Source organism: Oncorhynchus gorbuscha, linkage group LG09, assembly GCF_021184085.1.
Source record: "Oncorhynchus gorbuscha isolate QuinsamMale2020 ecotype Even-year linkage group LG09, OgorEven_v1.0, whole genome shotgun sequence".
Taxonomy (NCBI): domain Eukaryota; kingdom Metazoa; phylum Chordata; class Actinopteri; order Salmoniformes; family Salmonidae; genus Oncorhynchus; species Oncorhynchus gorbuscha.
The window spans coordinates 18372264-18515939 of record NC_060181.1 but is presented as its reverse complement, the minus strand read 5'-3'; the positions used below and the strand labels follow the sequence as shown (position 1 = coordinate 18515939).

The window sequence follows — 143676 nt, the reverse complement described above, 5'->3', positions numbered from 1 at the left end:
GTGTGTGTGTGTGTGTGTGTGTGTGTGTGTGTGTGTGTGTGTGTGTGTGTGTGTGTGTGTGTGTGTGTGTGTGTGGAGTGAAACCTGAGAGCATGCAGTGGCTGTATGTCAGCTGTTCCTCCTGCCATTAGGTGTCAGGGTTGTGTGTGTGTGTGTGTGTGTGTGTGTGTGTGTGTGTGTGTGTGTGTGGAGAGGACAGGTGGTCCTCAGGGTGGAGGTTTTCTTCAAAAAAGAAAGACCCAACAAAAGCCCTGTGTCTCAGGCCCTACACACCTGCTTCAACACACCCCACGGCGTAACTTAAACTACTGGGCTTTTCTCCTAACTCTAATCTGCCGGCTGCTGATCAGAAGGGCAGGCACACATGCACACACTCTCACACACATATACACACACAGCTCTGACTTAATTTCATTGCACTCAGCTCTAATTCTTGGGCATATGTACAGCTGTTGTGGCTTGTTTGAGCATTGAAGGTGGACCATGTGTAACTATCCGCGGCAGCTGTGCAGTCTGCAGTCAGACCCCGACAGACCGACACAGAAAGAGACAGAGAGACTGTCTGCTTGTCTTTACTGGAGTTGGCAGGCAGGTGGCTTTAAATGAATCTGTTCATTAGCTTGGTAAGTAAGGCTTTCAGTGAGAAAAAAGGCATCTATAGTAGAGCAGCAGGACTTAGGCCAGGATTCAATCCAACCCGCCTTAGAACCGTGTTATAGCACACCTGACATTTAAAGGAAATCTCTGATTGACCCAGCATATACAGCGTTTACCGTGAATGCAATATCTGCGAACATTGTATTTAAAATCTGCATTGTCGGATTGAATCCCAGCCTCAGTCAGAGAATTTAGATCTGCACTTGATCATCATTTGCATATTAAGAACAGCCCCCTGACACAGCTCCACTTTAGATACGATTCCTATTGACCAGGGTTGGACAACTATGGTCCTGGAGAGCCACAGGGACAAGGTGTGAAGGCTTTTGTTTTAACCCAGCTCTTGGCTTTGGCACCTCTGCTATAAGAAACCAGTTGAATATAAATATTTGTCCTATACTCCACCTGCTGGCCAGGGGCAGAAGTACAACTGTATTTCCAGAACCCTTCTCACCATCATCTTGTCTTGATTCACAGTAACATGCCTCTCTCTCTCTCTCTCTCTCTCTCTCCAACAGGGTCCCATTGCGCCTCCCTCTCTGTTCACCCCTGCCCCTGGTTGTCCCTGCCCCCCTCCACCACCTCCACCCCCTGGACCCCCACCAGTCTTCACAGGCGAACCGCCCCAGGCCGACAGCACCACGGCCCAGCATTCAGCTCTCTTCGCCCAGCTGAATCAAGGAGAAGCCATCACTAAAGGTAGCCAGGCCACCGTCACCCAGGGGTTGAAGAGCTCTGATCCAACTGCAGAAGGGGGAGAGAGGGAGGGAGGGAAAAGAAGGAGGAGGAGAAACAGAAGAAGAAAGGGAGGGAGAGTTGAAGAGGGAGGATGTGGGTTGAATCAACAGTTACAGAGTCCTGAGAGCACCACTGCCCAGCACTCAGCCCTGTTCGCCCAGCTGAACCAGGGAGCTGACATCACTAAAGGTAGCCAAGACAGGAGAGAAGACGAGGAAGAGGAGGAGAAACAGAAGGATAAAGAGAGGGAGAATTGAAGAGAGTTGCTGTGTTTTGAGGACATAGAAATAGTCATTATGTTTCTATGGTGTTTAATAATCAGTTAGGGTAAAATTTGTTTGATTTTGAGATCATACATTTTATTATAGATTTTTGTACTAAAACAATAACTTCTAAACAAGTGAATACAAGTAAGTACCCTCTCTCTGTCCACTAGCATTAAAGCACGTCTCAAAGGACCAGATGACCCATAAGAACCCCTCCCTTCGCACCGAGGGAGGAGAGCATCATGCCTCCCCACCAAAGAGCCGAAAGCCAGGAGGCTCCTCCAACAGAGCGCCTCCCCAGAAACGACCCCCCCTGCTGGAGCTGGAGGGGAAGAAATGGAGGGTGGTACGTTACCTATTATTTTGCTTTGCATGCCAGGCTTCTAATTTGTCCTATTATCTACACTCAGGGTTGGGTAGGTTACTTTGTAAATGTAATCCGTTAGTTACCTGTCCAAAATTGTAATCCGTAATGTAACTTTTGTATTACCTAAACTCTGATTACATTCAGTTACGTTTAGATGACTTTTCCCTTAAGAGACGTTAGAAGAAGACAAAAAGGTGTGTTACCAACAGAATGACATCTATTGCAGGATAAATCAGTGTTAAAGTTTACATAGCTGGCCATAAATGAATGTTACATTTTGCTTTATGGGTTGGTTATGTAGGCTTCTTCTAACCCATATACTTTCTACTACATTTAATAATATGGTTAAATTATATCTTTACATTAAAATCCGAAGTCTATTAGAATTCCAGTCATTCCAATAAATGTTATACCCCTTAATCTTCAAGAACAGGATTTGGAATTATGGAAGTATAGATTATCCAAATTGTTTTACTTGAGCATGACCCCAAAACAAAGGACTTATTAGCCAGCTCTACTCTGTTGTTTATGATTTTGTTGTCATGGAGGACTGATTGGGCTCATTTGATTCGAGTTGAAAAATAAATGCTGGGCTCATGTAATGGCCTGCTTTGAGAACTACTGAAAAGTGCTATTTACATGTGAAAAATGAATGCCATATGCTGCGTTTGCGATAGGCCTATTGTTTACCTTTTTGTTGGTAACTAGTTGATATTTTGATAATATACAGCTGTTTAAAGGTCAAATCCACAGATTAAACAATAACAAAATGGCAACCTGCCTCTGTTTTGGTAAAAAGATGCGGGATGGGCCTGGAGAAATGTAACCACTCTCAGATAAATAGACACAACTATTGATGCAAAGACTGACCATCCATGATATATACATAATTGTTTTAACCATGTTATGAGGTTATACAGGTTGTTACATTTACAATGTTTATAAACATTGGAGGGTAACATAACGGATCACAGTTACCGTTTTTTTTGTAATCCTTTACATGTAATGGATTATATTACTCCCCAACCCTGTCTACCCTGAACAAAAATTTAAACATGCAACAATTTCAAAGATTTGACTGAGTTACAGTTCATATAAGGAAATCTGTCAATTAAAATAAATAAATAGTCCCTAATCTATGGATTTCACATGACTGGGAATACAGATATGCATCTGTAGGTCACATGTATACCTTTAAAACAATGTAGGGATGCGACTCCTTCGCATAGAGTTGATCAGGCTGTTGTTTGTGGTCTGTGGAACATTGTCCCACTCCTTCAATGGCTGTATGAAGTTGCTGGATTTTGGCGGGAACTGGAACACACTGTCGTATAGGCCGATCCTGAGCATCCCAAATATGCTCAGTGGGTGACATGTCTGGTGAGTATGCAGGCATGATGAATGGCAAGACAATGGGCCTCAGGATCTCATTACGATATCTCTATGCATTCAAATTGCCATCGATAAAATGCAATTGTGTTCGTTGTCTGTAGCTTATGCCTGCCCGCATCATAACCCCACCACTACCATGGGGCACTCTGTTCACAACATTGACATCAGCAAACCGCTCAACGCCATACACGGTGGCTGCCATCTGCCTGGGATTCAACCTTGAAGAGCACACTTTCCAGCGAGCCAGTGGACATCAAAGGCGAGCATTTGCCCACTGAAGTCGGTTATGACTGTTTGTGCAAACCCACTATTTCCTCGGATGTCTGGGTGGCTGGTCTCACACGATCCCGTATGTGAAAAAGCCGGATGTGGAGGTCCTGGACTGGCGTGGTTACACGTGGTTTGCGGTTGTGAGGGCGGCTGGACGTACTGCCTAATTCTCTAAAATTACATTGGAGGCGACTTATAGTAGAGAAATGAACATTAAATTATCTGGCAACAGCTCTGGTGGACATTCCTGCAGTCAGCATGCCAAATGTATACTCCCTCAAAACTTGACCTCTGTGGCATTGTGTTGTGTGCCAAATTTGCACATTTTAGAGTGGCCTTTTATTGTCCCCAGCACAAGTTGCAACTGTGTAATGATCATGCTGTTTAATCAGCTTCTTGATATGCCACACCTCTCAGGTAGATGGATTATCTTGGCAAAGTAGAAACGCTCACTAACAAGGATGTAAATTTGTGCCCATAATTCTTGAGAAATAAGCTTTATGTGAACATGAAACATTTCTGGGAACTTTTATTTCAGCTCATGAAACATGGTAGCAACACTTTACATGTTTTGTTTATATTTTTGTTCAGTATAAATGGAGGACATGGAATCCCTTAATAATTTTTTTCCTAGTGATTCAGGAAAGTTTAGGTGCCTCACAGATTCAAAGACCAAGATTGCTGTTTGTGTGACTGTATTCTTTCAGAGGCGATTGTGATGTCTGGTGCTAAAACCCAATGAGGTCATCCAAAAGTGAAGGGTCAAACATGAGATGGGTCAGATGGTCACAGGTCTTGTTTGTTGTTTCACCCCACAGGAGTACTTTGACCAGGCTCATGACCTGGTTATCGAGGAGCCAGAGCTGAGACAGGTGGCCTATGTCTTCGGCTGCAGCAACTCTACTTTACAGATAAAGGGAAAGATCAACTCCATCATTGTGGGTGAGTTCAAACATCCATTGTTTTATTTGTTATAGTTCTGTTATTAAGATTTGATTATGTATACGGCAACGTCATTTGCAAAGGCATGGCCATATACTGTACAGTGGACAATTTCTTTGTTGTCTTAGACAGCATCAATCCGGTATCTCTCTCTCTCTCTCTCTCTCTCTCTCTCTCTCTCTCTCTCTCTCTCTCTCTCTCTCTCTCTCTCTCTCTCTCTCTCTCTCTCTCTCTAAACCCTCACCGATTTCATGTTTTTCTGTGATGTTCACCTCTGACAGATAACTGTAAGAAGCTTGGTCTGGTGTTTGACAACGTTGTTGGCATTGTCGAAGTCATCAACTCTAAAGACATTAAGTTGCAGGTCAGCTCAAATTTCATACATGTTCTAGAAAATAACATATGGCATCTCTTTCCTCTCTGCGTCTGAAGTTCAACTCCAATGTACCCGCTGTGAAGCTATAGTAGATGTAAGGTACTGACACCTTTATTTTAATACGTTATGTTGGGCCATCATTTCTTCTGGTGAGGTTACGTGGTCAGGATAAATTCCAGTCTCGAGACTAGTTATAAGATAGATGAATCTGTGCTGATGCTCTGCCCTACATTTGTCCAGGTGATGGGTAGAGTTCCCACCATGTCTATCAACAAGACAGAGGGCTGCCAAGTCTACCTGAGTAAGGACGCTCTGGACTGTGAGATTATCAGCGCCAAGAGCTCTGAGATGAACATCCTGGTACCGCAGGACGATGACTATGTGAGTGTGTATGAAAGTGTGAGTGTTTGCACTTCAGAGTGTGTGTGTGTGTGTGTGTGTGTGTGTGAGAGAGAGAGATGAGTATAAGTATGAGACTGAGTGAGAGTGTGGCTAAGTGTGGTTTTGTTTTAAACATTGTGTGTTTAACAGAGGGAGTTCCCAGTTCCTGAGCAGTTCAAGACGGTTTGGGACGGATCCAAACTGGTGACAGAACCCACAGAGATCGCTGGCTGATCGCTGATACTTCATCGTCCTCATCTCTCTCACACCCCCACTTATTCCTCTTCCTCTCCTCCCTTTTCCCTCTACGTCAAAGATTTCACAAACCCATATAGGCTGGCTATTACAAGTAATAAAAGGACAAACCAGACACTGTAACTGACTAGCTAGTAGTACTGTAGGTTAATTGTAAGCCTGGTTGTATCCATTAAGATGACTTGTTATTGTTTTTTCCTCTGCACTTTGAAATGGTAGATTGTTATGGAACTGTTTGTTTAGCTTATTGGTTGCACAGCACTCTCCTCCACAAAACTACTGTACTATCCACAGAATTATGGTAGGTCTACTATTTAAACACGCAGGCAGTATTTGTCAGGTTTCGTCATGTGTAGAACTAGTTAAACTTGCAAACTAGTTAAAAAGTTGCATTCAAATTTGGAATAAAGAGGAAGTGTAGCCATTATGTTTATCTGTTATATCTGCTGGTGCAAAATAAGGTCATTCTTAAACTAAGTATCATACTTACATGTGTGTGCCATAGCAATAAAATGATGAGTACATATGGGTTCAATATAATTACATATCTTCAAATTAAAAGCAGAAAATTCAACCCTGATAAGACAAACTGTATTAAGATGCATTTTGGAGGTGCATTTTGATTGGAGAGAACCCTGAAATTTCAGTCCTCCTTGGCATTGTCATGTTGTTTTGTGCACTGTTGTGATTTTATTTGATTGAGGTAGAAAGTATTGAAAAATGAGGTCAAGCGTTGACTGTTGATTTGTATGAGAAGTAGGATGAAGAGAATGTCCCACAGATGTAATTGAACAGCCAGTTGGAGTATGTTCCACAGGATGTCCTAGCATACACTGTTTTGGTTTGCTGTAATACTCTACTATACTCAACTATTCACATCTAGCTGTTGAGTCAATGGTTGTATCATGTTTATATTGCATGATAGATTTGTAAATGTATTTTTTATACTACACTGAACAAAAACATAAATGCAACATGCAACTATTTCAGTTCATATAAGGAAATCAGTCAATTGAAATAAATTCATTAGGCCCTAACTAACTGACTGGGAATACAGATATGCATCTGTTGGTCACAGATACCTTATTGTTTTAAAGGTAGGGGTGTGGATCAGAACACCAGTCAGTATCTGGTGGGACCACCTCATGCAGCGCGACACATGTCCTTCGCGTAGAGTTGAACAGGCTGTTGATTATGACTTGTGAAATTGCTGGATATTGGTGGGAACTGGAACACGCTGCCGTAGATGTCGATCCAGAGCATCCCACACGTGTTCAATGGGTGTCATGTCTGGTGAGTATGCAGGCAATGGAAGAACTGGGATATGTTCAGCTTCCGGGAATTGTGTACGGATCCTGGCGATATGGGGCCGTGTATTATCATGCTGAAACATAAGGTGATGGCGGCGGATGAATGACATGACAATAGGCCTCAGGATCTCGTCACGGTATCTCTGTGCATTCAAATTGCCATCGATAAAATGCAAGTGTTCATTGTCCGTAGCTTATGCCTGCCTGTATCATAACCCCACCGCCACCACGGGGCACTCTGTTCACAACATTGACATCAGCAAATCACTCGCCCACACAACACCATTCACGTGGCCTGCGGTTGCGGGGCCGGTTGGATGTACTGCCAAATTCTCTAAAACAACGTTGGAGGCAATTTATGGTAGAGAAATGAACATGAAATTCTCTGGCAACAGCTCTGGTGGACATTCCTGAAGTCAGCATGCCAATGCACACTCCATCAAAGTGTTTTTATTTTACATCTGTGGCATTGTGTTGTGTGACAAAACTGCACATTTTAGTGGCCTTTCACTGTCCCCTGCACAAGGAGCACTTGTGTAATGATCATCCTGTTTAATCAGATTCTTGATATGCCACACCTGTGAGATGGATGGATTATTTTGGCAAAGGGGAAATGCTCACTAACAGGGATGTAAAACATTTGAGAGAAATAAGCTTTTTGTGCTTATGGGACGTTTCTGGGATCTTTTATTTCAGCTCATGAAACATGGGACCAACACTTTACATGTTGCATTTATATTTTTGTTCAGGTATATTACATTGATAGCAGACTAGATGTCAGTATTACTCAAGCAAATGCAATTGTCACAGTGAAATAGAAGGTAAAAAATGTAAAGGATAACAATAGCGAGAGTTTAATTGCATTTGATATCTAGTTTGTAAGATATAACTTGCTTATCTCTTGTTCATGTGCCTAACCCAAATATATATGGTTGTAGCATCACCACCAATAGATTGTTCTAATATTACCAGCTCTGTATTTGTAAGCCTTAATATACATAGATACAAATCAACATAGAGAGAAATGTTTGTTGTCATGTTCAATGCGCACTAAAGTCTTGTCTATATACCTGTTAGTCGGAATACCCTACTGTAAAACATTTTCTTTCCATTTCTTTAATGCATTTTGTATTGGGGCACAAATGCATTCAGTAGCACCATCCTTTTGAGAGGAAATACACCAGTAGTGCTTGTCACATGTTCTAATTCATACCCAGCAGTGAATTTAGTGTATGTAAATGTCTTAGCGTTTTTCAAAATTAAATCTAAACTTTAATGCTTGTGTGATGTGTTTTGATATTGGTTTGGACTTGATAATCACATTTTTTCGTGGTACATTTTATTCAGTGCCATAAATATGGAAAAGAGCAATAATGTTGAGAGAATTTAAACTGGAAACATAATAAATGTTCCAGTGGAGACCATGACAGCTCAAACAACAAGTGATTACATTCCAGCCATCAGGAACCTAAACCTACAACACACAAAACAACATCTAAACTGTTCATCATTTCATTCATCTGTTTGCACTAGCATACATTCAAATACATGCATATACATTGTTAGTGTTTACTAACTGTGTTTCCCTGGGAGCATCTCCCTCTTCCTGCAGGGTTTTATCAGCAGCACATCTACTGTCACTACCACTAGCTAATACCTTAGTCTGGTCCTTTAGTGGGCTCCTTGATAATAAAGCACAGTGAGCAATCACCCAGAGGCCCTCCGAGTCCTGAGTGGACAGCATGGCAAGAGTGTCTCCCTCAGTCTCCTTCAACGGTTGTTCTGGAATACGTTTCATGGGCTGTTCTAAAACATGCTTCCATGGTGATGGGCTACTTGGTCCTGTCAATCGATGAGTCTTGTTTGGGAAAGACATTGATGGTGACGAGACGTTCCCTGTTCTTTCTCCCTCCTGTGACATCAGAGATGGTAGATGCCTTCCCTGGGTGGAGGTTCTATCCTGTAGACCCTGCCGAGCCCTGAATCCCACCTCCCTCTGCATGCTCTCCGGGAAAGCAGTGCCTGAATCACTGGCCTGCCCCACTCCAAAAGGGAGTTCCTGGTTTTGTCAGAACACACTACAATTCAGAATCTGGATCATTTAGATCTTGACGATACTGTGGGCTGCTACAGTCACTTAAAGGGCCCTCCTGACTGCAGGTTCCCAGACAGCTTTCTCTTTTTGTCTGGTTCCATCATCTCCTCAGATTGATGGTCCATGTTTAGATGGGGCATATGCTCTTCTCCTGAAGCACTGCCTGTCCCACTGACAGCCTGCTCCCTCAGCACTCTTTTGTAGGGTGGTGGGTTGGGCTCCTTTACTCTGTGCCCGACTCTGAACCCCCTGCACATTTCCATTTGGTCCCACTCCCAATGTTAACATGTCTGGGGGAAGTTGAGGCACATCTGGTGGAAGTGGAAGGTGTGGGGAGCCATACTTGGTTCTGTAGGTGGTATCCCCCTTCCCAGAGTACAAAGAAACTTGCCGTGATCCTGTGCAACACCCTGTCGTTCTCTGCAAACATTAAAGCAGTGACTTGCTCCTGCAGGTTCATGCTCTACATCGGTAGTGTACGACCCTACCTCACACAGGAAGCGGCGCAGGTCCTAATCCAGGGACTTGTCATCTCCCGTCTGGACTACTGCAACTCGCTGTTGGCTGGGCTCCCCACTTTTGCAATCAAACCCCTGCAACTTATCCATAACGCTGCTACCTACCTGGCGTTCAACCTTCCCAAATTCTCCGATGTCACCCTGCATACTCCACTGGCTTCCGGTCGAAGCCCACATCCATTACAAGACCATGGTACTTGCCTACTTATCAGCCAGGGGAACTTCCCCTCCCTACCTTCAGGCTCTGCTCAAACCCTTGGCCCTCCCACCCCTATGGGAGGGCAGCTCCCACCCTGCCTAGTCCCAGCTCTTAATAATAATAATAATAATATTCTATGTCCTGGCACCCCGATGTTGAAACGAGCTTTCCCCTGAAGCCCATCTTTTGGAAAACATCTGAAACCCTACCTCTTCTCTTCAAAGAGTATGTTAAATCATTCCGCAGCACCTGGATAAGAGCTTCTGCTAAATGTCAAATATAAAAATGAGATGCAGGTGCCTTTTGGTCCACTGTTAGAGAAAGTGACATGGGAAGCATTTTAAAACATTATAGGCATTTTACACTAACAATACATGAATTACTATAATAACAATTGATGAAAATCAATTTGCTGAAGTATAGCCTATTAACGAAGCAACACTTCCTCTGCATCTGAGATTACCTTTGTGCTGTGGGGAAAAACATGAGGATATGGAGCTCTGTTTGGTGACAGGCATCTGCATTTTGGTCTGTGTAAAATTAGGCGCCACTGCTAAGCTTTATACTCCAGACCGGACCAGAGGATTCAGTGTTTTTGAGATGGGTCGCAATGACCTTCTCTGGAATGTGAAATGAAGGGTTTTTAAAATAACAATTGGGAAAATGGATTCAGTCATTGTCTCCACAAGCTCAGAGCAAGAAAAACAGATAGTCTTTTACAATCATTGCATCTGTCCCATTATGGTGTCAGAGAGCACAGCCAACGTCATTGAGGCCATCTCCATGTTGAAGTAGTCAATTGTCTTCTTAATTTATTTTGGAACTGCCCATATGTAGATCGTTTTTGGTCACAAGTCCAGGAATGGCTGAAGAATTGCAACATTTACCTAGAACTAACGCTGCAGATAGCAATACTGGGTGATTTGAAAAGTTATAGTCAATCAATCAATCAATCAAAAAATCATCTTTAATTTACAATATGTAGAAGCTATGAGAATAGAAAGGTTCAGTACCTTTGTGAAGCATCACAGCACAGTTGAACGGTATATGGCAAATAGAAATCCAAAATGGATGGTGTTAAGAGATAGATGGAAAGGGTTGAATGGAGCTGAAGGGTGGGCCTAATAACAACAAGATAACACATGTAAAACATACAGGGTCTGTAAAATGTATATAGGTTCAGAAATATTGTGAAATAGCACAGTTACAAATAGAAATCAAACTGGATGGACATCAGAAATAGAGGAAGGACTAAGAACAAACAAAATATAACTTAGCTTGTGTCTGTAAAATGTGTATACATTTAAACTGAAGGTAGAAGCCTAAGTGTTATTGTTTATTAGTTTACTCCAATTGGAGGAGGGGTGGTAGGGTTTGCGGGGAATAATAAAGGTATATTTAAAAAAAAAGTGTTTAATAATATATATAATAATATATGCCATTTAGCAGACGCTTTTATCCAAAGCGACTTACAGTCATGTGTGCCTACATTCTACGTATGGGTGGTCCCGGGAATCGAACACACTACCCTGGCGTTACAAGCGCCATGCTCTACCAACTGAGCTACAGAAGGACCACATATGTATGTATATATATGTGTATATGTATGAATATGTATGAATGTTTATGCATGTGTATATATATATATGTGTGTGTATATATATATGTGTGTGTGTATATATATATATTTACATGTATATATATATATGTGTGTATATATACATATATATATATACATATATATATACATACATATATACATATACATATATATACATATATATATATACATACATACATATATATATGTGTGTGTGTATATTTACCCCCAAAAATATATGGGGGATTGGAAATGATGCAGACAATTACATTGATGGAAGCAACAATCTATCTGCAATATAAAAAAAAAAGTATTCTTCTACTATCAGTTGGTAAACAAACTGAAAGGGTTAATACTGCCACCTGGAAGTGTGTTGTTTGAACAGGTATAAAGTCAAGGTTGGTGATTTACTGCCACCTGGAAGTGTGTTGTTTGAACAGGTATAAAGTCAAGGTTGGTGATTTACTGCCACCTGGAAGTGTGTTGTTTGAACAGGTATAAAGTCAAGGTTGGCGATTTTACTGCCACCTGCAGTTATGGAATGTTTGCTTACACTTATAATTCATTGGCTGATCCTTCCTGGTGATCTGGACGGAATTATGTGATCCTTCCTTAACCCATTGGAAGTCCCACCCAGTTGACTACTTCAAAATTATGAAAGTCCTCAATGGAGCTGCCCATGCTAAAACAGGCTTTTGGGCAATAGAGTCCTCTATCTTTTTAATTACGATAAAGAATAATAGTAATGGAGTATCTTGTTTTCATGACAACATTCACTTTGAGCACTTTGACTGGGTCATGGCTAGAAGGGATCCAGCTTTTGTCAAATTAAGGTCAGATTTGTAGCAGGTTTGGAGAAATAACATAGCAGGTTAGGAGAATTAGGTTAAGGTTAGGCAAATGATTAGGGTGACCTAAAGTGCCAAAAAAATATGGACGCTAATTTGACAAAAGCTGAACCCCTTCTTAGACATGACCCTTTGACTGGCTCAGAACCAATGGGATAGAAGTTTTCCAAGGTACAGTACCTTTTTTTGCCTTTCCTTTGATGTCTACAGTGTCCAGCCAAACCCCACACTCCTGTGTTGAAGTCTGAGATTATGCTTTGGAGGTTTACGTGGTAAGAAAGGACAGGCTTGCATACACGAATGAGAATAATACGTTTGGAAGCCAGCCTTCTTCGATTTGCATTGAAATCCCCGTTTGCTTTGGATGACAAAATAAAGACTAATGAAACAGGAACTTCACCCACAACATTTGTCAAAACATATACGAGCTTTAGTTAGTGTATCAGAGCGACTGTAAGAGGTACAAGGGGAGAGTTTTTTTCCCACCATTTTTTTCTAATTGGTTTTTTTAAAACCTAGCAAAGCAATACTTTTTTTTGTCTCGCGCGCCAGATAGTTCTTATAAAACTCCACTCACTCACTTTATGACAATATCAGTAGAAAATGTCATTTAAAAAAGCTACATTTCGTCAAGTGGTGACAAGTGTCTAAATTGTCTTGTTTGCTTTTTAATACTTATTTCAAATTATATGACTTTAATTAAGTGAGGCACAGAAGGGCACCTTATGTTTTGACGACTGTGGGTCCTTTGGTTCCGCGAGGGGTGTGTTTACACCATAGACCGTGAACGGTTTACACTGATGTCACTTCAGTTTGCCAAGAGGGTGAGTGGAATATTCCTAGCAAATGTTGATTTATTATTCAGACATTGGTCGGATAACATGTGTATACGATTTGAATCGCCGTACCAGCGATACCGTGAATTGTCCTCACTTATCCATCCAATATAATGTGTATTTAAGTGTTTGTTTAGGCTAAATAAATCACAAAGGAAACGCTAACTAGCTAACGTTAGCTATTTAGCTAGCTTATTTTTCATAAATGATCTCATCACTTTTGAATGTTGTTGTTGATATCTATTTATCTTGTCATGGCCCTTGCCAAGATCTGTAATGAGGTGAATTCACCACTAATTTAGCAACATGTAGTTAGCAAGCTAAGCTACATTACGTGTTTACAATCCAAGAGAGGTCTTCTTCCTGCTTTTCTTCTCTCTTGCTATAGTGACAGCAGCTAGCTAGCTAACATGACAGATCTGTAACGTTACAGCCACAGTTTAGTCAATTAATTTACTTTGATATGTATTTTAATTGGCGGTTGTTCACTTACTGATGTCATCCTCCAACTCTTAGTTATTGGTTTGTCTGACCTTCCTAGCTGTCAACAATGTTTATACTGTAACTGAAGAATTTTAAATATATTTGTGTTAACATGTATTACTTTTAATAGATCAAGTTGTGAGAGCAGCATTCACCATGTTTCACGGAATACCTGTCACTGGAGGTATGGGAGGAGGTAAGTTAGTCCTTTGTAGCTCAGTTGGTAGAGCATGGCGCTTGCAATGGCAGAGAATTGGGTTCGAGTCCTGGGACCACCCATACGTAAAATGTATGCACGCATGACTTAGTCACTTCTATCCAAAGCGACTGTCTGTGAAATGGCATGTGTTTTTATATATTGAAGGCCTAGTGCAGTCAGCAACACAATTTTCTGGTATTTTATATATCCACACTGAGGTTGGAGTAATACTGTGAAAATTATAATAATATCCTTTTAGAGTAAGAGCTGTTTGAAAATACCTGAAATTTCTGCCTATTTTGGTGGGATCGAGTTTTGGCCAGTAAATTAGTTAATAGACTAATAAGAAATAGTTCCCAAACTCTGCCAATTACAACAAATGTTCTGTTTTTGCCTATGCACTCAGACCACACCCAGACAGTCCAAGCACAATTATTGCTTGAGAAATTGCTCTTTGTTAAGAAGCACTTTTTTTTGTGCGTTTTAATTGAAAGCAATCACGATAAGGTACTTAATTGTTATCCATAAATTATTTGATATTGAGATAAAAACTGCTGCATTGGAACTTTCAAGTTTGCCTTGAAATAGTCACAGATGGGGTGGCAGATAGCCTAGTGGTTAGAGCGTTGGGCCAGTCACCGAAAGGTTGCTAGATTGAATCCCCGAGCTGACAAGGTTTAAATCTGTCGTTCTGCCCTTGAACAAGGCAGTCACTGTTCCTAGGCCGTCATTGTAAATAAGAATTTGTTCTGAAGTTAAATAAAGGTTCAAATAAAATATGCACTTTATAGACATGATCATCAGAAATGTGCTTGTCTTATAAAGCATCTGTAACTGTTATACTTTTATATTTCTCTTCATTATAGCTCCTGCCAATAAACCTGAATTGTATGAGGTAAGTGGTGTAGAGTTTTGTAGGGTTTGCATAATTGCTTCTTGTGGTATATTTGGTGGAGCTCTTTTAGATATTTAATTTGGCTGTGAGTTTCCTGCTGTTACCTGCTTTTTGTACCTGCATTTTATCAGAAAGGAAAAATAAGACGGTTTTCTGTTTTTTAGGAAGTAAAATTGTACAAGAATGCAAGAGAACGAGAGAAGTAAGTGAACATTGACTGTAAATTAATAATATAATCTATTCACAATCCATGTAGGTTAAATGTTAACATTGAGCATTGTGCTTGTATTAATCAAGATTTGACAACATGGCAGAGCTGTTTGCTGTGGTGAAGACACTTCAGGCCCTGGAGAAAGCTTACATCAAAGACTGTGTGACCCCTAATGAGTGAGTTTACACTTCACTGGTTGTGTATGCATGTGTCATGGACTGTAAATAAAGGTGTGTGTGTGTGTGTTCAAAAATATTGTCTGTATATGTATGAGGTTGTTTCAACATCAGAGTTTGAAAATATGTTATGAGATTGATTACTGTGTGTTTCTGTCAGGTACACGGCTGCTTGCTCCAGGCTGCTGGTGCAATACAAGGCTGCTTTCAAACAGGTCCAGGGATCTGACGTGGGGTCTATTGATGACTTCTGCAGGAAGTACAGAGTGAGTTTATATCAGTCACACTGCTTTGAGTAGAGTGCCGGTCTTGCAGATAGAAGATGTAATCCACTCAATATAACGCATTGTGGCTGATCACAGATGTATAAGTGCTTTAGGCAACTCTGCGGGCTGCTGAACAATAGAACAATATCTGAATATGAGTCAATTGGGTTATGCCATATGTTGTTCTCCTCTCCCTTCTCTTATATGTTAGCTTGACTGCCCGCTAGCTATGGAGAGAATCAAGGAGGATCGACCAATCACCATCAAGGATGACAAGGGCAACCTGAATCGCTGCATTGCAGATATCGTATCGGTAGGTCTCTTCACCATGCCCATGACATTAAACACTGACTGAGTGATTTCAAACCCTGTGTTCACTTTGGGCTTTTGGCCTTTGGCCAACATTGAAGCCTTTTACAGCCCCATATAGATTGAATAATAAAGTACATTCTGTTTCAGCATTAAGTAATTTTCTTAATTTGAATCATTCTCTGGCTTGTCCCAGAACACTGTGTTGGTGCGCCCTTAAGGGATATGTTCCGCATTGCGTCAAACAACATTGATGAATACGATGAGCGAGTTTAATAGCAAGTGCATCGGCGATGTCGTACCCAAACCAGAAACCGTGGATTGATGGCAGCAGTCGCGTGAAACTGAAAGCGCAAACCACTTCTTTTAACCAGGGAAAGGTGACCGCAAGGCGGTTCCTCCGCAAGGCAATCAAACAAGCTAAGCGTCAGTATAGAGACAAAGTGGAGTTGTAATTCAACGGCTCAGACACGAGGTATGTGGCAGGGTCTACAGTCAATCACGGATTACAAAAAGAAAACCAGCCTCGTCGCGAACCAGGATGTCTTACTCCCAGACAGACTAAACAACTTCTTTGCTCACTTTGAGGACAATCCAGTGCCACTCACATCGCCCGCTACCAAAACCTGCGGACTCTCCTTCACTGCAGCCAACGTGAGTAAAACAGTTAAACGTGTTAACCCTCGCAAGGCTGCAGGCCCAGACGGCATCCCCAGCCATCTGGGCTGGGGATGCGCAGACCAGGGCATGCGCAGACCAGCTGGCTGGTGTGTTTACGGACATATTCAATCAATCCTTATCCCAGTCTGCTGTTCCCACATGCTTCCAGAGGGCCACCATTGTTCCTGTTCCCAACAAAGTAACTGGTAACTGAGCTAAACGACTACCGCCCCGTAGCACTCACTTCCGTCATTATGAAGTGCTTTGAGAGACTAGTCAAGGACCATATCACCTCCACCCTACCTGACACCCTAGACCCACTCCAATTTGCTTACCACCCCAATAGGTCCACAGATGATGCAACCACACTGCCCTAACCCATCTGGACAAGAGGAATACCTACGTGAGAATGCTGTTCATCGACTACAGCTCAGCATTCAACACCATTTACCCTCCAAACTCGTCATCAAGCACGAGACCCTGGGACTCGACCCCGCCCTGTGCAGCTGGGTACTGGACTTCCTGACGGGCCGCCCCCCAGGTGGTGAGGGTAGGTAACAACATCTCCACCCCGCTGATCCTCAACACTGTGGGCCCCACAAGGGTGTGTTTTGAGCCCTCTCCTGTACTCCCTGTTCACCCACTACTGTGTGGCCATGCACGACTCCAACTCAATCATCAAGTTTGCAGACCACACTTCTGTGGTAGGCTTGATTACCAACAACAACGAGACGGCCTACAGGGAGGAGGTGAGGGCCCTCGGAGTGTGGTGTCAGGAAAATAACCTCACACTCAACATCAACTAAACAAAGATGAGAGTGGACTTCAGGAAACAGCAGAGGGAGCACCCCCCTATCCACATCGACGGGACAGTAGTGGAGAAGGTAGTAAGTTTTAAGTTCCTCGGGGTATACATCACGGACAAACTGAATTGGTCAACCCACACAGACAGCGTGGTGAAGAAGTGCAGCAGCGGCTCTTCAACCTCAGGAGGCTGAAGAAATTTGGCTTGTCACCAAAAGCACTCACAAACTTTTACAGATGCACAATCGAGAGCATCCTGTCGGGCTATATCTCCGCCTGGTACGTCAACTGCTCAGCCCACAACCGTAAGGCTCTCCAGGGGGTAGTGAGGTCTGCACAAAGCATCACCGGGGGCAAACTACCTGCCCTCCAGGACACCTACACCACCCGATGTCACAGGAAGGCCATAAAGATCATCAAGGACAACAACCACCCGAGCCACTGCCTGTTCACCCCGCTATCATCCAGAAGGCGAGGTCAGTACAGGTGCATCAAAGCATGGACCGAGAGACTGAAAAACAGCTTCTATCTCAAGGCCATCAGACTGTTAAACAGCCACCACTAACATTGAGTGGCTGCTGCCAACATACTGACTGAACTCTAGCCACTTTAATATTGGAAAAATTTATGCAAAATTTTTATAACTAGCCACTTTAAACAATGCCACTTTTATATGTTTACATACCCTACATTACTCATCTCATATGTATATACTGTACTCGATACCATCTACTGCATCTTGCCTATGCTGCTCTGTACCATCACTCATTCATATATCTTTATGTATATATTATTCATCCCTTTACACTTGTGTGTGTATAAAGTAGTAGTTGTGGAATTGTTAGGTTAGATTACTCGATGGTTATTACTGCATTGTCGGAACTAGAAGCACAAGCATTTCACTACACTCCCGCTAACATCTGCTAACCACATGTATGTGACAAATGACATTTTATTTGATTCAAGTGCCACAGCAAATTGAATCCCACATCAATCCTGCCAATATCCGAAAGGACCGCTGAACAGAGAGGAACTATTTGATATACTGGCATCATAGGACATATAACGCTCACTCGTTAATAGGCTTGGACTGATTGGACCACACATTGTAGAGAGTATGCTTGTGCTGCAGTAAATTTCAGGTTGCTGACAGATGGTGAAATAGTCAGTCAAACATTTTTGCTTTCTGTTTCTCCTCTCTTATCCCCAGCTCTTTATCACTGTGATGGACAAGCTACGTCTGGAGATCCGGGCCATGGATGAGGTAAATAGATCGGACTGAGATAAATGACAATGTACATTAACATATTACCTATAATTAGGTCTGGGAAAACCTCGGGGTCCCTATTTATAGGCTACATAGCCCAATTTGAATATTTTGCAGGTTTATTGGCAAAAGATCTGATCTGATTGGTCAAAAGTTCAGAATTGGGCTGCCTGTTAACCCACTATTCCCAGGCCGTCATTGAAAATAAGAATATGTTCTTAACTGACTTGCCTGGTTAAATAAAGGTAAAATAAAAAAATAAAATATAACTTGTCAGGTAAAGTGGTTAGGAACTACACCAGGCCCTATGTTTGATTGACTGACTGATTAATTGGTTTGAATTGTTCAGATCCAACCAGACCTGAGAGAGCTGATGGAGACCATGAACAGAATGAGCAACATGCCCCCAGACAATGAGGCCAAGGACAAAGTCAGCCTCTGGTAAATATGTACCTCATTTAAACACATTGAGGGGCTGGTTTCCCCGACACAGGTTAAGCCTAGTCTTAGACTAAGTAGCACATTCAATGGAGAGTCCTCATTGACCATGCTCTTTAAACTAGGCTTAATCTGTGTTCGGGAAACTGGCTCTTGTTGTCTAAGAATGACGAAGTAGGCTTAACACTAACACCGAGTGGCGCAGCGGTCTAAGGCACTGCATCTCAGTGCTACTGGTGTCACTACAGACTCTGGTTCGATTCCAGGCTGCATCACAACTGGCTGTGATTGGGAGTCCCATATGGCGGTGCACAATTGTGCACAATTGGCCCGTCCAGATTAGGGTTTGGCCGGGGTAGGCCGTCATTGTAAATAAGAATTTGTTCTTAACTGACTTGCCTCGTTAAATAGTATAGTAATTCAGAAGCTAAAGAGTTGCTTGTTCTCCTCTGTAGGTTGACCACTCTCAGCAGCATGTCAGCCTCTGATGAGCTGGACGACTCCCAGGTTCGCCAGATGCTGTTTGACCTGGAGTCAGCCTACAATGCCTTCAACCGCTTCTTACACTCCTCCTAATCTACCCACATCATCCAGGACTGTTGTCACCTTTCTTATATCATTGTACAACCCCTTCCTCCTCTCCTCTACACGTCTCCGAAGTCATCACCCCTGTTTGTGCTTTGTATTATTCCATTGAATAGTATATTTTTTTCCTCCCATCTTTGGTACAGTATCTATCTGTCTGTCTTCTCCTTTGAACTCTAACCTAGACTCTTGGCAGCATCCAGTGCGGTGGTCTTGCCTAGTGGGATGGTCTTCCTGTTCAGTTGGATGCCTTGTTGAGTTGTAGTTCTCCAGCCTGAGTGACGGTGTACTGTGTTAAGGCTGCTTGTATCAGCCTGCATTCTTGAATCTACGTAGAACCATGTTTACTACTGGTTTGAAATATCAACACCAGGCCCAGTGAGTCTGATCCCTTTATAAGTCACTAGCTGAAGACGAGACGTAAAACATGTAAAAAATAAAGTGACCGGACGTGGTTTAAGACGTTTGATTGGCTTGATAAGGGATGGGAAATCTCTTGACAAGTGGTGGAAATAACATTTAGAAAAGAACAAACTGCAATTTTTGGGTGAAATCCAGTATATTGCTGTTCCCCATCTGCACTCCGAGACAGTCCAATAACTTGTGTAGAGGTTATTACTTTAACTCCAGTTGTAACAGATGGTTAGGTTAACTTGGTTCACATAGTTATGAGTTGTATGTAATGCACCCTTATTGATGATTATGTTGAAACACTCTGGTTAAGGAAATGTGGCTGTTGTCAATGGCTTTGTTTTTCTCATTTGATTTGAGTAAAATATTATAGTAGTACTACTACTTCAGTTAATATGCATAATTAAGCTTTTCTTTAGATGTGAGGGTTTGGCCACATCAGGTGGGCAATGGAGACAGGTGGATTCATAGAATTCCCTCTTCATTTTGGGATGCTGATTAAATGTGTTTCACCCCTCAATTATAATTAGGGAGAGCATATTTATTAAGATTTATCATTGTAAATAATACAACTTTGAATTTAAAAAAGCATGTAACATCTTTTTTTAGAAATAAAAATAAAAAATCTACCTCCAACTTTGGTGTCCGCCTTTAATCATGTTTTAACATTTGTGTGAATTCTATGGTTATTCATTGCACCTTTTGCTTTGCATCTTGGACATATTGATAAGACATTCTGTTCAGAAAATAAAGGATACGGCTCCTTTAAAAAGCGGTCCGGAACGGGTTCAGCCTCAAAGATGCGTCTCCAGGACAACAAACAATTACAAAAAGAACCCGATATGCTTTTTTTCTATCCAGCAGCAAACCACCATCCGCTGTCGCTGATATCCTTGAACCGGACCTTTTCAGTGCTTTCAAAGGAGACCATGGGTAATTTTATTTTAGGGATATATTTGTGAATGAATGTATCTGTGGGCAACGACTGATTGACCGGTAACCATTCAACATTAGCTCAGAAGTTCAAAGGGGCTAGCTTGCATGCTGCTGGCTGCTAAACAACATAGCTAGCAAAAATCACGTGTTTTATATTTAACTCATTCAAACAAAAGGGTGTGAAGATTCCAGCTCCAAGAAGTTGATACCTTGAATCACATGTTTTCAGAACGTTCATGATCAAACTTTTCTTTGCAGAATTTCAATTTGGGGCTGAGACTGTTCCATTGTAATTAAGGCATGAGAAACATTGCATAGAGTTATCTAAACAAAGAATAAGGATGAACGTCACAGAAGTGGAGGATCATATTTCCATGAAATATGAAATACAAAGAAGACTTGGAAAGGGGGTAAGTAATCTAGGCTGTCTCCGGTTTTTATAGTTATGTGACAAGTTATTTGTTGGGAAGAAGGTCGAATTTCTGAATGACTGCTGTATTGCACGCTGCTGTCAAACAATAATAGTAGCTACAAAAAGCAATTAGTTGTTCACGTTTTCTGTCGGTTTTGAAAATGTATTTTAAATGAATAATCAACTTACTTTCAATTGCACACATTGCTACATTTCACTTTTTCCTCCCCAGTCTTTCCATGAAGAAACATTCTTACAATTCTCCAGAATTAAAGTTCCTTTGAATAATGATGTCATAAGCTAGAGGATTGTCTACTTTTTCAGAACAAGCTGTTTCTTTCAGCCAGATCAGTAGACTTTGATACCAGGGAAATAGAAAAATCAGTGACTTCAGAGTCCAAAGCTTTTGTTTTGTTTATCCCCAGACATAGAATAATGGAATCTCTGCCTTCATTCTCTTTGACAAACCAAGAAGAGAGTTTCTCGCCATGTGTTATAAGCATCCTGGAGGCCAGATCTATCTCTGAACTGTATAGTGCCATGTGGTAAACCTGGGACACTGTTGAGTCAGGTAGATACATCATACAGATGCTAACTAATATTCCCTTGAGGGGAGGCTAACGGTCATATTACACTTGTTAACAGTTAACTACAGTTTAATTTTACCCAAGAAAATAATGTGTTTGGGCACTATTCCCAGGTTACAATACCAAGAATACAATCATAAGTTCCAAGACAGTAATTTGTCAAAACCATGTAAGAAAGTCTTCCTTGACAACCCCTATTTCTCCAGTTTTCGTTCCGTCTAATAATATTAAAGTAAGCCTTGCTTTGCTTGTTAAGCAGGATGTCATTGACGCCAGGTGGGACTGGCCACAGAGGGACCAGTGTCTAGTGAACCTGATCATGTGTTCTCTCAGCTCAGCACTGGGCTGTCTGTCGGGGGACCCATTGTCATAACCAGTCACCTCTCCTCGATGTGCTGCGGACTCTAAAAGTGCTTAGTAATGTCTCTAGAACGTTTTGTCTTTCCTTACTCTCCACTCTACTTCACTGTCTGTTTTCATATTGTGATTTTAGTTTCTCTCGGGGCTCAACTGCAGTCTTGTAGCAGTTTGTTTAACCTTTAATCCTTATAATTATTCACTAACAGTTTTATATTTCTTTATCTGTGTCCAGGCATATGGGATTGTATGGAAGGCTGTGGACAGGCAGACAGGAGAAGTTGTGGCTGTTAAGAAAATATTTGATGCCTTCAGGAATAGGACTGATGCCCAGGTTTGTGATACATGATGATATTGGTCATTGACATTGTCTGCCATTAACAAGGTGTAGCTACAGAGGTATAACCTTAATACTGTATATGTTGTGCAGGTTTCTGGAGCATAGCAAAGAAGACTCTGTTCAACAACCTTGACTATATCTAATTATAATTTTATGAAATACTGTAACAGCCAGGGGTTCTCAAACAGCTTGTGTATTATTTTTGTTGTTGTTAATGATTAAATAGATTGTCAATTAAGATTGACTTGTCACAATGTTTTTTTCTCAACAGAGGACATTCAGAGAAATAATGTTTCTTCAGGTAAGAATGAATACCTATATCAGTTAGTGTAATAGTGTTGCTTACGTCCCTCTCCTTTCCCCATCCTGGGCTCGAACCAGGGACCATCTGAACACATCAACAACGGCCTCCCACAAAGCATCGTTATTAAGCCATGGCCTTTGCAGAGCAAGGGAATCAACTACGTCAAGGTCTCAGAGCAAGAGATGTCACAGATTGAAACGCTAATAGCGTGCACCGCTAATTAGCTAGCCATTTCACACCGGTTACATTAACAACAAATGGAAAGTTGAAGTGGGTTTTGTTTGAAGGGAGCACAAGCGCAGCCTGCAGCCAGCTCCACAGCCGGAGTAGAATGGTCCTGTTGCTGTGGAAACTGGGGCCGTGCTTGCATACTGTAATGTAAACACCAGATGGCTCCTGCTCTTCAGGAAGAGTAAAAAAGTTGTGAATAACATAGGCAAGAACCAAAAATCTCACGTAAACATGGTCTGTCCACGAGAGATTATGGATAACAAAATGGACACTAAAATGTTTATGGCATGGTTTTTAAATTAATGTGTAAACTGATCATTCCCTATGCTAATGTGACAGATACAGTTCTGTATTAGTTCTGAGTTATTCTGGGGGGTAGGGTGTGCCATATGTAAACTAACATATGGAATTATTTTAAGATGATGGATAATTTAGCTATTTGATTTAGAATTTTAGGACCCTTGTCGGTGTAAAATATACAAAAATTGGTTTGACAAAATATAGAATTTGGCCTTTACTACTAAAGCCCATAGAAGCACATTGAATAACACATTCATAAATGGCAAAACAAACAGTCAAAAAGGAGATATAAGAAAGCTCAGGAAACATTTTTGGTTTTTGTACACATATTTCTATTTGCACAAAACTACCTCCATACTTCCATTTAAAAGATAGAACCGGTACCAGGTTACCTTTTTCATTTATCTAGGCAAGTCAGTTAAGAAAATAATCTTATTTACAATGACGGCCTAACCCAGACGATGCTGGGCCAATTGTGCACCGCCCTATGGGACTCCCAAACACTCCTGTTGTGATGCAGCCTGGAATCGAACCAGGGTCTGTAATGATGCATCTAGCACTGAGATGCAGTGCCTTAGATCGCTGCGCCACTCAGTAGCCCAACATTCAGACAAGTCCCGTGACACTTGTGGGGGTCGTACAGCAAAACTGAGAACTCCATCGTGTTCATGGGAATCTCATCTTTCCATAGATTGGTTCATTATTAGTTAAGCCAAACCGTTCGGACACTACAGATGTTTTAGTGAGAAGATCCATTTTCAGAATGTCTCGTGGTCTGACAAACACCGCTGTAGCCTGGCCACCTTCCACCAGTGGTGGAAAAAGTACCCTAATTGTCATACTTGAGTAAAAGTGAAGATACCGTAATAGAAAATGACTCAAGTAAAAGTGAAAATCACCCAGTAAAATAGTACTTGAGTAAAAGTCAAAAGGTTTTGGGGTTTTAAATATACTTATGTATCAAAGTAAATGTAATTGTTAATATGTACTTAAAGTATCAAAAATAAAAGTATTCATATATTTTCTTACGGTTAGCCAGGGGCACACACCAACACTCAGACATAATTTACAAACAATGCATTTGTGTTTAGTGAGTCCCCCAAATAAGAAGAAGTAGACCTAGGGATGTTTTCTTGATAAGTGTGTGAATTTGACCATTTTCCTTCCTGCTAAGCATTCAAAATTGAACAAGTACTTTTGGGTGTCAGTGAAAATGTATGGAGTAACAAGTATATTATTTTCATTTGGAATGTAGTGAAGTGAAAGTTGTCAAAAATATAAATAGTAAAGTACCGACACCCCCCCAAAAACTACTTAAGTAGTACTTTAAAGTATTTCTACTTAAGTACTTTACACTACTGCCTTCCATCTCAGATGCAGAAGGCCAACATAGGTGGATGCAGTGGATTGAGACACAGCCCATGCAAAAAATATATAGTTCTAGCTTAAACAGATGGATGTTGATGGGAGATTTAAAAAAAATGTTATTTCAATTGATGCATGGGTGCGTCAATAGACTCTTAAGGATATTTAAAGAGACTACTAACAGTATTGGGGAAAGTTTGCTGTGTGATTTTGGTGCTTAGTTAATCATTCAGATGGTGACCATATATTCTGTCCTCATGAAAGTGGATAGAAAACTGGTCACACAGGACAAGCAAACAGTGTGGTCCGCTTTTATCGGTCTCCAGTCTCCACCATCCACTCCAGCCAGGGAAAACAGAGGCCAGGGCCTTAAGCTGTGAGTGAGTGTCCATAATAAGGCTGTTACTATCTCCCACAGAAACACTGGCACACCAGAATTTCAACATTGACCCATCCCAACACCATCTAGACTGTTATGCCACCATCCCTAAGAAGATTCTCCCTTTTGTAGTCAAACCAAATCACATTTTATTTGTCACATGCACCAAATACAACAGGTGTAGACTTTACCATCAAATGCTTACTACAATCCCTTAACCAACAATGAATGCAGTTTTAAGAAAATGGAGTTATGAAAATATTTACTAAATAAACTAAAGTTGATTTTTTATTTTTTCAAAAAAAGTAACAATAAAATAACAATAATGTGGCTATATACATGGGGTACCGGTACCGAGTCAATGTGCGGTAATACAGATTAATCAAGGTCATTTGTACATGTAGGTAGGAGTAAGGTGACTATGCATAGATAATAAACAGCAAGTTGCGGCAGTGTATAAAAAACAAAGGGGGGGGTGGGGGTCTATGTAAATAGTCAGGTGGCCATTTGATTAATTGTTCAGCAGTCTTATGGCTTGGGGGTAGAAGCTGTTAAGGAGCCTTTTGGACCAAGACATGGCACTCTGGTACCGCTTGCCGTGCGGTAGCAGAGAGAACAGCATATTACTTTGGTGACTGGAGTCTTAGAAAAAATGTTTAGGCCTTCCTCTGACACCACCTAGTATACACAATACCAGTCAAAAGTTTGGACACATACTCATTGAAGGGTTTTTCTTAATTTTTACTATTTTCTACATTGTAGAATAATAGTAAAGACATCAAAACTATGAAATAACACATATGGAATCATGTAGTAACCAAAGTATTATATTTTCAAATATATTTTAGATTTTAGATTCTTCAAAGTCGCCACCCTTTTGCCGGTTGGAACCAAAAATGTCAAATTTGGACTCATCACCAAAGGACAGATTTCCACCAGTCTAATGCCGATCTCTCATGTTTCTTGGCCCAAGCAAGTCTCTTTTTATTATTGGTGTCCTTTAGTAAAAGTTTCTTTGCAGCAATTCGACCATGAAGGCCTGATTCACACAGTCTTCTCTGAACAGTTGATGTTGAGATGCGTCTGTTACTTGAACTCTGTGAAGCATTTATTTGGGTTGCAATCTGAGGTGCAGTTAACTCTAATGAACTTGTCCTCTGCAGCAGAGGTAACTCTGGGTCTTCCTTTCCTGTTGCGGTCCTTATGAGATCCAGTTTCATCATAGGGATTGATGGTTTTTGCGACTGCACTTGAAGAAACGTTCAAAGTTCTTGAAATTTTGCAGATTGACTGACCTTCATGTCTTAAAGTAATGATGGACTGTCGTTTCTCTTTGCTTATTTGAGCTGTTCTTGCCATAATATGGACTTGATCTTTCACCAAATAGGGCTATCTTCTGTATGCCACCCCTACCTTGTCACAACACAACTGATTGTCTCAAACGCATTAAGAAGGAAAGAAATTCCACAAATTAATGTTCAACAAGGCGCACCTGTTAATTGAAATGCATTCCAGGTGACTGCCCTCATGAAGCCTTGGGCTCCCGAGTGGCGCAGCGGTCTAAGGCACTGCATCTCATTGCTAGAAGCATCACTACAGACCCTGGTTCAATTCCAGGCTGTATCACAACTGGCTGTGACTGGGAGTCCCATAGGGTGGCGCACGCTTGGCCCAGCGTTGTCCGGGTTAGGGTTTGGCCAGGGTAGGCTGTCATTGTAAATAAGAATTTGTTCTTTACTCACTTGCCTAGTTAAATAAAGGTTATATAAAAAATGAATAGAAAGCCAGTTGAGAGAATGCCAAGTGTATGCAAATCTGTCATCAAGGCAAAGGGTTTATTTAAAAAAAAAGTGTAACACTTTTTCGGTTACTACATGATTCTATTTGTGGTATTTCATAGTTTTGATGTCTTTGCTATTATTCTACAATGTAGAAAATAGTACAAATAAAGAAAATTCCTGCAAATGAGTAGGTGTGTCCAAACTTTTGACTAGTACTGTAGGTCCTGGAAGGCAGGAAGCTTGGCCCCAGTGATGTACTGGGCTGTACGCCGTACCCTCTGAAGCACCTTAAGGTCAGATGCCGAGCAGTTGCCATACCAGGCGGTGATGCAATCGGTCAGGATGCTCTCGATGTTGCAGCTGTAGAACTTTTTGAGGATCTGGGGACTCATGCCAAATCTTTTGTCTCCTGAGGAGGAAAAGGTGTTGTTGTGCCCTCTTCACAACTTTCTTGGTGTGTTTGGACCATGATAGTTAGTGATGTGGACACCAAGGAACTTGAAACTCTCTACCCGCTCCACTACAGCCCTTTCGAAGTGAATGGGGGCATGTTCGGGCATAATGTTGTTTTAATTCATTTACGGTGGTCTTTGAGGACTGTGTGTGCGTGCTTGTGTCTTTTTCAAACAGTTATGTATTTCTCCCTGCAGGAATTTGGAGATCATGCCAACATCATCAAACTGCTGAACGTCATCAGAGCTCAAAATGACAACGATATTTACCTGGTCTTTGAATACATGGGTGAGGACTCTTATATGGATTGTCTATTGACATCCATTTGGAATCTTCTGTCGGTTGACTTCAGGATCGTGGTGATTTGTGAAATGGTCGCACGCTATATAATATTACATGCCTATTAATAATAACAGATATTCATGCAAGATGCTTGCATCGATGACTCTTGATGGTCAAAATCACCCTGATACCCAATAAAATACATTTATTTTTATCAGGGCTTTCCCACTGTATTTATTATTTTCCACCTACCTTGTAATACATTTGATGAGGTCGGCCATTATGAAATAACAACACAGAAAGAATGTAGGCAGTCAGACAGGCAAGCTGCAAGGTTATGCAGCAGTTTAAACCTGGCACCAGAGGGAGGTGTGAGAGGGGAGGGCTCTTCTCCTCTTGGCTGCCTGCGATGCCTGCTGAGTCCACACATTGGACTGCTCTCTGATCTCTGCAGGCTAATCTCTGAGTGTGGCCAACATCACGGCACATGTTTTCCCTGGCACACCCCACCATGGAAAATGCCTCCTTTGTCCAACCCTGGCTAATTTTGGGGCACTGCAGGAGTGTGCAGATTGTTTATGGGAAACGTGACGTGTCTGGTTTGTTATTCATTGAGTGTTTTATTGAAAGGTGACATTATTCTGAGTGTGGTATGGATGAATGCTCAATGCTGGATGATTCCTGTTGGTTATTACTGTTTTTACCACCTGTGTGTTGCAGACACCGACCTGCACGCGGTGATAAAGAAAGGCAACCTGCTGAAAGACATCCATAAACGCTATGTCATGCATCAACTCCTTAAGGCCACCAAATACCTGCACTCAGGCAATGTCATCCACAGAGACCAGAAGGTACAGTAGAATGTTTAAATTGCCAGTGTACTAAGAAGTGTGCATATTGAGAATATGACATTATTTCATTTGCAGATGTGCTGGTGCCACCAGTATGGGTGACGCTATCCAATTCTTCTTTTTCTGGAGGAAAAACAATTTGGATGACATTATTGAATTTGCTTTCCTCTTCCCACAGCCGTCCAATATTCTGCTTGACACGGATTGCTTTGTGAAGCTGTGTGACTTCGGTTTAGCAAGATCTCTCTACCAGATCCAGGAGGATGCTGGGAACCCGGCGCTGACAGAGTATGTGGCGACGCGGTGGTACAGACCTCCTGAGATCCTGCTGGGCTCCTCAAGGTACACATGCACTGAGACCTGCTGTAGTTTCTCAATAAACTGAGCCACTTCTTCAGGCTTGAATACATCTCTGAAAGAGTGAACTGTTTTCTTGATTTAGTGTTAACTTGGGTTTCTTATCAAGTAATGCACCCAATTGGAAGGTAAGTATTCTTGCAGAAACCTATCAGTGCCTGTGAAATCACTGAAATACTTTGATTTCTCCTATAGGTACACAAAGGGTGTAGACATGTGGAGTATAGGTTGTATCCTAGGAGAGATGCTGCTTGGGAAGCCCCTTTTCCCTGGAACCTCCACCATCAACCAGATAGAAAAAATCATGAGTGCCATTCCATACCCTAGCCCAGAGGGTGAGTATTCATTCCTGGCTGCACAGTTCACAGAAAACTGCTAGTGTGCTATTTGCTTGTTGAGCACTAGTGGTGGAATCAAGCTTTTATGCCTCTAACTGACCAAATTAACTGACCAACTGATCATTACTTAAGTAATGATATGTGATTTTGTTTTCAGACGTACTTTCGATCAGATCTGAGTATGGTGCCTCTGTGATTCAGAGGATGCTACTGAGGTAAGTCATAGCGGAAGTCCTACAGAAGTAAATATGTCTATATAAATGGTGTCTAGACATTTTGAGAGCTTGAGACTATAAGTTTCTATCTGCAGTTTTGTCAAAATTTAGTTATTGATATTGCCTTGTTATATTCAAAGTTATCTACCCATATAGTACTCTAAATACCCCCAATTGATGCTGTTAAGTTCAAAAGAATGCAAAATCAAATTCGCTAACACCATTCAAACCAATGAGGGTTCGGAACGTTAAAGCCAATTATCTCATAATCATCTTTTTGCAGATAGAACCATATAGTTGCAAGCTCTTGATTTATTCACAGTGCTGTCGTCTGTATTTGTCTGCCTGCGTGGCCAGGCCCCAGGTGCCTCTAGAGGACCTTCTGCAGCCGTCGGTGCCCCCTGATGCCCTAGACCTGGTGTGTCGCCTGCTGGTTTTCAACCCAGATAAGAGGCTGACCGCTGAGCAGGCCCTGCAGCACCTCTACGTCTCCAGGTAACGTCCAATCTATTTATACAGCACATCTCATACATTAAAATGCAGTGCAATGTGCTTCATACCAGTTTTTATAGGCTGGTTATCAATCGTGTCCAGTCAAATGTATTGTATAACGCCCTTTTAAATCAGCAGTTAAGAGTAACCCAGGCTAGACCCCAAAGGGCAAGGAAGCTGACTTAAGTCACAAATTGCATTATATACCCAAAGGCCAATATGTCACAATGCTAGAATCCTTTAATGATGCTAATACCGTTCATTTCTGTTATTTGTTGCATCCCAAATGACACCCTGTTCCCTACATAGTGCACTTCCTTTGACCTGGGCCCTGGTTAAAACTATTGCACTATGTTGGTTAGTTTTTTGCTTTTACAATGTTACTGAGTAGTGCTCGTCTTGGATTTAACAATGTTGTTATTTTCTATTTGTGTTGTGTTATGTCATAATCTTTGTGTTTTCCCCTTAATTTCACTGGAGATTCCACAACCCAGACAAGGAGCCAGGTCTGGACCATGCCGTGATCCTGCCTGTGGATGATGATGTCCAGTTGTCGGTGGTTCAGTACCGCAACAAACTGTACAAGGTAATACTGAGGGGAGGCAGGATGATGAACACCTGTCTCGTGTTCTGTGTTTGGTTGGCTTAGGGTAGGTCATTACTGACAATTGTTGAACAGTTACTAATAGAGTTTGAAACAAGTTCCTTTCAAGGCATTATGACAATAGACGTTTTTATTAACGACTGAAAAAAGGCACAGTATCTATAATCAGTCTTCTCTATCCATCTTTTATCTCTGTCCCGTGGAAAAGATGATTCTAGAGAAGAGGACCACAAGGAGAATGCTACGTAATATCCAGCCCAGGCCGAAGAAGAAAGAGGAGCCGGTTTCTGGGTCTGGGTGTGACAGTGGAGACCATGGGAAGGAAAGGCCCAATGGGAAGAACAAAGGCGGGCCGGATCCAGTCCCACTGGCTGGTGATGGTGGAGGGGACCTTTGGGTTAAATCCCTTCACGATAAGACTGAACACCAGGCTGCTCGTCCAGTTATCACCATACCCACCCCAGTACCTGTGTCTACCCTGCCAGCCCTGGAGAATACCAGCCCTGCAGCTAGCCCTGTCATGGGAAAGACTACATATAATCCCATCACATATGTTGCCAGTGAGTACACGAACACACACATATGATCCCCAACATTCACATTCACACACACCTTCACACTTCATACACACAGGCGCATTCTTTCTCATGGTATTTGTCTTCTATTTCTCTCATGCAGATGGTTTTGTTAGAAGTCTGGCTGGACCACCTCATTATTTTCGGTCTGGTAATGCCAGCAGGAAATTGGAGCAACAAATGAGTGTTGAAAATGTAACTGTACTGCCAGCAGAGGGCGCTAACGGCAACACTGTTGTAAGTACCACTGTCATAAGAAAAACTGAGTTGTAATAGGAAAAAACTCAGGTCCCAGGAAAGAGTTTAGTTACAACAGATGTAACAGATCATGTTAAATACAATACAACCTGCAACAAGGGAACAATAATCAATAACAATTCAAAAAGATTGTTGGATTTGCAGAATAAATCACCTATTTTATATCCTCTTGAGATACATGATGTAATACAATACGACAAGGTAACTGCCAAAATAATGGAAACACTTGAGTAAATGAGGGCTACAAAGTATATTGAAAGCAGGTGCTTCCTGAGTTAATTAAGCAATTATTTATTTTATTTAACTAGGTAATTCAGTTAAGAACAAGTTCTTGCTTACATTGACGGCCTACCAGGGAACAGTGGGTTAACTGCCTTGTTCAGGGGCAGAAGGACAGATTTTTACCTTGTCCGCTCGGGGATTCGATCCAGCAACCTTTCAGTTACTGGCCCAACTCACTAGGCTACCTACGACTAGGCTACCTGCCACCCCAAAATTAACATTGGAATTAACATCCCATCATGCTTAGGGTCATTTAAAAAAAAATGTCCACAGGGCACGGGGGTGGCAGGTATAGCCTCAAGGTTAGAGCGTTGGGCCAGTAACCGAAAAATCTGCTGTTTTAAATCCCGGAGCCGACAAGGTGAAAACCTGCTGCTGTGCCCTTGAGCAAGGCATTTACCCCCAATTGCTCAAGAGCCGCTTGACAATGTGACCCTGGTCGTGATCCCACTCCCTGCGGGTTTCTCAGGGGGAGTTGGGATATGCAAAAAACACATTTGCATTACAGACTTGTTACAGGAAAAATACAAGCATCCCCCCAAAAAAATTATTATGAGTGGTCACTGAATGGTTTGATGAGCATGAAAACGATGTAAACCATATGCCATGGCTGTCTCAGTCACCAGATCTAAACCACCTAAAAATTCTGTGGCGCCTGAGATAGTGTTTTCCACCACCAACAACAAAACACAAAATGATGACATTTCTTGTGGAAGAATGGTGTCACATCCCTCCAATAGAGTTCCAGACACTTGTAGAATCTATGCCATGGTGCATTGAAGCTGTTCTTGTCCGTGGTGGCCCAACACCCTATGAAGACACTATGTTGGTGTTTCCTTTATTTTGGAAGTTACCTGTATGTGTGTACGTGACGTGTTTGTGCAAATCATCAGTTTCTCCTAGGTCCTCGTACTAGGACCTTCAGTGATTAGTTGCAGCGTCACTTGTTCATAGCAAAATACAAGAGAAAAAATTACACACAATTCCGTACATTCAGACTGACGCAACCTTCAGCGAGCACCTTGAATGTCTCAAATATAGACTACTGGATAGACAAGCATGTTAGTTGTGTGTATTACAGACAGAGACTGTAGATTTATGAGCCATTGTGTTGATCACTACGCAGCACAACAAGTTATTTTGAGTGTCCACTGCAAAATATACATGCATGGAGATATTTTTCTGTAATAATTTCTCTCTCTTTTTTTGCTCCATCTCTTTTCCTATCTGTTAGTCTATGGAGCAGATTCTGCAGCGCGGTCGCTCAGCACCTGTCAGCCACAACCGTTCCATCTCCCTGACCCTCTCCCAGCCCCAGAACAACCCGTTGGTCCGCAGAGACGAGCCCTCTGTGTCCTCAGGGATATGTGTCACCTCTGCACGCCTGGTGAGTGGACATTGCCCTGCTATTTTAACAAACTCATACTCTATGATCTCATATACTGTTGCTGCTGCCACTATTGAGAAGACTTTATGTCAATGCCATGAATCATCTTCTGTAATGTGTCCTTTTCCAATGTTTCATTATCACCCTGTTGAGAGCAGGGAACTCAGCTGCTGGCTGTGATATGTTTTTACATTGTAGCCTAAATTTTGATGTAAAGGACTTGTCCCATATTCCCCCTCATAAAATGTTGATCTCCCCCTCTAACCCATATTTTCTCTCCATTTGGTTATTTTTGGGGGTTAAATAAAGAACCTGCGGTCCCAGTCTCAGACACGAGAGGCACGGCCCCCTCCCAGGTTCAGTAAGAAGGTTTTCCAGAGTAAAGCCAATGTGGTGGCTGCCGGGGATCCCCATGCCAAACTGGGCAGCTATTCTCAGGCCTATGGCACCATCAACAAGACAGAGCTGGATAACCTTATGAAGTATCAACAGTAACCACCACACTATGCTGGGTGTATGGGACACTGTCTGACATCAGACGGGCAATAGACCAGGGGACAGGGAACAGGGAGATATAGGCTAGTGGAATGTTTGGGGAGGAAAGTATTATTGCGAGACGAAAGTTAGGAGTTCAGCAGTACAGATTGGAAGTAACCACGGAGACATGGAAATCCATAGAGTAAAGGTGACAATGATTAAATGCCATCAACTTAGCCCCACTTCCTTTGTGAAATAATGACTCGCTGGGAAATGGTAACTATAGATCCTTAGCTTAATGTAACTACATTTGCAAGGGTTTTTACAGTGAAATGCTTTATACTAGAGGACAGCAGATATACCAGTGTAAATATATACAGTACCAGTCAAAGGTTTGGACACACCTACTCATTCAAGGGTTTTTCTTTATTTTTACTATTTTCTACATTGTAGAATAATAGTGAAGACATTCCAACTATGGCATAACACATATGGAATCATGTATTAAGCAAAAAAGTGTAAAACAAATCAAAATATATTTTATATTTGAGATTCTTCAAAGTAGCCACCTTGATGACAGCTTTGCACACACTTGGCATTCTCTCAACCAAGTTCACCTAGAATGCTTTGCTTTTTCAACCGTCTTGAAGGAGTTCCCGCATATGCTGAGCACTTGTTGGCTGCTTTTCCTTCAATCTGCGGTCCAACTCATCCCAAACCATCTCAATTGGGTTGAGGTTGGGTGATTGTGGAGGACAGGTCATTTGATGCAGCACTCCGTCACTCTCTTGATCAAATAGCCCTTACACAGCCTGGAGGTGTGTTGGGCCATTGTCCTGTTGAAAAACAAATTATAGTCCCACTAAGTGCAAAACAGATGGCATGGCGTATCTCTGCAGAATGCTGTGGTAGCCATGCTGTTTAAGTGTGCCTTGAATTCTAAATAAATCACAGATCGTGTCACCAGCAAAGCACCCCCACATCATCACACCTCCTCCTCCATGCTTCATGGTGGGAACCACACATGCAGAGATCATCCGTTCACCTACTCTGCATCTCACAAAGACATGGCAGTTGGAACCAAAAATCTGAAATTTGGACTAATCAGACCAAATTTGGACTAATCAGACCGGTCTAATGTCCATTGCTCGTGTTTCTTGGCCCAAGCAAGTCTCTTCTTCTTATTGGTGTCCTTTAGTAGTGGTTTCTTTGCAGCAATTCACAGTCTCTTCTGAACAGTTGAAATTGAGATGTGTCTGTTCAACTCTGTGAAGCATTTATTTGGGCTGCAATCTGAGGTGCAGTTAACTCTAATGAACTTATCTTCTGCAGCAGAGGTAACTGTGGGTCTTCCTTTCCTGTGGCAGTCCTCATGAGAGCCAGTTTCATCATAGCACTTGATGGTTTTTGCGATTCTTTCAAAGTTCTTGAAATGTTCCACATTGACTGACCTTCATGTCTTAAAGTAATGGACTGTAATGGATTCTCTTTGCTTATTTGAGCTGTTCTTGCCATAATATGTACTTGGTCTTTAAATATATATATATATTTTAATATATATATAATATAATATATATTTAACCTTTATTTAACTAGGTAAGTGTGTTAAGAACAAATTCTTATCTACAATGACGGCCTACACCGGCCAAACCCGGACGACACTGAACCAATTGTGCGCCATCCTATGGGACTCCCAATCATGGCCGGTTGTGATACAGCTAAATCTTCTGTATACCACCTCTACCTTGTCACAACACAACTGATTGGCTCAAACACATTAAAAAGGAAAGAAATTCCACAAATGAACTTTTTAACAAGGCACACCTGTTAATTGAAATGCATTCCAGGTGACTACCTCCTGAAGCTGGTTGAGAGAATGCCAACAGTGTACAAAGCTGTCATCAAGGCAAAGGGTGGCTGCTTTGAAGAATTTCAAATATAAAATATATTTTTATTTGTTTTACACGTTTTTGGTTACTACATGATTCCATATGTGTTATTTCATAGTTTTGATGTCTTCACTATTATTGTACAATGTAGAAAATACAATTGAAAAAAAAACTTGAATGAATAGGTGTCCAAACTTTTTTTGTACTGTATATTGTGCCAAGACTGTCTTGCAATAAATGTGTAGAACATATGTAAAACAGAAAATGTATGTTGTGTATAAATGCTATTTTAACTACATTCCTTGAAAGCAAATTCAAGATACTTTATAGCAAAATGGTGCATTCAATATGCACAGCAAAATAAATGTTGACAGTGGATGTATGTAAATTAAACCTGTGGTTTCATAATAAAAATATGATTTATTTTTAAGCTTAGTGGTGAATTTAATTTGTTAAAGTATGCATGGTACAGTACACACCACTAAATTCAATATAAGGTATTGATTCTGACACACCCAAATGTATGGATCAATGTTTCAGACATGACCCTAGTCATATTGCACGGCCATCAAAACTACAATACACTCAATATAGTGTATGCAATTTGTTATCAATTAAATAGCCCTTATCAGTAGAAATTTGTGATTTCCACCAATGACTGTGAAATCCCACAAACAGCAGCACATGACGTCAGTTACTGTAGCGCTCACTGTTGCGGGAAAAGCTGTTGACCGATGACTGGACATTTACATCAGATGAAATAGCTGGGTTTCGAAAGCGAAACGTCAAATCAACGGGGTTTTGCAGTGGCTAATATATTACACTGTTTAAGAAGGGTAAGGTTGCTTTCTATTTGGAAATGATTATATTGCTTCTAAATACATTTAGCAGTAAACGCTGTAGCTAGCATTTGGCTAACGTAGCTGAACATCTCATGCCCAGTCGTTGTTTACTAAAAACATGAACAAACACATTGACTAAATATAATATAATAATATATGCCATTTAGCAGATACACTAGCTAAAATAACGCATCTAGTCTTTGACTCTAAGTAGGATAACAACACTTGGGTGGTACTAAAATGCCAGACAGTTCGGTTTGCTAAAAAGATGAACTGGTAAACTGACGATGCGAGGCGTGCAAGGCTTGTACAACTTTGTCGAAATGATGAATGGATAACTAGCTAGGTAGTGAGCTACATCTTTTACGTCTTTATTACCCCCATGCGCTGACATAATGTAGTTACCAGTTTTAGCTTGTCATTCTCTTTGTTATTGTGTATCGAAACGAAACTATTTTCTTTAATTAAACGTTATTAAGCTAACTAACAATCATCTCCCTCAGTCACGGGATTGTTTAGCATCTGAGAGCGAGATACGAGCGCAGACAACATGCTCATTTTTCATCTAGACTATTCAGCATTAATGAATGACAACACTGTCTGGGAGGCATTTGCTATAGGTAAGTCAACACAACAAAATCGCCATCTGGGAACGAGCGCTGTAAACGAGAAGGCCCATCTGATAATTTATTCAGTCAGCGGAGGCAAGGTGCATTCAACTGATACGATGCACATCGTAGTACAGGCCGTGGATGGATGTACAACACTGATATGATGGGCGAATTGAAAAGCTAGGATTAGGTTGCCGGTTGTAATGTACGGATGCGTTGTTTATGTATAGCTTAATAACTAGCAAGTTTTATTATGAGGCAAATAGGGATGCTATCAGTGTTTACATTCAATTTCCTTTGTTTGCAGCCAATTAGCTGGAAAGAAGGTGCCAGTCAGTGTGGGCTTTAATACTCAGATAGGCCTACTGTCCAATTGTTTACGTTGTTGGAATGCACACAGAATATTCCCATTAGTGCTGATTACATGTCGGTGTTCATGCAGCTGATATTTGTTTATTTCTAGAAATGTGAATCAGCAGCCTGATACTCAGCCTCATCATTTTCAAGGTCTTGAATTGTGCTCAACAAGAAAATAACTCAAACTTGCTGTCCCCGCCACTGGCTGTTTAGGCCTTTTTATTAATCTTCTCCCAATAAATACTTTATTTTACTGTGCTCCTGATTTTACAATGGTCGGGACGATACCAGTATCACGATAATTTTTCCATGGCCAAAAATGAAAACACTAAGCAAATCAAACTCTTTGGTCCTTTAAAAAACGATGGCGCTTTGTTTCCTTGCCACTATACTAAGGAGCAGAGGTGGGACCAAGTCCCTATTATTCGAATCACAGGCAAGTCTCCAGTCACAAGGTCCGAGTCCAAGTTGTCCATTCTCAGTGCCGAGTCAAGCTTTTTCAAGTCAAGTAAAGAAACAATCTATACATGCAATTTCTTGTTCAACTACAAATCTTAGTATATTTATTGAGGTTACCAGAAAGCCCTTTTCATTATTTTGTCTACAATATATTTTGATGTAAAAAAAAAACATTTTAACTCATTCCAAATGCAACGGTCATAAGTGAATAATATATTTCAAGTAATTTTGACATAACAAAAGACCAGTAGGCCTACTGTAGTAATTGTTGCTTGATGCCCCAGCGTTTTACACCTGCATTTTTTGTTGTTGCTGAAAGTCTTTCATGTTAGCAGCCAATATCAAGTAGGGATATCATGTCACTTCTCTGAAATCCAGAGCAAGCAGAATAATAAGGCCTACCTACCTGTATGCAGCGATGGTTGCAGGATTGCCTAGAAAGCATGGTCTGTCTGTACAGCACACTCACTTTGGCGGGCCACTCGTAGCCATGTGGCTAGCCCTTTGCGTCCCCACATATACTGTCATTCGTCCCATAATATTGAAGGCAGTGCGATGTCACAGATATCTAAAGACATCTATCCAGTAGCCTATTGTTCTGGTAAAGATGCCTCGGTAGTACGTTTCTCAACTGTATTTTATATGGATAATCTAGATGGCCTACTCTGTTTTTGTCAGGCAAGGAGTGCTTTCTGGGTCTCTAATCTGAATATGCGTGCCCTCCTTGACATGCCGGTGCTGATGGCTGGGCGTTGTTCAACAATCAAGACGCGCAACTTTTTGGTTCTGAAGCACAGATTAGATTTTTGATACAGTCATTTAGTGCAGTAACGTAGGCCTATATTAGAAAGCAATAAAATAGGCAAAGGTGTGTGTGTTTTTTTATTTATATATAAATGGAATATTTTTTCATATAAATGATAGGCTATATATAATACATTTTATATGTATGTGTAGCCTATTTAAAATGTGAATAAAAATATGTATTTTTTCCCCCATTCAGTTTCACTCGCCCCCCCCCCCCCCAAAAAAAGAAACGAGAACCACTAGACTATCTCACCCGATCTGTCTTGATTGACAATTTGCTGTTCCAATCAGAGGGTAATCCATGGAGAGTGCCACAAAATGTTTGACAAAACATTACAAAACCTGGCCAGATAAGTCAAAGTTGAGTCCCAAGTCTTGAGGCTCCAAGGCTCATCAAATTTGTGACTCAAGTCCACACCTCTGCTAATGAGTATTGCGATATAGTCCCGGAGATACTGTTTTCCTAAGGATATTGAATCTGCTTTGTGATTTGCTTCCTTGCCACAACACTAACAAGTATCACAATACTGGTATGGTCCCAGCCAGTAGTTGTTACGGTTTATAATTGAGACGGGATAGGTTTCCCTTTATGGCGTAGCCCTAGCAGTTGAACAGTAAAATATTCCTGTAACATGATCGTGAAATGTCTGCCCATCTGATTTTCAGGCCTTCTCTGTGTTCTGGGGATGCATGCTGTTTTCTGGACATAAGCTGTGTTAGTCTTATGTGGAGCAAATTTAATTTGACTCTTTCATGCATTGCATTGTGAACATGCACGCTTCCCTTTCCTGGCTTGCCATTTGAGAACTCTTCAGTGCATTACATTTAAAGCACAATCTAAATACAATTAATTAATCTCCCATTCTTTCCGGTAGCAATAAGGATGAGAAAGATGGGGCGATTGCTAATAGGTTCCTGGATATTTCTGCTTTGTAGTCAAGCACCATCGCTCTATGTGATGGGATTGAATCGGGTCCAGACATTACTGAATATCTATAGCAGCCATGGAAATAACTACTCAAACCACTTCAAGTTTTTATGAGTCCATTCTTTTCACTGTCAGAGAAAGCCAAAGAGTAGAGAGAGGAGAAAGTACCCCCCTATCTGACTCCTATAGTCTCCATTCCTTGACTATCAGAGTACATACAATTTCAAAGTCAAAAATAGTGAACATTCAATTGCCAAAATATTTAAAATATTCCATTGTCATTGTCTGGTCCACATTGGGTAGACATCAATAGAAAAATAGGAAATTACTATGAAGTAATAAAATATTACTTTGTTTTTAGTCTATGACTTGATTATTTTCAATTCCTTAGTCATCTCATGTCTACTCAGGCAGTAGCATCCAGCCAGTCAGACAATGTTATCTCTGCTCCCCATACTGTACTGTCTTTAGTCATCCTATTTAGCTAGCTTGCCTAAGCATGCTGCAGCGCTGACAATTTGACTAGTTTTCAAATTAGATTTGCATGACACAGACGTGTAATTTTCCTTTCACTGTCAGGCCCCTGGAAGTGACTAAGCATTTTCTTAGAATATTACCTAATCGGTTTTGTTACATGGGTTTGGTCAATCACAACATGGGTGCCTCAGAGGGGTTCTTGATCAATGTTTCTGATATTAGCTAGAAGCAATGTTGTGTGCTCCCCTCTGGGCTATTTCCTAGAGCTGGTTTACTGGTAAATATACAGTGCCTTCAGAAAGTATTAAAACCCATTGACGTTTTCCACATTTTGTTGTTGCAAAGTGGGATTAAAATGGGTAGAATTGTCATTTTTTTTGTCAATGATCTACACAAAATACTCTGTCAAAGTGGAAGTGTATGTAACATTTGTGTAAAAAAAAGCTCTCTGTGTGTGTGTGTGTGTGTGTGTGTGTGTGTGTGTGTGTGTGTGTGTGTGTGTGTGTGTGTGTGTGTGTGTGTGTGTGTGTGTGTGTGTGTGTGTGTGTGTGTGTGTGTGTGTGTGTATACACACACACACTTAGGTTTGGAGTCATTGAAACTCGTTTTTCAACCACTCCACAAATTTCTTGTTAACAAACTATAGTTTTGGCAAGTCGGTTAGGACATCTACTTTGTGCATGACTCTAGTCATTTGTCCAACAATTGTTTACAGACAGATTTTTTCACTTATAATTCACTGTATCACAATTCAGTGGGTCAGAAGTTTATGTACACTAAGTTGACTGTGCCTTTAAACAGCTTGGAAAATTCCATAAAATGATGCTTCTGATGTGTACCTGTGGATGTATTTCAAGTCCTACCTTAACTCAGTGCCTCTTTGCTTGAGATCATGGAAAAATCAAAAGAAATCAGCCAATACGTACGTAAGTACATATGTGTGTGTGTATCTATATCAATTATTATTTTCAAAATTCTTCAATCTCTGTCAAATTGGTTGTTGATAGAGAATCATTTACAGGTCTTGCCATAGATTTTTAAGCAGATTTAAGTAAAAACCCAGGGACATTCTTTGTCTTGGTAAGCAACTCCAGTGTAGATTTGGCCTTTTTTAGGTTATTGTCCTGCTTAAAGGTGAATTCATCTCCCATTCATCTCCCAGTGTCTAGTGAAAACAGACTGAACCAGGTTTTTCTCTAGAATTTTGCCAATACTTAGCTCCATTCCATTTCTTTTTTAATCTGGAAAAACTCCCTAGTCCTTAGCGATTGCAATCATACCCATAACACGATGCAGCCACCACTATGCTTGAAAATATGGAGCGTGGTTCTCAGTAATATGCTTGCACAAATCCAACACAGCACAACACCAACACAGCACAACACCATGTATTCAGGACAAAAGGTGAATTGCTTTGCCACATTTTTTTGCAGTATTACTTTAGTGTCTTGATGCAAACAGAATGCATGTTATTGAATATCTCTATTCTGTACAGGCTTCCTTTTCACTTTGTCAATTAGATTAGTACTGTGGAGTAACTACAGTGTTTGTAGTGCCTGAGTGTATTGGATGGTGTATCAAAGTGTAATAACTTTATCATTCTCAAAGGGATATATCCATGTCTGCTTTTTTTTTCTTCCCATCTACCAATCGGTTCCCTTCTTTGTGATTAGGGGCGGCAGGGTAGCCTAGTGGTTAGAGCGTTGGTAGATGGTTGCGAGTTCAAACCACCAAGCTGACAAGGTACAAATCTGTCGTTCTGCCCCTGAACAGGCAGTTAACCCACTGTTCCCAGGCCGTCATTGAAAATAAGAATTTGTTCTTAACTGACTTGCCTGGTTAACTGACTTGCCTGGAATGCACACAATACCCCAATATCAAAGTGGAATTATGTAAAAATAATAATAATAATAATAATAATAATAATTTCAAACAAAGACCAGGGAAGTTTTACAATTATTATTATTTTGGTCAAATTAAAAAAAAATAATAATAATTGTAAAACTTCCCTGGTCTTTGTTTGAAATTATTATTATTATTTTTTTTTTTACATAATTCCACTTTGATATTGGGGTATTGTGTGCATTCCAGTGATGACAAAAATATTAATTTATTCCATTTTAAATTCAGACTGCAACACAAACAAATTGGAGAAGGGGTGTGAATACTTTCTGAAACCACTATATGTGTGTGTGAGAAGGGGAGTGCGTGACTAAGAATGAAAATGTATGCACTCACTACTGTAAGTCGCTCTGGATAAGAGCGTCTGCTAAATGACTCAAATGTAGATGTAAAAGAGCGGTGTCATGGAATGCTTGTGCTGTCTGCAAAGCCACTATTCAGTCCCAGACAGTTCCTAACTGAGCTGATTGATTGATTGTCTACACTACATTCTTGTTGATTCAGACATGCAGAGAGGTGAGTTCAGACAGCCCATGGATCAAGCTTACAGGAATTGCTGCTGGGTTCTGTACCTACCTTGTTAGCAAGCATTTATTATTGTCGGAACAGTCAAAATGGCTTGTCAGATAAGGATTGTAGTCTGTTATGATCAAATTGTATTTGTCACATGCTTCGTTTACAGCAGGAGTAGAAAATAACATGGTTATGTATATGAATATCAGTACCAAGTCGATTTTAGTGGTATGAGGTAATTGAAATAGCTATGTACTGGACAGGTAGGGGAATGTTGTGAAGCCAGATGCCAATGAATGTTACCCATCTGGGTCGAGTCCATGCAGGCTTTGGCACCAAGGGGAAATGGGACAGTCAGGTGTTACATAATTCTACTGTTATTCAATGTGGCCCCAGATGCTGTAGTGATGGGATCCGCCCCTCTGCTTTCCCTTGCTTATCCGATTGAGTGTGAGAGAGACAGGATTAGTGTGTGTGTGTGTGGACTTGACTGTACAAGCCATGGGGAACTTGTTGTGCCGAAGCTACCGTCTAGGGATACAAAAGGCTAAGTTATACAACCAGAAGTGTCTCCACAAATCACTCGATAAACCTGCCATACAGTTGTATGCATTTAAAAAAAAATGTGGTTGGCTCGGACAACCTGCATTTTAAACGTGTATTAAAAGAGGACAATAGAATTGAGCGAGCTTGAGATGGCTGAGGGACCCTGTAGAGCGAAGGAATGGGGCATTGGGGTCAAACACAAGGCCCCCTGGACACATTTCTACCTGGCCCGTGCAATTATTTGTGTTGTCAATTCATTTTTCCCGCTTCCATATAGCCTGTGCTGCACTACAACTCACAGCAATGCACTGCCAACGTGCTGTACACCAGACAGCAGTGCATTGCCACACACACACCCTTTCTCAGACCCAGCCACACCCACACACGAGCCAGCCAGAATTGTTAAAAAAGTTTGAAATATCCAATAAATGTCGTTCCACTTCATGATTGTGTCCCACTTGTTGTTGATTCTTCACAAAAAAATACAGTTTTATATCTATGTTTGAAGCCTGAAATGTGGCAGAAGGTCGCAAAGTTCAAGGGGGGCGAATACTTTCGCGAGGCACTGTAGCGTCATTTTTTTGTTGTTTATATTAAATGCTTTTTGATTAGGGTGACAGCATATTATTCACATCTGAAAGCATAGCAGCAAAGGCTGAACAGATATGATTTATTATTTTTGTTTTAATATGTTAATGCTATATACAGCGTCCCATGTACGTAGGTGGAATTATTATAAAGGGTCTTTTTTTTTCAAATAAAACCAGTTATAGTCATGGACTTTTGTGTGTAAAAACTGTCTGGCCTGTGAATTCCTTGGTTTTCTTTTCAATATGGCCCTTGTGCTGATTGAGTTTCACACCCCTGTAGTAAGGCAAGTGTTTTCAAGGGTGGGTCCCTTTTTTCCTAGATAGTGCTTAGGGATTAGGGTGCAATTTGGGACTCAGACCAGGTCTCCTACTAAAGCGAAGCAGATTAATAATGCATTTAATTACCAACACACCTCCTGCCTGGGTCCGTGGTGACTCTGTTCTCTGGTGCAGGAAAGCTTTTAGGGGAAAACACTGTACCGTTTCCTGGAAAGTCTGAAGGACTGTGTGGATGATCCGTCTATCCTCATCTAGGTATTTTTGTGAAACACGTCAGGTCCTATTCAGTCAACTGGTAACTGGGTCTTCAAGATGTTTGCAAAACAAGCTTTATAGGCTAACACGCAGTTGAACTTTTCTTTTTGTTTTGCCCCATAGCCTAAACACTGTTTGGTTAAATAGCATACTGGCTGGTGCTAAGTCCTGAGGTGGAGGCTGGTAGGAGGGCGGGCTCATTGGAACGGTATCAAACAGATCATACATATGGAAATCACATGTTTGACTCCGCTCCATGAATTCCATTCCAGCCATTACAATGAGCCTGTCCTCCTCTAGTTCTGCCCACCAGCCTCCACTGTAGTCCAGTTTGACCTGGTGGTGGTGTAACAATGCAGTAAATGAAAAGCACAACAAAACATCATGACAGAGACAGGGCACAAAGTGTTCTCTCCAGTGAGAGTGTATTATTTGGATTAGGCCTAGACGTGGACAAAGTGGTCTGTCAATCTACATCCTTCCATTTCAGTTTACCGAGAATCCTATTGTCAGGACAAGTGGATCCTAACCTAACATTCCAGAATCACCTAGCCTATTCAAGAACAGCCAGTCATTGGACAGTGTTTAATGTGGCTTGATTCAACTCATGTCATCAATGCCTCCTCTCTCGCCCTGCCTGCTGTACATTGCAGAGAGCAGACCGACTGAGCAGCTTAGCAGTGTTGATGGAGGGTATGTGACTCTGTGTGTGAACTGTCTGGGTGTTCTCAGGAAGAATCACTGGGCTGCTGCCTGGGCCTTTTGTCTGCCAGCTTCCTCAGTGTTCTCATCAGCTTTGTAATCAGGCAGTTTCAGTGTTTGAATCTTAGCACAGTCTTGGCCACACTGGCAAAGACTATCATTACCTTTTCCGGTGCTTCCTTTTAGACGGAGGGAGTAAAACAAGCAAGGTGAAGAAAAATACTTCATATTATTGACCTAAGATGTGTCTGAACTTTAATGCTGAAGCTGTCAAACATAATTAGTCTAAGTTTACTATGTTTCACCATTTCCCTTCTCCTGCCTCACTTTCCAGAAAACTTCAGCTTGTTATGTTATCTCAAATGCAAAGTCCCGCCCAACAGTAGTCTGTTCCTGTGAATGCCATACATGTTTCTTTTCATGTTTCCTTGTTCCTCAGGCCGCCAGTGAGAGAAACAGATCATGTCTCAGGACAAGAACAGCTACCCCGGGGTCATGGGGGAGAACAACCCCCTCCACAACAACGTCTATGGACCGCCCCAGCCCGGGTTCGGGATAGCCCCTCCCAACTACACCCCGGCTCCAGTGCAAGCTCCATACCCTGGCCAGCCTGCAGCCTATGGCCAGCCTACACCATATGATCAACCTGCACCCTATGGTCAACCTGCACCCTATGGTCAACCTGCACCCTATGGTCAACCTGCACCCTATGGTCAGTCCGGGTTTCCCCAGGGAGGCCCCGGGTTTGGACAGGGACCCTACCCTCAGATGCCCTATCCCCAGGGCCCTTACCCCACAGTGCCCTACCAGCAACCTGCACAGCCAGGGTTCCCTGGTGACCCCAACAGTGAGTAGACAATAGTGGACATGTAGCTGTGCTTGAGACATTTCACATGATTTATGTTTGGAAGAGCAGTCATATGGTGTCATGGAGAATCTAGGAAAAGGTTGCTCTCTAGACACTCTTTCTGGTTCTTCTGGGTTTCCTCCATTCTATGCTTAAATGGCTATAAGATTGCAAAACTGTCCCAAGACCTGGGCTAACATGCACATTATTTCTACACTTAAATGTTTTGTAACACTCATGCCCATGTCATACATCATTAATCCAAGTGGGCCAAACGCAATGTGCTCAGGTACAGTTAAATTAATTCTGTTACCAGTCTTCACTCCTGCTTATGTCAGTTTTCCATTTGAAAGGCAGGTTTGGAAATTCTTAAGATCACTGTTTGGTTTTCCACTTAGATGGATGTATAATTACCCTGAGAATTTGCTGCCTGTGTCTTTCACTGTCCATCAACCTACTGTGCTGAAGAAGCACACATATATATATCATCCTCCTGAGGTTAAACTGTCTCACTGACTGACTGACTGTCTCACTGACTGACTGACTGTCTCACTGACTGACTGACTGTCTCACTGACTGTCTCACTGACTGACTCACTGACTGTCTCACTGACTGACTGACTGATCAACAACTATATAGAACTAACCCTGTTAATGACCCGTGTCAAAACAACACATTCAATAGTCTCACAATCTACAAGCATTTGATTGCCAATAGACTCACCCCTGTAGTGATTAAACCCATGGTTGCTATTTGGTCCTTATTGTTATTATTGTCTGGGGTTTTCAGTTTCCGCGGGTGAAGGTTACCATGGGGACGTGCCGCCGTCTTACTACGACAACGAGGAGTTTACCAACTCTGGCTTTGAGGACAAGAGCATCCGACAGGCGTTCATCAGAAAGGTGAGACAGGAGAGGGGACGGGACTGCATGAATGAGAACAGTATGACATGTTGTCAGTTGAGTGAATGGAGGAGATAGAAACCAAACCATTCTATCAGCTCCTAGTTATTCAGATATAAATGAGCTTTTAGCTAAATCTGGTGCAAAATGTAAATAAATAAATGGTGCAATGCATCACTCCTCACTTTTGAGATGTACTGTATGTTTTTGAGTTACATTGTCCATGTCCAAATACACTTCATGAATAAAACAATGATCTGCTATTATTTTCATGTTTTTGACTATTATTCAAAATAAAGAAATTCCCTCACAAATCTAACCAGCAAAGTTTCAACTTTAATTTCAATAGCCAATGTTGGCTGACACTTTGTCATAGTTATTGAAAATCTTTCTTGAGACAGTCCTATAACACCTGTCTGTCCAACCTTCTCCACCTCCTCCTAGGTGTTCCTGGTGCTGACCGTTCAGCTGATGGTCACCTTTTCCTTCGTGGCCGTCTTTACCTTTGTGGACGATGCCAAGTTGTTTGTGCGGCGTAACCCCTGGACGTACTACGTGTCCTACGCCATCTTCTTTGTGTCTCTCATCACCCTCAGCTGCTGTGGAGAGTTCCGTCGCAAACACCCCTGGAACCTGATGGCATTGGTACAGCCCCACCCTGACTCTTGCTGCATGCTAAATGGCACCCTATTCCCTGTGTAGTGTTCTATTTTAAAAGTAGTGCACTATGTAGGGAATAGGGTGCCAGTAGTGCACTACGTAGGGAATAGCGTGCCATTTGGGATGTAGACTCTGTCTTTTAACCTCTAATAGATGCATTCTCTAATGTATCAACCCTATGTATCTGTTAATGTTTCAGGTCTTGGTTTGGGACAGTGTTGATGGAATTAGGTAGATATTGATATTAGACTAGAGTTACAAATATAAGATAGATATTGTCGCGTTTTATAAAACTGTGAAATCAACGAAGCGATGAAACACAGATTGGATTGATTAAAGGTGCACTATGCAAAAAGCCATTTCCTGGTTGCCTAATTTCAGTTTCTATTTGCTTGTTGTTTTCCATATAGTGTAGAGATTAATTTTCATAACCCAAAATATTGTATTTTCAGCGGTTTGAAGCTGGTGTACAAAACCGAAAACTAAACTTAAAAACTGGAAGCATAGAAATAGTGTACATAGAACAGATCTACCACTTCATAGACTTACTTTCAATGAGAATTACAGATCTATAACTCTCATCTGGAAGTGAATTTTGTCTGGTTGTCCAAAAGGTTACATATTGTGGCTTTAAATACAATTGATGACCTGATTTGCCTCTATATTATTTATATAATGTTGTAACTTTAATGTGTTTGAGTTAATCTTTAGATTTATTTGCATATGTATTGGGTTGTGTTGAATTACGTTTTTTGACTGCAAGTCTCAGAATGCCTTGTGAGAGGAATGAGTGATAACCCGCCAATTATGTGCAGGTGTTTTGGTGATTGTGGCTGACTTTCCGACAGCATCTTACCTGCATTGCTCTGTACCAAAACAATTGTTGATAAATGTAACGTAAACAAGTATTCTTACTAAAAGAAGCTTTCGTATCAAACCCGACGTCCCGAGTCATTAATTTGAAGTTAGTTAATCTAAAATATAACATTATGAGAGGGATGTGTTGTGGTTGTAATACTGACATTTTTGTCTGCCCTCAGTCCATCCTGACCCTGAGTCTGTCCTACATGGTGGGGATGATCGCCAGCTTCTACGACACAGAGACTGTCATCATGGCTGTGGGCATCACCGCTGTGGTCTGCTTCACCGTGGTCCTCTTCTCACTACAGGTCAGTAGTGCACACAGTCATGAATGCGTATACACACACACACTCCATCCTGACTCCCACCTTGCTGTCAGTATCACACTTATGGTTTTGCAAACCATGATATTATGGAGTCTTTTTCTGCCTCCATGGCCTTTGTTTCATTTTCACTATTACTATCACATACTGTCACTATTACTATCACATACTATTATTGTCACTATCACTTACTATTGCTATCACTATTACATACTGTCACTATTACTATCACGTACTATTATTGTCACTATCACTTACTATTGCTATCACTATTACATACTGCCACTATTACTATCACATACTATGGCATAGCCTTGAGAATTGAGGAATGTTCGGGTGCTTGAACCTCAACTCCCTCTTGGGACAATGACAATCCCTAATTTCCCTGTTTTCTCCCCTAATCCAGAGCAAGTATGACTTCACTTCCTGCCGCGGCGTTCTGTTTGTGTGTTTGATCGTCCTGCTGCTCTTCTCCATCCTCTGCATCTTCATCCGCCACAGGATCCTCCACATCGTCTACGCCTCCCTGGGAGCCCTGCTCTTCACCTGCGTAAGTAGAGGAACTCGCCTGAATTTGAATGATTTATTGCATTTACATGGCACTTTTCAGGGCTTCATGTTTTAAGGGGGGCTCTCGCCTCATCCACACCACTGTGTGACCTGTGAAAGTGTAATAAGTAAATGTGGCATGGTTGACTATCAGGACAAATTTTAGTATAAAGGGTGTGTTGTTCACTAGGGATGTCTGTCATTATAATCAATGTTATGGTGCATATGGGATGGTTGCTAAAGGACAGGGTTGTGACAGGGCTATACCAAGGATGTGTATATAAACCCTGTCTTCAACACAGCGCTGCCTTTCTTGTGTGTGTATATGTAAGTCATTGGGCTATACCCATTGAGCTCTAACAGAATCCAAGCTCAGCGGGACAGGAATTGACTGAGTCCAACTGTTTGGCTATGTGACCGGATTATCACGCAGCTGCTGGTGGCCTCAGGTTTTCCACCTCTGTCTGAGCCCAGTCTGCTCTCCCTGCAAACTGGGATAATTTCATATTTTTTTGTGGAAAAGTGAGAACGAAACAAAAAATGTATTAAAAAAAACATGGTTACATTTTGGAAACTCTAAAGGTGGAAAAACGACCTTGCTGATGCGATCAGTCAGTTATGGGCACTAGTCAGACTCACCAAAAGTGTTGTGCCCAAAGCTCTCATTCACCTTTAAACAAGGCAGTAAAAAGAGAGGGAAGCATGTTAGTGAGGATGGGGGAGGGCAGTGTGTTAGTGAGGATGGGGGGGAGGGCAGCGTGTTATTGAGGATCGGGGGGAGGGCAGTGTGTTATTGAGGATCAGGGGGGGGCAGCGTGTTAAATCAAATCAAATCAAATGTATTTATATAGCCCTTCGTACATCAGCTGATATCTCAAAGTGCTGTACAGAAACCCAGCCTAAAACCCCAAACAGCAAACAATGCAGGTGTAAAAGCACGGTGGCTAGGAAAAACTCCCTAGAAAGGCCAAAACCTAGGAAGAAACCTAGAGAGGAACCGGGCTATGTGGGGTGGCCAGTCCTCTTCTGGCTGTGCCGGGTAGAGATTATAACAGAACATGACCAAGATGTTCAAATGTTCATAAATGACCAGCATGGTCAAATAATAATAAGGCAGAACAGTTGAAACTGGAGCAGCAGCACAGTCAGGTGGACTGGGGACAGCAAGGAGCCATCATGTCAGGTAGTCCTGGGGCACGGTCCTAGGGCTCAGGTCCTCCGAGAGAGAGAAAGAAAGAGAGAATTAGAGAGAGCATATGTGGGGTGGCCAGTCCTCTTCTGGCTGTGCCGGGTGGAGATTATAACAGAACGTGGCCAAGATGTTCAAATGTTCATAAATGACCAGCATGGTTGAATAATAGTAAGGCAGAACAGTTGAAACTGGAGCAGGAGCATGGCCAGGTGGACTGGGGACAGCAAGGAGTCCTCATGTCAGGTAGTCCTGGGACATGGTCCTAGGGCCCAGGCCAGTTGAAACTGGAGCAGCAGCATGGCCAGGTGGACTGGGGACAGCAAGGAGTCATCATGTCAGGTAGTCCTGGGGCATGGTCCTAGGGCTCAGGTCCTCCGAGAGAGAAAAAGAAAGAGAGAAGGAGAGAATTAGAGAACGCACACTTAGATTCACACCGGACACCGAATAGGACAGGAGAAGTACTCCAGATAAACAAACTGACCCTAGCCCCCCGACACAAACTACTGCAGCATAAATACTGGAGGCTGAGACAGGAGGGGTCAGGAGACTGTTATTGAGGATCGGGGGGAGGGCAGCGTGTTATTGAGGATCGGGGGAGGGCAGCGTGTTAGTGAGGATGGGGGGGCAGCGTGTTAGTGAGGATGGGGGGGCAGCATGTTAGTGAGGATGGCGGGGGCAGCGTGTTAGTGAGGATGGGGGGGGGGCAGCGTGTTAGTGAGGATGGGGGGGCAGCGTGTTAGTGAGGATGGGGGGGCAGCGTGTTAGTGAGGATGGGGGAGGGCAGCGTGTTAGTGAGGATGGGGGGGGAGGGCAGCGTGTTAGTGAGGATGGGGGAGGGCAGCGTGTTAGTGAGGATGGGGGGGGCAGCGTGTTAGTGAGGATGGGGGGAGCGTGTTAGTGAGGATGGGGGGAGGGCAGCGTGTTGGTGAGGATGGGTGGAGGGGCAGGGCAGCGTGTTAGTGAGGATGGGTGGAGGGGCAGGGCAGCGTGTTAGTGAGGATGGGGGCAGGGCAGCGTGTTAGTGAGGATGGGGGGCAGGGCAGCGTGTTAGTGAGGATGGGGGGCAGGGCAGCGTGTTAGTGAGGATGGGGGGCAGGGCAGCGTGTTAGTGAGGATGGGGGCAGGGCAGCGTGTTAGTGAGGATGGGGGGCAGGGCAGCGTGTTAGTGAGGATGGGGGCAGGGCAGCGTGTTAGTGAGGATGGGGGCAGGGCAGCGTGTTAGTGAGGATGGGGGGCAGGGCAGCGTGTTAGTGAGGATGGGGGCAGGGCAGCGTGTTAGTGAGGATGGGGGGGCAGCGTGTTAGTGAGGATGGGGGCAGGGCAGCGTGTTAGTGAGGATGGGTGGAGGGGCAGGGCAGCGTGTTAGTGAGGATGGGGGCAGGGCAGCGTGTTAGTGAGGATGGGGGGGGGCAGCGTGTTAGTGAGGATGGGTGGAGGGGCAGGGCAGCGTGTTAGTGAGGATGGGGGGCAGGGCAGCGTGTTAGTGAGGATGGGTGGAGGGGCAGGGCAGCGTGTTAGTGAGGATGGGGGCAGGGCAGCGTGTTAGTGAGGATGGGGGGCAGGGCAGCGTGTTAGTGAGGATGGGGGCAGGGCAGCGTGTTAGTGAGGATGGGGGGCAGGGCAGCGTGTTAGTGAGGATGGGGGCAGGGCAGCGTGTTAGTGAGGATGGGGGGCAGGGCAGCGTGTTAGTGAGGATGGGGGCAGGGCAGCGTGTTAGTGAGGATGGGGGGGGGGGCAGCGTGTTAGTGAGGATGGGGGCAGGGCAGCGTGTTAGTGAGGATGGGTGGAGGGGCAGGGCAGCGTGTTAGTGAGGATGGGGGCAGGGCAGCGTGTTAGTGAGGATGGGGGGCAGGGCAGCGTGTTAGTGAGGATGGGTGGAGGGGCAGGGCAGCGTGTTAGTGAGGATGGGGGGCAGGGCAGCGTGTTAGTGAGGATGGGTGGAGGGGCAGGGCAGCGTGTTAGTGAGGATGGGGGCAGGGCAGCGTGTTAGTGAGGATGGGGGGCAGGGCAGCGTGTTAGTGAGGATGGGGGCAGGGCAGCGTGTTAGTGAGGATGGGGGGCAGGGCAGCGTGTTAGTGAGGATGGGGGCAGGGCAGCGTGTTAGTGAGGATGGGTGGAGGGGCAGGGCAGCGTGTTAGTGAGGATGGGGGGCAGGGCAGCGTGTTAGTGAGGATGGGGGGCAGGGCAGCGTGTTAGTGAGGATGGGGGCAGGGCAGCGTGTTAGTGAGGATGGGGGCAGGGCAGCGTGTTAGTGAGGATGGGGGCAGGGCAGCGTGTTAGTGAGGATGGGTGGAGGGGCAGGGCAGCGTGTTAGTGAGGATGGGGGGCAGGGCAGCGTGTTAGTGAGGATGGGGGGAGGGCAGCGTGTTAGTGAGGATGGGGGCAGGGCAGCGTGTTAGTGAGGATGGGGGCAGGGCAGCGTGTTAGTGAGGATGGGGGAGGGCAGCGTGTTAGTGAGGATGGGGGCAGGGCAGCGTGTTAGTGAGGATGGGGGCAGGGCAGCGTGTTAGTGAGGATGGGGGGCAGGGCAGCGTGTTAGTGAGGATGGGGGGGGAAGTTGGTCCACTGGCCTGAAGTAAAGAATAGAGTGGTGACATAACACCTAGTAGAGATGGACAGATGCAAGGGATGAATTCCAATTGTTGGTTGTGGGATATGGTAGAGACATTAACGTGAGTGGGGAAGAAGAAAGACCATTTTAAAGATGAGAACCTTATTTGTATTTTATTCAGAATAGTCGGATGATTTCAAGCTAATGCAGTATGGCAGAACATCACTAGTAACTTTTGTGGTTATAAGAATAGGAAGCATTAAAAACATCAGCATAAGGGGCTGAATCCTAACCTAAATCCATGTGATGTTCCTACTCAGATCTGTATGCACAGTGTTACAATTTTGCTGTACATGATTGGCCGATTGAATGTCTCTCTTGCCATAATCATTCCTTTCTCCATGTTCTGTGTGGTTGTAGTTCTTGGCTGTGGACACCCAGCTCCTCCTGGGCAACAAGAAGCTGGCTCTGAGTCCAGAGGAGTACATCTTTGCTGCTCTCAACCTCTACACAGACATCATCAACATCTTCCTCTACATCTTGGCTATCGTGGGCCGTTCCCGTGAGTGATGGAGCAACGCCCTCTAGAGGAAAGGGAGAGGAAGGCAGCCAGAAGGGTTGAATGATGCTCTTTTCCCCTCGCTATCTTTTTGCATGATCTGTTCCACTTTTTGAGGTTCCCTCCAATTTGTCTGTTACACCTCCCCGCCATCATCCCACCCCCTTCAGGAGACGAATTGGGTGACAGAAAAAAGGGTTCTGTCACCTATTGCAGCAGGCCTGCCATAGAGTGCAGCAAAGAAGGGCACATTTTTGAAGTTATTTATTTGAAGTTCTATTTAAGTATGTTTTAAGTTATTCCTTTTTTTTTTACATTCCTTGTTTGTTTTTATGCATTCTGCTTGTTCGGTCCTCCTTGGCAATCTGCTTCGACTTACAGAGATATGGTAGCTAACTAGTAAATCACTTCTGAACAATATTAGCTGAACAAATTCTATAGAACTCTCCTGTCCTCTGCGATTTTGGCGCTCTTCCTTGCCTTGTAAATTAAGCACTGTAGAGAGAGCGAGTGATATGCTATCTGATAGAGAAAGCCACGCTGTGATGCAGGCCAGCGCTTTTTAAGGAAGAAACCTAGAAACAACACCTTTCCTGCTATATTCTCCCCCTCTGGTGTTCCCTCGTTTTCCTGCAAATGTAAATGAACTCTGCATGGCACCTGAAACAGTTGAGATAAGCTGAATAGATGAATAAAAACCCTCCAGAGGGACACCTCTCCTAGCTTGCTTGTTACGTAGCTGTACATAGTTCTGTGTGAAATGTATATGACGCTTAGTTCCCTAACCAGCTCTCTCTAGGCATGCCCGGGGAGTGTATGGCTGTGATGCTCACTAATATATATATATATATATATATATATATCACATACTTTCTCCCCATCCCTCCCTCCATCCTCACTACCACGCTGCCCTCCCTCCATCCTCACTAACAAGCTGCCCTCTCCCCATCCCTCCCTCATATATATATATATAACTGATGCCATCACTAAGCATTGCTAGCCAGTACAAAGACCAAAACTCCAAGCTATTAAAGCGAGAGTGCGCACCTCTAACCCACTCCACAATATGTGAATGTCGTTTGTGTTGTTAACATGGATGTACAACACTAATAGACTTTAATAATAATGTATGTACAGTACCAGTCAAAAGTTTGGATACACCTCCCGAGTGGCGCAGTGGTCTAAGGCACTGCATCACAGTGCTAGCTGTGCCACTAGAGATCCTGGGTTTGAGTCCAGGCTCTGTCGCAGCCGGCCACGACCGGGAGACCCATGGGGTGGCGCACAATTGGCCCAGCGTCATCCGGATTGGGGGGGGGGGGGGGGGGTTGTCCGGTAGGGATGCCCTTGTGCCATCGCGCACTAGCGACTCCTGTGGCGGGCCGGGTGCAGTGCATGCTGACATGGTCGCCAGGTGTACGCGTTTCCTCCGACACATTGGTGCGGCTGGCTTCTGGGTTAAGTGGGTATTGTGTCAAGTAGCAGTGCGGCTAGGTTGGGTTGTGTTTCGGAGGACGCACGGCTCTTGACCTTTGTCTCTTCTGTGTCCGTATGGGAGTTGCAGCGATGAGACGAGACTGAGACTAACTACCAATTGGATAACACGAAAATGGGGTAATAAAAAATACAATTAAAAAAGTTTGGACGCCTACTCATTCAAGGGTTTTTCTTTATTTTTACTATTTTCTACATTGTTGAATAATAGTGAAGATATAAAAACTATTAAATAAGTGTTAAACAAATGAAATATATTTTAGGTTCTTCAAAGTAGCCACCCTTTAGCTTGATGACAGCTTTGCACGCTCTTGGCATTCTCTCAACCAGCTTCACCTGGAATGCTTTTCCAACAGTCTTGAAGGAGTTCCCACATATTCTGAGCACTTGTTGGCTGCTTTTTCTTCACTCTGCGGTCCAACTCATCCCAAAAAATCTCCTTTGGATTGAGGTTGGGTGATTGTGGACGCCAGGTCATCTGATGCAGCACTCATCACTTTCCTTGGTCAAATAGCCCTTACACAGCCTGGAGGTATGTTGGGTCATTGTCCTGTTGAAAAACAAATGATAATTCCACTAAGTGCAAACCAGATGGGATGGCGTATCACTGCAGAATGCTGTGCTAGCCATGCTAGTTAAGTGTGCCTTCAATTCTAAATAAATCACACAGTGTCACCAGCAAAGCACCATCACACCACCACCTCCATGCTTTATGGTGAGAACCACACCTGCAGAGATCATCCGTTCACTTACTCTGCGTCTTACAAAGACACAGTTGGAACCAAAAATCTCACATTTGGACTCATCAGACCAAAGGACTGATTTCCCCTGTCTAATGTCCGTTGCTTGTGTTTCTTGGCCCAAGCAAGTCTCTTCTTCTTATTGGTGTCCTTTAGTAGTGGTTTCTTTGCAGCAGTTTGACCATGAAGGCCTGATTCACACAGTCTCCTCAGAACAATTGATATTGAGATGTGTCTGTGACTTGAACTCTGTGAAGCATTTATTTAGGCTGTAATTTCTGAGGCTGGTAAACTCTAATGAACATATCCTCTGCAGCAGAGGTAACTCTGGGTCTTCCTATCCTGTGTCGGTCCTCATGAGAGCCAGTTTCATCATAGCACTTGATGGTTTTTGCGACTGCACTTGAAGAAGCGTTCAACGTTCTTGGAATTTTCCACATTGAATGACCTTCATGTATTAAAGATGGTCTGTTGTTTCTCTTTGCTTATTTGAGCTGCTGTTCTTGCCATAACATGGACTTGGTCTTTTACCAAATAGGGCTTTCTTCTGTATGCCACGCCTACCTTGTCACAACACAACTGATTGGCTCAAATGCATTAAGAATGAAAGAAATTCCACAAATGCACTTTTAACAAGGCATACCTGTTAATTGAAATGCATTCCAGGTGACTACCTCCTGAAGCTGGTTGAGAGAATGCCAACAGTGTACAAAGCTGTCGTCAAGGTAAAGGGTGGGTACTTTGAAGAATCTCAAATATAAAATAAATTTTGATAAGTTTAACACTTGTTTTGGTTACTACATGATTCCCTATGTGTTATTTCATGTCTTCACTATTATTTTACAATGTAGAAAATAGTATAAATAAATAGAAATCCTTCGAATGAGTAGGAGTGTCCAAACTTTTTTGACTGGTACTGTATGTGAAAATATTATTAATGGAATGATAATATTTTTTCCCCCCCTTATGTTCTGAATGTTAGGAAGGTTGGTAATTGAGATGCTTTTGTATAAGCTAAATGTGGAATGTCCCTTTGGATAAATGTTTTCCCTCTTACTTTTCGCTTGTCCTTACTAATTCCTCATTTGTCTCTGTCTTCATGTAAAGTAAATAGTATTGTTTTTTCCCCCCCTTCTCTCCATTCTTACTAATGTGAAATGTTTAGGTATTGGAATTTCGGAACACTTATACAGCGCTGTTAGAAAAATATAACTTTTTTTTTTTACTGACATGGAGATTGAAGGACAAGTTATTAATGATATATTTATTGAAGTTGCTATAGAAGGCAGGGCTGATGTGAAGTTGAAAGTAAATGAGCAGGACACCACTTTTCTGTTGTTCTGAATGATGCATGGGACGCAGAGGGGCATATATTCTGTGAGGTTTCCTGCTTGAACATGGATTTGTGTATACACTGGAAGACTTGAAGGTAGAATAAGGAGAGTCTGGAAACACAGAATCACTTTGACTACTTGTCACTAGAGAACACCTTTTTAGTTTTAACACTCCACTACTGTAAATGCTGACCAATCTGTTGATATGTTCTCCATTGAAACAATACACTAAGTTACATCCACTAAAATGAATACCATTTTTTGAAAACCACATCAAAGTCTTCAATATCTCAGATTGAGTTATAATTTGACTCCTGTTGCACGATCCTTCCCTATTGTTGCATGTGCTGTGATTTCACACTGGGCAGGCACTAGCTGTTTATTTGAGTCATGTTGAACGAAGAATAATCATAACAATAGAAGTGTTATTGTTGTGCTACCTACGGCCCTGTTTTGATTTAATGTTTCTGTTTATCTAAGTAAATGTGTATATACACTGAGTGTACAAAACATTAGGAACACCTTCCTAATATTGAGTTGCACCCCACCTTTTGCCCTCAACAGCCTCAATTCTACAAGGTATCGAAAGTGTTCCACAGGGATGCTGGCCCATGTTCTCTCCAATGTTTCCCACCGTTGTCAAGTTGGCTGGATGTGCACTGGGTGGTGGACCATTCTTGAATCACATGGGAAACTGTTGAGAGTGAAAAACCCAGCAGCGTTGTAGTTCTCGACACACTCAAACCGGTGTGCCTGGCAGCTACTACCATAACCCATTCAAAAGCACTTAAATCGTTTGTCTTGCCCATACACCCTCTGAATGGCACACACAAACAAGCCATGTCTCAAGGTTTAAAAATCATTCTTAAACCTGTCTCCTCCCCTTTATCTACGCTGATTGAAGTGGATTTAACCGGTGACCTCAAGAAGGGATCATAGCTTTCATCTGGGCACTCGCTCATGAAAAGAGCAGGTGTTCCTAATGTTTTGTACACTGTATAATACAACTCCTTAGTGGTTTGATGTGTATCGAGTAAATTGGAGCTTTGTAGTTATGTTTGCACTGTAAATTTGCATTAAAATGAACTGGAATTGGATTCCTTTACACTACTCTTTGTTTTTCATTAAAAGAGCTATACACTTTTTTTCTGTTGTATGTGTGGTTTGAACCACTCTGATTGATGCTAAAGCCATAAAGCACTTCTTGTATTAAAACTGTTTAGTGTGGAAGGGGCATGTGGAGGAAATATTACTTTGTGAAGAGACCGCCTTCAAATGGTCGTCTTGCCTTTTGGTGTCATAAACAATCATTGGTTCCTGCCTGTGCTTGGTAAAGATATGAGGGGGGGGGGCTTTCAACAACAATTTGGCGTCAACGAACAGGATCAGTAATTCCACTTGTGTAGCATCCCAGTGAAGGTCTGTGAGGGGGGTATCGGTTCCGCATTCCCTAGTGGGAAAGCGTAAGGGATTTCCATTCTGACCAAAGAGGATGTGGACCCGCCCAGACTTTTATTGAGAGCTGCCCTGGGGAAAATACATGATCCCCAAACCTCTGAGGGACATGTCTAATGAATTTCAGTAAGTCAATTTAAATTAGTTTGTATTAAAAATATTTTGTTATAAAAAAAACAATATGGCAGCTGTCTGTGGTGTTATATGTATAGGAGGTAGCGGCAAGAGAATATATGGTGATACATATGGTGCATAGCAAGTAACAATAAAATAATAGTTGAAAATGCAAATGAGGTAATACGGGAGATTATCATGTGTTAGGGAATAGTACTAAGTGGATGTTAAAGTTGTGTGAGTGTGGATAGGATGTGTTAAGCTGATTGATAGACATTTGGATAATAAGCTGATTGATTGAAATATGGATATTAAAGTAGGCACTCTTTGCCTTGATGACAGCTTTGAACACTTGGCATTCTCCCAACCAGCTTCAATTAACAGTTGTGCCACCTTGTTAAAAGTTAATTTGTGGAAATTATTTCCTCAATGCGTTTGAGCCAATCAGCTGTGTTGTGACAAGGTAGGTGTGGTATACAGAAAATAGCCCTATTTGGTAAAAGTACATATTATGTCAAGAACAGCTCAAATAAGAAAAGAGAAACAACAGTCCATCATTACTTTAAGACATGAAGGTCAGTAAATCCTCAAAATGTCAAGAACTTTTACATTTTCTTCCAGTGCAGTCGCAAAAACTATAAAGCGCTATGATGAAACTGGCTCTCATGAGGAAAGGAAGACCCAGAGTTACCTCTCTTGCAGAGGATAAGTTAGAGAGAGCCAGTTTCATCATAGCGCTTGATGGTTTTTGCGACTGTGCTGGAAGAAAATGTAAAAGTTCTTGACATTTTGAGGATTTACTGCACCTCAGATTGCAGCCCAAATAAATGCTTCACAGAGTGCAAGTAAAAGACCCATCTCAACATCAACTGTTCAGAGGAGACTGCGTGAATCAGGCTTTCATGGTCGAATTGCTGCAAAGAAACCACTACTAAAAGACACCAATAATAAGAAGAGACCTGCTTGGGCCAACAAACACAAGCAATGGACATTAGACCAGTGGAAATATTTCCTTTGGTCTGATGAGTCCAAATTTGAGATTTTTGGGTCCAACCGCCGTGTCTTTGTGAGACGCAGAGTAGGTGAACGGATGATCTCTGCATGTGTGGTTCCCACCATGAAGCATGGAGGTGGAGGTGTGATGATGTGGGGGTGCTTTGCTGGTGACACGGTCTGTGATTTATTTAGAATTGAAGGCACACTTAAACAGCATGGCTACCACAGCATTCTTCAGCGATATGCCATACCATCTGGTTTGCTCTTAGTGGGACTATAATTTGTTTTTCAACAGGACAATGACCCAACACACCTCCAGGCTGTGTAAGGGATATAAAAAATAAATAATAATTACCCCCTTTTTTCTCCCCAATTTCGTGGTATCCAATTTTTAGAAGCTACTATCTTGCCTCGGTTACGACAGAGCCTGGGTGCGAACCCAGAGTCTCTGGTGGCACAGCTGGCGCTGCAGTACAGCCCCCTTAACCACTGCGCCACCCGGGAGGCCCGTGTAAGGGATATTTGACCAATAAGCAGAGTGATGGAGTGCTGCATCAGATGACCTGGCCTCCACAATCACCCGACTTCAACCCATTTGAGATGGTTTGGGATGAGTTGGACCGCAGAGTGGAGGAAAAGCAGCCAACAAGTGCTCAACATATGTGGAAACTCCTTCAAGACTGTTGGAAAAGCATTCCAGGTGAAGCTGGTTGAGAGAATGCCAAGAGTGCAAAGCTGTCATCAAGGCAAAGGGTGGCTACTTTGAAGAATCTAAAACATATTTGGATTTGTTTAAAACTTTTTTGGTTACTACATGATTCCATATGTGTTAATAGTTTTGATGTCTTCACTATTATTCTACTAATGTAGAAAGTGGAAAATAGTACAAATAAAGAAAAACCCTTGAATGAGTAGGTGTCCAAACTTTTGACTGGTACTGTATATACAATGAACAAAAATATATATGCAACATGCAATAATTTCAAAGATTTTACTTAGTTACAGTTCATATAAGCAAATCAGTCAATTTAAATAAATAAATTAGGCCCTAATCTATGGATTTCACGTGACTGGGCAGGGACGCAGGCATGGGTGGGCCTGATAGGATATAGGCATGGGTGGGCCTGGGAGGGTATAGGCCCACACGAAGGGGAGCCAGGCCCAGCCAATCAGAATGAGCTTTTCCCCACAAAAAGGATTTATTACAGGCAGAAATACTCAGTTTCATCAGCTGTCTGGGTGGCTGGTCACAGACAGGTGAAGAAGCCGGATGTGGAGGTCCTGAGCTGGCATAGTTACATGTGGTCTGCGGTTGTGGAAAAGGAAAATGCAATAAATATTTACTCTGAGCTGCACTTCAATAGGTTGGTGGTAGATGGAAGGCCGTGTTGCCCAGCAGAGTCCTTTGTCCTTTGAAGAGTGGTGGTGAACGGGAAATGTTCTAGTGTCATCGTTGTGTGGTGGACGGGATGCTCCATCTGTCCCATCCTAGCCAACGTTTACAGGGGCTGCTGCAAACTCAACGGCTAGGAGGTATCTCTTCTGTAGTGAATAAGAGTTCAAAGTTCATACCATTCACAACCAAATCTCACGCTGAGGTTGGCTTTGTTCTGTAGTTATTATCTGAACCCTTCTGACATTGGACCGTCATCCTAATGTAGCCGGAACAGGAGGTTATCTTTTCGTCAAGAGTTTTTATATAGTTGAGAGAGAAGGGTGTGTTTCATAGTTTATAACCCATGTCTCTTCACAGGGGCGGGCCACTGATTGAGCAGAGCCCTAACCTTATGAAAACCCAAATATCTCATTTGGAAGCTAAAATTACATTGAATCTTTTCACCAATAATTTTACATTTAAACATTTGAATTGCACAACAATTCCATGAGAAACTGATAACTATAATGTGTAGACTTTCCCAGATATAGTTTAGGTCGTCCTGTTATCAGTCATAATGTCTCAGATGACAACCGAACTGACATCATATTCATTAAGTACCAACGCATATTTTCAACTGGTTCTATTACCGAAATATGGATCCTTTCCCTCCACTTGTTTGATGTTCCCAGACTCTCTGTTTAACAAAGGCTATTCAAGAGTTCTTCAGTAGAGTCAAGAGAGGGAAGGGAGAAAGGTATTTATGGGGGGGTCATAAACCTTACCCACAGGCCAATGTCATGACACTAGTTACCACAGCCCAAAAGTCATTATCCCCACATATTTCTACAATTTAAACTTAACCACACTGCCTAACCTTAAATGAAAACCAAAAAGCACATTTTGGTGTATGTTCATTTTTTCAATATAGCAATTTTGACTTTGTGGCTGTGCTATCTAATGGAAACCACTCCTTGTTTTGGATAATTTACATGAAATGCTAAATGAGCCATTGGATGTTGCTGAGTCACTGCTTGCCACATTTGAACCGAGACACCACAAGGTAAAATGTTGTTCTCTAAGGAGGTCAAATGGAGTCATCCTCAGTTATCTGTTGTCCAGATTTATGTTTTATGGCTAATGATGCAGCATGCATACATTGTTATCTCCCTTCAGGTTTTGGTCTGTTGTCAAATCAAATCCAAGTGGTGCATCCAGAACAGCTGGTGCTCTCGTGCAAGTGTTGCTTGCCTCGAAGGGAGCATAAAAGGCATTTAGCTCGTCTGTTAGGCTCGCATCACTGGGCAGCTTGCGTCTGAGTTTCCTTTTGGAGTCCATAATAGTTTTCAAGCCCTGTCACATCTGATGAGCGTCAGAGCCGGTGTAGCAGAGAGCCGGTGTAGCAGAGAGCCGGTGTAGCAGAGAGCCGGTGTAGCAGAGAGCCGGTGTAGCCAGTGTAAACCAGCCCGTGTTTGATGGTTTAACTGAGGGCATAGCGGGATTTCTTATAAGAGTCCAGATTAATCTCCCACTCCTTGAAAGTGGCAGCTCTAGCCTTTAGCTCAATTCGGGTGTTGCCTGTAATCCATGGCTTCTGGTTGGGATATGTACGTACGTACAGTCACTGCGTCATCGATACACTTATTGATGAAGCCGATGACTGATGTGCTGTATTCCTCAATGCCAATGTTGTGTCCATTTAATAAATCTTCTTAGGGATAGCCCCCTTTTTTTCAATTTTCACCTAAATGACATCTTACTGCCTGTAGCTCAAGCCCTGAAGCAAGGATATGCATATTCTTGGTACCATTTCAAAGGAAACACTTTGAAGTTTGTGTAAATGTGAATTAAATGTAGGAGAATATAAAACAATGGAATAAAATACAAAGAAAAAACAACCGGTCATTTTCTATCACCATCTTTGAAATGCAAGAGAAAGGTCACAGTTCTTGCCATCACTCTGGTTGTAATTCCGATAGTGTCCACAAGATGGGCAAATCATGGAGACATTCACATTCATATAACCTTTTTCTGAAAGAATATAGTCAAATCTGTATACGTGGACTTTGATTTAGCTTTCCAAGTATTAATAGCCATATTATAAGTTCAACATTTGCAAAACAACCAGTTTTCAGAACTTTATAACTGAGTATATTTATAATTTTTGTCCAAAATGAAAAGGCATGCTGTCGTACAAGGTTAGTAGCTACATTTTACAACATATACATGGTTTCCGGATACTCCCGTAAAGCCCAGCTCATTGGCTATCCAGCTAGCTCTGTTTTACCCCAATTGGTGCTTGTAGGGGGTGCGTACTGGCGGCAAAGAAGTCAGGCGCAGGAGAGCAAAAACTGATTTACAATGGCGCAGTTTAATAAACAAAACCACCGTAAACAGAACAAAAAATAAATGGGTAAACAAAACCCGTTTACACACCAGCATAGGACAAGGACATGGGGGGGAACAGAGGGTTAAATACACAACATGTAATGATGGAAGTTAAACCAGGTGTGTGGGAAGACAAAACAAATGGAAAATGAAAGGTGGATCGGCGATGGCTAGAAGACCGGTGACGTCGACCGCCGAACGCCGCCCGAACAAGGAGAGGGACCGATTTTGGCAGAAGTCGTGACAGTGCTGTTTTGACAAAGATACAGTCATTCAGGTGTTGACCGCCCGCGTCATCGCCGTGCCATGAAGGCATTTCTCTTTGACCAAATATGGTGTCCTATAGGATATACGACACCCTTAATGATATGGTGAAGTCTTCTTACCTTCTAGGATCTCTGAGGAATACATACGAACGTCATTTGACTCGTTGAAACAACGTTTATTGTGAGTTAACAGATTTCTTTCTTTGCAAATTGAACGAGTGAAAATACAAAATCGATTGTGCATGCTATATGGACCTTGCTATTGAGCACATTCACGTGATGATAAAATTGGTGATCACACCACATTTAACAGATTTAGCAAAACTGCAACCCTAGAGAATCATTGTGAACGCTGTAAGACATTTCAGCTCACAGCTCTGGGCTATGAACACTTTCTGTTTTAGGGGAGCTCAGTAGAATATAAATAATAGGGCTCTAGAATGTTATCAGACAACAATAATTACTTAGTTACCATGACAACCTATTGTTGTCAATTTACTGTCTTCCATCTTCCACTGTAGGAGGCAGAAGGTTTAGGGATTTGGTTACAGAACATCATGTATTTTTGACTAAAACATGAATAACAACGAGTGTGAGTATTTTGCATGATACACTATTTACTCTAAAATGACACTGTAGTGCAACTTTCAATTATTGACATTGTGTTTTCTCTCATGTAACCCTCTCCATTTAGCCTGTTAGCACCATGACTATCGGGATTTTTGGCACGTGGGACCATCAGTTCAATGCCACTGAGCAAGCACTCACAGATAAGATCAAGAACAACCCTTGCTATCCATTCACTATAGTGAAGGACGGTAAGAGATCTATCGTTGACGTCTCTCATTTCTATTTAACTGTTCTTTTATTGCTATCTCAAATTATTTTGTTTCAGTTGATTTGTTTTCAAATGGTCCTTTGGTTGGTTTTCTGGTTGATGGTGATATGATTTGTTGCAGTGTTTGTTCTTGAATACCTGCATGAAAACATCTGGAAAGGTTCACTGCTACTGATCGCTTCCACCATTGGAACTGCCTGTTACATGAACATGGAGTTTGGGGTGTGTGAGTGCTCCCATGAGGAATAGGCACACAACCTGAAATTGCCCGACATGCTATTTCTCTTTTTTTAATACGGGTTGAAAAGGGAGAATTGTAAACACATCTCACATGTTTAGTTTTCCTTTTGTGAGCAGTTATAAATCTCATACCATTAACTGTTGTCCTAGTCTTTTCTTCAGTCGTTCTCCCTTCGACTGACCTTTACCATAACCTTTAAGCTTACCTCTTCCTGGTTCAGGACCATCACAAGTATACTGGGTTCCTGGTGTTCAGCATGTGTCTCTCTCTGTGGCTGGTCTGTTCCGGGGCCTTCCGCCGGCGCCTGGTGATCGATCACAAGAAGAAGGAGTACCGCTACTACATCCACACACACCTACGCCACAGGGGCCCCTTGCACCAGATCTACATACGCATGATAGCGCAGAAGAGTGGTGAGGTCCGAGTACTGTTACTCCTTTTCTGTCAGTGGGGAATTGTGATCATTCATATCAGTCATGGGCTATTGGTACTCAGATAATCAAAACAAAAGTGAAGAGATAGTTTGAATGGATGTCCAGTAAAGGGACTGATTTAAGTTTCAAGGCATTGCAGGCAAATGTTCATGACATAATTTCAGGACAGGTACTGCTGATGTACAAGCTGATGCTGAATGGATACAAGATTGAAGAGAGGGAACTCAGTGGCTTCTCAGAGAAATATGAGGTATCATTGCTGAATAGAATTACTATTGCCACTATGTGACGAAGCGTCTCAGAATAGGATTGCTGATCTAGGATCTGTCCATATAATCCTATTCATTATGATCTAGAAGAAAAAAACTGATCCTAGATATGGGCCCTGGCCTACTTCTCATCAACCAATCATATATTTTAGTAAACATCTGACCATAATGTAGTATGTTGTCTATATCACTGCCCATTCCTTCCCTTGCTCATCCACTTATATTACAGAATATTTGTATATTTATTTCACAGCTGTTGGAGTGCCAGGGCAGGAGGATAGCGACGAAACTCAACCTCAATTACTTTGACTACCAGGACACTTCTAAACGCCACCTTGTCATCCACAGGCCCAAAATCATCCTGTCTGCTAACAATGATCGCAACAATCCACCTGTCTGAGGATGAGGAAGTTCCTCTGTGATCAATCATGCGGTGCTGTCAGTGTCCCTGCCATGTAGCCTTTACCCTTATTCCATAAACAGACCAAATTAAAATATTGTGTTTCTAACTGTAATCAAATGTCTCTGTGTATTTTTCATGATAGTTTTCTGAAATATCTCTTGAAATCATTGATTTGGTCTTCATCCTGTAACACCAACACAGTTCTTGAGAATGTAAGAATGAAACACTAACAATGTTTTACTAGCCAGATCCCGCCTTCCTTCTAGAATGACCCAATGAAAATACAGGAATAGACATTCACATACATTTAACAGGGCCAGTGTGTTTATCGCAGCGCAGCGGTCTAAGGCACTGCATCTTAGTGCTTGGGGCGTCACTACAGACACCCTGGTTCGAATCCAGGCTGTATCACACCTGGCCGTGATTGGAGACCCAGCGGCGCACAATTGGTACAGCTTTGGCCGGGGTAGGCCATCATTGTAAATACGAATTTGTTCTAAACTGACTTTCCTAGTTAAATAAAAAATGTTTAAAAAAAATTCAGGGTTGCCATGTTCGTGATATTCTATCCAATTGGGCTACTTTGACAACAATGTCGCTGGTGAAAATCTATTGATCGTAGGGGGCGGGTTTTTGGAATAATTCTAAATTGCACTGCGGCTGCCATGGCATTTATCTTAAAAAATATTAATACAGTATATTTCATTGTGACCTGCTGCTGCTGACTATCAGGCAGTGACTAGGCTGTTACAGGGGGAGTGGAGGGGAGGGAGAGGGCCAAAGGGGTGTGTGTGTGTGTGCGTTGAGAGCACTGGTTGAGATAGTGCTGCTGCAGAGGCATCTGAGTCACCGCGACAGAGCAACACGTCATGACAAATTTTTACCAGTTGTAGGTAGGCTATTTAGAAATGTCATTATGGAGAAATTATTTTTCCATAAAACATATTAACGCTTTAGAACTTACATAACAGTAACAAAGCATTGGAAAACGACTTCATCTGCATTGTTTGGGGTTTTAGGCTGGGTTCCTGTATAGCACTTTGTGACATCTGCTGATGTAAAAAAGGGCTTTATAAATGCATTTGATTGATTGAGATACATTCTAAATTGCATTCTAATGCCGACTTTTCTCACGCATAACCGTGTCAAGCTAAGGGTTTTACTCGTGCTCAGTTATAGGGTTTAAAATTGAAGTTATGGAACTCCCTCGCGTGCTTCTGTTATGGGGAAAAAGTCCACAATGAAAATGACATTAAATGTGGAGAATGATGGGGGACATTTGCATTTGTTGGCCATCAAGTAGGCTATTAATTGATATGGCATGGCATTGTATAGCCTACCATTTGCTACAATAAATATGTTGAATTTACGATATCAATGGAGTCATTGCAAATCAATTTGTGCCACTTGTGCAGCCCACCTGGAGCTGGTAAGCGGTTTTAATAAATTGCCTATAACTCATTTATTGTTGTAGCCTTGTGTTATTATGCCATTGTTAATGGCCATATTTGGTTAATTAAATTGGAAGTCATCAATTGTGATCGTGGTCACAGCTCTATAGCAAATGTATCATTCTCCACATTTAATGCCCGTTTCATTGTGGACTTTTCCCTGAAATGAGATGTCTGCCTGACAGGGGTTGTAGGCTACCTGCATCTAGCTCAGCAAACCATTGCAAAGTTGAATTGCAATTATAAACCCAGATATTAGTCAATAGCCTATGCCTATTGAAATAAAAATACTCCCAATCATGGCCGGATGTGATTAAGCCTGGATTCGAACCAGTGTCACCTCTTGCCCTGAGATGCAGTGCCTTAGACTGCTGTGCCACTCGGGCCCAGCAAAGACAACACAAGAGTGACTTCGGGACAAGTCTCTGAATGTCCTTGAGTGGCCCTGGCAGAGCCTGGACTTGAACCCGATCGAAAATTCCTGGAGAGACCTGAAAATAGCTGTGGAGAGGGGCTCTCCATCCAACTTGACAGAACTTGAGAGGACCTGCAGAGAAGAATGGGAGAAACTCCCCAAATACAGGTGTGCCAAGCTTTTAGCTTCATACCCAAGAAGACTTGAGGCTGTAATCGCTGCCAAAGGTGCTTCAACAAAGTGCTGAGTAAAGGGTCTGAATTGTTATGTAAATGTGATATTTCAGTTTTTTTTATTTTATAAAATGTCTAAAAACCTGTTTTTTCTTTGTCATTATGGGGTGTGTTTTTTAAAATTGATGAATGAAAAAACTTTCATACATGTTTTAATAAGGCTGTAACTGTAACTTTTACTGTAACTGTAAAAGTCAAGGGGTCTGAATACTTTCCGAATGCACTGTATATGGCCAATATACCACAGCTAAGGGCTATCTATGTCTTTAAGAACAACCCTTCGCTGTGGTATATTGGCCATATACCCCACCTCCTCGGGCCTTATTGCAGAATCATAACTGTCAAAACAAATTAAATCAACATCCATTGATGGAAAATGATCTGGAGAGTTTAGTAAGTGTGATTTATCTTTTCTCTTGCGACATATTCTTAAACTTGCAATAATTATTATTTTAATTGTACACCGAAGTTTGCTTCTTAACCTAGGTTGATAAAATTACTTGGATATTCCTTTTTAATTTGCTTATAGAAAAATGGTTAAATGGACAAATGTGGCAATTCCTCTTGCTGCGAAAAAACAATTTTGTGGGAGGGTATTCAGAGGTCATTAGTATATATACGTTTTAGCTAGACCTGGCAACCGTGGTGTATACTTTAGATACATTTTACTCTAAACAGACACAAATGACCCTGCGTCCGTCGGTAGTCACAGGGCGGTAGCTTTTGCACAACACATTGAGTGCTAGCTAGCTAGCTAGCTAGGTAGGTAGATTGCTAACCTTAGCTGTATGACCTAGCTAGCATCCAACATCTGGTAGAAAACTATTTTCTCATTATTTGACATTATCGTTGACATGTCGGCCTTTTCAGAGGCAGCTTTGGAAAAGAAACTATCGGAGCTTAGCAATTCCCAACAAAGTGTCCAGACTCTGTCACTGTGGCTTATCCATCATAGAAAACACTCGAAGACCATCGTCAACGTTTGGTTCAACGAATTGAAAAAAGGTAATGTTAGCTAGCTAAACTATATTATTCAATAATAACATTTATCTCCAAGTTTTGTTCAGTTAGCTAGGAATGAACGTAACCCGTCTATTAAGTGTAGCTAACGTTATAACATGTTATGTTTGTTTACTTGCAAATGTTACTGTAGTGTAGCTAGCCAGCTCTTTCACACCACATCCCAACTAACGTCAGCTACTAGTTAGCGAACGATATGCCATTAACTTTTCTCTAATTTAAATGACGTCTAGCTACTGTAGCTAGATACTTTTTTAGTAGTTATTAAAGTGTAGTTATTAATGCTTACTAACTAGCTAGTTAGCTTAACTTTAGTTGTTTAGCAAGCTAGCTCGCTCCTCCTACAGTACCAGGGTGGGGTAGTCACACGGTGGAGGCATGTCTACATTCAAGTGTAGAGGTTAACGATCACCCTGCAAAGCAAGGTCTTTGCTTGTATGGATAACTAGACTGATGCGAGGCCCCATTCAGGCCACTCCGCTGCCACCTAGCTACGTTAGCTCACAAGTCTAATCTTTTGTAAAGTTGAAATTTAGTTGGACTGCCTAGCTAATTTGTATATCAAAGTTACGTCATTGGAGTGATTGCTCAGACAGTGAACGAGAAGGCAGTAGCTACTAGTTAGTCATTTGAGACCTAAAACCAGGCAGTCTTGTTACAGCTAAAGAGCCCTTCGCATTGGGACCCTACTTCACTGTCAGACATTTCCTAGTATGTTCAATTTAAAAGCAGGGTAAGGTAGCTAATCCACATGTGACCAAGGGTCAGCATTGCTGCCCATCATCGTTTACACATGCAGTTAGCTTGTGTGTGCTGCATGCACCTGCCCATAAAGTGCCGATACACGAACTTCTCTGCATCGCTGCACATGAGCCATGGGCTATATCTGTGAAATAGGGTGACAGTGACATTAGTCTACCTATTTTACTCATCTAGGCCTGCATTTCCTGCTTTGCCAATAAAAGTTCACAATAAAATGAAGACCTAGAAACACATTACATTTACATTTAAGTCATTTAGCAGACGCTCTTATCCAGAGCGACTTACAAATTGGTGCATTCACCTTATGACATCCAGTGGAACAGTCACTTTACAATAGTGCATCTAAATCTTAAAGGGGGGGGGGTGACTTTGTATCTAAGGATTTCTCACACTACACTGCCACAAGGTCTCAATGTGTGAATACCTTTGGGAAAATGTTATATCTTCCAAATTGACGTGTAGAAAGATGCAGGGTGGCTTTAATGTTTTTGTTGTTGATTGAGCTCAGGTCATTTGTAGTGTTTTGCCATGTGAAATTGGTGATCAGATCACAGATGTTGAATGTGCATAACATGTACCAGGAAATAGGACAATCTGCATTGGCATATATCTTACCTAGTAAAATCAATATACCTGGTCAAATAAAGCTTTAAAAAACCCATCTGTCGTGTATGACATTAACTTACCGGTACCTGTCTATCTTATCTAGCCTACTGCATAGATATAAATGTATGAGGTCTGAGCTTGTGTGATAGCTAGTTGGTAGGAAGTGGTACTTTGATGCATGCTCTCAGTTTTCCTTTGGGTAAATTATATTTTCCTTTGGCCTAATGATATCCCAGTTGGCCCTCTGTATTTTGGGAGTTGCTGACTCTTCTCTGGACTGGGAATAGCATCGGATGTCATCTCATTTCTCTGCCCTGGAGGGTTCTCTGTAGCCGACTCGTGGACAGAGTTGTGGTCACATTTTCTAGGTTTCTTATTTTCTGTTGTCATCCCTGCGCTTGGTGTTTGATGCTCACTAACCACACATCACAAAAAGGGCTATCTCTGGCTTCAAGTCCTTACGAACAGCTACAAAGTCTGATTTTGTGCTGTGTACAGTCAGTGATTGTCTAAACCTCCAATTCACAGTTCAGTGTTGGTACATCAAAGCTGTGAGCCATTGCGAAGGATACATCTAGGTCCTCTTTATAGACTCTTGCGCATTAATGGAGCTGGGATTTAAATTAGAAGTGGTGTGCAGTTCCTAAAAGGTCCTCTTTTTCATAAGGGCTCCTTGTCACCATGGTGTGTGTGTGTACAGGGGGGGAGTCGTGTCACTTGGGGTTGATTTGCTATCTCAATACATGAACCAGGGAGAAGCATGTGTTTCTTTGCTTAGCCTTGGAGAAATAAAAACCCCTCTTCGCCTAGAGACAGATCTTCCTCATACGATAGAGCTATATAACAACACCTGTTTGTCAACTGCATTATGTGTGGGCTATGTAAATTAGGCTATATTATGCAGCGTCATACTTTTCTGCTCTTATAGTCAGCCTGTGTTTACATGTTAAGGCCTAAGTGGGCTCTAAGTTAATGTTGTGTAGTATGCCTGAGTGTTAAGAAAGGTATACTGAGTTGAAGCCTAGCAGATGCATTTGTTGACACTTGCCTGTGTTACTAGGCTTTGTATAGTTTAACTCTGCTCTAAATCAGTTTCCCACAGTTGACTGATCTGTGTCTGCAGCCAAGGTATCCAGGAAGCTCACCTTCCTCTACCTCGCCAATGACGTCATCCAGAACAGCAAGAAGAAAGGACCTGAGTTCACCCAGGACTTTGCTCCTGTCATTGTTGATGCCTTCAAACATGTGTCCAGGTGAGGGGTGAGATGCACAATTAAATCTGTCTCCCACTGTTTTCCCTACAGTAGTAGTTGGGGCATGAGCCTGTTGATGGAAATTAGACGTGTGTATGTGTGCGTGCAGGGAAGGAGAGGACCCCTGTAAGAAACAGCTGGGTCGGGTTCTGTCCATCTGGCAGGAGAGGGCTGTGTATGAGAACAACCTGCTGGACCAGCTCTCACACGTCCTGTGTAAGTAGCCTCCTAACCAAGACACCTCCGGTTTGTCTCACCACGCTCAGTGGCTTCCTCGTCTGAAAACGGGGTGCTTTCTCCCCTGTCCCTTCCTCCATCTACTCTGATCTGAAAAAATAGTATGCTTTACAGGAGGTATTGCCATTCCATAGTCATTACTTCACATACGTGAGCGTCAATAAAGGATGTGAAATAGTATCATGCCATCTTCTTTCCATCTCTCTCTGTTCCCATGATCTCTCACCCTGTATACATGTTCCACAGTGGGAGAGAAGAAGGCCAAGAAGAGGCCGTATGAGGAGATTCAACTGGACGACCAGGACTTGGCCTCCCAAAGCTCCCCCGCGGAGCCCCCACAGGTACAGGCCAACCCAACCCCTCACAGGGGGGTGTAATGGCTAGATTAACTTAACCAAACAGAGGTTATTTTTCATTGCATTTACCTCTTAGTATCCCACGTAATTTAATAGTTTTAGTAGTCACATGGCTTTGTTAAGACAAGTTGCCTTGTTAGTTCTTTGTTTTAGATGGTTGACCTACTTTCTAACTGCAATGTGGGACTATTCTCCTTTATCACCCATCGCTGTCATTTCTTCCTTCTCCTTTCCTCTCCATTTTCCTGACCTCCCATTCCTTCACACTTTGCTCCCTCTCTCTCTCCTCACTCTCCCCTTCTTCTCTCCTTTTCTACCTCTCCTCTGCCTGCCCCTCCCTTCCCCGTCAGACGGCAGAGTTAATCCGGGCCCTGCAGGAGCTTGAGAATGCAGCCTCTGGGGACTCAGCACTGCGACAGCGAATCTCCTCCTTGCCTGCTGAGGTGCAGGACACGTCACTGCTGCACAGGATCACAGGTAGGCCCTGGCACACACCTCTTCCACACTCCCATTCGCTACAGTCAGCCATGCTCCAGAGAATGCTGTTGTAGGAAGGGGTGGTGTACAGGGTGCAGTTGATCCAGCTGTGTGTATAGCCTAGTTTTTGGAAGTGACTGGACCGTGTTTGTGCTGTTCTCTGGGAAAAACAAAGACAGACACCATGCTACATATAAATACTACTTACAGTCAGTTAAACAAACCCAAAATGTTTTGTCACATACACCATATAGGTGCAGTGTAATGTGTTGTTTTACATGTAAGGTTCCCGAGTGGCGCAGCGGTCTAAGGCACTGCATCTCAGTGCTAGAGGTGTCACTATAGACCCTGGTTTGATCCCGGGCTGTATCACAAACCGCCGTGATCGGGAGTCCCATATAGTGCAGCGCACAATTGGCCCAGCGTCGTCCGGGTTAGGGGATGGTTTAGCCGGGGTAGGCCGTCAATGTAAAATAAGAATGTATTCTTAACTAACTTGCCTAGTTAAATAAAAGGTTAAATATATGTTGTTAAACATACTGGGCTTTATTTTAACAAACCTAACGCAATTGTAAATCTAAGTGCCGCTGGTAGCGCTATATGTTCAGGGTTGCTTCAGAAATATTTATGTTATTTTCACGTACAATTGGCGTTGGAGTGAAAGGGCTGGGTTTTGATGAATAAACACGGTGTGAGTGTGTCGAGGCCTCACTGGCCAATCAGAATGTGCGCCATGGCGAAATATGTGGTTTGCTTCAAGTTGTGTATTTATGGTCTTTTATGTATTGCATTGGAATCAACTCCAATTCCAATGTTAGTCCGTTTTGTAGTTTGTTAAATGGCTTACAGAAACTAAATAACAAAATCTAGACCAATCTTGGCTAAATAGTTAACATGAAGCCATTTGCAGTCCACATTGTTCTAAGTGGCTACAATAGCTGAGACACTGAAATAGGGGCTAGGCCTACTGTAAATTGCATTATGGCTGAGCATGGACATACTAAACATAGTAAAAAAACAAGATTAAATGCATTATTGATAAGGCCTACAAAGAGAACAAGTAATTATAATCAAGTTCTAAACAAAACAATAGGCACCATAATTTCTCCCCGTGGGTATATAATATTAAAACAACGCAGACTATGGAGAGTTTAACACACATCCAAACTGTTTCACAGTGGCTGGACAAAGATCCACTATAAAGAGAAAGGGAGGATGTCCACTCACGTTATACTGCTCCCAAATAGGCCTATGTTTTATGAACATAATCGGAAACATCTTACAGATCAGATCACATTTTCACATCCCCAGAAGTTGCATGTGCACCACGGACGTTGTTACCATAAAACCAGGTGAATCATTGTAATAATACTGCTTGTTTTGTTTTTGATTGTAATAAAAGTTATATCTTTTTCTTTACAACAATGAATGAATGTAAACTGTAATGATAAAAAAGAGACGCATTGCTGTTGAACCAGCCTTAGTTATAGTAGGCCTATGGGCAGGCTTGGGTTTTGAACATAGTAAACAGAAAACAAGCAATTCTTGCAGGTTACAGATAACTTCTTAATACGAGGTTCACCGGTATTCACCAAGGTTCTCTTTTCATGATGGTATGGACACGTACGGTGGGCGGGGGGCACTTCCAAAACGGGACCTGCATGACTAAAATAATGTGGGCCTGCCTACAATGCATATATAGAAAGGGAATGTCAGATCACTGTTCTACGCCTCTCAAACATTATATTTGAGTATCCTATCAGCACTGCTTGAAAATAGAAACTTGGATCATGTTTTTAAGGACACACCTCAAATATTTCCACCCCTTCCATTTGAGCGTTCAGTGAGCGGATATAAGACAGGTAAATTGCCGTACCTGGCGTTTGGGATGGAAAATGCCAGTGCGGCAGTTTTTAAATGACAAAATTGCAAAATAACTTGCGTTTTAACACTAGCTCCACCTTCACGCCGGCCGAAAATAGAGCCCATTGTACATTAGTTGGCCATACAATTAACAAATCTCTCAATCACATGATAAGTCCCACCTCAGTCAACCACAACTGATGAAGGGCTGTTAGGTTGGGGATGTAATTTACCCAACAATGCTCATTGGACCCACACATGCACACAAGTATGTCTTAATATACTTGATTGGACCCATAACCCTAATTCTAACCTTAACCCTAACTCCTAAGGCTAAAATAGCCCCTTTACAAGTGAGGACCGGCAAAACGTGCCCACTTCTGAATTTTAGTTGGTTTGTTATTTTTGTGAGGACTTCTGGTACTCACAAGTATAGTAAAACGTGTGTGTACACACACACACACACACACACACACACACACACACACACACACACACACACACACACACACACACACACACACACACACACACACACACACACACACACACACACACACACACACACACACACACACACACACACACACACACACACACACACACACACACACACACACACACACCAGTGCTTGATATCATTTGTCATCATTGAAGACACTCAAATGTTGGATGAGATGTGCCCCAATGAACCATTCAACCATTCTGTCCCCCTCCTCTGTGTGTTTCAGATAAAGAGCAGGGTGAGCGCCTGTCCAGACTGGTGGAGGAGGCATGCATGCTGCTGGCGGACTTCAGCGGCCGTTTGGCGGCGGAGATCGACGACCGGCGGCAGCTTACGCGGACGCTCACCCTGTTTCTACACAGCCAGAGGGACGGCCTGGCGCAGAACGAGCAGAAACTAGAAGTAAATAATCACCTTTCTTTTTTCACTACACACCCTTTTCTATCATTCTCCATCTTCATTGTGTCTGTCTGTCTCGCATGTTGTTTCATTCATTCTTTGTGTGTTTCTGTTTTTGTAGCATGTATTTTCCTCTTGTAGCCCTGTATCATTTCACCCTTTCCAATGGTATGTTTTGCATCTCACCAATGGAATTGAACAAAGAATGCTCAAAATAGTGCTTGGCAAAAAGCAACTCTTCTGAAGAATATTAATATTCTGTGCCCTGCCAAAGAAAACATCCATGGGGCAAAATAGTTGTTCAGTTTAAACTCATTTGGCCTTTCCTAAACTTGACATAGACATGCTTAACTGGACCTTTCATGCAAATCCCACATTGTCAATGGGAGATTTGCACCATGGTTTGAGTTACATGTTTACCTCAAGATAGGATTCAAGTCATTACGCCTCTCTCCACTTATCAGTGGTGTCTTCCTCCCCCATGGTTAGTTCATGACCTGAAGGCTTTAGCAAAGATGACATCTCACCCAATTGCTTGCAAAACGACAACACACTATTTCCGTTGGTTTCTAATACACTGTGGAGAACAATTTACTGTTTTGTAATTGCTGAATGCTTAACTGTCCAGCCTTTACCCACAGGAACTGAGCAAGATCACGTCTCCTGGTCTCTGTATCTGCAGTGTATCTGCAATTCAACAAATCTCTCTTGTAATAAAGAAAAATAAATGAGAAATTAAAACTGAATCTGTGAGTGCTGTTATTTGATGCTACTTGTGTTTGTACTGGTGGGGATTACATTGCATTACTCCAGTCCAATTTGATTGACTTTACTTTTGAGTGTCATTATATTAAATACATATTTAGCATAAAAACAATCAAACTTCACCTGCTATGTTATTACATAAGACATACATTTTTTTTGATAACTAAAACATTTTTTTTTAAACCCAGCTTTGGTAGTCATTGATGAACAGATACTTTACATTGCAAATAGTCAGTGAGGTCATGACTTCAACAAAATAACACAAAAACTACATCATAAAAATGTACTTGAATGCTATTAAAATGTGTACTCTTTAACAGTAGCCTCAAATGTACAATATGAGTCAAATGTCTTATGCCTCTTAAACATTTGGAAACTCAATGCACACAATGCACAGAGACAGGCCCATGTGACATTTGTCCATTTATTTGAAATGAAGTGCATTCACAGATGGCTAGAGTGTTATAAACTGAATCTGAAGTTCAAAATAATATTCTTACTCATACTGGGGTACTTAAAATGCCATTGAAGGTATTTTCAGCAAGTGTAAATGATATTCATAGTTTGATCTTTTTTTTACTGGTCTGCAAATATGATTTTGGTTTCTTCTCAATTTGAATTGTCAAGCCCCTGAACCAGGGGTGGGCAACTCTGGTCTTAGCGGGCTGCAGTATGGGAAGTATTTTGATCCCGCTCAGCACTAACACACCAAATCATCCCTTGTAATAATAAAAGTAATCCATATTAATTTGGACCACAATGAGTTTAATCAGGTGTGTTAGCCTGGCTGGAATAAAAAGCGGAACTTTGCAGCTCCCCAGGACTAGAGTTGTCCACCACCAGTTCTGAACACATGCCTTCTAGTGATGGGTCTTTTGGCTTTGACTATTTTCTGGCTCACCTTGTACTCTGGGTTCAGGGTGGTTTTACTCCCCCACATTGAGGCTATGGGTTAACGACATGACGGGGTCAATGCTAGCGAAGGGGAGTCTGACACTTCAATTGCTAAGGGGTTGTTTGTCAAACTGAGTCTTGGTTACAGGCCTTAGCATATCCTTGACTTGCCTATAAGGTTGCATTTCTCCCATACTGTACTATTGATTTGGCTTTAATGCTTATTTGAATATTTAGATTAGTCACACTGCTCTAAAAATAGGAGATAAGGAAACGCCTCTGTTTTTCTCTGTAGTAAATAAATGAATGGATCGAACACTACTATTTCTGTGACTTGAAATGTAATGAAAGGATTTCATAGCTCACACCTTTAAAGACGGAATGTTTATAGTAAAGGTCCTTCAGAAATATTTACCTTGCCATCCCTCTGTGATCCTGATGTGAGAGGTTGATGTAGTATGATGATGATTTTTAGTAAAAAAAATAAACAAAATACTAACACACACTAATAATATAAGACCACTTACAACTCACTTTTTCATTCAAAATGTTATATTTTAGCCACTTATAAAAGTAAATAGGGGTTCACAATGAAACGGAAATGATTGAATGTCAGTTTACTCTGATGTGTCCAAGTTTCTTTGTAAATCCTCCCTTTCCGAACCATTGTGCTACAAGGTTCACAATGAGCTACAAGGTTTACAGTGAACTCCAAAATGATGTCTAACAATTGAACAGCATATCCAACTCCAATTCTAATGTACAAAAAAATGTCACATTATTCCTCACATCTATTCTTGTTGTTTCAGGAGTACAAGCGCAAGCTGGCGCGGGTGACCCAGGTACGGAAGGATCTGCGTTCTCATCTCAGCAACCTACCAGACCTCTCTGTGCTCCCCAGTGTGACCGGTGGACATTTGCACCTGCCCTCGTCTGGCGTCGAGCTTTATGACCCCACAGTCTGACAGCTCACCTGTGTTTCCCATCTCTGACCGACCATCCACCCTCTGATTGACACATCTCTCGCCCTATCATTTAACTTGTGGACATCACTTCACTTCGTGGACATCAGAGTCACTTAGTAACCTTTGACTGAGGTATCTCCCAACCTATCATTGGCCATATGCATCTTGCCATTGTGCTACTGTTTGACTGCTCTCTCATCCAATCTTTCCACATGTAGTCCTATTTATCAAATTTCTCTCTTACCCATCATCATGTAATCCTACCTTTGTAACAGTATATCTCCCTCCTATTCGCCAAGGATCCCTCGTATTCTCTTCACAATAGATCACTCTTATTGGTACAGTATTCGGAAAGTATTCAGACCACTTGACATTCTAAAATTGATCAAATTGTTTTTTTACCCTCATCAATCTACACACAATAGCCCATAATGACAAAGCAAATACAGGTTTTTAGAAATGTTTGCAAATTTATTAGAAATAAATAAATTGACAAATAAATTGAAATATGACATTTACATAAGTATTCAGACCCTTTACTCAGTACTTTGTTGAAGAACCTTTGGCGATTACAGCCTTGAGAATTTTTGGTATGATGCTACGAGCTTGGCACACCTGTATTTGGGGAGTTTCTCCCATTCTCTGCAGATCCTCTCAAGCTCTGTCAGGTTGGATGGGGAGCATTGCTGCACAGCTATTTTCAGGTCTCTCCAGAGATTTTACATCTGGTTCAAGTCCGGGCTCTGGCTGGGCCACTCAAGGACATTCAGAGACTTGTCCCAAAGCCACTCTTGCGTTGTCTTGGCTGTGTGCTTAGGGTCGTTGTTCTATTGGAAGGTGAACCTTCGCCCCAAGTCTGAAGTCCTGAGTACACTGGAGCAAGTTTTCATCAAGGATCTCTCTCGTTCATCTTTCCCTTGATCCTGACATCCCCACAGCATGATGCTGCCACCACCATGCTTCACCGTTGGGATGGCGCCAGGTTTCCTCCAGACGTGACGGTTGGCATTCAGGCCAAAGAGTTCAATCTTGCTTTCATCAGACCAGAGAATCTGGTTTCTCATGGTCTGAGAGTCCTTTAGGTGCCTTTTGACAAACTCCAAGCGGGCTGTAATGTGCCTTTTACTGAGGGGTGGCTTCCATCTGGCCACTCTCCATAAAGGCCTGATTGGTGGAGCACTGCAAAGATGGTTGTCCTCCTGGAAGGTTCTCCCATTTCCACAGAGGAACTTTGCTGCTCTGTCAGAGTGACCATAGGATTCATGGTCACCTCCCTGACCAAGGCCCTTCTCCCCCGATTGCTCAGTTTGGCCGGGTGGCCAGCTCTATGAAGAGTCTTGGTGGTTCCAAACTCCTATTCAAGAATGATGGAGGCCACTGTGTTCTTGGGGACCTTGAATGCTTCATAAATGTTTGGTTCCCTTCCCCAGATCTGTGCCTCGACACAATCATGTCTCGGAGCTCTATGGACAATTCCTTCGATCGCATGGCTTGGTTTTTGCGCTGACATGCACTGGGGGACCTTATATAGACAGTTGTGTGCCTTTCCAAATCATGTCCAATCAATTGAATTTACCACAGGTGGACTGCAAGTTGTAGAATCATCTCAAGGATGATCAATGGAAACAGGATGCACCTGAGCTCAATTTGGAGTCTCATAGCAAAGGGTCTGATTACTTATGTAAATACGTTTTTTATATATTTATATATAAATACATTTTCAAAAATGTAGAAAAACCTGTTTTCGCTTTGTCATTGTAGGGTATTATATGTAGATTGCTGAGGGAAAAAAATATTAATCCATTTTAAAATAAGGCTGTAACGTAACAAAATGTGGGAAAAAAAATCTATGAGTCTATAGAGCAGCTATAGGAAGACAGGCTCATTGTAATGGCTGGAATGGAATAATTGGAACGGAGTCAAACGTGGTTTTCATATGTTTGATGCTGTTCCATTTATTCCATTCCAGCCATTAAAATGAGCCCATCCTCCTATAGCTCTACCCACCAGCCTCCTCTGTTCCCATGATATACCTCTTCTGTTTCCCCTATCCGCCTAACCCCAAACTCCTCAAAATGGCCGGAAAGATATTGTTGTGATATTATTTTTGTATTTATAGTGAATTTAGATAGCACCGGAAATGGTATATTGCAGTAGTCCCAATGCATACATCCCCTCAGTTTGGTATCATTATAATCAGCTGCAGTATTTTGATAACGAACAATTATCATCTTTATGCGTTCTTTTATAAGTGCTCTAAGCCGTATTCCCATTATGTGGACACAGCTCACTAGGTTTTAGATCTTGTTCTCGGGGGCTTCACTAATAGCAGGGACTGTTACTGTTCAAGTTCTATATAAATGGCCTTAATAATAATTAAGCCTGTTCAGAAAAGTTATTTTGTCCAGATTTAATTGTGAAATCAGGTTGAAAAGGAAATGGACAAGTTGGAAAATGTAAAAGTAACACGTTTGAATATGTTTGACTTTTTTTGAGAAAGCTCTTAGGGAAACAAAAACATTAATTGTAAACATTGTTCTTAAAGCAGTAACCAATTTCTTTCATTGTTTTAGCACATAGACAAAGTTGCATGTAAATCCTAGGAACTAATTGGTTTTTATCTGTCAGTCTTGTATCGTCATTATGGACTGGCCAAGACACACTCTTTAAAAAAATGGTTCTGGATACAACCAAAAAGGGTACTATGCTTGCTTCCAATATGGCACCCATTAATGTTTTATATAGAACTGAAATTGGTTCCCTATATGGAATCCATTTTGGTTCAGTGACATATACAGTATGAAGCAAGAAATAGAACCCTTTTCAGTTCTATCCAGAACCTTTTTTTCTAAGAGTGCATGGTAGTCATTCCAAAAAAAATGCCTGGGTCTCATTGCAGATGCATCTCTATAGAATTTAGATGTCTCCGTAATAGTTGAAGCCTTTCCCATATTGGAACAAGCAAGTGGAGACATCAGTGTTGTATGCTCTTTTACCGTATTCCCTACTGCCCCCTGGTTATAACCTCTACTGAAGGTTCTTCAGCCGCCTGTGACAGCTATGCTCTTTGAAGAACTTGAAGGGGCAAACTTTGCTAAACTACTCCGTATATCTTATGTCAATGATTTGTAAGTCTTCATTGAAACACAAATTGTTGTAATGTGTTGTTCTCAGAACCCAATAAACAGCCAAACATAGGAGAATTTATCAAGATGTATTGTTATTTTGTCTGCATCAATCCAGCCTTATTTATTTTTTGGGGTGATTATTATTTGTAGTTTTAAAATGTGTATGTGGTACACATTAACACAATATACTTATAGTGACAAATAATGCCCTCTAGAAATACTGTGCTTTTGACTCTGTACTGGTACTCCCTGTATATAACCATGGTATTTTTTCTCATTGTTATTCACCATGTATTTATTCCTCGTGTCACTATTTCTGTTTTATCTTTAACTCTCTATTGTTGGAAAAGGACATCTAAGCATTTTATAGTTGGTCTAGACCAGTTGTTTTACGAAGCATGTGACAAATACAATTTGATTTCAATGTCAAAGCAATATGACCACCAGTTCAGCAGGTGGTGGTATAGCATTTGGAACAGAAACATGGGGAGGAAGTTGGTCAATCAGTATAAACAGGAAGTATTTTTTATCCTAGCCCAAGAGTAGCTTAGCGTTACCTGATTTAATCGACGGCTTATTTTTTTGGTTCGATTGACATTTCTTTAGTTGAGCAGTAGCAAATGGACACAAGACACCCGTCCGATTCACGCATGTCTCAGAGGACTATAATCCATTGCTGAGGCCACGCATCCCCATTACTCTACGACGTGCTACTGAAATTGTATATGGTTGTGCAACATTAATAATAAAAATTATTATTGTATAACAAATGCGTTTTCTCCTGCGTTGGATAGCGGTCGTATCTGCGGTTCTGAAACATAATCTTCAGAGCGCCGTTGAACTGGCGTCTTTTCCTGGACCATGTTGCTATGTGCATAATAGCAAAGCTACCCAGCATATTGGTGTTGAGAACAATGCGGTGCAAGCAGCAGAGGAGTAAGAAGAGAAAATCCCTTGCCCTAATTATCTAAGAAAATAGAGGAGAGAGGAAACCCCAACTTAATTAGGTCTATAATCAATAGCCTAACTGTTAAATGTGCCTGGCTTTATAAATCATCCATAAATATATATGTTTGAGGGTTTGTGTAATAGCCTACTGATTATGTAAACTTCAAGCCTCAATCAACTGCATCACTCAAGTGATGCACTCCTCCCAGGGACGGCATGAAAGAGCACCAGTAAGCCAGTGACTCAGTCCCTGTAATAGGGTTAGAGGCAGAGAATCCCAGTGGAAAGAGGGGAACCGGCCAGGCAGAGACAGCAAGGGCGGTTCGTTGCTCCAGAGCCTTTCCGTTCACCTTCACACTCCTGGGCCAGACTACACTCAATAATATGACCCACTGAAGAGATGAGTCTTCCTTGACAGGAAGCCAGTGTAGGGAGGCTAGCACCGGAGTAATATGATCACATTTTTTGGTTCTAGTCAGGATTCTAGCAACCGTATTTAGCACTAACTGAAGTTTATTTAGTGGTTTATCCGGTTAAACAGAAAGTAGTAATTTGTTTTTCTATTACTTGTGTTGAACAAAATCTATTTCTCTGAGCAATTGTATAGCATAATGTAATTCCCCCCCCTTTTTAGCATACACCATATCTCATATTATTGATTTTATATAGTATTTTCTGCTCATCTTTATCAAGGATGCCAATAATTATGGACCTGACTACAGTATGTGATAACGTCTCGGATCCTAACCCCATCTTTATCTGTAATGTTGATAGCAAGGTTGCTGGTCACACTGATCCATTGCTGATAGACAGCTGAGCCTGTTTTTCTCGGTTGAGTCTCCCTTCCTTCCTGACAGAAAGAGGACACCCTGGTTGCTAATGCTAAATGATTTCATGTTCCTTTGACTCACTGATTGTCAATGAGCTTGGGACCTCTGTAAGTGTCTTTTTGCTGCACCTTCCTTCAGGCAGGGATAAAGGAAGTTCAGAGTTTAAAACCAGGCTCACAAGGCAAGCACACTACCATCTGTGCCAATAGTGTTAGTGCACTTTGCAGAGGCCTGTGTCCAGGGAGGCTGGGCCTGACTTGTGTCCAGGGAGGCTGGGCCTGGCATGGGTCCAGGGAGGCTGGGCCTGGCTTATGTCCAGGAAGGCTGGGCCTGGCCTATGTCCAGGGGAGCAGGGCCTGGATGTTTAAATATATTTATATGGCTATTTATGTACATGTATGTGTAGGTACTCCTGTTGATGAAAGGACATTGATGTCAATTTTAAGAAATGCACTCCATCACCCCTTCCTTCCCCTTTCCACATTCTAGGATGTTATCATTATATGGTGATCTATGAGAATGCTTTGTTTTGGAAAGTGACATATTTACAAAATGTATTCAATTGGTTGACTACACAGCTGAAGAAAAAAAATCCTATAAAGATATTAGTAAAAAATGAGCCACAAGGTGTCGCTAGAGCGCGATGAGCCAAGTAATGATCGTGATGAGCCCCCCCTGGCCAAACCCTTTCCCAACCCGGACGATGCTGGGCCAATTGTGCTCCATCCTATGGGACTCCCAATCACAGCCGGTTGTGACACAGCCCAGGATTGAACCCGGGTCTGTAGTGACGCCTCTAGCACTGCGATGCACTCGGGAAGCCCAATACACATTTGTTTTTTCAATTGAAAATGTTTATGTGAAAAGCATATCAAATTCAGTTTAATAAAAAATCCTTGACCATTAATGCCTTATAATTCAATTAAGGGATCAATAACTTTTTTACAGTTTATATCCAGTCAGATTATTTCTTACTCTGAACGTAGTCTAAGGGCCAGAAGAAACTGTAATCCAACTGTAATCGAGTTGTTAGCCACTATTAACTTGAGGGGATTTGGCCACAAACATTCAACATTGGTGTAAAAAAAAGTGAACTATCCCTTTAACATCTTCAATTTATTCAATTGAAATTGACCCTAACCCTGTTATGGGGTATTAATTTTTAAAGGGACACTGGGCGATTTGGAGATTATTGGTCGTTTTTCTACTTCCCCAGAATCGGATGAACTCATGAATACCATTTATGTCTCTGTGTGCAGTTTGGGGATTATTGAAGTTACAGTAGCATGCCATGAGTCATAAATCATATTCTTTTGAAAACATCATGACAATACCCGCACACTTTCAAATGCTAATTTGCAATCAACGAACAAAAACCTACTCGCCAGTTATTTTGGCCACTTTTTCAGGATCCAATCCATATTTTTTATCCCTATCTTCTCCCATTTTAGCTTTGCCACCTAGAATTGATCAAATTAAATAAGTTCAATGTGTCATAAATAATTCCCCAAAGTCATAATGACACAGACCGATATTAAAATGTTAGCTAGGTCTGAAGATAATGACTCTGGCTTATCTGTACAATGCTACATATAATACATTAATTTACAGTGCCTTCGGGAAGTATTCAAACCCCTTGACTTTTTACACATTTTGTTACCGTACAGCCTTATTCTAAAACTGATTAAATAAATAAAAATCTTCAGCAATCTACACACAATAAGAGTGACTGATCCTAAAAAGGGCCCTTGGCATCGATATGAGACAGAAAAATGTATTCTAGTGTCTGAACAAAGTGTAAATAGGATCAATTCAGTCTTCTCTAAAGCAGATATTTGCAAGATGATAGGAAAAAGTTAAAAGATGTAAATATAAAAAATATTGTCCCATTTACATTGTGTAATTTATTGACAGTCCCTAACTATCTCCAGAGATGGGTTATCCAAAGTTAAATAAACTTTTCCATGTTTGCAAACCAGCTAGCTGAAGCTAATTGGCAAAAAAGTATTTGGCTAACTCTTCCGACAGGTGAACAGACACAAGAGACACCCACATCAAGCCACACCCCTAAAGCAACTCACGTTTTAATTCAGTCATGGCCGCTAGCATTTCTTAACGAACCAAATCTGAAACGAGGTCAAATCAGGAAGTGTAGTCGCCCTTTAATAGCTACACGTTATACGTTACGGGACTCAATGCTCATACAGTTGAAGTCAGAAGTTTACATACACCTTAGCCAAATACATTTAAACTCAGGTTTTCACAATTCCTGACATGTAATCCTAGTAAAAATTCCCTGTCTTAGGTCAGTTAGGATCACCACTTAATTTTAAGAATGTGAAGTGTCAGAATAATAGACGAGAGAATGATTTATTTCAGCTTTTATTTCTTTCATCACATTCCCAGTGGGTCAGAAGTTTACATACACTCAATTAGTATTTGGTAGCATTGCCTTTAAATGGTTGAACTTGGGTCAAACGTAGCCTTCCACAAGCTTCCCGCAATAAGTTGGGGGAATTTTGGCCCATTCCTCCAGACAGAGCTGGTGTAACTGAGACAGGTTTGCAGGCCTCCTTGCTCGCACACACTTTTTCAGTTCTGCCCACACATTTTTCAATAGGATGAGGTCAGGGCTTTGTGATGGCCACTCCAATACCTTGACTTTGTTGTCCTTAAGACATTTTGCCACAACTTTGGAAGTATACATGGGGTCATTGTCCATTTGGAAGACCCATTTGCGACCAAGCTTTAACTCTCTGACTGATGTCTTGAGATGTTGCCTCAATATATCCACATAATTTTCCTACCTCATGATGTCATCTATTTTGTGAAGTGCACCAGTCCCTCCTGCAGCAAAGCACCCCCACAACATGATGCTGCCACCCCTGTGCTTCATGGTTGGGATGGTGTTTTTCGGCTTGCAAGCCTCCCCATTTTTCCTCCAAACATAACGATGGTCATTATGGCCAAACAGTTCTATTTTTGTTTCATCAGACCAGAGGACATTTCTCCAAAAAGTACAATCTTCGTCCCCATGTGCAGTTGCAAACCGTAGTCTGGATTTTTTTAATGCCGGTTTTGAAGCAGTGACTTTTCCCTTGCTGAGCGGCCTTTCAGGTTATGTCGTTATAGGACTCGTTTTACTGTGGATATAGATACTTTTGTACCTGTTTCCTCCAGCAACTTCACAAGGTCCTTTACTGTTGTTCTGGGATTGATTCGCATATTTCGCACCAAAATACGTTCATCTCTAGGACACAGAACACGTCTCCTTCCTGAGCGATATGACGGCTGCATGGTCCCATGGTGTTTATACTTGCATACTATTGTTTGTACAGATGAACGTGGTACCTTCAGGCGTTTGGATATTGCTCCCAAGGATGAACCAGACTTGTGGAGGTCTACAATTTTTTTTCTGAGGTCTTGGCTGATTTCTTTTGATTTTCCCATGACGTCAAGCAAAGAGGCACTGAGTTTGATGGTAAGCCTTGAAATACATCCACAGGTAAACCTCCAATTGACTCAAATAACGTCAATTAGTCTATCAGAAGCTTCTAAAGCCATGACGTAATTTTCTGGAATTTTCCAAGCTGTTTAAAGGCACAGTCAGCTTAGTGTATGTAAACTTCTGACCCACTGGAATTGTGATAGAGTGGATTATAAGTGAACTAATGTCTGTAAACAATTGTTGGAAAAATTACTTGTGTCATGCACATAGTAGATGTCCTAACCGACTTGTCAAAACTATAGTTTTGTAACAAGAATTTGTGGAGTGGTTGAAAACAAGTTTTAATGACTCCAACCTGTAAACTTCTGACTTCAACTCTGGAAATTGTTCTCGAAATTGGCCCAAAATTGCTCTCTAGAGGGATTTACACGGTTGTCAAAACGTAGTGCCAGGGTAAGCCTACACTAAACACAGACCTTATGTTAAGTGTTTCTATAATCCTATAGGGGAAGAATGTATGGTGGAAAACAATTGGAACCATTTCCTTGTTTGATGGCTAGGTTATATGGGTATTATGACTCATACTGTAATAATCTATAGGCAGAGGGTAGCTTAATTTGCCTTATTCTCTGTAATAATGGTATGGGAATAATAATACATTTGATTTGTAAAGTGGTTTCTTGCATCAAACAACATTTTCAGTCACCTCCTTGTCTGAAGGACAAGTGGATGAACAGGCTAATGTCAAGCCATTCATTTTTTTTCAAAAGACTGGATTGTAGGTCTACATTGAACATCACACATTGGCTGTTACTGTAGGCTGAATGATATAACAGCCATTTCCATGTTTAAATGTTATTCAATGCATTTTCACCATTGTTTTTTATGGTAGGCCACTCTGGTAAGTCTACATAATGATCAATTAGCCACAGTAATCTACATGGCCACTGTTAAAACTATAACTTAAAGCGGGTAGAGCATCAGTGTCCATAGTAAACGCGCACTGGAAGTTGCACAGAATGAAGTTGCTCCCCTGCAATGAAGTTGCTCCCCTAAAACCGAAGTTGCTTCCCTGCTGATTTTTTTAGACTATCAGGGAGCAGGCTCTTACCAGCATATTTTTCTGCATAAAATCCTATTGTCCTCTCAACAGCAGAAATATGACAAACATAGAGAGCATTCGGGAAGGTATTCAGACCACTTGACTTTTTCCACATTTTGTTACGTTACATCCTTATTCTAAAATTGATTAAATTGTTTCCCCCCTAATCAATCCATACACAACATCCCATAATGACAAAGCAAAATATATATATACTTAAATATCACATTTACATAAGTATTCAGACCCTTTACTTAGTTATAGATGTTTCTGCGTCTATTTAGTCAGTTATAGTCTTGTCAATTGCCACTGAAAAATAGGTGTTTGATGAATATTTGAGTCATTATTTTTGTTGACGAAATTAACACTGATATGTGGACAGAGGTGTGGACTCGAGTGTCACAGGGCATGTTCGACAGTGCAGGCGACTGCCAAATGACTGATCAAATCAAGTTATAATTGATTTTGATTGATCTACAAATCACCTTGCATCATAAATAACGACTCATTATTATCTGTTTATCAGTCAGTCACAATTTACCCATGACACATCACGGCTTTGATGCTCTCGAACACGGCGACAAATTTGATGACTTCAGACTCAAGTTGATAGAAAATAAAATATCTTTAGACATGACTTCGACTTGGAGCCTCAAGGCTCGGGACTCGATATTGACTTTAGACTGATGACTTGAAATTATCTGCCCATGTTTTGTAACATTTTGTAACTCATTTTGTGGCACAGAGTCCATGAATTATTCTCCACCCAGTCAGAGACAGTAGCCACAACATCTCCCTCTGATTGGACCAGCAAACTGTCAATCTACACAGGTCAGGTGAGTTAGCAAACAGATTGTTGATTTTCTGTACAGCTTTTAGATCGGGGCAGCGTAAACATCAAATTGTAGGGAGATAGGATTGCCATAATAAATAAATATGCAGCTCCAAAAAACATGTGTGATCAAGAATATTAACTGTTCGCTTTGCAAGCTCACCAGCAATGGATCATCATGCAAAAAATACTAGCATAGGTCTTTCCCATAGGGGATTTTAGAAACACTTCAAATTAGGGCCAATTTAAAAATCATACAATGTTATTTTCTAGATTTTTGTTTGAGATTCCGTCTCTCAGAGTTAAAGTGTACCTATGATAAAAAATTACCGACCTCTACATGCTTTGTAAGTAGGAAAACCTGCAAAATCGTCAGTGTATCAAATACTTGCTCTCCCCGCTGCACTTCTTTTTTCCCAGGCTCAGGATTTGATGTTCATTGACGTCAGTGCGCAATGTTGCCAACGGAGCACAGTTTCCGGTTCGAGCAGAAGTACGTGGCAGCCATCTTGTTTCCCGTTGCTACTGAAATAAAATAAATAATACGCTGAGCTGAACTTCACTGCGAACCCGTAAAACAAAGTGAGTAAAAATCAATTGATATACATGGTTAATGTCTATATGTGAAAGCATACTGTGTCGCTATGGAATTGGGGCTATAACTTTGCTAATTTCCAGTTGCTCGTCTTGTCCAATAGACGATTGTTTTGGAAGATGAACATAGGCGCCATTTCCCTCCCCGCTCTCTGAGCAGCTTATTGGTGGCCAGCTGAAAGTAACAGAGGCGGTTAAGAAACTACCGCACTGAGTCCGCCATTTTGGCTCTTGTCTAAACTCTGTCTCGTACGACTGGCGATTTTTGGTAGATCCCGAATGGCTTCAGTTTCACAACGAACTGAACCCTTAGAAACCTTGATTGGTGGAATCTAGTCCGAGGTTTGATTGGTCTGAAGGACAGATCCAAACGTAGTCTTTATTGGTTAGAGAGCCTTTCCCCAACTTTGCAAAGCTTTGTAAACTTTCCTTTGATTTATCGCTTCCTTTTGTTCAGTGGCGAATAAACAGTATCACAGGCCACTGTAGAGCGTATCATCGTCTTCCATGTCTCTCTTCCCTTGTCCAGGTTGCGCTTGTTATATGCTAGGTAACTGTTAGATACCGGTGTCTCCCTACGTTTGACTAACAATAAATGATCACACCGTGTTACTGTCTAAGTTAACTAGCTAAGCTAAACAGCTGCTGGTTTAGCCAGCAGATCCGACCCGCTTGTTTCAACTGTAAGCAAGCGGTCGGGTCTGCTGTCTTTCAATTCAAGGGCTTTATTTGCATGGGAAACATGTGTTAACATTGCCAAAGCAAGTGAGGTAGGTAATATATAAAGTGAATATATAAATATCTATCACTGGTTAATATAGTTTTTGCTCATTCCAAAAACGATTTAGTTGGTTAATAATAGGTAGCTAACGTTAAATGTTTATCGTCAGTGTTGCATGTTGTTGGATTGAACAAACAAACTATTAGCTAGCTATGTACAAGAAGACATTTGGGCCATCTACCGTTTATTAGCTAACGTAGTTTGTCTGAATACAGGCAGGAGGCTGAAGGCATCAATAAACAACTCACTAAAATCTCAAATTACAACAGACATCTTTCTCACATTTTGCTAATGCCCATTAAACCGAGATATGTATCATGTTCATTGTTTACATTCCAGTGTGTTGACTGACAGTTATTGTGAATCACATTATGTGCGCACTGACTCTTCAAATACTTGAGGACTTGAAGTCTGTGCCTTGTCCCTTGAGCAGCATGATAAACAGCATTTCAGCTATCTTGCCAATGTATAATTGCTTCAAACTATGTGATGGAAAGAAAATCATTCCATGCAATACCTGTTTCAATATGCATTTGGAGAGTACTGTAGCAGCCTATGTATTGTACAATCCAAAACTAACTATACTGAGCACAAATATAAATGCAACATGTAACTTTTAAAACGATTTTACTGAGTTACAGTTCATATAAGGAAATCAGTCAATTTAAATAAATTCATTAGGCCCTATTCTACAGATTTCACATAAGTAGGCAGGGGCGCAGCCATGGATGAGCCAGGCCCAGCCAGTCAGAATTAGTTTTTCGCCACAAACAGATTCTCCTCAGTTTCATCAGCTGTCTGGGTGGCTGGTCTCAGACAATCCCACAGGTGAAGAAGCCAGATGTGGAGGTCCTGGGCTGGCGTGGCTACACGTGGTTTGCGGTTATGAGGTCGGTTGGACGTACTGCCTAATTCTCTAAAACGAGGTTGGAGATGGCTTATGGTAGAGAAATAAACATTAAATTATTATGCAATAGCTCTGGTGGACATTCCTGAGGTCAGCATGACAATTGCTCGCTCCCTCAATTTGAGACATCTGTGGCATTGTGTTGTGCCAAAACTGCACATTTTAGAGTGGCCGTTTATTGTCCCAGCACAAGGTGTGCCTGTGTAATGATCAGCTTCTTTATATGCCACAATTGTCAGGTGGCTGGATTATCTTGGCAAATGAGAAATGCTCATTAACAGGCATGTAAACAAATTTGAGCGGGATAAGCTGTGTACGTATGTAATATTTCAGGGATCTTTTATTTCAGCTTGTGAAACATGGGACCAACACTTGTTCAAATCAAATTTTAGTTGTCACATACACATGGTTAGCAGATGTTAATGCGAGTGTGGCGAAATTCTTGTGCTTCTAGTTCCGACAATGCAGTCATGACTGTAAGTCGCTTTGGATAAAAGCGTCTGCTAAATGGCATATATTATTATTATTATTATAATAACCAACAAGTCATCTAACTAACAATTCCAAAACTACTGTCTTATACACAGTGTAAGGGGATAAAGAATATGTACATAAAGATATATGAATGAGTGATGGTACAGAGCAGCATAGGCAAGATACAGTAGATGGTATCGAGTACAGTATATACATATGAGATGAGTATGTAAACAAAGTGGCATAGTTAAAGTGGCTAGTGATACATGTATTACATAAGGGTGTAGTAGATGATATAGAGTACAGTATATACGTATGCATATGAGATGAATAATGTAGGGTATGTAACATTATATTAGGAAGCATTGTTTAAAGTGGCTAGTGATATACTTTACATAATTTCCCATTATTAAAGTGGCTGGAGTTGAGTCAGTGTCAGTGTGTTGGCAGCAGCCACTCAAAGTTAGTGGTGGCTGTTTAACAGTCTGATGGCCTTGAGATAGAAGCTGTTTTTCAGTCTCTCGGTCCCAGCTTTGATGCACCTGTACTGACCTCGCCTTCTGGAACATCGGGTGTAACATCGGGTGGTGTAGGTGTCCTGGAGGGCAGGTAGTTTGCCCCCGGTGATGCTTTGTGCAGACCTCACTACCCCCTGGAGAGCCTTACGGTTGTGGGCTGAGCAGTTGCCGTACCAGGCGGTGATATAGCCCGACAGGATGCTCTCGATTGTGCATCTGTAAAAGTTTGTGAGTGCTTTTGGTGACAAGCCAAATTTCTTCAGCCTCCTGAGGTTGAAGAGGCGCTGCTGCGCCTTCTTCACGATGCTGTCTGTGTGAGTGGACCAATTCAGTTTGTCTGTGATGTGTATGCCGAGGAACTTAAAACTTACTACCCTCTCCACTACTGTTCCATCGATGTGGATAGGGGGGGTGTTCCCTCTGCTGTTTCCTGAAGTTCACAATCATCTCCTTAGTTTTGTTGACGTTGAGTGTGAGGTTATTTTCCTGACACCACACTCAGAGGGCCCTCATCTCCTCCCTGTAGGCCGTCTCGTCGTTGTTAGTAATCAAGCCTACCACTGCACTGTTGTCGTCCGCAAACTTGATGATTGAGTTGGAGGCGTGCGTGGCCACACAGTCGTGGGTGTACAGGGAGTACAGGAGAGGGCTCAGAACGCACCCTTGTGGGGCCCCAGTGTTGAGGATCAGCGGGGTGGAGATGTTGTTGCCTACCCTCACCACCTGGGGGTGGCCCGTCAGGAAGTCCAGTACCCAGTTGCACAGGGCGGGGTCGAGACCCAGGGTCTCGAGCTTGATGACGAGCTTGGAGGGTACTATGGTGTTGAATGCCGAGCTGTAGTCGATGAACGGCATTCTCACATAGGTATTCCTCTCGTCCAGATGGGTTAGGGCATTGTGCAGTGTGGTTGAGATTGCATCATCTGTGGACCTATTTGGGCGGAAAGCAAATTGGAGTGGGTCTAGGGTGTCAGGTAGGGTGGAGGTGATATGGTCCTTGACTAGTCTCTCAAAGCACTTCATGATGACGGAAGTGAGTGCTACGGGGCGGTAGTCGTTTAGCTCAGTTACCTTAGCTTTCTTGGGAACAGGAACAATGGTGGCCCTCTTGAATCATGTGGGAACAGCAGACTGGGATAGGGATTGATTGTGCACTTCAGGAAACATCAGAGGGAACACCCCCCTATCCACATCGATGGAACAGTAGTGGAGAAGGTAGCAAGTTTTAAGTTCCTCGCATGGATCTGTTCAAAACTGCTAGAGTAGGTGTATCTTTTTTATTTCAAAGATTATTTCTCTTTGTTATGAACAATAAGGGAGATATCAGCACATGTTTTTCAATAACTGTTTTGCAAGCAAGGATTATTGACATTTCTAAACGTTGAAACACAGGGTTGCAATTGTACTTCACATGCAGCTAACTGCTAAAAAAGGTTTTTGAGAGTTAAGTTCTGCCCTGCTTTTTCCTGCGTTGCTGCAGGTAGGCCCCCAACTATCACACAGCTGTTAGCTTCATAACTTTCAACTTGACCTTGATATCCAGTCTAAATGCACCATTACAATGTAATCAGAAAATGAACATGCATATTGTTAATTTATGCCCCATTACTAAATTATCAACATCTAGAATCAGTTTTTCCTTTTGAGTGCAGACAGGATTGAAGCCAGTGAGACTGTTCATCATCCATATTTAGGATGGACAGACTGTGTGTAGCCCGTGTGTGTGCATGTTTTTGTGTAGGTAAGCCTAGTTTATGCAGGTGTGTGCGTGCATGACTTAGCCCGGCAGCCCTGAGGGCTCTTTTCTGCTGTTTGTTTGTGAAAGTGATACCCCGGCTTGTGCGTGTTTGGCTCTAAACAGCGACTGTAAGCAAACATGTCCCAGGCACCAGCAGCACAAGTAATGGGAAGGTCTCTGCTGCAGAGTGACCTTGTCAGGTGTCCTCGTGGAGGAGGTTTGGGTGTAGAAGAGCCTGCCTGCACCGCCATAGATAGCTATCGCTGGAATGGAATAATCTATGTGCAGTCTAGCTGCTCTATAATCATTAACCAGCCTGTTACCAGCTCTACTCTGTTGCCAGCTCTACTCTGTTCCCCTGCTCTCGCTGTACCAAAATAGAAAAGGGAACATTGAGTCTCTCAATTCCATTTCAATTTAAGGGGCTTTATAGGCATGGGAAACATATGTTTACATTGCCAAAGCAAGTGAAATAGGTAATAAAAAAAAGTGAAATAAAATTAACAGTAAACATTACACTCACAAGTCCCAAAAGAATAAGTATGTCTATATACAGTGTTGTAATGATGTGCAAATAGTTACGAAAGGGAAAATGAACATAAATATAGGTTTTATTTACAGTGGTGTTTGTCACATCTTGCTGCTGAGATGGCACACTGTGGTATGGAAGTTTATCAAAATTGGATTTGATAAACTTTGGGTCTGTATGTAATCTGAGGAAAACGTGTGTCGACAATTAGAGGTCGACCGATTTTTCAACACCGATACCAATTATTGGAGGACCAAAAAAGCCGATACCGATTAATCGGCCGATTTTAATAAATAAAATAAATGTATTTGTAATAATGACAATTACAACAATACTGAATTAACACTTTTAACTTAATATAATACATCAATAAAATCAATTTAGCTTCAAGTAAATAATGAAACATGTTCAATTTGGTTTAAATAATGCAAAAACAAAGTGTTGGAGAAGAACGTAAAAGTGCAATATGTGCTATGTAAGAAAGCTACAGTTTCAGTTCCTTGCTCAGAACATGAGAACATATGAAAGCTGGTGGTTCCTTTTAACATGAGTCTTCAATATTCCCAGGTAAGAAGTTTTAGGTTGTAGTTATTATAGGACTATTTCTCTCTATACCAATTGTATTTCATTAACCTTTGACTATTGGATGTTCTTATAAGCACTTTAGTATTGCCAGTGTAAAAGTATAGCTTCTGTCCCTCTCCTCGCTCCTCCCTGGGCTCGAACCAGCAACACAAAGACAACAGCCACCACATCGAAGAAGCGTTACCCATGCAGAGCAAGTGAAACAACCACCCCAAGGTTCAGAGCGAGTGAAGTTTGAAACGCTATTAGTGCGCGCTAACTAGCCAGCCATTTCACTTCGGTCACACCAGCCTCATCTCGGGAGTTGATAGGTTTGAAGTCATAAACAGCGCAATGCTTGATGCACAACGAAGAGCTTCCACCTTCCACCGCTAAGTCAGATACTTAGATACTTGTATGCTTAGTCAGGTTATATGCAACACAGGACACGCTAGATAATATCTAGTAATATCATCAACCATGTGTAGTTAACTAGTGATTATGATTGATTGTTTTTTATAAGATAAGTTTAATGCTAGCTAGCAACTTCCCTTGGCTTACTGCATTTGCGTAACAGGCAGTCTCCTTGTGGAGTGCAACGAGAGAGAGGCAGGTTGTTATTGCGTTGGATTAGTCATTGTTGTTAATTGTATTTTTTCTTCTTTATTTCACCTTTATTTAACTGGGCAAGTCAGTTAAAAACAAATTCTTATTTACAATGACGGCCTACCAAAAGGCCTCCTGCGGGGACGGGGTTCTGGGATTTAAAAAAATAATACAATATAAATATAAATATATATATAAATATAGGACAAAACACACTACATGAAGAGAGACCTAAGACAACAATATAACAAGGCAGCAACACATGACAACAAAACATGGTAGCAGCACAAAAAAACATGGTACCAACATTATTGGACAAGTCAACAGCACAAAGGTCGAGAAGGTAGAGACAACAATACATCAGACAAAGCAGCCACAACTGTGTTGTCTGCTTTACATTTTTAGATTTGAGAGGAAAGCTGAGAGGTCAAATAATACTGTTTAGGTTTTTTACTGTGGTTTACACCATCACTATTACAGTGAGACGTTTTGTCCAGGAAATTGTCTTTAAGGGTATGAATTAGTTGTTGCCTAATTGTGTTTTGGTAGATTTCCACACTCCTTTCCTTCCATCTTTTCGCAAGATGTCACCAACAGAGAAGCTCGCCTCGCTTCGACTCTTTAGGAAACTATACAGTATTTTAAAAATTTATTTTATGTATTATTTCTTACATTGTTAGCCCAGAAAATGTTAAGTGTTATTACACACAGCCGGGAAGAACTATCGGATATAAGAGCGGCGTCAACTTACCAACATTACGACCAGAATACGACTTTACTGAACCGGATCCATTGTTCGGACCACCATCCAGGACATTGGATCCAATCCCAGAGGCCGACCCAAAACAACCTCGCCGCAGGAGAGGTAGACGCAGTGGCTGTGCACACCACCCACCGCTTCAGAGTATATTACTCGCCAGTGTCCAGTCTCTAGACAATGAGGTGGATGAAATTAGGGCACGGGTTGCCTTCCAGAGAGACATCAGAGATTGTAACATTCTCTGTTTCACGTAAACATGGCTCTCTCGGGATATGTTGTCTGAGTCTGTACAACCACCACAAGAAGAAGGGCAGGTATGTATGCTTCATGGTGAATGACTCATGGTGTAAACACAACAACATACAGGAACTCAAGTCCTTCTGTTCACCTGACCTAGAATTCCTTACAATCAAATGCCGACCACATTATCTCCCAACAGAATTTACTTAGATTATAGTCACAGCCTTGTATACCCCCCCCCGGAAAATCCAACCTACTCCATTTTGCTCCTACCGTCCTACAAGCAGAAACTCAAATAGGATGTACCCGTGACTAGATCCATTCAACGCTGGTCTGACTAATAGGAATCCATGCGTCAAGGTTTTTTTGATCACGTGGACTGGGAAATGTTCTGGGAAGCCTCAGAGAATAACATTGTTTTATACGCTGACTCGATGAGCGAGTTTATAAGGAAGTGTGTTGGAGATGTTTTACCCACTGTGACTATTAAAACCTACACTAACCAGAAACCGTGGATAGATGTCGGCATCAGCACCAAATTGAAAGCGCGAACCACCACATTCAACCATGGAAAGATGTCTGGGAATATGGCCGAAAGTAAGTGTTGTTACTCTCTCCGCAGGGCAATAAAATAAGCGAATGTCAGTATAGGGACAGAGTGGAGTTGCAATTCAACGGCTCAGACATGAGATGCATATGGCAGGTTCTACAGGCAATTATGGACTATAAAAAGAACACCAGCCACGTCACGGACACCGATGTCTTGCTTCTAGAGAAGCTAAACACCTTCACCTGCTTTGAGGATAATACAGTGCCACCGACAAGGCCCGCTACCAAGGATTGCGGCCCCCCTCCTTCTCCGTGGCCGACGTGAGTAAGACATTTAAACGTGTTAACCCTCGCAAGGCTGCTTGCCCAGATGGCATCCCTAGCCGCACGCGCATATCAGATGGCTGGTGTGTTTATGGACATATTCAATCACACCCTATCCCAGTCTGCTGTCCCCACATGCTTCAAGATGGCCACCATTGTTCCTGTACCAAAGAAGGCAAAGCAAACTGAACTAAATTACTATCGTCCCATAGCACCCACTTCTGTTATCATGAAGTGCTTTGAGAGCCTAGTCAAGGATCATATCACCTCCACCTTACCTGCCACCCTATACCCACTTAAGATTACATACCGCGCCAACAGGTCCACAGACGATGCAATCGCCTCAGACTGACCTATCCCATCTGGACAAGAGGAATACCTATGTAAGAATTCATTGACTACAGCTCAGCATCCAACACCATAGTACCCTCCAAGCTCATCATTATGCTTGAGACCCTGGGTCTCAACCCCAACCTTTGCACCTGGGTCCTGGACTTTCAGATGGGCCGTCCCCAGGTGATGAAGGTAGGAAATAATGCCTCAATGTCGCTGATCCTCAGTACTGGGGCCCCACAAAGGTGCGTGATCAGCCCCCTCCTGTACTCCCTGTTCACCCATAACTGCGTGGCCATGCATGCCTCCAACTCAATCATTCAAGTTTGCAGACGACACAACAGTAGTGGGTGTGATTACCAACAACGACGAGACAGCCTACAGGGAGGAAGTGAGGGCCCTGGGATTGTGGTGTCAGGAAAACAACCTCTCACCCAACGTCAACAAAACAAAGGAGATGATCATGAATTTCAGGAAACAGCAGTGGGAGCACCCCCCTATCCACATCGACAGGACAGTAGTGGCGAAGGTGGAAAGATTCAAGTTCCTCTGTGTACACATCACTGACAAACTGAAATGGTCCACCCACACAGACAGCATGATGAAGGTGTGACAGCGCCTCTCCAACCTCAGGAGACTGAAGACATTTGGCCTGTCACCTAAAACCCCCACAAATTTTTACATATGCGCAATTGAGAGCATCCTGTCGGGCGGCTGTATCACAGCCTGGTATGGAAACTGCACCGCTCTCAACCGCAAGGCTCTCCACAGGGTGGTGCGGTCTGCACAATGCATCACCGGGGGCAAACTACCTGCCCTCCAGGACACCTATAGCACCCAATGTCACAGGAAGGCCAAAAAGATCATCAAAGACATCAACCACCCGAGCCACTGCCTGTAAACCCCACTACCATTCAGAAGGCGAGGTCAGTACAGGTGCATCAAAGCTGGGACCGAGAGACTGAACAGCTTCTATCTCAAGGCCATCAGACTGTTAAACAGCCATCACTAACACAGAGAGTCTGCTGCCTACATACAGACCCAAATCATTGGCCACTTTAATAAATGGATTACCACTTTAATAAATGGATTACCAGTCATTTTAAATAATAGCACATTAATAATGTTTTCATATCTTACATTAATGATCTCATATGTATATAATGTGTTTTATACCATCTATTGCATCTTGACTATGCTTCTCATCCATATACAGTGGGGCAAAAAAATATTTAGTCAGCCACCAATTGTGCAAGTTCTCCCACTTAAAAAGATGAGACCTGTAATTTTCATCATAGGAACACTTCAACTATGACAGACAATTAGAAAAAAAATCCAGAAAATCACATTGTAGGATTTTTAATTAATTTATTTGCAAATTATGGTGGAAAATAAGTATTTGGTCAATAACAAAAATTGATCTCAATAATTTGTTATATACCCTTTGTTGGCAATGACAGAGGTCAAACGTTTTCTGTAAGTCTTCACAAGGTTTTCACACACTGTGGCTGGTATTTTGGCCCATTTCTCCATGCAGATCTCCTCTAGAGCAGTGATGTTTTGGGGCTGTTGCTGGGCAACACGGACTTTCAACTCCCTCCAAAGATTTTCTATGTGGTTGAGATCTGGAGACTGGCTAGGCCACTCCAGGACCTTGAAATGCTTCTTACGAAGCCACTCCTTCGTTGCCTGGGTGGTGTGTTTGCGTTCATTGTCATGCTGAAAGACCAAGCCACGTTTCATCTTCAATGCCCTTGCTGATGGAAGGAGGTTTTCACTCAAAATCTCACGATACATGGTCCCATTCATTCTTTCCTTTACACGGATCAGTCGTCCCGGTCCCTTTGCAGAAAAACAGCCCCAAAGCATGATGTTTCCACCCCTATGCTTCACAGTAGGTATGGTGTTCTTTGGATGCAACTCAGCATTCTTTGTCCTCCAAACACAACGAGTTGAGTTTTTACCAAAAAGTTATATTTTGGTGTCATATGGTCAGATGAAATTCTCCCAATCTTCTTCTGGCTCATCCAAATGCTCTCTAGCAAACTTCAGACGGGCCTGGACATGTACTGGCTTAAGCAGGGGGACACGTCTGGCACTGCAGGATTTGAGTCCCTGGAGGTGTAGTGTATTACTGATGGTAGGCTTTGTTACTTTGGTCCCAGCTCTCTGCAGGTCATTCACTAGGTTCCCCCGTGTGGTTCTGAGATTTTTGCTCACCGTTCTTGTGATAATTTTGACCCCATGGGGTGCGATCTTGCGTGGAGCCCCAGATCGAGGGAGATTATCAGTGGTCTTGTATGTCTTCCATTTCCTAATAATTGCTCTCACAGTTGATTTATTCAAACTAAGCTGCTTACCTATTGCAGATTCAGTCTTCCCAGCCTGGTGCAGGTCTACAATTTTGTTTCTGGTGTCCTTTGACTGCTCTTTGGTCTTGGCCATAGTGGAGTTTGTAGTGTGACTGTTTGAGATTGTGGACATGTGTCTTTTATACTGTTAAAGACCTGTAACTTCTTAAAGAAGAAGTGTACCAATGATGAAAATTACAGGCCTCATCTTTTTAAGTGGGAGAACTTGCACAATTGGTGGCTGACTAAATACTTTTTTGCCCCACTGTATTTATATTAGAGGTCGACCGATTATGATTTTTCAACGCCGGTACCGATACCGATTATTGGAGGACCAAAAAAGCCCCTACCGATTTTAGTCGGCCGATTTTTAAGAAATAAAAAAATGTATTTGTAATAATGACAATTGCAACAATACTGAATTAACACTTGTTTTAACTTAACTTGCAACGAGAGGGAGGCAGGTCATTATTGCGTTGGACTAGTTAACTGTAAGGTTGCAAGATTGGATCCAATGAGCTGACAAGGTGAAAATCTGTCTTTCTGCCCCTGAACGAGGCAGTTAACCCACCGTTCCTAGGCAGTCATTGAAAATAAGAATGTGTTCTTAACTGACTTGCTTTCATTTAATCTTCATTTAACTAGGCGTAAAAAAATACACAACTGCAAATCGGCCCTAATTAATCGTTGGACCTCTAATTTACATGTACATATTCCTATTCCATCCATTTACATTTGTGTGTATAAGATAGTTTTTGAGGAACTGTTAGATATTACTGCACTGTCAGAACTAGAAGCACAAGCATTTTGCTACACTCGCATTAACATCTGCTAACCATGTGTATGTGACCAATAACAGTTGATTTGATCTATAGCATTTCTTAATATTATTCAGTTCCTTTGGCTTTGATGTCTCGTGATTGAGCATAGTAGAGTGTGATTTTAAAGTGATCTGATAGGGTTGTCAGTGGACTGACTCAATGCTCTAAGAGACTCTGGGTTGAGGTCAGTGCTAAAGTACTCTACAGTAATACTGCCAAGAGATCAGCTATAGGTGTACCTACCATAGGAGTCCCCTCCGAAGCCTACCATTGACAATGTACATACCCAGATTCCGACAGAGCTGCAGGAGTTGTGACCTGTTTATGTTGGTTATGTTGTCGTAGTTTTGTATAGGGGGACACATGGGGGAGGGAATGCTGTTACCTCCAGGTAGGTGTTTGTCCCCCTGTGTGCTGAGGGTGTCGGTCGGGTTCTTGTCCAGTTCTGGCATGAAGGTCGCCACAGACTAGTAAATGTCCCTGGGCCTGGAAATTGTTGATCTCCCCCTATGGGGATTCTACTGGTAGTATGTAGGTAGCACACAGACATTTTTCTCTGAAATTATTTCCTTATTTAGTTCTAGCCAGATGTAAAATGTTCCTGTTTTGCCTAATTTTAATACAATGGGTTAGGTGTGTTCTATACCAAATTAGCATACCCCCTGAGTCCCTTCCCCGTTTCACACCTGGTAGTTTGATGGATGGGACTACCAGCTCTCTGTAACCTAGAGGGCAACCAGTGGGTCTGTCTCCTTTATACCATGTTTCTTGTAGGATGACAATGTCTGTATTTCCAATTGCTTTGATGAAGTCTGGATTCCTGCTCTTAAGGCCAAAGGCAGATGACCTCAGACCTTGTATATTCCAGGATTAGATAATAAATACTTTGTTTTCCATGGTGTTTAGTGTTGTTTTATGGTGTCTGTCCCTCCTCTCTCACTCTCTGTCCATATTCTCTTTCGCTCTCTGTCCATCCTCTTTGTCCCCCCTCATTCGCTCTCTGTCATCCTCTCTCTGTCCCTCTTTCTCGCTCTCTGTCCCTCCTCGTTCTCTGTCCCTCTCTCTCATCCTGTAACAGCTCTCCTTTCTGTCCTTCTCCATCCTTTTGGCTCTCCCTCCCCCCGGTTTGTTCAGTGACAGAGCAGGTTTGTGTTCTATCTCTCTCTGGCTTGTTGTTTCTCGGTACAGTGGGGGATTTGCAGCAGTAATATGCAGGATAAGCCTCAGGTCATTCCACCATCATCTATGCAGACTGCCAGCTAAAAGCAACTCTCAGTAAATTGCTTTGTCCCCTCCTCTCACCTAAATCTCTCACTTCAGTACACTTCATTGCCAGGACATTACGTTGCCTTAATCTGTTGCTAGACAGATCTTTAGACATGCAGTTCTCCAAACACCGTTATGGATCCCAAATGGCACCCTATTCCTGTAGTGCCTTACTTTTGACAAGAGCAACCCATGCATGCGTGTGCTCATCCTAATGTAAACGTTAGTGCGTAGAACAGCATGGCTGAATGTCCGTTTAACCCTTGGCGAGATAACAGCAGGGCATTTATATGACATTGCTGAAATGGTTTTATGATGACATTTTAATTGTGGAACGAGAACTGTCTGGGAGCATAGTTTTAGGGCCAAGACAACAATAGTTGTTTATTGACATTGTCCTATGTCTTGTCCACCCACAAACATGAACTCAATTTGTTGAGTTGCCTTTTTTGGCCTGATTTGATCAGCTACCTTTAGAATTGGAAATGCACTTAAAATTATTTTTGAAGACCCTTTTTTGGGGGGGTCTTGAAAAAAAAAGTTTTACTAAATACCTTTTGTTTGTAGGTTAGGTATTTCATTTATCTATTTCTAAATATGGATCTTACTATCAGATAAACTAATTAATTCTCATGTATTTAGTTGTGTTATTATTCTAGTACATTTTTAGTGAATTAAATATGTACTTCAATGAAGGTGTTTTATTAGCACTAACACAGACTACAATATTTAGTAGATTGTCTGGATGTTATCTTTCTACCTACTGTGACAGAGGAAGGATGTGTGACAGAGGAAGGATGTGTGACAGAGGAAGGATGTGTGACAGAGGAAGGACAAGCGTGTGCTTGTGGACTTGCACGCATGCCTGTGAACACGTAGATCACAGCGCGTCTGCTCAATATGCCTTTGCTCTTTAAATCATGTGGCTGCAACATGCGGCATCCATTCTGACACTCCCCTCAGCCAATCAGTGGCATCAGGGTTTTTTGCATCACTGGCCATTCAACCAGTCATGGCCGCAGGGAGGCGGGACTCGGGGAGACATTTAGTTTGACATTGTAAATAAGCAGGGAACAGTTGTCAGAGAGCAGCCAGTGGTTCCTTTCTTCTCCGTACAGCCATGAGAAACGCAAGATCAGCCGGAGGACACGGAATGCAGAGGCAAGCTACCTCCACCACTTCCTCAATCAGTCCCTGACTCGCTTTGTTAGAACTTTCTTTGTCTTTTGTCTGGTTCTTCTTTCTCTCTCTTCCTCTTTTCTTTCCCTGACCCCTATCCTGCAGCTCAAGGTAACTTAAAACAGGAAGTTGGCTGTCGGTGAAAGGGGGTTGGGTGTAGGAAGGAGGGGGTAGGGCGGGGGAAGTGTGAGCCGACGAGCGGGTGGCTCGGCCAATAGTGCAGGAGGGCTCTCTACTTTCATTCGGGAAAGGCTGAGAGCGGGGAAGAAGCCTGGCCAGGGTCTGAGTATCATGTAGCAGGCTAGATTGATTACTTTTGAATGTTAAAAGGAAAGGAGGCAAGGAGGACATTTGTCTGGGAGTCGGGAGTGCTGCTGTACCGCTGCCACTTTGATCTCTTTCGGCTATCTTTTTTTTCTTTTTGTCCTTCACTGTGCTGAGGCAGGGGTCAACTGAAAGACAAACGTGTGGGTCGCTGGCTGGAGAAAGAGATGGAACAAGTGATAAGGAGAGGGTGAGAGAGCGAGAGGGAGATGCTCGGGGTGGGGGGGGGTTGGTCAGAGGAGAAACAGGAGAGAGGGGTGTGTGTTTAGGAAAGGGCGGATGGGAGGGGGGCCGGAGGAGAATGAGTTGAGGGGGGAAGGGTAGAAGAAAGTGGGGGTGGTGAACGCTCTTCTCTCTCTGTTGGGCAGGCTGTAAGGTTTTTAAAGGCGGAGGATGGGCGGACTGTGTTTTGTCTGTTCCTGGGACCGGCGCCTGAGGAAGTGAAGTGCTACAGAGATTTTCTGTGTTAGCCAGCCCCCCCTCCTCTTGCCTCTCATGAGACTTCTACAGTAGAGAGTACAGCCTCTCTCTCCCTTTCCTGCTCTCCTTCAGCCAACTATACAGAATGATGGGCACAGGGTAAGTGTGACCAACCACACACACACACTAGACCTGTCTGTGTTGTAGATCGCTGCTAGATTCCTCTACTCATGTGTGCTTTCTCTTCTCTTTCTCTCGCTCTTTCGCTTTCTCTCGCTCTTTCTCTTTCACTCTGTTTCTTCTGTCTCTCTGCAGAGATGGGATGCGCTCTCTGCCCTCACTACTCCTTCTCTGTCGTCCTCTACTTTTCTCCTTGGGAGAAATCTGAATGTGTGTGTGTCATTTTAAAAAAAAAAAGAAGTATTTTTGCAACTAACAGCAGTCACCCTCATGTCCTTCAATTGTCACTCCAGGACAGGATCTGTGTTGTTGACATCTTTAGTTTGCATTTTGCAGAATGTCTCTCCTTGAGTCATGTTAATGTTTTTCTATGAAAACTACAATGTAGGCTGTGAATATTGATGACAAGTTCTATTGAATTAGACTGGTTGTTCTGTTGACCAGCACTGGCTGGTGTTTGTTTGCGACCCTCTGCTTCTGCTGTGTTTTGACTTTGGACTTTTAAGCAGGACGTTAGCTGCTGTTAGTTTGTCTCTCTGGGCTGTGTTGGTTATTGACTCTCTGTAGCGCTTGCCCAGCGCTGTGCTCGCAGACAGACAGACTTCAAAGTCATTCAGGATGGTCACGATTGTACTGCTGTGACTGCGGTCCATGGCCCGTCCCCAAGCCTGGTCCTTGGAGTGTTGTTTACACTCGCCTGACAGTGATGCAGAGGGCAAGATGGCGCTGAGCTCGCTACAGCGTGTTTAGGGGACGAATTTGAGACCTTGTAGTTGGGTTGTGTCGGGGCCGCTGCAATGACGAATGGCAATTGACAGCTTTAGGGACAGACCACAGGTTTTTGATGTGTGATCTCTATATCATCTCTAGCTCTGTTCTGCCTCCCCTTCTCCCTAACTCCTTCTCCCTAATTGAAAGTTTCCATCGGTGCTACTTTTCTCGCTCTCTGACAGAAAGTTCTGTTGGGGAGAGGGATGACTAAAAATAACTCCAGTGACCACACAGCTATTGTGTGCCTTATTCCTTTGCCCTTGCAGGCAGCCTTGTTTTGAGTGTGTACGTCACGGTGTGTGTTGTCAACACATGAGCCAAACTACCAGATAAAGTTTGGTGGTGTTCTGTTATTGAGGCTGATATGCAGCTAGCGGCTGGGCCTAGTGTTGGATGAAGCTGTCACAGGAATGTGCGACTGGCTCCTGCAGTATTTCAGTCAGCATAGAGGGAGACCGGCAGAGAGAGAGGATGAAAGGACAGTGAGGGACAGAGGAATAAGGGACTTTGCTAACAGAGATGTCTTTGTGCTCAAAGGAAGACCCCCCTCGGGAAGAAGTGAAGAAAATAGAAACCATTGTGTCGCACGTGCAAGTGCTGCAGTGAAAGTTGAAAAACCTGTCCTCTCTTTCCCCTGTCACCCTCTTCTCTCTCTTCCTTCCCCCTCTCTCTCTTCCCTCGCCCCCCCCCCCCCCCGGGCTCTCTCTTCACCCCCCGCTCTCTCTTCTTCCCCCCCGCTCTCTCTCTTCCCTCCCTCCCCCCCGCTCTCTCTCTTCCCTCCTCCCTCTCTGGTTTCTCTCTCCTCTGCTGAATGACCTTGGGAGATCAGAGCTGAGCGAGTGCTTCCTATAGCTGGTTTGAAGCAGAACCAAGGGCAACGTTAACAGGGCCAGGTGGACAGACTGCTTTGACACAGGTCAGGGCAAGCACAAATTTCAAGTACAAAATCGACCATCGACGTTAATCTGTAATTCACTGACTGGCTGAGAACGAGAACCATCTCCTTGTTTTTGTTGTGCTTGAGTAGATTGTTTACCCAGCATACTGTTTACCCAGTATGAAATGTATACAGCATTTCATACTGTTTCTGTACCATACCAGGTATACGGTATTACTGAATGTGCATACAAGAAGCGCTATTTCAAAAAAATAAAAATAAAACCCTTTTGATGTTTTTTAAAATAAAAATGTTGACGCACAAAACAATTTAGACACCAGGGAAGTTGATCCAGGAGGGAATTGAATGTCTGCAGTGACCAAGAAGCTTGGTCTTGATATCTAGCCACTTTGCTAATAAGTTAGCAAACCAAATGCATAGCTGGAGTCCTGAGCTGGATATAATAATTTGACACATGTTAGATTTCTTATAGTTCTGCTTAACTTATAGTTCTAAGCGGTGGCATAATAGCACACAACCCTGCAAGCCCCTGGGAGGTGGCATTTTGTCGTTATATGGTATAAACAGTATATTACCCCCAGCCTATTGGGTTTTTACTTCTGCCCCGAATTAATATATCTAGTTGTTTTGAGTTTGGTATGCCGCTGCCGCTATGCCCATAATAGGCCCCCTAGGATTCAACAATGATTGTTTTTTTCTTTTCAGTTTCTCTTCACTCAGTTACAATTTTTCCCATTGCTTTATTTAGAGATGTTCATGTTCACGCTTGTCCGACACTGGTTTCTCCCCATACTGATTTTAATTTGAGTAGAACTGGATAGAGCAGCTATACTGAGCTTCCAATGTCAATTCATAACGGGAAAATAAAAAAAGCATGACATTTTGTGTTTTTTCAGGATTTAAATTCTGACAAAGTACCTGTTTTGGATCAATTACGCCCTAAAAAACACAGAATTTGACTTCGGCTTGTCACGATACCACCATTTTACAAACGATACCAGGCCAAGTATCACGATACCAAGTGGTATCACAATATCACGGTGGGGGAAAAAAACTGTGACCTAGCGTCCTGTTTGACCCGTCCCCCGGATACTTGTTCTCTAAAAATCTGTCACTGCAATTCACACTTCTACTCATTACAACACATTGAATTTAACTGTTCACTGTTTAATAGAATACGGCATAGAATGGCTGATTTGCTCATATTTGCAAAGACCTACCTGTGATTTGGCTTGAGGAATGGGAGTAAGGAATATACATCAGTGGAGGCTGCTGAAGGGAGGACGGCTCATAAGAATGGCGCAAATGAAATGGCATGATACCATTCCACTCATTCCGTAACAGCCATTACAACGAGCCAGTTCTCCCAAATTAAGGTGCCACCAACCTCCTGTGATATACATGCGTAATGATCGGCATGTCATAGTCAGTAAGAGGAAAACACTGCATGGAACCTTCTTTACTTTCCAGTTAACACACACACTCTCCCTTCCTCACACACTTGCTCCCTCCCTCATCCTCATAAACACACACACCGCTTTCGCTCTCCCACAACACACTGCTCCCAACTTTTAAAACGTTAGGCACCAAACAGAATTTAAGGAACACCAGAAAGAAATGGATATTTGATATAGTTTAGGTCTCTATGAATCCTACATTTGCCTAAACCAACTGTCAAGTTACCATGTCTTTAGCTAGTTAAGTAACATGATTGACAAAGGTTGTCTTATCAAACCAATAAGTAGTGACCCGAGATTAGTTTAAAATGCCCGTAACATGGTTATATAAAATGCGCTCAAATAAAAAAGGCATATCCGGTAATATGGGTAATTTGTTAACAGTTGAGGCTAGAGGTCGACCGATTTAAAAAAAAAAAAAATTTTTTTTTTTAAATAATAAAATTTAAAAAATGATTTTTCAGTGCCGTTACCGATTATTGGGGGGCCAAAAAAGCTGCTACCGATTATTGCGGGACCCCCCCAAAAAACCGATATATTTATTTGTAATAATGACAATTACAACAATACTGAATGAACACTTTTAACTTAATATAATACATCAATAAAATCAATTTAGCCTCAAATAAATAATGAAACATGTTCAATTTGGTTTAAATAATGCAAAAACAAAGTCTTGGAGAAGAAAGTAAAAGTACAATATATGCCATGTAGGAAAGCTAACGTTTAAGGTCCTTGCTCAGAACATGAGAACATATGAAAGCTGGTGGTTCCTTTTAACATGAGTCGAATCAAATCAAATTTATTTATATAGCCCTTCGTACATCAGCTGATATCTCAAAGTGCTGTACAGAAACCCAGCCTAAAACCCCAAACAGCAAACAATGCAGGTGTAAAAGCACGGTGGCTAGGAAAAACTCCCTAGAAAGGCCAAAACCTAGGAAGAAACCTAGAGAGGAACCGGGCTATGTGGGGTGGCCAGTCCTCTTCTGGCTGTGCCGGGTAGAGATTATAACAGAACATGACCAAGATGTTCAAATGTTCATAAATGACCAGCATGGTCAAATAATAATAAGGCAGAACAGTTGAAACTGGAGCAGCAGCACAGTCAGGTGGACTGGGGACAGCAAGGAGCCATCATGTCAGGTAGTCCTGGGGCACGGTCCTAGGGCTCAGGTCCTCCAAGAGAGAGAGAGAAAGAAAGAGAGAATTAGAGAGAGCATATGTGGGGTGGCCAGTCCTCTTCTGGCTGTGCCGGGTGGAGATTATAACAGAACGTGGCCAAGATGTTCAAATGTTCATAAATGACCAGCATGGTTGAATAATAGTAAGGCAGAACAGTTGAAACTGGAGCAGGAGCATGGCCAGGTGGACTGGGGACAGCAAGGAGTCCTCATGTCAGGTAGTCCTGGGACATGGTCCTAGGGCCCAGGCCAGTTGAAACTGGAGCAGCAGCATGGCCAGGTGGACTGGGGACAGCAAGGAGTCATCATGTCAGGTAGTCCTGGGGCATGGTCCTAGGGCTCAGGTCCTCCGAGAGAGAGAAAGAAAGAGAGAAGGAGAGAATTAGAGAACGCACACTTAGATTTACACAGGACACCGAATAGGACAGGAGAAGTACTCCAGATAAACAAACTGACCCTAGCCCCCCCGACACATAAACTACTGCAGCATAAATACTGGAGGCTGAGACAGGAGGGGTCAGGAGACACTGTGGCCCCATCCGAGGACACCCCCCGGACAGGGCCAAACAGGAAGGATATAAACCCACCCACTTTGCCAAAGCACAGCCCCCACACCACTAGAGGGAAATCTTCAACCACCAACTTACCATCCTGAGACAAGGCCGAGTATAGCCCACAAAGATCTCCGACACGGTACAACCCAAGGGGGGGGGAAACCCAGACAGGCCGACCACAACAGTGAATCAACCCACCCAGGTGACGCACCCCCCCCAGGGACGGCACGAGAGAGCCCCAGCAAGCCAGTGACTCAGCCCCCGTAACAGGGTTAGAGGCAGAGAATCCCAGTGGAAAAAGGGGAACCGGCCAGGCAGAGACAGCAAGGGCGTTCGTTGCTCCAGAGCCTTTCCGTTCACCTTCCCACTCCTGGGCCAGACTACACTCAATCATATGACCCACTGAAGAGATGAGTCTTCAGTAAAGACTTAAAGGTTGAGACCGAGTTTGCGTCTCTGACATGGGTAGGCAGACCGTTCCATAAAAATGGAGCTCTATAGGAGAAAGCCCTGCCTCCAGCTGTTTGCTTAGAAATTTTAGGGACAATTAGGAGGCCTGCGTCTTGTGACCGTAGAGTACGTGTAGGTATGTACGGCAGGACCAAATCAGAGAGGTAGGTAGGAGCAAGCCCATGTAATGCTTTGTAGGTTAGCAGTAAAACCTTGAAATCAGCCCTTGCTTTGACAGGAAGCCAGTGTAGTGAGGCTAGCACTGGAGTAATATGATCAAATTTTTTGGTTCTAGTCAGGATTCTAGCAGCCGTATTTAGCACTAACTGAAGTTTATTTAGTGCTTTATCCGGGTAGCCGGAAAATAGAGCATTGCAGTAGTCTAACCTAGAAGTGACAAAAGCATGGATTAATTTTTCTGCATCATTTTTGGACAGAAAGTTTCTGATTTTTGCAATGTTACGTAGATGGAAAAAAGCTGTCCTCGAAATGGTCTTGATATGTTCTTCAAAAGAGAGATCAGGGTCCAGAGTAACGCCGAGGTCCTTCACAGTTTTATTTGAGACGACTGTACAACCATTAAGATTAATTGTCAGATTCAACAGAAGATCTCTTTGTTTCTTGGGACCTAGAACAAGCATCTCTGTTTTGTCCGAGTTTAATAGTAGAAAGTTTGCAGCCATCCACTTCCTTATGTCTGAAACACATGCTTCTAGCGAGGGCAATTTTGGTGCTTCACCATGTTTCATTGAAATGTACAGCTGTGTGTCATCCGCATAGCAGTGAAAGTTTACATTATGTTTTCGAATAACATCCCCAAGAGGTAAAATATATAGTGAAAACAATAGTGGTCCTAAAACAGAACCTTGAGGAACACCGAAATGTACAGTTGATTTGTCAGAGGACAAACCATTCACAGAGACAAACTGATATCTTTCCGACAGATAAGACCTAAACCAGGCCAGAACATGTCCGTGTAGACCAATTTGGGTTTCCAATCTCTCCAAAAGAATGTGGTGATCGATGGTATCAAAAGCAGCACTAAGGTCTAGGAGCACGAGGACAGATGCAGAGCCTCGGTCCGATGCCATCAAAATGTCATTTACCACCTTCACAAGTGCCGTCTCAGTGCTATGATGGGGTCTAAAACCAGACTGAAGCATTTCGTATACATTGTTTGTCTTCAGGAAGGCAGTGAGTTGCTGCGCAACAGCCTTCTCTAAAATCTTTGAGAGGAATGGAAGATTCGATATAGGCCGATAGTTTTTTATATTTTCTGGGTCAAGGTTTGGCTTTTTCAAGAGAGGCTTTATTACTGCCACTTTTAGTGAGTTTGGTACACATCCAGTGGATAGAGAGCCGTTTATTATGTTCAACATAGGAGGGCCAAGCACAGGAAGCAGCTCTTTCAGTAGTTTAGTTGGAATAGGGTCCAGTATACAGCTTGAAGGTTTAGAGGCCATGATTATTTTCATCATTGTGTCAAGAGATATAGTACTAAAACACTTGAGCGTCTCTCTTGATCCTAGGTCCTGGCAGAGTTGTGCAGACTCAGGACAACTGAGGTTTGGAGGAATACGCAGGTTTAAAGAGGAGTCCGTCATTTGCTTTCTAATAATCATCATCTTTTCCTCAAAGAAGTTCATGAATTTATCACTGCTAAAGTGCAAGTCATCCTCTCTTGGGGAATGCTGCTTTTTAGTTAGCTTTGCCACAGTATCAAAAAGGAATTTCGGATTGTTCTTATTTTCCTCAATTAAGTTAGAAAAATAGGACGATCGAGCAGCAGTAAGGGCTCTTCGGTACTGCACGGTACCATCCTTCCAAGCTAGTCGGAAGACTTCCAGTTTGGTGTGGCGCCATTTCCGTTCCAATTTTCTGGAAGCTTGCTTCAGAGCTCGGGTATTTTCTGTGTACCAGGAAGCTAGTTTCTTATGAGACATTTTTTTAGTTTTTAGGGGTGCAACTGCATCTAGGGTATTGCGCAAGGTTAAATTGAGATCCTCAGTTAGGTGGTTAACGGATTTTTGTCCTCTGGCGTCCTTGGGTAGGCAGAGGGAGTCTGGAAGGGCATCAAGGAATCTTTGTGTTGTCTGTGAATTTATAGCACGACTTTTGATGTTCCTTGGTTGGGGTCTGAGCAGATTATTTGTTGCAATTGCAAACGTAATAAAATGGTGGTCTGATAGTCCAGGATTATGAGGAAAAACATTAAGATCCACAACATTTATTCCATGGGACAAAACTAGGTCCAGCGTATGACTGTGAGAGTGAGTGGGTCCAGAGACATGTTGGACAAAACCCACTGAGTCGATGATGGCTCCAAAAGCCTTTTGGAGTGGGTCTGTGGACTTTTCCATGTGAATATTAAAGTCACCAAAGATTAGAATATTATCTGCAATGACTACAAGGTCTGATAGGAATTCAGGGAACTCAGTGAGAAACGCTGTATATGGCCCAGGAGGCCTGTAAACAGTAGCTATAAAAAGTGATTGAGTAGGCTGCATAGATTTCATGACTAGAAGCTCAAAAGACGAAAACGTCATTTTTTTTTTTTTTTGTAAATTGAAATTTGCTATCATAAATGTTAGCAACACCTCCGCCTTTGCGGGATGCACGGGGGATATGGTCACTAGTGTAGCCAGGAGGTGAGGCCTCATTTAACACAGTAAATTCATCAGGCTTAAGCCATGTTTCAGTCAGGCCAATCACATCAAGATTATGATCAGTGATTAGTTCATGGACTATAATTGCCTTTGAAGTAAGGGATCTAACATTAAGTAGCCCTATTTTGAGATGTGAGGTATCATGATCTCTTTCAGTAATGACAGGAATGGAGGTGGTCTTTATCCTAGTGAGATTGCTAAGGCGAACACCGCCATGTTTAGTTTTGCCCAACCCAGGTCGAGGCACAGACACGGTCTCAATGGTGATAGCTGAGCTGACTACACTAACTATGCTAGTGGCAGACTCCACTATGCTGGCAGGCTGGCTAATAGCCTGCTGCCTGGCCTGCACCCTATTTCATTGTGGAGCTAGAGGAGTTAGAGCCCTGTCTATGTTGGCAGATAAGATGAGAGCACCCCTCCAGCTAGGATGGAGTCTGTCACTCCTCAGCAGGTCAGGCTTGGTCCTGTTTGTGGGCGAGTCCCAGAAAGAGGGCCAATTATCTACAAATTCTATCTTTTGGGAGGGGCAGAAAACAGTTTTCAACCAGCGATTGAGTTGTGAGACTCTGCTGTAGAGCTCATCACTCCCAATAACTGGGAGGGGGCCAGAGACAATTACTCGATGCCGACACATCTTTCTAGCTGATATGCACGCAGAAGCTATGTTGCGCTTGGTGATCTCTGACTGTTTCATCCTAACATCGTTGGTGCCGACGTGGATAACAATATCTCTATACTCTCTACACTCGCCAGTTTTAGCTTTAGCCAGCACCATCTTCAGATTAGCCTTAACGTCGGTAGCCCTGCCCCCGGGTAAACAGTGTATGATCGCTGGATGATTCGCTTTAAGTCTAATACTGCGGGTAATGGAGTCGCCAATGACTAGAGTTTTCAATTTGTCAGAGCTAATGGTGGGAAGCTTCGGCGTCTCAGACCCCGTAACGGGAGGAGTAGAGACCAGAGAAGACTCGGCCTCTGACACCGACCCGCTGCTTAATGGGGAGAACCGGTTGAAAGTTTCTGTCTGCTGAATGAGCGACACCGGTTGAGCGTTCCTACAGCATTTCCTTCCAGAAACCGTGAGAAAGTTGTCCGGCTGCGGGGACTGTGCCAGGGGATTTATACTACTATCTGTACTTACTGGTGGCACAGACGCGGTTTCATCCTTTCCTACACTGAAATTACCCTTGCCTAACGATTGCGTCTGAAGCTGGGCTTGCAGTACAGCTATCCTCGCCGTAAGGCGAGCACAGCGGCTGCAATTAGAAGGCATCATGTTAATGTTACTACTTAGCTTCGGCTGTTGGAGGTCCTGACGAATCGTGTCCAGATAAAGCGTCCGGAGTGAAAAAGTCGAGGAGAAAAAAAAAAAAGAAAAAAAAAAAAGTCTTCAATATTCCCAGGTAAGAAGTTTTAGGCTGTAGTTATTATAGGACTATTTCTCTCTATACCATTTGTATTTCATTAACCTTTGACGATTGGATGTACATATAGGCACTTTATTATTGCCAGTGTAACAGTATAGCTTCCGTCCCTCTCCTCGCTCCTCCCTGGGCTCGAACCAGGAACACAACGACAACAGCCACCCTCGAAGCAGCATTACCCATGCAGAGCAAGTGGAACAACCACTCCAAGTCTCAGAGTGAGTGATGTTTGAAACGTTATTAGCGCGCACCCCGCTAACTAGCTAGCCATTTCACATCGGTTACACAAGCCTAATCTCGGGAGTTGATAGGCATGAAGTCATAAACCGCGCAATGCTTGACACACAGCGAAGAGCTGCTGGCAAAACGCACGAAAGTGCTGTTTGAATGAATGCTTACGAGCCTGCTGCTGCCTACCACCGCTCAGTCAGACTGCTCTATCAAATCATAGACTTAGTTATAACATAATAACACACAGAAATACGAGCCTTAGGTCATTATAATGGTGGAATCCGAAAACAATTTATTCTTTCAGTGAAATACGGAACTGTTCCTTATTTTGTCTAAGGGGTGGCATCCATTAGTCTAAATATTCCTGTTACATTGCACAACCTTCAATGTTATGTCATAATTACGTAAAATTCTGGCAAATTAGGCGGCCCAAACTGTTGCATATACACTGATTCTGCGTGCAATGAACGCAAGAGAAGTGACACAATTTCACCTGGTTAATATTTCCTGCTAACCTGGATTTCTTTTAGCTAAATATGCAGGTTTAAAAATATATACTTCTGTGTGTTGATTTTAAGAAAGGCATTGATGTTCATGGTTAAGTACACATTGGAGCAACGATACGCACTGCATCGATTATATGCAACGCAGGACACGCTAACTACACATGGTTGATATTACTAGTGATTATGATTGATTGATTTTTTAAAATAAGATAAGTTTAATGCTAGCTAGCAACTTACTTTGTTTACTGCATTCGCGTAACAGGCAGTGTCCTCGTGGAGTGCAATGAGAGGCACGTGGTTAGAGCGTTGGACTAGTTAACTGTAAGGTTGCAAAATTGATTCCCCCGAGCTGACAAGGTGAAAATCTGTCATTCTGCTCCTGAACAAGGCAGTTAACCCACTGTTCCTAGGCCGTCATTGAAAATAAGAATGTGTTCTTAACCGACTTGCCTATTTTTAAATAAAGATTAAATAAAGGTGTGTAAAATATATATATATATATATATTTTTTAAATCACCGTCCAAAAATACCCGATTTCCGATTGTTATGAAAACCTGAAATCGGCCCTAATTAATCGGCCATTCCGATGAATCGGTCGACCTCTAGTTTAGGCTAGAGACAAGACCTCCGGTAATATAGTTCATTTTTTAACCGTTTAGGCTCGAGACAAGACCTCCGGTAATATGGGTCATTTTTTAACTGTTTAGGCTAGAGACCAGACCTCTGGTAATATGGGTTATTTTTAAACCGTTTAGGCTAGAGACACGGCCTCCGGTAATATGGGTCATTTTTTTACCGTTTTAGGCTGGAAACAAGACCTCCGGTAATATGGGTCATTTTTTAACTGTTTAGGCTAGAGACCAGACCTCTGGTAATATGGGTTATTTTTTAACTGTTTAGGCTAGGGAAAATACTTTTTCTTTCCGTTTTCTCCCTCTGACGTTCTTAGGCTGCATGACAGCGAACTTGCAAATTCTACTCAGACTGGTCTGTGTTTGATGGAATTATACAATGTATCAACATTGCTTTCTTTGTGCGCTGCTCCAATGTAAGAAATTTACAAATCTAACAACAGTAGACTCATGAGGGTCAGCATCCCGCTCGCCATCACAGCTAAACGATTTATTAAGAAAACCGATGAAGGAATAGACGTGAAGAGCGGACAGAGAGAAGCATTTGATTGAGGGCCGGTAGAGGGGGGGCAGGTAGCTTAGTGGTTAAGAGCACTGGGCCAGTAACCGAAAGGTCGCTGGTTCGAATACCTGAGCTGACTAGATGAAAAATCTGTCAATGTGCCCTTGAGCAAGGCACTTAACCCCAATTGCTGTAATCTGCAACACATGATATGCGCATGAAAGTGAAGGGGATATTATTGAACCTGCGCATACAAGAGACTAGTGGCTGTTGCTTAAATTCACCTGAATTTATAAACTAAACTGACTGGCGCCAGCAGGTTCTTTAGATCTATAGGGCAAAAAAAGTCTATAGTATCATATGAAACGATACTACAGTATTCTAAAATGTTGGTATGATAATTGGCATGATGTTCTGGCACCATGATATTATCGTGGTACCTGCATATCATTTCTCCCAAAAGGCTGATTTTGTGATTGGGCCTGTTTTTCTGCTCAGAATCCTACAGGGCTTGCTTTTTGCGACTTTCCTTGAGTTGACCTTTTTGCATTGTTGCAAATTTCAAAGCAGTCATGCTTCTACAAAGTGACCCCCGCTAAGGACATTGCATGCAGCTTGTGCAATATGTACCCTCTTACTTTTTTGCACTGTAGGCCTATCATACATAATTTATTGATAGCCTAGCTAGATTATATAGCCTTTGGTTGAATAACTGCAGTCATCCAGAGTATTCTGGTTTTCATCAACTTTTCAAAGTTAGTTAGTGCAGACTCTCGTAGGGGAGTCTCACAAGTCTGGATTAATGAGTTAGCCAGAACTTCTTCCGCCAACATCTTGTAACCAGTCAGGAGTCATGGTACCACGGCTAGAGGCCTAAATCCTTAGGCTATTCTTTAACATGCTTCAGTTCAGGTCAGGTCATCTCAGAGGGCAGTTGTTCCTCTGACTGCCTCCAGGTTTTCTCCTCCTCCTCCTCGGCCCATTAACTGTCATACTCTGCTCTTCTCAGTCCGCACTACTGTGACCTCCATTCAGATCCACCAGCCAGGTCATTAAGGATACTATTAACTTACTGCTCAGAATTAGTGTTTCACTCACTCATTTTCTGTCCATCAGCCATGCTTTTACTAGAGCAGTGAACACCTCTCTATTGAGAGTGTATTTCCGTTAGCTAGCTAGCTACTTTCAGTTCCAGACTCCAATCTGAAAACTCACCCTCTATTTTGTGCCTTTGGCTTCCACCTTGGGGATTCTGAAAGGACAGTACAGTTTCAAGCAATATGGTAGTACTTAGCGACTCTAGTGCTTTTTGGGGACGGTTTGGTTTAGATTACTATTTATTTAATTTTAATTTTAAACATTCAATGCGCTATGCATTATGTGGGTTGAATGATGTAACACAGAATAAAACAATTAATAAAAGTCCCATGATGGTAGTGACTACCCATTTACTACTTATTAACCATCAATTATTCACATTACTTTAATAAAATATTTCAGTTGGGTATATTACTTAATTTGTTTTTGATGATTTCATTATTTAATTCCAAGACATCTATCTCTATGTAGATTCTGCTTATGCTGTCTGACAATCACTATTAGTTCTTCAAAGTAAATAAGTCTTCTTGGGTATGACGCTACAAGCTTGGCGCACCTGAGAGTTTCTCCCATTCTTCTCTCCAGAGCCTCTCAAGCTCTGTCAGGTTGGATGGGGAGCGCTGCTGCACAGCTATTTTCAGGTCTCTCCAGAGATGATCAATCGGGTTCAATTCCGGGCTCTGGCTGGTCCACTCAAGGACATTCAGAGACTTGTCCCGAAGCCACTTGTGCATTGTCTTGGCTGTGTGCTTAGGGTCATTGTCCTGGCTGTGTGCTTAGGGTCATTGTCCTGGCTGTGTGCTTAGGGTCATTGTCCTGGCTGTGTGCTTAGGGTCATTGTCCTGTTGGAAGGTGAACCTTGGCCCCAGTCTGAGGTCCTGAGCACTCTGGAACAGGTTTTCATCAAGGTTCTCTCTCTACTTTGCTCCGTTCATCTTTCCCCTGATCCTGACTAGTCTCTCAGTCCCCACACCACCATGCTTCACCGTAGGGATGGTGCCAGGTTTCCTTCAGACGTGATGCTTGGCATTGAGGCCAAAGAGTTCAATCTTGCTTTGAATTTTTAGGTGCCTTTTGGCAAACTCCAAGCAGGCTGTCGTGCCTTTTTTTACTGAGTGGCAGCTTCCATCTGGCCACTACCATAAAAGGCCTGATTTGGTGGAGTGCTGCAGAGTTGGTTGTCCTTCTGGAAGTTTCTCCCATCTCCACAGAAGAACTCTGGAGCTCTGTCAGTGACCATCGGGTCCTTGGTCATGACTTGGTTTTTGATCTGACGTGCACTGTCAACTGTGGGACCTTCTGTAGACAGGTTGTGTGCCTTTCCAAATCATGTCCAATCAATTGAATTTACCACAAGTGGACTCCAATCAAGTTGTAGAAGCATCTCAAGGATGATCAATGAAACAGGATGCACCTGAGCTCAATTTCAACTCTCATAGCCAAGAGTCTGAATCCTTATGTAAATACATTTATAAAAAATAAAATAAAGAGTACACATTTGCAAACATTTCTAAAAACCTGTTTTTGTTTTGTCATTATTGTGTGTAGATTGAGGTACAAAAATGATTTGATATATTTTAGAAGGCTGTGATGTAACAAAATGTGGAAAAAGTCTAGGCGACTGAATACTTTCCGAAGGCACTGTATGTAGCAGGCATACAATGGATTATAGTCTTTTTCTGCGCTCAACTATGTTGAAAATTGGCCTATTGGAAACGACAACGCCCAACTACATTGCACAGTTCAGGCGTGATCTAATTTATCTCTAAAGAAATTGTACAATGTGCGCATTGAGCTCATTAAAAAAACATATGGAATGGAATTCAATTGGACTGATGTCAGTCAAATTATATCACCTCTAGTCAAGAGATTTGAGAGGACTAGATGGAAAGTTTCCACCGTTTTCCTTGCACCTATCCAGTTCTTTCCGATGTAGTGCTAGTTCAGTCCACAAGTGCCCAGGTAAGGGAATGTCATTGACAGTTTGGACCTGAGCCCTGAAGCTGTTGTGAGCGTGTCGGGGGCCGACCTGCCAGGGGCGAGCAGCAGAGAGGCTGGTGCTGGCAGGAAACAATGCTGCTGATTCAGCAGATCCTGCTGCTTACTCCTGCTGAAAACCATTGACTTGAGAGAGGCGTTGGGATGGTCTGCCGACGAAGCACAGGCACATAGCGCAGGTCAGGAGAAACCCAACACGGCCACTCACTTACTCACTCACTCACTCACTCACTCACTCACTCACTCACTCACTCACTCACTCACTCACTCACTCACTCACTCACTCACTCACTCACTCACTCACTCACTCACTCACTCACACCACTGAAGGGCAACGGAACTGAAGGAAACCGCACAGGGGAGCACCCCTCTAAAATGTGTAGTTTTGGCACACAATGCCACAAATTTCTCAAGTTTTGAGGGACTATGTAATTGGCATGCTGACTGTAGGAATGTCCACCAGAGCTGTTGCCAGAGAATTGAATGTTTAGCCAACGCCAACGTCGTTTTAGAGAATTAGGCAGTAAGTCTTCACCGTCCTCACAACCACAGACTACATGTAACCACGACAGACCTTGACCTCCACATCCGGCTTCTTCACCTACGGGATCGTCTAAGACCAGTTATCTAGAAAGCTGATGAAACTGTTTCCACAACTTCTACAATTAAGAATTTCTGCACAAACTTTGAAACTGTCTGAGGAAGCTCATCTGCATGCTTTTAGCCAGGGTCTTGATCTGATTGCAGTTCGGCTTTGTAACCGACTTCAGTGTGCAGATAGTCATCTTTGATGGCCACTGACCTGCTGGAGAAATGTGCTCTTCATAGATGAATCCTGGTTTGAACTCTACCGGGCAGATGGCAGACAGCATGTGTGGTGTCATGTGGGTGAGCAGTGTGCTGATGTCAACGTTGTGAACAGAGTGCCCCGTGGTGGGGTTTTGTTATCGGCAGGCATAAGCTACGGACAACAAACACAATTGCATTTTATCGATGGCAGCCTGAACAACTCTATGCGAAAGAGTCACACTGCAGGAGGCAAATAGTGGTTACCAGATATTGACTGGTTTTCTGATCCACGCAACTGCCTTTTATTAAGGTATCTGTGACCAACAGATGTATATCTGTATTCCCAGTCATGTGAAATCCATAGATTAAGGCCCAATGAATGTATTTTAATTGACTGACTTCTTTATATGAACTGTAACTCACAATTTTTTTTGAAATTGTTGCATGTTTCCATCTTTCCCTCACCCCATTTCGTGGGATTTTTGGTCTGCGGCGTTTATATTGAATGTCGTAGGGTCACTCAGAGAGCCGGATCATTTAGTCACATCTGAGAGAGCAAAGTCCCACTCCTGAGGTAGGTAGTTCAGTCAGCTGAGGTTGTGACTACACACACACAGCGGAAATTGCACTGTTGCTGTGGTAATTTGCCTGATAGTAAATTGTAATGGTGTTAAGTGAATCATCTAATCATCATTTCTTATCTGGATTCCAGTTGGAGAAAGTGCAGGTACACACACACATACACACACACACAGAGATGTCTTCCTCTCCTGCTGCATCCATCACAAAACTCTGGGCCGCCTTGGAACTGTACAAAGAGACAAACAAAAGTGTTCCTGGAAGGAGACGTGTCCTTATACTGTTATTTATTCAGGCAAAGTGTTTATTTGCTTTGTCACTCAGACCAGAACAGGTTTCAGGTACAAGTAAAGGAACAGTCAACTAGACAAGGACATAGAGGGCATTCGGTTTGTCATCGTAGGCTTAGCCTGACTCCACCATAAGATTAAAAATCACCGTTTCATCTGTGCCCTCTGGAATGCTGGGATTGTTTTGTAGGTGAAGAGGAAGCTGGTTAGGGATTTGCAACAGGACTTTAATCAACCTTGAAATTAAACTGGACACTGGGCAGCCCAACTCATCACAGCCACTTTTAGAGGTCAGTTGCTGTCTAAGCCCACCACAGCATCAGCCCTTGTTGATTTATCAACCCCTCCACCCCCTGACTCCATTCGGATTGATTCATCGAAGCCCCTGACTCCATTCGGATTGATTCATCGAGGCCCCTGACTCCATTCGGATTGATTCATCGAGGCCCCTGACTCCATTCGGATTGATTCATCGAGGCCCCTGACTCCATTCGGATTGATTCATCGAGGCCCCTGACTCCATTCGGATTGATTCATCGAGGCCCCTGACTCCATTCGGATTGATTCATCGAGGCCCCTGACTCCATTCGGATTGATTCCATTTGAAAATAATGGAACGGAATGCTCTTTTTTCTCTCTTTTTTTCATGCTGTCTGTGTTTTGAGCTGCTGGAGGACGTGAGCTCAGCAGTGGCCAATGGCTGAGATACCGGACTAGTCTTTATGTGGTCATGCTTTTCTCTCCCTCTCCCCCTCTCATCATCATGTCTGACCCACATAGCTGGTTGGCATAGCTGTCGCACTGCTACAGCCTGCCCTACCCTGTCTCTTACCTCCCCCTGTTCCAGCCTCTGGCACTTTGTCTCATCATGTACAGTTGACCATTAATCCAACGGACACACACACCACACCCAGCTATTAGTGTTTCCCTTTACCCTCGTCGCCTGCCCATTCTTCCCGGGGAAGAAGAGAAAGGGAGGGAGATAGCTGTGTAGACTCTCCAGCACTGCAGGCTCAGACAAGCAGGCCAATATTCACAGCAGAATTCCTGGCATGCCATAGTAACCTGGCGTGTCCCCTTGGAGCCAGACTCCGGCCTCACGTTACACAATGACGTGTGTGTGTGTGTGTGTGTGTGTGTGTGTGTGTGTGTGTGTGTGTGTGTGTGTGTGTGTGTGTGTGTGTGTGTGTGTTTTTTTGTATTTGAGTGTGGTGGGGAGTTGTTGTTCGAGGGATTGGAATAGAGCTCTATTTAGGATAGAGCTCCTGGAGTGACACACACACACACACATCGGGCACTCAGGCCTGTCGTCAGACTTGGGGTCACTAATACCCCACACATGACAGACTGGTCTCTGTTCCACTCCATTGGTGTAAACTTCCATGACCATAGAGTGGAGTTTAGTCTGCTGTAATAACCCACACAGTGACATGACAGACCAGGAGCTGTAATACCCCACACAGTGACACAGTGACATGACAGACCAGGAGCTGTAATACCCCACACAGTGACATGACGGACCAAGAGCTGTAATAACCCACACAGTGACATGACAGACCAGGAGCTGTAATACCCCACACAGTGACATGACAGACCAGGAGCTGTAATACCCCACACAGTGACATGACAGACCAGGAGCTGTAATACCCCACACAGTGACATGACAGACCAGGAGCTGTAATACCCCCACACAGTGACATGACAGACCAGGAGCTGTAATACCCCCACACAGTGACATGACAGACCAGGAGCTGTAATACACCCACACAGTGACATGACAGACCAGGAGCTGTAATACCCCACACAGTGACACAGTGACATGACAGACCAGGAGCTGTAATACCCCCACACAGTGACATGACAGACCAGGAGCTGTAATACCCCACACAGTGACACAGTGACATGACAGACCAGGAGCTGTAATACCCCACACAGTGACAAGACAGACCAGGAGCTGACATGACAGACCAGGAGCTGTAATACCCCACACAGTGACATGACGGACCAGGAGCTGTAATACCCCACACAGTGACATGACGGACCAGGAGCTGTAATACCCCACACAGTGACATGACAGAACAGGAGCTGTAATACCCCACACAGTGACACAGTGACATGACAGACCAGGAGCTGTAATACCCCACACAGTGACATGACAGACCAGGAGCTGTAATACCCCACACAGTGACATGACGGACCAGGAGCTGTAATACCCCACACAGTGACACAGTGACATGACAGACCAGGAGCTGTAATACCCCACACAGTGACACAGTGACATGACAGACCAGGAGCTGTAATACCCCCACACAGTGACATGACAGACCAGGAGCTGTAATACCCCACACAGTGACACAGTGACATGACAGACCAGGAGCTGTAATACCCCACACAGTGACATGACAGACCAGGAGCTGTAATACCCCACACAGTGACATGACAGACCAGGAGCTGTAATACCCCACACAGTGACATGACGGACCAGGAGCTGTAATACCCCACACAGTGACATGACGGACAAGGAGCTGTAATACCCCACACAGTGACATGACGGACCAGGAGCTGTAATACCCCACACAGTGACATGACGGACCAGGAGCTGTAATACCCCACACAGTGACATGACGGACCAGGAGCTGTAATACCCCACACAGTGACATGACGGACCAGGAGCTGTAATACCCCACACAGTGACATGACGGACCAGGAGCTGTAATACCCCACACAGTGACATGACGGACCAGGAGCTGTAATACCCCACACAGTGACATGACGGACCAGGAGCTGTAATACCCCACACAGTGACATGACGGACCAGGAGCTGTAATACCCCACACAGTGACATGACGGACCAGGAGCTGTAATACCCCACACAGTGACATGACGGACCAGGAGCTGTAATACCCCACACAGTGACATGACGGACCAGGAGCTGTAATACCCCACACAGTGACATGACGGACCAGGAGCTGTAATACCCCACACAGTGACATGACGGACCAGGAGCTGTAATACCCCACACAGTGACATGACGGACCAGGAGCTGTAATACCCCACACAGTGACATGACGGACCAGGAGCTGTAATACCCCACACAGTGACATGACGGACCAGGAGCTGTAATACCCCACACAGTGACATGAAGGACCAGGAGCTGTAATACCCCACACAGTGACATGACGGACCAGGAGCTGTAATACCCCACACAGTGACATGACGGACCAGGAGCTGTAATACCCCACACAGTGACATGACGGACCAGGAGCTGTAATACCCCACACAGTGACATGACGGACCAGGAGCTGTAATACCCCACACAGTGACATGACAGACCAGGAGCTGTAATACCCCACACAGTGACATGACAGACCAGGAGCTGTAATACCCCACACAGTGACATGAAGGACCAGGAGCTGTAATACCCCACACAGTGACATGACGGACCAGGAGCTGTAATACCCCACACAGTGACATGACAGACCAGGTGCTGTAATACCCCACACAGTGACATGACAGACCAGGAGCTGTAGGCGACTAATGTGATTGAGCCATTCAGATTCATGCAGCGATCTGTGATTAGGCACGTCAACACACAGGATTAATGGGCTTCTACACAAATAGAATCGACCCGCTATATTTATAATTCTATGTTTTCTAACTGTAAGTTAACCTACAGAGTTCCTAGAGCTCTGGCCAGTGCAGCCTTTGAGTGCCATTGTCAGTCAACTTGTCGGTTTAGTTGGTTCCTGGGGTAGATGTTGTGTTTTTGTCTGATCCTCTCGCTTCTCCCCTGTACAGTGAGCATGTCTGCAGATTCGTTTGGCGCCGGGGGCAGCGATGCCCAGCAGAGCCTACAGTCCTTCTGGCCCCGCGTCATGGAAGAGATCAGGAACCTCACGGTGGTATGTCACGGCCTCCCTCTGATTGAATGCACACTCGTGCACACACACATACAAAGGCACACACATCACACCTCACAAGTGGTTTCCACATGACCTGCCCCTAACACCCCCTGGCTCTGTTTCAGAAGGATTTCCGCGTGCAGGAGTTGCCTCTCGCCCGAATCAAGAAAATCATGAAGCTGGACGAAGATGTGAAGGTATGAGGCAGGTCCCCGCCTTCTGTGATTGATCGATGAAGTCTTCATCAACACCCCACTCAGATAACAATATATAGTACTTATATAGTACTTTGGAGCTGAGGTGTGGCTACACGGCTGGCTGAAATGAACACAGCATCCATTAGCTCATTGTGTAGGAAACATTTTCACTTGGCACGTTATTTGGAATCTTGAGTCCCACGTCACATTCTATGTTGAAATATACACCCTGATCCCATTAGACCATCATCAGCTTATCACCCTACAGGGCTATTCCTGCTCTGCTCTGAGAGGACAGGCATGGGGAGTGTGTGCCCGTATCCGTGTCCAAGTAGGGCTCCTCCCGAGAGAGATAAGCAGTAGCAGCTTAAGTGTGAGGAGGAAGGTCAGCAGATCACTAACATACTGGACATCTAGCAGGACCCTTCTGATAGCCATGACCCAGAGTGTGACAGAGAGGGGTATGATGCTAGCCATGACCCAGAGTGTGACGTGATGCTAGCCATGACCCAGAGTGTGACATGATGCTAGCCATGACCCAGAGTGTGACAGAGAGGGGTATGATGCTAGCCATGACCCAGAGTGTGACGTGATGCTAGCCATGACCCAGAGTGTGACAGAGAGGGGTATGATGCTAGCCATGACCCAGAGTGTGACAGAGAGGGGTATGATGCTAGCCATGACCCAGAGTGTGACGTGATGCTAGCCATGACCCAGAGTGTGACGTGATGCTAGCCATGACCCAGAGTGTGACGTGATGCTAGCCATGACCCAGTGTGTGACAGAGAGGGGTATGATGCTAGCCATGACCCAGAGTGTGACTGAGAGGGTGTGATGCTAGCCATGACCCAGCAGCTCCTGCAGCCTGCTTCACCGACCACCGCCTGCCCAGGCCAACTTCTAAATGTCACTCTGTGGAAAGGTTTTCTAAAGGTTAGGTCTCCCCCCTTTAGCAGCAAGGGATACGGGTGGTCTATCTATACTATATTAGTTTTTAACATGTCATCTCAATGTCTCCATAGATGATCAGTGCAGAGGCCCCGGTGCTGTTTGCCAAGGCAGCTCAGATCTTCATCACAGAGCTCACACTGAGGGCTTGGATCCACACTGAAGACAACAAGAGACGCACCCTACAGGTCAGTCACACCCTCCCTAGTCTGTATAGAGGTCACGCACACATTCACACAGACAACCCATGCAGACTGCTGGCCCAAGTTCACGTGTAAAGACCTCACATATGTAGTCTGCTGGCCCAAGTTCACGTGTAAATACCTCATGTAGTGTACTGGTCCCAGTGTGTGTGTGTGTAGAGGCCCCACACGGCCATCCCCTGAGGACCTGCTCTGTTAAATTCCTTCTCTCTCTGTGTCGACTGTGAAAGCAGAGCTCGGCTCCCGTGACCCACTTTTACTTCGAATGCCATTTTGCCTGCTCTCTGATCCCAGAGCCAGGGGAATTACATGGATCCTAGTGTGATGAAAGGGACAGCGAGAGTGGGAAAGAGGGAGAGCCAAAGTGAGATGGTGAGGGAATGGGCAAGAGAGAAGGAGGAGAGACAAAGTGAAAGAGTATGTGAGAAAGAAGGGAGAGAGAGACGTTGAAGAGAGAGAAGAGAGTGTTGATCAGAGTGGTTTGGAAAGCCAGGGCCAGTCACACCTGGGTGTTAAGGGTCGACCAGACAGTCAGCCACACACTGAAACATTAAACAGAATACCCCACTTCTTTCATCTCCATCTATTCACATACATGTGTGTGGGATACTGCTTTGCATGATATCTTAGCAAATTCTGTCCTTCAACAAGGTTTCATAACAGTGGGGCTGAAAGCGTCATTCGGTTGAGCTTTGTTAACCTTGAAATAGAAAGCCAATTTGGCATGTTAATTACATTTCTACACCACAGATGGTGATATGTGTCTGGCGTATGCTCCTAGTCTGTGTGTGTTGTTAATAAGACAGCTCTACTTTCAATCACACTCGATCTCTCTCTCTCTCTCTCTCACTCACTCACTCACTCACTCACTCACTCACTCACTCACTCACTCACTCACTCCGGCTCTCGCCAGAGTTCCATTGTGCTGACAGCACGCCGATTAGGGTCACCATGGTGACACTCATCAATATAACAACTGTGGATGTGACCCGGTGTTACCAGATATTAATCACAGCACTATAAATAGACTGATGGTGGGGACTTAATATCCAATGGAAAATCACTCACACACACACACACTCTCTAGAAGGGGGAGCCCAGTAGGACAGTGATGCTAAGAATACGTCACAACTCCCGATTGTTGTTCATCTGGTGTTTCTTACAGTGGGCCCATTCCTGCTGTTTTTTACATGGTGAATGTTCAGGCTGGGAATTGCCAGGGACCTCACAATACGATATTGTTACGATACTTCGATGCTTCTCACTAGTTAAAAAGAGGATGTAGGATAATAATAATAATAATATATGCCATTTAGCAGACGCTTTTATCCAAAGCGACTTACAGTCATGTGTGCATACATTTTACGTATGGGTGGTCCCGGGGATCGAACCCACTACCCTGGCGTTACAAGCGCCATGCTCTACCAACTGAGCTACAGAAGGACACAGGAAGTTTTGGCGCAGGTACAGCCGACTAGTGCTAGCTAACGCTACCTAGGCAAAAACAATATTTTTTAAAAATTATAATAATAAAAAATATTTTATATATATTATACTTTTTACTGATCAATACTTGGAGTCAAAGTATCGATATATTGTCCAAAATAATATTAGTGTGTGTGTGTGTGTGTGTGTGTGTGTGTGTGTGTGTGTGTGTGTGTGTGTGTGTGTGTGTGTGTGTGTGTGTGTGTGTGTGTGTGTGTGTGTGTGTGTGTGTGTGTGTGTGTGATTGAAGTAGGCTTTTACAGTTCCACTGTGAGCGAGCTCCTTTTAGTATTGTTTACAAAGCTGCAGAATGTTCGGGTATGACCTAGAAGATTATATAAACGGTCTTTTCTTCAATCGTTTTCAAAAAGGCTATATTTGGAGAGAGCAGCAGAAGTAGAAAGCCGGTTTTATATTTAGTCTAGTTTCTGTACATACTGAATGAGGAGCCTAATGTTCACCCTCAACTCTTATCCTGTGTTTCAGAGGAATGACATTGCCATGGCGATAACAAAGTTCGACCAGTTTGACTTCCTCATCGACATCGTGCCCCGGGATGAGCTCAAGCCCCCTAAACGACAGGTAGTGTGTGAGAGTCCATCTGCATTTCATTTCAGGACCCCGGCAGGGTGTAGTACCATTCCTGGCAGCCTGGAGGCGCTGTAAACATCCTTGACTGGAAGCTGGTGTTCGGTCAGCGAGGGCTTTCAGTCGGATGTTTGCAGCGTCTGGCTGACCCTTACCTCCAACATCCCTCAACAGTACCACCAGTACCCCATAGCTTGTAATCACTGTCAACATAATCACCACTGTGTTAACTGACGCCCTCTGCCACATTACAGTTTGATGGTGGTACATGTTTTAGACTAGGCAGTGCCTCCCAAGCATTTGTAAGTTGTGACCTACCTAAAATGATGGTATTCTATCAGTACATCCATAAATCAATATAGTTGACCTGATCTGTGACCAGGGGTGTAAACATCCTACACTCTCAGCTGTGTCATCATCGAGCTGGGAGAGGGGTGTTTACACTTCTGGTGACGGGCAAATCGGCTACCTCCTACGCTACCCCATGGAAGATCAACCGACCAGTAGCTTTTAGGGAACTGTTACCCTGTACTTGTGATGAGGCCTTGCCGTGGCATTGCTCTAACTGATTTTGGGCTGCATATTATGATGATAATAATAATAATATATGCCATTTAGCAGACGCTTTTATCCAAAGCGACTTACATGATAACTAGGCACAAGGAGGGTACAGACTTGTTAATGGTTGATCATGTCCAATGTGTCACTAAATTAGCTTTCCTTTCACACTTTGATTTAGAACATTCTCAATAATGTATCAATGCCTTGTTTTTTTATGAATAGAAATTATCCCTTTCAGTCTGAAGTGTTCTTGTGAAAAATGTTGTTGATCATCACAGTGATAATGGATTTACTAATGCATTTACTTTCTTTTCCTATTATTTTTTATTTCTTATTGTTGAGAAGCTGCTAGAAAGTGTTTAGTTGGATGATGTATACCATGTATATCCCATACATAAGACTAATAAAACGTGAAAGTAATGGATCCTCTGGTTAGTGTCCCAAATGGCACCCTATACCCTATAAAGTGCACTTGTTTTGACCAGGGCCTGTAGGGCAGACCCATAGGGCCCTGTTCAGAAGCAGTGCACTACCTAGGTATTATGGTGCCATTTGGGACAGAACCTCCATTCAGAATCACATTACTCATCCATCCAGAGGTTATTAGTTATTTATCGGGCCTCTCGCTTATTGTATTACGCTGGCAAAATAATGAATGGAGATGTAATGGACTGATATGCTTCTCTTTCTGCCCTTCACTCTGTTATCCTCCTCTCTCTTGCTCTCTGTCTCCCATTCTCACCCTCTCCCCCTGTCTCTCTCTCTCTTCGTGTGTGTGTGTGTGTGTGTGTGTGTGTGTGTGTGTGTGTGTGTGTGTGTGTGTGTGTGTGTGTGTGTGTGTGTGTGTGTGTGTGTGTGTGTGTGTGTGTGTGTGTGTGTGTGTGCACAGGAGGAGGTGCGTCAGTCAGTGGCCCCAGCAGAGCCGGTTCAGTACTACTTCACCCTGGCTCAGCAGCCAGGTCAGGTCCAAGTGCAGGGTCAGCAGCAGGGCCAGCAGCAGGGCCAGCAGGCCACGGGACAACAGACTACCACCATCCAGCCTGGACAGATCATTATCGCACAGCCACAGCAAGGACAGGTATGCTGGAGAATAGACACAAACACACACACTCATACGCGCTGCACACACAACGCACCACACAGACTGCAAATAACCAGTAAGGTACCGACATACAGCATAGGCAAAGGCATATTATAAACTGGGTGGTGACAGCCCTGAATGCTGATTGGCTGACAACCATGGTGTATCAGACCGTATACCACGGGCATGACAAAACATGTGTTTTTACTGCTCTAATTATGTTGGTAACCAGTTTATAATAGCAATAAAGGTACGTGCTGTATCCAGGCACTCCACGTTGTCATGCTTAATATACCACACCCCCTTGGGCCTTGTTGCTTAAGTATAACACACCACACGGCCTGGCAGAACACAAGCTCTCCTAACATACCCAGTCAACAACCCTGTGAAGTCCAGTGTGAATGGGGGAATAACGGCATTAACAGTGGATTTTATTGATATTATCGTTGGCAAGCACAGCCGATCCCCACTTTGGCTTCAACTCTTTCCCACCAGCAGGGATAATTGACCCGTACACACCCAACACACACACTCCCAGCTACACAAGCAGTGGTCCAGAGCCATTTGATCTGCACACTTCAGTCACTCCCTTCTCCACTGTAGGTCCGTAACACATTAAACAGTAACACACTAGGGCTGCGTCTGGTCAAAAGTAGTGCACTATGTAGGGAATAGAGTGCAGCCCTGGTCAAAAGTAGTTCACTATGTAGGGAATAGAGTGCAGCCCTGGTCAAAAGTAGTTCACTATGTAGGGAATAGAGTGCAGCCCTGGTCAAAAGTAGTTCACTATGTAGGGAATAGAGTGCAGCCCTGGTCAAAAGTAGTGCACTATGCAGGGAATAGAGTGCAGCCCTGGTCAAAAGTAGTGCACTATGCAGGGAATAGAGTGCAGCCCTGGTCAAAAGTAGTTCACTATGTAGGGAATAGAGTGCAGCCCTGGTCAAAAGTAGTTCACTATGTAGGGAATAGAGTGCAGCCCTGGTCAAAAGTAGTGCACTATGCAGGGAATAGAGTGCAGCCCTGGTCAAAAGTAGTTCACTATGTAGGGAATAGAGTGCAGCCCTGGTCAAAAGTAGTTCACTATGTAGGGAATAGAGTGCAGCCCTGGTCAAAAGTAGTGCACTATGCAGGGAATAGAGTGCAGCCCTGGTCAAAAGTAGTTCACTATGTAGGGAATAGAGTGCAGCCCTGGTCAAAAGTAGTGCACTATGCAGGGAATAGAGTGCAGCCCTGGTCAAAAGTAGTTCACTATGTAGGGAATAGAGTGCAGCCCTGGTCAAAAGTAGTGCACTATGCAGGGAGTAGGGTGCCATTTGAGACGTAGTCCTAGTGTGTTACTGTTTAATGTGTTACGGACCTACAGTGGAGAGGGGAGTGACTGAAGTGTGCAGATCAAATGGCTCTGGGCCACTGCTTGTATAGCTGGGAGTCCCTGTGAGACTGCTCTCCACCCCTCCACTGTACTTCTCTCTGAAGAGGAGGAACCCCCACCCCCCCATCCCTAGTTTGTCGTCTTCTCTGGTCCCCCTCATCCCTAGTTTGTCGTCTTCTCTGGTCCCCACCACCCCTAGTCTGTCTTCTTTATCTTTTCTCTTTTTGTTCTCTCTCGCTCTTTTTTTGAATATATTTTATTTTTCTCCCCCCCATGCTGCCTTAAGTTCATTGAGCTGTCGCAGTTCCACAGTCGGACCAGAACTGTTGCTACTGTTAATATCTGCTGCTGTTAATGTTACTGTTAATGTTACTGCTACTATTGTTGCTGCTGCAGTCCACTTAGTCGCAGAGCAGGGAAGGTCACCAAATGACTGGCACCTTAGAAGAGATGACTAGTCCAGGGTGCATCAGTATTGGGTAACAGTCAAGAGGCCAGGGGGTTGGAGGGAGCAGAAGAACAGGGGGATAAAGTGTCATTTTTAAAAGCGAGAGTTATCTGGAGATTGAGAGCGAGGGAGGAGGGTGAAGAGAGAGAGATCTTAAATCGTGTGTGTCTCCAGACTTGACTACAAAGAGCTTTGTCACTAGTCGTCACTGTCGTACCAGTTCTGTCAAATGCCCTCTCAGGTCACAAAGTCCCTAATGGACTGATCTGTTAGGAAACCAAACCTCCATTTCCTACTGTAGGCTACGTCTTTATATTAATATAACTACCATTTCCTACTGTAGGCTACGTCTTTATATTAATATAACTACCATTTCCTACTGTAGGCTACGTCTTTATATTAATATAACTACCATTTCCTACTGTAGGCTACGTCTTTATATTAATATAACTACCATTTCCTACTGTAGGCTACGTCTTTATATTAATATAACTACCATTTCCTACTGTAGGCTACGTCTTTATATTAATATAACTACCATTTCCTACTGTAGGCTACGTCCTTATATTAATATAACTACCATTTCCTACTGTAGGCTACGTCTTTATATTAATATAACTACCATTTCCTACTGTAGGATACGTCTTTATATTAATATAACTACCATTTCCTACTGTAGGATACGTCTTTATATTAATATAACTACCATTTCCTACTGTAGGATACGTCTTTATATTAATATAACTACCATTTCCTACTGTAGGCTACGTCTTTATATTAATATAACTACCGTTTCCAACTGTAGGATACGTCTTTATATTAATATAACTACCGTTTCCTACTGTAGGATACGTCTTTATATTAATATAACTACCATTTCCTACTGTCGGATACAGCTTTATATTAATATAACTACCATTTCCTACTGTAGGATACGTCTTTATATTAATATAACTACCATTTCCTACTGTAGGCTACGTCTTTATATTAATATAACTACCATTTCCTACTGTAGGATACGTCTTTATATTAATATAACTACCATTTCCTACTGTAGGATACGTCTTTATATTAATATAACTACCATTTCCTACTGTAGGATACGTCTTTATATTAATATAACTACCATTTCCTACTGTAGGATACGTCTTTATATTAATATAACTACCATTTCCTACTGTCGGATACAGCTTTATATTAATATAACTACCGTTTCCAACTGTAGGATACGTCTTTATATTAATATAACTACCGTTTCCAACTGTAGGATACGTCTTTATATTAATATAACTACCGTTTCCAACTGTAGGATACGTCTTTATATTAATATAACTACCGTTTCCTACTGTAGGATACGTCTTTATATTAATATAACTACCATTTCCTACTGTCGGATACAGCTTTATATTAATATAACTACCATTTCCTACTGTAGGATACGTCTTTATATTAATATAACTACCATTTCCTACTGTAGGCTACGTCTTTATATTAATATAACTACCATTTCCTACTGTAGGATACGTCTTTATATTAATATAACTACCATTTCCTACTGTAGGCTACGTCTTTATATTAATATAACTACCATTTCCTACTGTAGGATACGTCTTTATATTAATATAACTACCATTTCCTACTGTAGGATACGTCTTTATATTAATATAACTACCATTTCCTACTGTCGGATACAGCTTTATATTAATATAACTACCGTTTCCAACTGTAGGATACGTCTTTATATTAATATAACTACCGTTTCCAACTGTAGGATACGTCTTTATATTAATATAACTACCGTTTCCAACTGTAGGATACGTCTTTATATTAATATAACTACCGTTTCCTACTGTAGGATACGTCTTTATATTAATATAACTACCATTTCCTACTGTCGGATACAGCTTTATATTAATATAACTACCATTTCCTACTGTAGGATACGTCTTTATATTAATATAACTACCATTTCCTACTGTAGGATACGTCTTTATATTAATATAACTACCGTTTCCAACTGTAGGATACGTCTTTATATTAATATAACTACCGTTTCCAACTGTAGGATACGTCTTTATATTAATATAACTACCATTTCCTACTGTCGGATACAGCTTTATATTAATATAACTACCGTTTCCAACTGTAGGATACGTCTTTATATTAATATAACTACCATTTCCTACTGTAGGCTACATCTTTATAGTAATATAACTACCATTTCCTACTGTAGGATACATCTTTATATTAATATAACTACCATTTCCTACTGTCGGATACATCTTTATATTAATATAACTACCATTTCCTACTGTCGGATACATCTTTATATTAATATAACTACCATTTCCTACTGTAGGCTACATCTTTATATTAATATAACTACCATTTCCTACTGTAGGCTACATCTTTATAGTAATATAACTACCATTTCCTACTGTAGGCTACATCTTTATATTAATATAACTACCATTTCCTACTGTAGGCTACATCTTTATATTAATATAACTACCATTTCCTACTGTCGGATACATCTTTATATTAATATAACTACCATTTCCTACTGTAGGCTACATCTTTATATTCATTAACTTCACTATACCTGGATTTCACAGCTGCTATTCCTTCATTAATTCTGCACATCACTTCTGTTCTATGCAGCATTTCATTGTGCTCACATGCTCATTGTTGTGTGTGTGTGTGTGTGTGTGATCTGACGACACCTGTCTACTGTATGTGTGTGTGTTCCTGTGCGCTCTGCATGTGCTCGTAGTCATCTTTGTAAAGCTTCCTCTCTCTCTCCTCCCTCCTCCCTCCCCTCTTCAGGTGCTGCAGGGGGCCACAATGCAACAGTTACAGCAGGTGCAGGTAGCCCAGTCACAGGGCACACCCATCACGGTAAACACAGCTCCTCAGCCGCCCCGTCCCCATCTGAAACCCCCTCCCAGCCCAGCACACCTCAGTGTAGGGTGAAGTTGCCCCTGGACGCTGATCGATTTTGCATTTCTCCCACTAAATGGTTAGCATTGGGGGGGGGGACGCTGATCCTAGATCTGATCCTAGTGGAAATTTAACCCCAGAGGGCACCCCTCCACATTGAATCAGGAAGATTAGGAGGAAGCTTGTGTTTGGCTGCATCACTAGTTAACTGAGTTTACCTGAGTTTGCATACTAGGGACGTTCATCAGATCTGATCAGCCAATCCTGGAGAGACTGGGTTACCTGACACGACCATATCATCGTCTGTCAGCTTGTAGGATGAGGGGGGGGGTTTCAACCCTGCCTTGTCATCGCTCTCTGTGGTCCCACTCTAACTGTAATCTACTTATTAGGCCCAGGTTTTCCAGCCCAATGTCAATCATTACATGGTCACAGTCACCACACTCTCACCAGTTGTTTAAGAATGAACATTCTCCCTCTCCCACCCCCATCACCAGAGTGCTCCAATGACCATGCAGGTTGGAGACCAGCAGGTCCAGATAGTACAGGCGTCGTCCCAGGGCCAGACCCAGACGGTGCAGTCAGGACAGACCATGCAGGTCATGCAGCAGATCCTCACCAACTCTGCCGAGATCCAGCAGATACCAGTAAGAGAGAGCGAGAGAGAGGGGGAGGGAGGGGGAGGGGAGATTCTCTCCTTGAGTGACCTAACTGGAAAGTTGAATCATTTCAAATTTTCTAATGAAATAAATATAACACATTTTCTTAAGTTGGCGATCAATCTTCAAACACACTGTAGAGAGCTGCTTGAACCTTCCTCTCCCCCATTTTGACACTAACTAGCTCAACGATCATAATAACGTTTGTTTTGTGTTTCTATGACCTCCCCTGCCTAAAGTGGGTGTTTGTCTCCCCCGTGTGGTGGTTGTGTGCAGGTGCAGCTGAACACTGGTCAGTTGCAGTACATCCGGCTGGCACAGCCCGTCTCTGGCACACAGGTGGTTCAGGGACAGATCCAGACGCTGGGTAACACTCAGCAGGTACAGGTAATGAACAAGAACCTTTTCAATGTATAGTATCGCATCATATGTGTGTGGACACTTCATCTCTGTAATGTAGTCTCTGGTCTGGTATCACTATACTAGTTTATACAATAACATTTAACGTTGTTAAGGTAGTAACCAATACAAATATTATACGATTGTGTATTTCTATATTCTTTCATGAATTGACTTTTATATTGTCCATTGCCTTCAGTTGCATTTGAACAGAGGTGTAGGTTTTCATAGTGGCTGTGAGAACCAGTGTGTGAATGACTGACTCCTCTCTCTCTGGTTTGTTCTCAGATTACACAAACGGAGCAAGGCCAGCAACAATTCAACCAGTTTACCGACGGACAGGTAAGACGAACATCTCCCACTCCTGTCACACACATGCACACACCCTCCTCTCTCTCACCCTTTCCCTCTGTGTCCTTACAGCAGTTGTATCAGATTCAGCAGGTGACGATGCCGGCGGGTCAGGACCTCAGCCAGCCAATGTTCATCCAGTCCACCAACCAGACGGCCGACGGACAGGTCACCACGCAGGTCAGCGGAGACTGAGGCTCCGGAAGCATCCGCCTGACCACCAGACCATCCAACCATTGATCCCACCACCTGTTACCATCCATAAGGGCAACTGGCTCAAACAGCCAAGGGACCTCCTAGGATATGTCCCAAATGGTACCCTATTACCTACACACTATATAGGGAATAGGGTGCAATTTGGGATGTGCCCTCACGCTCATTCAATACATATGACATGATAATTACAAGGGACTCTCTGACAACAACAGTTCTTTATTCAGTACACTGGGTGAGATACCAAAGGGACTGCCAGACAACTCTCCCTCATTCCCATGTCATATCATCTCTCTCTGCCTCCGTTAGTTCCTCCTGGCACCCACACTCACCTGATACGTTCCCCAGAAAGGCCTCCCCTAATGCCCATTCATGACAGCCACACACAGGGTATCCAAATGCTGAAACCTCCAGGACCCAACTTTCCTCCTTTTTAGTGACCAACTCTCTTGTTCTTCCTCAGTGTCTGTCAACCCTTGCTGTATAATCTGTATGTCTTCTGTCTCTCTGTGAAGTACACTGTATAGGGGTGTCTTATGTTCTGTCTGCATCCCAAATGGCACTGTTCCCTATCTAATGTACTCTTTTTGACCACGGTCTATATGGCCCTGATCAAAAGTAGTTCACTATATAGGGAATAGTGCAATTTGGGATGAATCTTATGGAAGGCTTGGTCCTTGTTTGGTCTACAAGAGAACATGAATCATGGCCTTCTGTTGTAATGTCTTAATGTGTAGACTTTAAAAGAAGAAACTATAAAGCCATACTCTAAGCTAGTGCACAATAATTCATTGGAAATTGTATGAGACTCACACCAGCCTAGATGGATCAATTCATAGTTTGTTGTTAGTTCCTCTTCGTTTTGTTCACATTGACGAGACATGCCATCAATGAAAGGGCTTCTAACTGTATGATGGAGTTTGTATTTAGTATGTATGACCCTTGTGCGTGTGTGTCCGTCCATTATGGTGCAGTATCTTTTTCCCATGGCCCAGTGATCATACTCACCTCTTCAGTGGCCCTCTTCCATCTCTCTTTCCTTCCCCCTCCATCTCTTCATGAATCACCACACTGATCACTATCATTCTTAGAGCAGGGAGTGGTTAGGCCTTTCTCTGCCTTTATATGCAGTCTCTCCCCTATCCAGAGAGGTTTTTGGTTCTCCTTCCTTGCCCGTAGAGAAATACTTCACTGGAGCAAGGACCCCTTTTTATAGTATTTTCTTAGTACTGGTTGTAACTTGTCAAGGTTTCTTTTGAAATGACCATCCCTCCCTTTTCCTTCCCTTTCTTATTTGGTAATGATCATTATCATAGCTTGTTCTTCTTATTGTTGTTTTGCATGTAGTTTAAACTGCCAGCATGATATGCAATGGATAGGTACACATCTTATTTTTGTTCTATTTTGTAAGCAAACTTTGGGTTTGTGAGGAAAAAAATTACAACTAAATAAAAAAACAATACATGCAATCTTTTCAACAGAAAAGGTAACAGTTTTTCACCCAAAAGTTTTTGTTGCAAATGTGCATTTGTGTTTGAGGTGATTGAAATCTATTCATAGTACAATATAAACCACGTTTCCATCCACAGATTTTAATGCGAGCAATACCATACACATAAAAATCAAGACAGCTGTGATGGAAACGGCGTTTCTGTACAATTTTATAAATTCAGACCGAATGTATTAGTTTAACATGATGGGATCTTTTTGTGTCGGTAAAATTCGTTATGACAAATGGCGGTGGAAACGCATTTATGCACAAATATTGATAGTTATTATATCATAACGAAGTAAACTTGGGTGGCCTCCCACTAAGACTCAGGAAACGATGTGGTTTATTAGGCTACAGATTAAATAATTACGCCTTATGTCCACCAGATGGAGCATGCGTTCCGGCGGAAGTCATTCATTGTCAATTGAGCAGGCCGCAACACTACATTGGGGATGCCGCACTAGGCCGCGGTGAGTTCGGTGTACCGTGTGCATTACATTTTTAATGCTTTCTGTTCGGTGGTACAAACCGAAGTACACACAGACTCAAACTACCTAGTTGCTAAGCACATGCACGTCAAATACCTCAAATGCGAGCAAAACATACGGAAAAACAAAACATGTATTTTGTTGGTATCTGGCGTTATGCACTTCACAGGGTGGTGAAAGTGCACAGTGATGAGTTTGATGCGCCTTTCCAATACATTCCGAGGGAATCATTTTCTGGTGACATGATGATCGATGGTTGACTGCAGTTGGAAAAATACAAATATTCTTGCTCTGGAGAGTCTAAAATTCAATGGAAACTCTTTGAACATACGATTTTTATTTTGTACATGAAAACTAAAGCGAAAAAGTACATTGGAGCGGCAGGGTAGCCTAGTGGTTAGAGCGGTGGACTTGCCGGAAGGTTGCAAGTTCAAACCCCCGAGCTGACAAGGTACTAATCTGTCGTTCTGCCCGTAAACAGGCAGTTAACCCACTGTTCCTAGGCCGTCATTGAGAATAGGAATTTGTTCTTAACTGACTTGCCTAGTTAAATAAAGGTAAAATAAAAGTTAATTGTTTGCCCTACGTCATCACGCACTGATTTTGTTTCTGCAACAAGTCCGTTTGGTAAAAAAAAAGAAGAGTCCGTTTGGTGTAAACGCCACGGGTGGAAAAATGCGCATATTTTCTAAATGCAGATTTTAGAATATTTGCATGAAAATCAGTTTTTATTTTTGATGGAAACCTAGCTATAGTTATCCTTTAGTTAAGAAATGTATCAGTCGGTATAGGTTAGACTTGATGGTGATAAATGATGTACAAGTTGTTGAGTAGGAATTTCTTGACAAATATCACTTCATAATATGGGTCTATGCACTCTACAACTGTCTGAATAAAAACGATCACTCTATGGCTTCCAACATCGACTGACAAACTATCCTGAAACCCACAATGGAAATTAGGGCGCCCACGAAACACCTGGAGGCGGGACCTTGAAGCAGATGCCTAAAATCCGGCATGTGATGGTACGAGATTGAGAGATCAGCCCAGAAGGGGCGATGGAGAAGAGTCGTAGATGGTTAATGCGCCCTTGGGGAGTGACGTACCTACGTAAGCACTATGGCCACAAGGGGGTGCCCGTGGGTTAATTTATCCGTACAATGTCCACCCCGAGAGGATCACACTTCCAACAGCAGAGCAATGTCTTACTGTTTTTTTCTTCTCACTTCTCTACTTCTGGAAAGGGCTGTTCGTTGTGAAAGGGAAAGCGGGTAACAATGGAATCACGAGGTAGTTGGTTGGAGACGGCTCAGCACTTTGGAGATCAGACATCATTCCTTATCCGACCTAAATCGTAAAAGGAAAATAGGTAATTAGGCTGGGACAGAAATATAGCGAGAGTGATGCCTCACCTACCTCGAGGAATTGGTCACAAACAATTTGTCAACAACAATTAATGTTTAAATATCTCATATTTCCCAATAAGAATGATTTATTATTACTTGGGCAATGTCTATAATGTATGAGTAGGGCCAGGAGTTACTCCTGTCTGCAAGACTGACCTTGGAATAACTCCCCGTTCTACTTATTGCTAACCTCCATCTGGCCCAGTGAGTCTAATATCTACCTAATGAGAAGATTAGCCCTACATTTAGCTTTGAGTGCTGTCCACATTTAAAACCCGTCTGTCTGATAATAGTGCTAGGTCTTTGGTTGGGTCAGTCAAGGTTTAAGTGCTGGAAACCGTTTGTGTTATGTAACAGGTAAACAGTGATGCTATTCCGGTCCATAAGCCGACTGGTAGATTGGGACCCATTCCCGTTCTAATCGACTTAAATCACTGAACAATAACTGCATTAATGAATAGACTCATGCTCGCCTCCATCTAATAAGGGGCAATGAGGATTGGGAGAAATGTATGTAGCTTAAGTGGAGCGTGAATAGGATTGTCCAACGGCCCCCACCGCTTAGATCAAGGTAACTTTGGAGAGATTAATTATGACCGACTGCTCTGGCTCGAACGTTGGTGTAGGTCCCAAGTGGCACTCTATTCCGTATATAGTGCACTACTTTTGACCAGAGCCCTTTGGGAATAGGGAGCCATTTGGGACGCAGCTTGTGACCTTGTGATGCGGCCACCACACCAGCTTGTCCCAACAAGTTAACCACATCAGACCTTATCAACTCATCAGACGAGTTGACTTTGGGTTAGACCAGAATCCATCTATCTTGACCATGTGTTTGATGATCTTTACAGTGCCTTGCGAAAGTATTCGGCCCCCTTGAACTTTGCGACCTTTTGACACTTCAGGCTTCAAACAAAGATATAAAACTGTATTTTTTTTGTGAAGAATCAACAACAAGTGGGACACAATCATTAAGTGGAACAACATTTATTGGATATTTCAAACTTTTTTAACATATCAAAAACTGAAAAATTGGGCGTGCAAAATTATTCAGCCCCTTTACTTTCATTGCAGCAAACTCTCTCCAGAAGTTCAGTGAGGATCTCTGAATGATCCAATGTTGACCTAAATGACTAATGATGATAAATACAATCCACCTGTGTGTAATCAAGTCTCCGTATAAATGCACCTGCACTGTGATAGTCTCAGAGGACCGTTAAAAGCGCAGAGAGCATCATGAAGAACAAGGAACACACCAGGCAGGTCCGAGATACTGTTGTGAAGAAGTTTAAAGCCGGATTTGGATACAAAATTATTTCCCAAGCTTTAAACATCCCAAGGAGCACTGTGCAAGCGATAATATTGAAATGGAAGGAGTATCAGACCACTGCAAATCTACCAAGACCTGGCCGTCCCTCTAAACTTTCAGCACATACAAGGAGAAGACTGATCAGAGATGCAGCCAAGAGGCCCATGATCACTCTGGATGAACTGCAGAGATCTACCGCTGAGGTGGGAGACTCTGTCCATAGGACAACAATCAGTCGTATATTGCACAAATCTGACCTTTATGGAAGAGTGTCAAAGAAGAAAGCCATTTCTTAAAGATATCCATAAAAAGTGTCTTTTAAAGTTTGCCACAAGCCACCTGGGAGACACACCAAACATGTGGAAGAAGGTGCTCTGGTCAGATGAAACCAAAATTGAACTTTTTGGCAACAATGAAAAATGTTATGTTTGGTGTAAAAGCCACACAGCTCATCACCCTGAACACACCATCCCCACTGTCAAACATGGTGGTGGCAGCATCATGGTTTGGGGCTGCTTTTCTTCAGCCGGGACAGGGAAGATGGTTAAAATTGATGGGAAGATGGATGGAGCCAAATACAGGACCATTCTGGAAGAGAACCTGATGGAGTCTGCAAAAGACCTGAGACTGGGACGGAGATTTGTCTTCCAACAAGACAATGATCCAAAACATAAAGCAAAATCTACAATGAAATGGTTCATAAATAAACATATCCAGGTGTTAGAATTGGCAAGACAAAGTCCAGACCTGAATCCAATCGAGAATCTGTGGAAAGAACTGAAAACTGCTGTTCACAAATGCTCTCCATCCAACCTCACTGAGCTCGAGTTGTTTTGCAAGGAGGAATGGGAAAAAATGTCTCTCGATGTGCAAAACTGATAGAGACATACCCCAAGCGACTTACAGCTGTAATCGCAGCAAAAGGTGGCGCTACAAAGTATTAACTTAAGGGGGCTGAATAATTTTGCACGCCCAATTTTTACGTTTTTGATTTGTTAAAAAAGTTTGAAATATCCAATAAATGTCGTTCCACTTCATGATTGTGTCCCACTTGTTGTTGATTCTTCACAAAAAAATACAGTTTTATATCTTTGTCTGAAGCCTGAAATGTGACAAAAGGTTGCAAAGTTCAAGGGTGCCGAATACTTTCGCAAGGCACTGTATCTTTGAGTTGTGGGAGATTTAGTCATTCTGTGGTTATTCAGGCATCACAGTTACAAGGCAGAAGGTCAGGGGTCAATCCATGATTAACTAACAGTGTGATTCATTCTGCATGTAGCAGACATTGTGTCTAGTATGGACACAATGTACATACATGATGTACATCAATTGAATAATGTGATAACAGGGAGATTGTATTTAAGTGCTTTAACTGTTTTATGAAGACTACATGGCCTGTTTCCACCTGGACAAAGCTGCAGGGCTCTGGTCAAATCAGGAGCAAAAAGACACGATGCAAGTAACTATCTCATTACAATAAAGAAAAATAAAACGTTGCTAATCTAGTCTTAATAACAAAGGAAGTAAAATAAGGTTGTTGGGAGTCCAGAGGCAGAGCTTGAGCTGTGACAGTCACTCTCTCACACACACACACACCGCTAGGTCATGTGTTGTTTGGCCTGACAGGGACATCTGTGGACCGGGGCAGATATGCTAGGGGAGCAGAGGGCTGCCTGGGGACCGGGGCAGATATGCTAGGGGAGCAGAGGGCTGCCTGGGGACCGGGGCAGCAGCAGCAAGGTTCAAAAGCCATTTCCCTGGGTAATGAATGTGCTGGTGGTGGGTGAGGCCTCCACCCATTTGACTGTGTTCTCGGGATTCAGACAGACTGACCGTTAAGTTAGTTTGTTCTTTAAACAATTTGAAAGCATTTTCTGTTCATGTTTCAATAGTGTAGTACAACAGTGTTTTCTGTTAATGTTACAATAGTGTGTCTGGCATTTAGTGTGTCTACATGAATCTTAGTGGGTTTAAAAGAAATGTCATCCCCAGTTCAGCCGTAGTCTAAATGATAGCAGCATCTCTCCAAAGACTACTACCAAGCCTATCATAACATGAAGCAACAAACAACAACACACTGTATCAACAAATGGATCTGTGTTTTCCCCCTCATTTTTTCTCTGATGTTTTCCATTAAGTGAAATCTGGGGAAAAGAGGAAACACATGCAGATTAACGGAAGGAGGAAAAAAAGGATGAAATAAAGCCAAACAATGTGGTCTGGGAAAGCCATTAAGTGGTGTAACGCAGTATGTAAAGCTTCAAGTTGTTCAGCGGATATAAAAGGTTGTTGGGGTCCGTCGGAGCGAGAGCGAGCAGCAGAGGTCTGCACTACGTGCTGCTGATGTGGGGGGATTTTTAAGTTCCCATGAAATCCTAGTACGGCTGTCTACTACTAGGGCTCAGCTAGGCTCTGTGGGGCGGGAGTGAATGCCGGTTCGAGAGCAGAGCAGTATGCAATGGAGGAGAGCGTGGTGTGAGAGAACAACGTGCCAGCCCGACGTCTGTCCTCTTCAACACCTTACATGGAGCGGCAGGTAGCCTAGTGGTTAGAGCGTTGGACTAGTAACCGAAAGGTTGCGAGATAGAATCCCTGAGCTGACAAGGTAAAAATGTGTCATTCTGCACCTGAACAAGGTAGTTAACCCACTGATTCTAGGCTGTCATTGTAAGAACAAAATCTTATTTAACTTGCTTGCCTAGTAATAAAGGTTAAACATTTTATTTATTTATTATATGGTGTCACCTGTCCCCTTTGACCCCTTACATTACATGGTGTGACCTGTCCCCTTTGACCCCTTACATTTGACCCCTTTGACACATTACATGGTGTTACCTGTCCCCTTTGACACCTTACATTACAATGTGTTCACCTGTCCCCATTGACACCTTACATTACAATGTGTTCACCTGTCCCCTTTGACCCCTTACATTACATTGTGTCACCTGTCCCCTTTGACCCCTTACATTACAAGGTGTCACCTGTCCCCTTTGACCCCTTACATTACATTGTGTCACCTGTCCCCTTTGACACCTTACATGACATGGTGTACCCGGTCCCCTTTGACAACTTACCTTACATGGTGTCACCTGTCCCCTTTTGACACATAACCTTACATGGTGTCACCTGTCCCCTTTGACACATTACATGGTGGCACCTGTCCCCTTTTGACAACTTACCTTACATGGTGTCACCTGTCCCCTTTTACCCCTTACATTACATGGTGTCACCTGTCCCCTTTGACAACTTACCTTACATGGTGTCAGCTGTCCCCTTTGACAACTTACCTTACATGGTGTCACCTGTCCCCTTTTACCCTTTACTTTACTTGGTGTCACCTGTCCCCTTTTACCCCTTACATTACATGGTGTCACCTGTCCCCTTTGACAACTTACCTTACATGGTGTTACCTGTCCCCTTTGACCCCTTACCTTACATGGTGTCACCTGTCCCCTTTGACACCTTACATTACATGGTGTCACCTGTCCCCTTTTACCCCTTACATTACATGGTGTCACCTGTCCCCTTTGACACCTTACATTACATGGTGTCACCTGTCCCCTTTGACAACTTACCTTACATGGTTCACCTGTCTCATTTGACACCTTACCTTACATGGTGTCACATGTCCCCTTTGACACCTTACATGACATGGTGGCCCCTTTTCCCATTTGACACCTTACATGACATGGTGTCACCTGTCCCCTTTGACACATTACATGGTGCCACCTGTCCCCTTTGACCCCTTACATTACATGGTGTCACCTGTCCCCTTTGACACATTACATGGTTTTCATCTGTCCCCTTTGACCCCTTACATTATATAGTCACCTGTCCCCTTTTACCCCTTACATTACATGGTGTCACCTGTCCCCTTTTGACACATAACCTTACATTGTGATCACCTGTCCCCTTTGGACACCTTACCTTACATGGTGTCACCTGTCCCCTTTTGACACCTTACCTTACATGGTGTCACCTGTCCCCCTTTGACACCTTACCTTACATGGTGTCACCTGTCCCCTTTTGACACCTTACCTTACATGGTGTCACCTGTCCCCTTTTGACACCTTACCTTACATGGTGTCACCTGTCCCCTTTTGACACCTTACCTTACATGGGGTCACCTGTCCCCTTTTGACACCTTACCTTACATGGTGTCACCTGTCCCCTTTTGTCACCTGTCCCCTTTGACAACTTACCTTACATGGTTCACCTGTCTCATTTGACACCTTACATTACATTTACATTTACATTTAAGTCATTTAGCAGACGCTCTTATCCAGAGCGACTTACAAATTGGTGCATTCACCTTATGACATCCAGTGGAACAGTCACTTTACAATAGTGCATCTAAATCTTAAAGGGGGGGTGAGAGGGAATACTTAT

At 42.8% G+C, this 143676-nt stretch overlaps 7 protein-coding genes across 22 annotated transcripts in view; all 7 read left to right on the top strand.

The window, feature by feature from the left end:
• Positions 1 to 8230, top strand: part of LOC124043233 (adenylyl cyclase-associated protein 2-like) — a 40153-nt gene extending 31923 nt beyond the window's left edge. For both annotated transcript variants that reach the window (XM_046361578.1, XM_046361579.1), the window contains exons 8-13: positions 1176 to 1356; positions 1832 to 2007; positions 4509 to 4632; positions 4914 to 4996; positions 5249 to 5389; positions 5540 to 8230. In XM_046361578.1, coding sequence (XP_046217534.1) covers positions 1176 to 1356; positions 1832 to 2007; positions 4509 to 4632; positions 4914 to 4996; positions 5249 to 5389; positions 5540 to 5623 — 789 coding nt within the window. In that variant the 3' untranslated portion in view covers positions 5624 to 8230. The remainder of the gene's footprint in view (positions 1 to 1175; positions 1357 to 1831; positions 2008 to 4508; positions 4633 to 4913; positions 4997 to 5248; positions 5390 to 5539) is intronic.
• Positions 8231 to 12462: 4232 nt separating this feature from the next.
• Positions 12463 to 20390, top strand: LOC124043232 (vacuolar protein sorting-associated protein 28 homolog). Of its 2 annotated transcripts, none has more exons than XM_046361577.1 (10): positions 12463 to 12486; positions 13664 to 13729; positions 14599 to 14627; positions 14792 to 14829; positions 14925 to 15014; positions 15175 to 15280; positions 15492 to 15593; positions 18264 to 18317; positions 18670 to 18761; positions 19214 to 20390. In XM_046361577.1, exons 2-10 carry the CDS (start codon positions 13690 to 13692, stop codon positions 19332 to 19334), a joined length of 672 nt encoding a protein of 223 aa, XP_046217533.1. In that variant the 5' UTR covers positions 12463 to 12486; positions 13664 to 13689; the 3' UTR covers positions 19335 to 20390. The 2 variants fall into 2 exon arrangements, with proteins under 2 accessions (XP_046217533.1, XP_046217531.1); XM_046361575.1 differs by lacking the exon at positions 12463 to 12486 and adding an exon at positions 12973 to 13038.
• Positions 20391 to 20587: 197 nt separating this feature from the next.
• On the top strand, positions 20588 to 33805 carry LOC124042715 (mitogen-activated protein kinase 15-like). The gene is made up of 15 exons (XM_046360814.1): positions 20588 to 20687; positions 20949 to 21100; positions 22282 to 22380; positions 22658 to 22687; positions 27397 to 27487; positions 28202 to 28332; positions 28511 to 28674; positions 28885 to 29024; positions 29185 to 29242; positions 29600 to 29737; positions 30215 to 30320; positions 30547 to 30898; positions 31017 to 31150; positions 32688 to 32840; positions 33150 to 33805. The coding sequence occupies exons 2-15, from the start codon at positions 21032 to 21034 to the stop codon at positions 33333 to 33335; spliced, it is 1851 nt and encodes a 616-aa protein (XP_046216770.1). The 5' UTR covers positions 20588 to 20687; positions 20949 to 21031; the 3' UTR covers positions 33336 to 33805.
• A 2081-nt stretch (positions 33806 to 35886) lies between these two features.
• LOC124042714 (protein lifeguard 1-like) lies at positions 35887 to 54171 on the top strand. The gene is made up of 7 exons (XM_046360813.1): positions 35887 to 36042; positions 44914 to 45321; positions 46111 to 46223; positions 46668 to 46868; positions 47924 to 48052; positions 48474 to 48617; positions 52780 to 54171. The coding sequence occupies exons 2-7, from the start codon at positions 44937 to 44939 to the stop codon at positions 52927 to 52929; spliced, it is 1122 nt and encodes a 373-aa protein (XP_046216769.1). The 5' UTR covers positions 35887 to 36042; positions 44914 to 44936; the 3' UTR covers positions 52930 to 54171.
• An 8678-nt stretch (positions 54172 to 62849) lies between these two features.
• On the top strand, positions 62850 to 65377 carry LOC124042713 (transmembrane protein 249-like). Of its 4 annotated transcripts, none has more exons than XM_046360812.1 (7): positions 62850 to 63261; positions 63602 to 63672; positions 63775 to 63898; positions 64040 to 64140; positions 64380 to 64572; positions 64758 to 64843; positions 65211 to 65377. In XM_046360812.1, the coding sequence occupies exons 3-7, from the start codon at positions 63787 to 63789 to the stop codon at positions 65232 to 65234; spliced, it is 516 nt and encodes a 171-aa protein (XP_046216768.1). In that variant the 5' UTR covers positions 62850 to 63261; positions 63602 to 63672; positions 63775 to 63786; the 3' UTR covers positions 65235 to 65377. The 4 variants fall into 4 exon arrangements, with proteins under 4 accessions (XP_046216768.1, XP_046216765.1, XP_046216767.1 ...); XM_046360811.1 differs by having other exon boundaries at positions 62852 to 63261; positions 64485 to 64572; positions 65116 to 65377; XM_046360808.1 differs by having other exon boundaries at positions 62854 to 63261; positions 65116 to 65377.
• A 2570-nt stretch (positions 65378 to 67947) lies between these two features.
• Positions 67948 to 78194, top strand: LOC124043231 (regulation of nuclear pre-mRNA domain-containing protein 1A-like). Of its 2 annotated transcripts, none has more exons than XM_046361574.1 (7): positions 67948 to 68369; positions 70876 to 71005; positions 71115 to 71221; positions 71489 to 71583; positions 71949 to 72075; positions 74670 to 74845; positions 75484 to 77292. In XM_046361574.1, exons 1-7 carry the CDS (start codon positions 68219 to 68221, stop codon positions 75571 to 75573), a joined length of 876 nt encoding a protein of 291 aa, XP_046217530.1. In that variant the 5' UTR covers positions 67948 to 68218; the 3' UTR covers positions 75574 to 77292. The 2 variants fall into 2 exon arrangements, with proteins under 2 accessions (XP_046217530.1, XP_046217529.1); XM_046361573.1 differs by lacking the exon at positions 75484 to 77292 and adding an exon at positions 77311 to 78194 and having other exon boundaries at positions 67955 to 68369.
• Positions 78195 to 88186: 9992 nt separating this feature from the next.
• On the top strand, positions 88187 to 136065 carry LOC124043229 (nuclear transcription factor Y subunit gamma-like). Of its 10 annotated transcripts, none has more exons than XM_046361569.1 (12): positions 102529 to 102802; positions 102981 to 103191; positions 123044 to 123147; positions 123276 to 123344; positions 124367 to 124480; positions 126467 to 126562; positions 128019 to 128207; positions 132857 to 132928; positions 133468 to 133617; positions 133906 to 134016; positions 134317 to 134370; positions 134452 to 136065. In XM_046361569.1, exons 3-12 carry the CDS (start codon positions 123049 to 123051, stop codon positions 134572 to 134574), a joined length of 1077 nt encoding a protein of 358 aa, XP_046217525.1. In that variant the 5' UTR covers positions 102529 to 102802; positions 102981 to 103191; positions 123044 to 123048; the 3' UTR covers positions 134575 to 136065. The 10 variants fall into 10 exon arrangements, with proteins under 10 accessions (XP_046217521.1, XP_046217520.1, XP_046217526.1 ...); XM_046361567.1 differs by having other exon boundaries at positions 123273 to 123344; XM_046361565.1 differs by lacking the exons at positions 102529 to 102802; positions 102981 to 103191 and adding an exon at positions 88187 to 88336.
• Positions 136066 to 143676: the final 7611 nt, after the last annotated feature.

Excerpts from the sequence above, each read along its gene's own strand:
- LOC124043232 (XM_046361577.1), top strand. The coding sequence starts at position 13,690 with ATGTTTCACGGAATACCTGTCACTGGAGGTATGGGAGGAG. Across the intron at positions 15,015-15,174 it reads GACTGTGTGACCCCTAATGA|GTACACGGCTGCTTGCTCCA; the intron begins GTGAGTTTACAC and ends TGTTTCTGTCAG. Across the intron at positions 18,762-19,213 it reads AAGGACAAAGTCAGCCTCTG|GTTGACCACTCTCAGCAGCA; the intron begins GTAAATATGTAC and ends TCTCCTCTGTAG.
- LOC124042715 (XM_046360814.1), top strand. The coding sequence starts at position 21,032 with ATGAACGTCACAGAAGTGGAGGATCATATTTCCATGAAATATGAAATA. Across the intron at positions 29,025-29,184 it reads TCCATACCCTAGCCCAGAGG|ACGTACTTTCGATCAGATCT; the intron begins GTGAGTATTCAT and ends TTTTGTTTTCAG. Across the intron at positions 29,738-30,214 it reads CAGCACCTCTACGTCTCCAG|ATTCCACAACCCAGACAAGG; the intron begins GTAACGTCCAAT and ends ATTTCACTGGAG.
- LOC124042714 (XM_046360813.1), top strand. The coding sequence starts at position 44,937 with ATGTCTCAGGACAAGAACAGCTACCCCGGGGTCATGGGGGAGAACAAC. Across the intron at positions 46,224-46,667 it reads GACAGGCGTTCATCAGAAAG|GTGTTCCTGGTGCTGACCGT; the intron begins GTGAGACAGGAG and ends ACCTCCTCCTAG. Across the intron at positions 48,053-48,473 it reads TGGTCCTCTTCTCACTACAG|AGCAAGTATGACTTCACTTC; the intron begins GTCAGTAGTGCA and ends CCCCTAATCCAG.
- LOC124042713 (XM_046360809.1), top strand. The coding sequence starts at position 63,787 with ATGACTATCGGGATTTTTGGCACGTGGGACCATCAGTTCAATGCCACT. Across the intron at positions 64,573-64,757 it reads CATGATAGCGCAGAAGAGTG|GACAGGTACTGCTGATGTAC; the intron begins GTGAGGTCCGAG and ends ACATAATTTCAG. Across the intron at positions 64,844-65,115 it reads GCTTCTCAGAGAAATATGAG|CTGTTGGAGTGCCAGGGCAG; the intron begins GTATCATTGCTG and ends TTTATTTCACAG.
- LOC124043231 (XM_046361573.1), top strand. The coding sequence starts at position 68,219 with ATGTCGGCCTTTTCAGAGGCAGCTTTGGAAAAGAAACTATCGGAGCTT. Across the intron at positions 68,370-70,875 it reads GTTCAACGAATTGAAAAAAG|CCAAGGTATCCAGGAAGCTC; the intron begins GTAATGTTAGCT and ends CTGTGTCTGCAG. Across the intron at positions 71,006-71,114 it reads GCCTTCAAACATGTGTCCAG|GGAAGGAGAGGACCCCTGTA; the intron begins GTGAGGGGTGAG and ends GTGTGCGTGCAG.
- LOC124043229 (XM_046361562.1), top strand. The coding sequence starts at position 112,801 with ATGCAGAGCAAGTGGAACAACCACTCCAAGTCTCAGA. Across the intron at positions 124,481-126,466 it reads ACAAGAGACGCACCCTACAG|AGGAATGACATTGCCATGGC; the intron begins GTCAGTCACACC and ends CCTGTGTTTCAG. Across the intron at positions 133,618-133,905 it reads CCGAGATCCAGCAGATACCA|GTGCAGCTGAACACTGGTCA; the intron begins GTAAGAGAGAGC and ends GGTTGTGTGCAG.